Source organism: Ornithorhynchus anatinus, chromosome 14 (genome assembly GCF_004115215.2).
Source record: "Ornithorhynchus anatinus isolate Pmale09 chromosome 14, mOrnAna1.pri.v4, whole genome shotgun sequence".
In the NCBI taxonomy this organism is placed as follows: domain Eukaryota; kingdom Metazoa; phylum Chordata; class Mammalia; order Monotremata; family Ornithorhynchidae; genus Ornithorhynchus; species Ornithorhynchus anatinus.
The window spans coordinates 44,486,354-44,624,382 of record NC_041741.1 but is presented as its reverse complement, the minus strand read 5'-3'; the positions used below and the strand labels follow the sequence as shown (position 1 = coordinate 44,624,382).

At 54.1% G+C, this 138,029-nt stretch overlaps 8 protein-coding genes across 9 annotated transcripts in view; 2 read left to right on the top strand and 6 right to left on the bottom strand.

The window, feature by feature from the left end:
* The window catches only part of NOL12 (nucleolar protein 12), a 7,256-nt gene extending 825 nt beyond the window's left edge, over window positions 1-6,431 (bottom strand). The window contains exons 1-5 of the mRNA XM_029078511.2: window positions 6,214-6,431; window positions 3,817-3,922; window positions 2,486-2,534; window positions 1,840-1,982; window positions 1,335-1,432 (exon numbers count right to left, since the gene is read on the bottom strand). Coding sequence (XP_028934344.1) covers window positions 1,335-1,432; window positions 1,840-1,982; window positions 2,486-2,534; window positions 3,817-3,922; window positions 6,214-6,302 — 485 coding nt within the window. The 5' untranslated portion in view covers window positions 6,303-6,431. The remainder of the gene's footprint in view (window positions 1-1,334; window positions 1,433-1,839; window positions 1,983-2,485; window positions 2,535-3,816; window positions 3,923-6,213) is intronic.
* Window positions 6,432-10,764: 4,333 nt separating this feature from the next.
* Window positions 10,765-20,276, top strand: LOC100079332 (arf-GAP with dual PH domain-containing protein 1-like). Its single transcript, XM_029079250.1, has 11 exons — window positions 10,765-11,032; window positions 14,124-14,254; window positions 14,865-14,956; window positions 15,064-15,146; window positions 15,474-15,586; window positions 15,824-15,970; window positions 16,088-16,171; window positions 16,293-16,355; window positions 17,346-17,417; window positions 18,117-18,351; window positions 19,298-20,276. Exons 1-11 carry the CDS (start codon window positions 10,942-10,944, stop codon window positions 19,324-19,326), a joined length of 1,140 nt encoding a protein of 379 aa, XP_028935083.1. The 5' UTR covers window positions 10,765-10,941; the 3' UTR covers window positions 19,327-20,276.
* Window positions 20,277-22,058: 1,782 nt separating this feature from the next.
* LGALS1 (galectin 1) lies at window positions 22,059-25,143 on the bottom strand. The gene is made up of 4 exons (XM_007666377.3): window positions 25,087-25,143; window positions 23,467-23,549; window positions 22,503-22,674; window positions 22,059-22,264 (listed from the first exon to the last, which is right to left on the bottom strand). The coding sequence occupies exons 1-4, from the start codon at window positions 25,093-25,095 to the stop codon at window positions 22,118-22,120; spliced, it is 411 nt and encodes a 136-aa protein (XP_007664567.1). The 5' UTR covers window positions 25,096-25,143; the 3' UTR covers window positions 22,059-22,117.
* A 6,712-nt stretch (window positions 25,144-31,855) lies between these two features.
* Window positions 31,856-35,742, bottom strand: LOC100091800 (pyridoxal phosphatase). The gene is made up of 2 exons (XM_029079412.2): window positions 35,029-35,742; window positions 31,856-32,872 (listed from the first exon to the last, which is right to left on the bottom strand). The coding sequence occupies exons 1-2, from the start codon at window positions 35,708-35,710 to the stop codon at window positions 32,556-32,558; spliced, it is 999 nt and encodes a 332-aa protein (XP_028935245.1). The 5' UTR covers window positions 35,711-35,742; the 3' UTR covers window positions 31,856-32,555.
* A 5,134-nt stretch (window positions 35,743-40,876) lies between these two features.
* On the bottom strand, window positions 40,877-59,028 carry SH3BP1 (SH3 domain binding protein 1). The gene is made up of 18 exons (XM_029078573.1): window positions 58,774-59,028; window positions 57,415-57,457; window positions 56,973-57,077; window positions 55,524-55,600; window positions 55,259-55,370; window positions 54,256-54,332; window positions 51,833-51,971; window positions 51,376-51,444; window positions 50,348-50,441; window positions 49,457-49,602; window positions 48,881-48,992; window positions 48,029-48,110; window positions 47,856-47,936; window positions 47,490-47,606; window positions 45,984-46,081; window positions 45,633-45,768; window positions 44,852-44,919; window positions 40,877-41,896 (listed from the first exon to the last, which is right to left on the bottom strand). Exons 1-18 carry the CDS (start codon window positions 58,830-58,832, stop codon window positions 41,526-41,528), a joined length of 1,986 nt encoding a protein of 661 aa, XP_028934406.1. The 5' UTR covers window positions 58,833-59,028; the 3' UTR covers window positions 40,877-41,525.
* Window positions 59,029-66,139: 7,111 nt separating this feature from the next.
* On the bottom strand, window positions 66,140-86,930 carry GGA1 (golgi associated, gamma adaptin ear containing, ARF binding protein 1). Its single transcript, XM_029079292.1, has 17 exons — window positions 86,841-86,930; window positions 79,401-79,485; window positions 79,027-79,102; window positions 78,504-78,602; window positions 77,578-77,701; window positions 77,150-77,250; window positions 75,984-76,064; window positions 75,538-75,675; window positions 75,368-75,449; window positions 74,690-74,797; window positions 74,255-74,404; window positions 72,457-72,521; window positions 69,781-69,941; window positions 69,316-69,509; window positions 68,279-68,448; window positions 67,411-67,521; window positions 66,140-67,317 (listed from the first exon to the last, which is right to left on the bottom strand). The coding sequence occupies exons 1-17, from the start codon at window positions 86,881-86,883 to the stop codon at window positions 67,207-67,209; spliced, it is 1,899 nt and encodes a 632-aa protein (XP_028935125.1). The 5' UTR covers window positions 86,884-86,930; the 3' UTR covers window positions 66,140-67,206.
* A 7,893-nt stretch (window positions 86,931-94,823) lies between these two features.
* Window positions 94,824-102,256, top strand: LGALS2 (galectin 2). Of its 2 annotated transcripts, none has more exons than XM_029078591.1 (4): window positions 94,824-95,005; window positions 100,492-100,571; window positions 101,043-101,202; window positions 102,044-102,256. In XM_029078591.1, exons 1-4 carry the CDS (start codon window positions 94,922-94,924, stop codon window positions 102,188-102,190), a joined length of 471 nt encoding a protein of 156 aa, XP_028934424.1. In that variant the 5' UTR covers window positions 94,824-94,921; the 3' UTR covers window positions 102,191-102,256. The 2 variants fall into 2 exon arrangements, with proteins under 2 accessions (XP_028934424.1, XP_001510438.2); XM_001510388.4 differs by lacking the exon at window positions 94,824-95,005 and adding an exon at window positions 99,986-100,069.
* A 1,005-nt stretch (window positions 102,257-103,261) lies between these two features.
* On the bottom strand, window positions 103,262-111,188 carry CDC42EP1 (CDC42 effector protein 1). The gene is made up of 3 exons (XM_007666378.3): window positions 111,039-111,188; window positions 106,873-107,741; window positions 103,262-104,934 (listed from the first exon to the last, which is right to left on the bottom strand). Exons 2-3 carry the CDS (start codon window positions 107,318-107,320, stop codon window positions 104,255-104,257), a joined length of 1,128 nt encoding a protein of 375 aa, XP_007664568.2. The 5' UTR covers window positions 107,321-107,741; window positions 111,039-111,188; the 3' UTR covers window positions 103,262-104,254.
* Window positions 111,189-138,029: the final 26,841 nt, after the last annotated feature.

Genomic DNA, 138,029 nt, shown 5'->3' with positions numbered 1-138,029 from the left:
CCCGTTGGCCCCAGAATTTCGAAGGATGCCTGGCTGGGGACCACTCAGAGCAGTGGTGGGTAGCTCTTTTGCCACAACCCAGGACCTCCAGGACAGCCACCCACAAAGTGCCTCAATGTCTCCCCAAGCAAGGATACGAATCCGCTGGAGTGGAGCAAGCTGCCGTGGACTCTCCCAGCCCAGCCCCACGCCGGCAGGTTTTCAAGCCTGCACCGCCTCTTCTAACATCCCACTGACAGCAGGGCTCCAGTTGGCCCCAAAGTCAACCCGGCCCTGCCTTCCTCCACTAGGCCCTCATTTCCCCTTCTCCCACATCAATCTCGCACTTGGACTTTCCACCCTTTATTCACCCCTCCCTCCGCCCCACAGCACTTACATACATCGTGACGATGACGGTATTTGTTAAGTGCTTTCTATGAGCCAGGCACTGCTCTAAGGGCTGGGGTAGATACAAGGTGATCGGGTTGTTCCACTTGGGGCTTACAGCCTTCAACCCCAATTTACAGATGAGAGAACTGAGGCACAGAGAAGTTAGGCAGCTTGGCCAAGGTCACACAGCAGAAAAGTGGCCGGGCTGGGATTAGAACCCACGACCTCTGACTCCCAGATCCCCGCTCTTTCCACTAAGCCACGCTGCTTCTCTTTATACACATCCATATTATATTATAAATATCCAGATTTATACTATCATCTGTCTCCCCTTCTAGACCTTAAGCTCACTGTGGGCAGTGAACATCTCTACCGATGCTTTTTTTCTCCCATGGAATTTAAGCGCTTACTATATGCCAGGCACCGTACTGAGCACTGGGACAGATACTAGCTTTTCGGGTTGGACACGTTCCCTGTCCCACATAGGGCTCACAGACTTACTCCCCATCCTACAGAGGAGGTAACTGAGGCCCAAAGAAGTTTAAATGACTTGCCCCACTCACAGAGCAGACAAGGGATGGACGGAGGATTAGAACCCAAGTCCTTCCGACGCCCAGGCTCGTGCTCTATCCACTAGTGCTCTCCGAGGACTAGTGTTTTCCGTACATGGTAGGCACTCAAATACGGCTGACTGGCTCCCAGATCAACGGTATTTATCGAGCGCTTACAGTGTGCAGAGCACTGTACTAAGCGCTTGGGAGAGGGCAAGAGATACATTCTCAACCCCGGCCTCCCAGCTTCTGTTGCTCTGATGCCTCCTGTTGATCCCACGAGGCCAAGGCCCTTCCTCACCCAGCCCAACTGCAGCCCTAAGCCAAGTCTGAACCCTCTCCCTACCCCCGGGGGAGCAGAACGGCAGAGAGGAAGGGGCTCCCCGGGCCCAGGACTACTAGAGGACAACTCACCTCTGGGACAGGAAGGGGTCTCCAGACTTTTTGGGCAAGGCACTGGTGGTTCTGTCCCACGGCTCTTCCTCTTTCTCCGATCCAGCACTGTCTTCCGCCTAAAGGAGGTATAAGGGGGTAGGGTGGAGGATGAGAAGTCACCACCGTCGCCCCTCGCTTCGCCTGGCTCTTTGGTGAGCTCCTTGAGGGCAGAGAGCGAGATTGCTTAATCCACTTTACCCTCCCGGGCGGTCAATCCAGTGCCCTGCGCTCGGTAAGCACTTAATAAATACCGACGGGTAAATAAAACTAAATAAAAAGGTATGAGAGTGCTGCGGTACGCTAGGCCCGGCAGAGTGCTCTTCACCGACTCGCTCTGGGAGACTTCTTGCCCTGGGTTTTCCCCAGGAGCCTCCCCTAGGGGAGATGGAAGGACTGAGGGCCGGCAGCCCTTGGCTCGGGCCTCCGTCCCGGCCCCTGCCAGGCACGAGGGCTTCTCCCGAGGCAGCGGCAGAACGGCACGTACCCCAGGCTGGGGTAGCCCCAGCTGGCGAGCCCCAGAGAGGTCCAGGTCGCAGATGGTGGTCACGGTCACCGTGTGGTTAGGGTGGTCGTACCGCACGGTCTCCGTCTGCGACGTCACCAGTCGCTCCAGCTCGTCTGCCTCTTCTGCAGAGAACAAATTAAGAACGGGTACGATAATTCCGTGTCTGAGAACCAGATCCCACGGAGGGCAGCCCGGACCCCTCCCCTTCAGCATCATACACACAAACCCCGCTTCTTCTCCAGAGACATAAACATTCGCTCCAAGGACTGGAGGACCAACCTGGGGAGAAGGATGGGGGAAATCTCACAGCTAACCACCCCCACTTCCCCTACTCTTACCACGGATGTGACATGGCCCCGTTCGGGCCATTCGAGGCGCAATCAAGCCAGCTGCTCTTCAACCGGTCCCTCTATTTTGACCCTGTGCCCCGGCACACGGGACTCCCCCCCATCCCCACTGTTCCTAAGGCACAGGAGATTTTCGAGCTCCAAGTTCGACTTGCGAAGCCCCCATCAGGCCTGCTGGGCAGAACCCACGTCCCTTAACGCCAGGCGGTTCGGCCTCGGCCTCAGTGTCCGACAGCGGCTAGGCCAGGAGCAAGTCCGGGACAGGAGGGAGGACCTACCCAGGGCCTCTTCTCGCTCTGACAGCATCTTCAGGTATTCCTTGTGGCGCTGCAACAGGGAGGAAGACAGATGAGCATGTGCCGGCTCCTCTGACGGAAACCCTGCAGGGCACGGGGACGGAGGGCGGAGAAAGGAGTCTGTCACGGGGAAAAGGTGGGTGGGGTGCCATGCTGGGCAGTGGGGCACACCACAAAAGACTCTCTGTGGGCCATAAGGCCCTTCACACCCATAGAGGTGTCCCTGTGCAAGTTATTTAACTTCTCCGGCCCTGTTTCCTCAACTGTTAAGAGGATTAAATACCTCTGTAAAATGGGAGTTGGATACCTGATCTCCCTCCTCCTAACTTACAATCATTCAATCACATCTGGGCACTTACCGTTTGCAGAACACTGTACTAAGCACTTGGAAAAGTACAATACAACAATAAACGGAGACATTCCCTGCCCACAGCGAGGTCCCAGTCTAGAGTATCTACCCCAGCGCTCGGAACAGTGCCTGACACATTGCAAGCGCTTAATAAATATTATTATTACACGCGTTCTCCTCTCCTTCAGACTGCAAACCACGTGCGAGGCAGAGGCTGCATCTGATCTGATTATATTGGGTCTCTCAGCTCTTAGCAAATATCACAATGACGGGAATTATTCTCCGGGCCTCCAGTTTCCTGTATGCAAAGAGGCCCGGCAGGAACTTATTATTATGATTTATTATTTTTATTACCCTATTTATTTTGTTAATGAGATGTACATCACCTCGATTCTATTTATTGCTATTGTTTTAATGAGATGTACATCCCCTTGATTCCACTGCTATCGTTTTTGTCTGTCTGTCTCCCCCGATTAGACTGTAAACCCGTCAATGGACAGGGACTCTATCTGTTGCCGATTTGTCCATTCCAAGCCCTTAGTACAGTGCTCCGCACATAGTAAGCGCTCAACAGAGAAGCAGCGTGGCTCAGTGGGAAGAGGCCGGGCTTGGGAGTCGGAGGTCATGGGTTCGAATCCCCGCTCTGCCCCTTGTCAGCTGTGTGACTGTGGGCAAGTCACTTCTCTTCTCGTTCCCTCATCTGTAAAATGGGGGTGAAGACTGTGAGCCTCACGTGGGACAACCTGATTCCCCTGTATCTCCCCCAGCGCTTGGAACAGTGCTCTGCACGTAGTAAGCGCTTCACAAATACCAACATGATTAGTAAATACTCTCGAATGAATGAACTTCCTCCCACCCCAGGCCCGAGTCCACCCTTCCACGAGTCTCGCTAAAATCCCATCTCTCCTCCCGCTCCCCGGGGCTTGGGACCGGAGGCTCCGGGCTGTCCCCTGGCCCATCGCACCTCCTCCCGCAGTTTCTTCTGCTCCTCCTTCAGCTTGCGCTTGATCTCCTCCACGGCCGCCTTCCTCCGCTCCACTTTACGCTTGTGGAAGCCGGTCAGGTACTCCCTGAGGGGTGGGGGGCAGAGAAGGGGCCGAAGGCGTCTGGGGAGTCACGAATCACTCGGGGGGGGGGGGGGGGGGGAAGAAAGGGACGAGAAGAAGCGTGGCCCAGTGGGTGATGATAATAATTACGGTATCGATTAAGCGCTCACCATGATCGAAGCCCTGTTCTAAGTGGTGGGGTAGATACAAGATAATCAGGCTGGACACAGTCCCTGTTATTCATCCGGTCTTCCAATCGTATTTATTGAGCGCTTCCTTCGATTGAAGTACTGTTCTAAGCGGTGGGGTGGATACGAGATAATCAGGCTGGACACAGTCCCCGCTATTCATTCAGGAGAAGCAGCGCGGCTCAGTGGAAAGAGCCCAGGCTTGCAGGGCAGAGGTCACGGGTTCGAAGTCCGGCTCCGCCGCTCCTCAGCTGCGTGACAAGCAGCGTGGCTCAGTGGAAAGAGCACAGGCTTGGGAGTCGGAGGTCATGAGTTCGAATCCCGCCTCTGCCACTTGTCAGCTGGGCGACTGTGGGCAAGTCACTTCACTTCTCTGTGCCTCAGTTACCTCATCTGTAAAAGGGGGATTAACTGTGAGCCTCACATGGGGCAACCTGATGACCCTGTATCTACCCCAGCGCTTAGAACAGTGCTCGGCACATAGTAAGTGCTTAAATACCAACATTATTCTCTTCACTTTTCTGTGCCTCAGTTCCCTCCTCTGTAAAATGGGGATTAAAACTGTGACCCCCCACGTGGGACCACCTGATCACCCTGTATCTATCCCAGTGCTTAGAACGGTGCTCTGCACATAGTAAGCGCTTAACAAATACAACATTATTATTATTCAGTCTTTCAATTGTATTTATTGAGCGCTTACTTTGTGCAGAGCACTGTACTAAGCGCTTGGGAAAAATACAATACAGGAATAAAGAGAGACAAGCCCTGTCCACAGTCTGAGGGTCCACAGGGGGCTCACAGTCTTAATCCCCCGCGGGCCTGGGAGTTAAAAGGACCTGGGTTCGAATCCCAGCTCCACCACTGTCTGCTGAGTGACCTGGAGTGAGTCACTTCACTTCTCTGTGCCTCAGTTCCCTCATCTGTAAAATGGGGATTGAGACTGGGAGCCCCACGTGGGTCAGGGACTGTGTCCAATCTTATTAGCTTAGATCTACCCCAGTGCTTAGAACAGTGCCTGGCACTTAAAGGCACACTGCTGGTGAGAAGCAGCGTGGCTCAGTGGAAAGAGCCGGGCTCGGGAGTCAGAGGTCGTGGGTTCGAATCCCAACCGCGGCCACTTGTCAGCTGGGTGACTTTGGGCAAGTCACTTCACTTCTCTGGGCCTCAGTGACCTCATCTGTCAAATGGGGATGAAGACTGGGAGCCCCACGTGGGACAGGGACTGTGTCCAACTCGATTTGCTCGTAACAATAATAATAATAATGATGGTTTTTGTTAAGCGCTTACTGTGTGCAGAGCACTGTTCTAAGCGCTGGGGGAGATACGAGGTCATCAGGTTGTCCCACGTGAAGCTCACAGTTAATCCCCATTTTCCAGACGAGGCCACTGAGGCACAGAGAAATAATAATGTTGGTATTTATTAAGCGCTTACTATGTGCAGAGCACCGTTCTAAGCGCTGGGGGAGATACAGGGTCATCAGGGTGTCCCACGTGAAGTTCAGTTAATCCCCATTTTCCAGATCAGGTCACTGAGGCACAGAGAAGTGACTTGCCCACAGTCCCCCGGCTGACAAGTGGCGGAGCCGGGATTCGAACCCATGACCTCTGACTCCCAAACCCGGGCTCTTTCCACTGAGCCACGCTGCTTATCCACCCCAGCGCTTAGCACAGTGCCTGGCACACAGTAAACGCTTAACGAGCCCATACTCGGTGGAGAGAGCCCGGGTTTAAGAGCCAGAGGTCGTGGGTTCTAATCCCGGCCTCATCACTTGTCAGCCGTGTGACCTTGGGCAAGTCACTTCACTTCTCTGGGCCTCAGTTTCCTCATCTGTCAAATGGGGATGGAGACTGTGAGCCTCACGTGGGACGACCTGATGACCCTGTATCTCCCCCAGCGCTTAGAACAGTGCTCGGCACAGAGTAAGCGCTTAACAAATACCAACATTATTCTTCTTCTTCTCTGTGCCTCAGTTCTCCCATCTGTCAAATGGGGATGACGACTGTGAGCCCCACGTGGGACGACCTGATGACCTTGTATCTTCCCCAGCGCTTAGAACAGTGCTTGGCACGTAGTAAGCGCTTAGCAAATACCAACATCATTATTATTATTATGATGATATTACTTACCGCCGCTTCTCCTCATCGAAGGTGAGGACCTGTCGGCCCCGCGCCCCGGCGGCGCCAGTCTCCTTCTTCTTCTTCTTCTTGCGGCCCATGCGGTTCCCTCCCGAGCGCTCAGTACAGCGCTCGCCTCACGGGAAGCGCTCAACAAATAGACGCTGGGTGACTCGAGAGAAGCCACACGCACGCGCTACTTCCGGTTGCAGCGCCCTCGCTGCCCCGGCGCCGCCGCCGCCCCGCCGCGCCAGGGTTCCGGGAACTTCCGGTCCCTCGCGCCCCGCCCCCGAGGCCCCGCCCACGCCGTCCTATTGGGCCTCGCCCCTGAGGCCCCGCCCACCTCGCTCCTATTCGTCCCCGCCCCCTGAGGTCCCGCCCACTTCCCTCCTATTCGTCCCCGCCCCCTGAGGTCCCGCCCACCTCGCCCCAATCATCCCCGCCCCCTGATGCCCCGCCCACTTCGCGCCTAATTGTCCCCGCCCACTTCGCTCCTATTCGTCCCCGCCCCCTGTTGCCCCGCCCACTCTGTCCCATTGGGTCTCGTCCTTCAGGCCCCGCCCACTTCTCTCCGCTCTACCGCCCCCCCAGCCAGTGGAGCAAGGTTTTGCTATATTCATTCATTCATTCATTCATTCATTCATCCATCCATCCATCCATCCATCCATCCGTACGTTCGTTTCGTTCGTTCGTTCATTCGTCCGTTCATCCGTTCGTTCATTCATTCGTTCATTTGTTCATTCATCCGTTCGTTCATTCATTCATCCGTCCGTTCGTTCATTCATTCGTTCATTCATTCATTCATTCATCCGTCCGTTCGTTCATTCATTCGTTCATTCATTCATTCATTCATTCATCCGTTCGTTCATTCATTCATTCGTATTTATTGAGTGCTTACCGCGTGCGGATCACTGTGCTAAGCACTTAACAAATACATAAATATATACATGTATAAATATATAAATATATTGTATTTACTATTTATTTCTATTTATTCATATAACTATTGTATATTGTGTATATATTATAAATATGATAAATGTAAGTGTAAATAAATAAATGAGATAAATATGAGAAGCAGCGTGGCTCAGTGGAAAGAGCCCGGGCTTGGGAGTCAGAAGTCATGGGTTCGAATCCCAGATCGGCCACTTGTCAGCTGTGTGACTGTGGGCATCACTTCACTTCTCTGTGCCTCAGTTACCTCATCTGTAAAATGGGGAATAAGACTGTGAGCCTCACGTGGGACAACCTCATTACCCTGCATCCACTCCAGCACTTAGAACAGTGCTCTGCACATAGTAAGCGCTTAACAAATATCAACATTATTATTATTATTATTGTTATCTCCCTTTATCAGAGAAGCAGCATGCGTAGTGGATAGAGCACAGGCCTGGGAGTCAGAAGGTCATGGGTTCTAATCCCAGCTCTGCCACTTGTCTGCTGTGTCTGACCTTGGGCAAGTCACTTCACTTCTCTGGGCCTCACTGACCTCATCTGTCAAATGGGGATTAAGATTGTGAGCTCCACGTGGGACAACTTGAGATCTTGTATCTCCCCCAGAGCTTAGAACAGTGCCTGGAACATAGTAAGTGCTTAACAAATACTAGAATTATTATTATTAATAGGATATTAGAGGGGAAAGGCAGGATTTTAGGCATTAAGGACACACTCAGTACAAGAGAGAGATCTCAGGGGTCCTCAGGTAGGTCTCTTTGGTCTTCTTATTGGTAATTCCTATTTAACAATAAACAGACACATTCCCGCCCCACAACCAGCTGGTAGGGGAGGGGGAGAAAGAGGGAAATGTTTGCAGGGGAGAGGAAGAGAGGGAGCTGTTTTCCAGGCAGTAAGAAGGGAAAGGGAAGATGTTTGCAGGAGGAGAAAGAAGCCCCCTGTAAGTCCCCCTACCATTTTCCCTTTAAGGATTGGTTAAAAATCCCAGGAACTTGATGGACACCCCCCATTAGGGCTTTCGTGGTGGACGCCTCCCTGCTCATGGTTGTGCCCCTCAGAGGGACAAGATTTGGGCACTAGCCAAAAGAGAATCCAAAAACGACTCTCCTCTCTTTCCAAGCCCCAAAGCTTAGCACAGCATTTGACACCTAGTGAGCGCTTCATAAACACCACAATTCCATGTTGCCTATGGGGAAACGTCCCCCACGGTACAACTAGTCCTGAGACAGCCATTTTTTCAAAGAACATAGTATAATAATAATAGTTGTGGTATTTGTTAAATGCTTATTACGTGCCAGGCACTATTCTAAGCGCAGGGGTAGATACAGCCAGTCAATTTGGAAGCAGTCCATGTCCCACATGGGACTCACAATCTTAATCCCTATTTTACAGAGGAGGAAACTGAGGCCCAGAGAAGTCACATAGACAAGTGGCAGAAGCGGGATTAGAACCCAAGTTCTTCTGACTCCCAACCCTGTGCTCTCTTCACTAAGCCACACTGCCTGAGGACACCAAGGAGACCTGCCTGAGTACACCGAGATTCATTCGTTCATTCATTCAATAGTATTTATTGAGCGCTTACTATGTGCAGAGCACTGTACTAAGTGCTTGGAATGTACAATTCGGCAACAGATAGAGACAATCCCTTCCCAATGATGGGCTCACAGTCTAATCGAGGGAGGCAGGCGGACAAAAACAAGACAACCTAATCACGGTAAATATAATCAAGAGCGAGATCTCTCTCTTGTATTAAGGGATATGTCCTTAATGCCTAAACTCCTGCCTTTCCCCTCTAATATCCTATTAAAGAGCGATAATAATAATAATTATTATCATTATGGTATTTGTTAAGCGCTTACTATGTGCCAGGCACTGTTCTAAGCCCAGGCGTAGATACAAGGTAGTTGGGTTGGACTCAGTCCCTGTCCCACATTGGGCTCACAGTCTTTATCCCCACTTTTCAGATGAGGTAACTGAGGCAAAGGGAAGTAAAGTGATTTTCCCAAGCTCCTTCTGACTTCCAGGCCCATCTTCTAACCGCTAGGCCACGCTGCTTGTCAGAGAGGGAAGGGAAGAGGGAGGAAGTAAATAAAGGCCTCCCCCAGGTGTTTTCTGAACTGTGGCCATGGGAGTTCTTTGGAACATCTCCCTTCCTCACTAATTCCTATTAATGGGAAACAGGTTCTTGGCACCACATCCCTGGCTCTGTTGACAGTGTCTCAATCGATCAGTCGGTAGCGGTCAGTGTAGAACATTGTCCTAAGTGCTTTGGAGAGTAATAATTATGGTATTTGTTAAGCGCTTACTATGTGCCAAGCACTGTTCTAAGCGCTGGGGTAGATATAGGGTCATCAGATTGTCTCACGAGGGGGTCACATTTTTTAATCCCCATTTTTACAGATGAGGTAACCGAGGCACAGAGAGGTTAAGTGACTTGCCCAAGGTCACACAGCTGACAAGTGGTGGAGCCGGGATTAGAACCCATGACCTCTGATTCCCAAGCCGGTGCTCTTTCCACTAAGCCACGCCGCTTCTCTAAGTACAGCTGAGTACAGTACAACAGAGTTGGTAGACACATTCCCTGCTTACAAGGAGCTTTCAGTCTAGAGGGGAAAACAGGCATTCAAATAAATTACCAATACGTACGGTATGTGCTGAGGGAGGGGTGAATGAAGGGTAGAAATCCAAGGGTGACACAGCAGGCAGAGGGAATGGGGGGAAATCGGGCCTCTGTTGGGAAAAGCCTCTTGGAGGCGAGGGGCTCGAAGGTGGGGAGGGTGGAGGTCTGTCCCATATAAACGGGGAGGGAATTCCAGGGCAGAGGCAGAACGTAGGCTGGGGTCATTCATTCTTCATTATTATATTCATAATATTATATTATATATAATGATATATATTATATGATAATATTATTATATAATAATTCATTCATTATTATATTCAGAGCACTGTACTAAGCACTTGGAAACTACAGTTCAGCAACCAATAGAGACAATCCCTACCCAACAATGGGCTCACTGTGAAGGTGGGAGACAGACATCAAAACAAGTAAACAGGCATCCCTATAGATAAAGAGAATTATAGATAGAGACACATCATTAATAAAATGAATAGAATAATAAATATGTACATATAAACACGAGTGCCGTGGGGCGGAGAGGGGGGTAGAGCAGAGGGAGGGAGTGGGGGCAATGGGGAGGAGGAGCAGAGGAAAAGAGGGGGGAGATAAAAGAGATCAAGTGAGTAGGTTGGTGTTAGAGAGGTGAAATGAGTGTGCTGGGTGGTAGTAGGAAATCAGGAGGTAAGGTAGGAGGAGGAGGAGGCAAGGTGATGGAGCTCAGATCTGAGGCCAGGGCACCTCTGCTCCGGCCTGGACCCCATCCTGCCCTGCTGCTCCTACCGTTCCCCTCTGGGCCCAGTTTTTGCCTGGGCCTTTGAGCTGCTGCGCTGGGTGTCCCCAGCCTTTGACCCTTTCCCCCGAGGGGAGGAGCAGTGTGGACAAACCGGTTCTGGAGCTGATCTGATTTCTGTGTTTCCTCCCTTCCCTACCCGGAACCGCCACCGCCTCCTTGTCCTTCTTCTCTTCTTTCTTCTCCTTCTCCTTCTCCCCCTCCTTCTCTTCCTTCTCCCATCTCTCTCCGTCAACTCCTAGGACTCTGCTGCCTTCCCCCCCATCCCTCCTTCTCCATCATCCCCCCTCCCTGGTCTTTTAACCCATCTCTTTCTCTTCGGTCTGGTGGTTCCCAACGGGGCCGTAGCTCCTGACCCTACCGGCTGCCAGCTCAGATGGCGGGGTGTTCCGAAGGGGCCGTGCGGGACCTGTGGGAGGTGAGACGCAGGCCCGGGAACGATGTCTGTGCCGACTGCGGAGAGCCAGGTGAGCCGGGCGGCTGATGGGCCGCAGGTGGGAAGGCGGTCACGGGGCCAGGAGTCCTTATTTCCGGACGGGGGGATTACCCTCCCTGAAGAGCGGGCAAATGAGGCGTTGAACATTTGGATGTGAGTTGGGAGAAATGCCATTTGGAACCCCCCGCACACACTTCCAGGAGGCCTCCCCACTCTAAGCCCTTCGGTGGCCAACAGTTAGCACTAGTCCAGAGCTCTATAAATCGTAGTTTCCCGTACATGTCACTGCTATTCGGGCCCCAATGAGTCACTCATCTGCTCTGGGTTCTGCCACTTTCTGTATCTGAATCCCCCGATTCTCACACTGGAGACCTGCCTTGTTCTTTGCTTGGCATTCCCCAAGGCACACAGTGACCATTCGATCAGAACAGATGGGACTCCCTCAGTCAGGGCAGGAGCCCAGGGCCCAAAAGTCCTGCCTGACCCTTCTTCTCTGCAGACTTCGAACTCAGGCCCTTCTGCCCTCTGGTAATCTCCCGGCTAGAACTTCGGATCTTTCTCCCTGACCTTGCCACAAGGCTGGGGACCAAAGTAGTTGCTTCCAGGCTTTACTGGGAGGTGCCTGAGTCACAGCTGAGGGGCAGAGGGGGAGGGCATAGGCTGCCCCCCTCTATCTCCTTAGGACAGGGTATGAGCTTGGAGCCCGTCTTCAGCCAGAAATGAGGCCATGCCACAGCCTAGGGGCAGTCTTGGCACTGTTGAATGGGGGCAAGGCCCCAGGGCACCCACAGAATGAACACCCACCCACTACGGGGTCTCTCCACTTACTTATTATTATTATTATATATTATAATTATTATTATAATAATGAGTGATGTTTGTTAAGCACTTACTATGTGCCAAGCACTGTACTAAGTGCTGGGGTAGATACGAGCAGGTCGGATAGAGTCCCTATCCCACACAGGGCCCACAGTCTAAGTAGGAGAGAAAACAGGTAGTGAATTCCCATTTTGCAGATGAGGGAAGCACAGAGGAGTTAAGTGACTAGCCCAAAGTCACACAGGAGGCAATTGGCAGAGTCAGGATTAGAACCTAAATCCTCTTACTCCCAGGGGCTGTACTCTTTCCACTAGACTATGCTGCTCATCCTGCTGCTCATCCTGCTCATCCTCATCACGAGAAGCAGCGTGACTTAGTGGAAAGAGCCCGGGCTTGGGAGTCAGAGGCCATGGGTTCTAATCCCGCCTCTGCCATTAGTCAGCTGTGTGACCTTGGGCAAGTCACTTCACTTCTCTGTGCCTCAGTTACCTCATCTGTAAAATGGAGATGAAGACCGTGAGCCTCACGTGGGATGATCTGTTTACCTTGTATCTACCCCAGTGCTTAGAACGGTGCTTGGCACATAGTAAGCGCTTAACAAATACCAACATCATTATTATTATTTTTATCCTTTAACCCTCTTGAGGTATAACTGGATGGCCACTCTGCTGCCCCTCTAAGGGGTCTGGAGCTGGTCAAGCCCCAAAGTCCAGGTCTGCTCCCCATAGTCGGTCAGGCGCTCCAGGGATCACAGCGGCCCCTCAGGCCTCACTGTCCACCCTTCCTTTGCCCCTGAGTGCTGGTTTGGAGGGCTTTTCTGCTCTTTTGTTCCTCTGGAAGTTGGTGTGGGGGCCCCAGGGGAGAAGGAGAGACCCACCCCCCCGGGGTCTTTCCCCTGGCAGAGATGGGATGGAGAAGAGTTAGAGAGAAGAGCCCAGAGTTGGGAGCTGACCCGTGTTCAGAATTCTTTAGAGGATGGGATCATCTTGGCTGTGGCCAAGAGAGGAGGGTGTGAGTGGAGATGTGAGGGAAAGGCAGCAGCTGAGCTCATGGCTGGAAGCCCAGAAAACATCTACTCTAGTCTTACTCTGAGCCCCCACTGCTCAGTAGAAAGTGTTTTAAAATGTCCCCCACCTTGGGCTTGTTGGGGATGAAGCACAAATCAGGAGTAGAGTCTGTGAGCCCCATGAGGGACAGGGACTGTGTCCAACCTGAGTATTTTATATATTCATGATGGTATTTGTTAAGCATTTACTATGTGTCAGGCACTGTTCTAAGCACTGGGATAGATACGAGATCATCAGGTTGGACACAGTCCCTGTCCCACATAGGGCTCAGAATCTTAATTCACATTTTACAGATGGGGTTACTGAGGCATAGGGAAGTTAAGTGTCTTGCCCAAGGTCACACAGCAGACAAGTGGCAGAGCTGGGATTATTATTATTACAATTATGATATTATTATTATAATTGTGGTATTTGTTAAGTGCTTGCTGTGTGTCAGGCACTGTACTAAGCGCTGGGGTGGATGCAAGCAAACAGGGTTGGGCACTGTCCCTGCCCCACATGGGGCTTACAGGTTCAATCCCCATTTTACAGATGAGGGAGCTGAGGCACAGAGAAGTGAAGTGACTTGCCTAAGGTCACAGAGCAGACAAGTGGCCGAGCCGGGATTAGAACCCACGACCTTCTGACTCCCAGGCCCATGCTCTATCCTCTGAGCCATCATTAGAACCCAGGTCCTGCTGACTCCCAGGCCCGTCCTCCTATCTACTAGGGCAGGTTATATCTAGCCCAGGGCTTAGTACAGTGCTTTGCACATAGTAAGGGCTTAACAAATGCCATGATTATTAGAGTCTAGCCATAGTTCCTGGGGTCCTTAAGCCTGGCCCTGTCCATAGAAAGGCCTGGAGAGCTGAATAATAATAACAATGATTATATTAATAATGATATTTGTAAAGCGCTTACAATATGTCAAACACCGTACTTAGCACTGGGGTGATTACAAGCAGATCGAGTTGGACACAGTCCCTGTCCCATGTGGGGCTCACGGTCTCAACCCCCATTTTACAGATGAGATAACTGAGGAACAGAGAGCTGAGGGCAGGAATGAGCGGTGGGGGACGGGTGGGAGGAGCCAGCCTCGGGGCTCCTGTCCTGCTGTCCTCCAGACTGTAAGTTTGTTGTGGACAAGGAACGTATCTGCTAATTCTGTTATACTGTTCTCTCCCAAGTGCTTGTTACAGTGCTCTGCACATAATAAGCACTCAGTAAATACCATTGAATGATTGATTGTCCAACTAGATCCCGAGTGGGCTTCCTACACGCTGGGCGTCTTCATCTGCCTGAAATGCTCCGGCATCCATCGCAACTTGCCCGAACTGAGCCGGGTCAAGTCCCTGCAGATGGGGCACTGGGAGGAGACGCAGGTGAAGGTCAGCGGCCCTTGCTCTCTGGAGGGGAAGGGAGGGGTACAGGAGGAACTGGGGAGCCGGGGGGACCAGTGAGTGCCTCGAAAGTGGAGTCAGGAACCTGGAGCTGGGCTGGACTATCCCGGAGGGCTCTGGGGCCAGCTGCGTTGGGCTACCCCAGAGGGAGCTTATTTTCCCAGATGGATCTGGAGGGGAAGCCCCGTTTCCTCCTGACGCCAGGCAGGGAGCACAAGGCCCTGGAAGTCCCACCCTCCAAAGTCATAGCCTTCTCCTGGAGCCTCCGCCCCATGGCCCTGGAGAGGCCTTTGGCCTACGGACTAGCACTCTGAACTTTCTACCTGCAGGGTGTGGTTTCGGGCCACAGGTCCCAACCCACTCCTCCTTCCTGTCCTCTGATCCCCGGCTTCTCTTCCCCTTCCCCTCCTCCCCATCCTCAGTCCACAGGAAGCCCTCATCCAAGATCTGGGCCACCCAGTCCCGTGGCCATCCCCTGCTCTTGAACTGATCCCATGAAGTCTTGGTCCCTGGCCAGAGGGGCGGTGGGGAGGGCTGAGCTCATGGGAAAGGAGGGTGGCCCCGCAGGGTGGGTCTGAGTGGACCACTGGTCTTGCAGTTCTTGGCTCAGCACGGCAACCTGGTGGCCAGAGGCACGTACGAGGCCCTTGTCCCTGCCTACTACTACCAGCCCAACCAGGCCGACTGCCAGTAAGAGCCCTTCCTTCCTCCGGGGGCTTGGGAGGACGAGGAGAGGATGGTGGGTTCTGTGGGCAGCTGTTGCTCTGGCTCTGAGCCCCCTACCTGCTCCCCACTAGGGTCCTGAGGGAACAGTGGATCAGGGCTAAGTATGAGCGCCAAGAGTTCTCGTCTCCAGAGCAGAAGTTGCCGTATTCCAACGGTGAGGAGGGGCTGGGGGCTGAAGGGTGGCCTCTGGGGAGGGGGTGGCATCCTGACTCCGACAGGGTTCCCAAGCCGGGCCTTCTGTTCTGGGAGAGGGGCAGGTGGTGGTCAGAAGAGGAAGGATGGGGTCTCTACAGTCTCCCCCTCTAGACTGTAAGCTCGTTGTGGGCAGGGAATGTGTCTGTTTATTGTTACATTTTCCTCTTCCAAGCGCTTAGAACAGTGCTCTGCACACAGAAAGTGTTCAATAAATACGATTGAACGAATGAATGAATGAATGGGGTGTCGCTGAAAACTCCTGGATGTGCATCTCTGGGTCTTGCAGGGCAGCGGGAGGGAACCCTGTGGAAACGGGGCCGGGACCAGGCCCAGTACCATCCCTGCCGCTTCCTGCTGTCCGAGAGGGACAGCTGCCTCAAGTACTTCTCCAAGCAGGATGTGAGTTAGGGTCCCCAGCCCGCACTTGGTCCCCTGGCCTGAGAGAGACTCCCACCCCAGGCCCTGAAAACTACCCCCATCCACCATCCTCCCTGCTATCCCCTAGCCCCAGCCCGCTTCCCTCCGCCCTGCCTTCCCCTGGACCGGGTAGAATCCCAGCCCTCGGGGGTGGTCCTTGGGAAAACCGCCCATCCCGTCCCCGGGGGCTCTGCCATGCCGAGATCTGCCCGTGCCTAGTCCAGGGAGCCCAAGATGACCATCCAGGTGGACAGGATCAACGCCAACTTCCAGCCGGAGAAGACAGGCCAAGCCCACGGCCTGCAGCTCACCTTCCTCCAGGACAACCGCACGCGCAACCTCTTCGTCTACCACCCCGACGGCAAGGTGTGGGCGGCCGGGCTGGGCCCAAGGGAGGAGAAGTGAGGCCGGGCGGGGGGTGGGGGATTAGAGAGGGGAGGGGCGGTACCTGGTCTCTTCAAGGCTGGGTCTGGCCCTCTGCAGGAGATCGTTGACTGGTTTAACAGCATCCGCTTCGTCCAGCTCCACTACCTGAAAGTGGCCTTCCCTAAGGCCCGTGATGATGAGGTAATGCCTGTCCCTGCCTGGGAGATCCTTCCCCTCAACCTGGAGACCCCCTCTTTCCCCAGAAGAGAGAGCAAACACTGTGCAGCGCTTCCCCTTCCCTCCCCTTCTGTTTCTCCTGCAGCTCCGAGACCGACTCACCTGCAGCTTTCTGAAGGAGGGCTACATGGAGAAGAGAGGGCCCGGGGTACGTCGGGACTCCCACACCCTGCTGCCTTCCCACCAACCCCACCCAGAGGATGCGAGTTCAGGGAGCCCAGGAAGGAGCGCGTCCAGGACCGTGGAAATTACCCCTGACCCACTCACCCGGCACAATTAATAGTGGGCAAGAAGGACAGAAGGCTGATTTAACATTCCCTTGGCCTGCCAGGTTGCCTCCCAGGGTGTGCAAGTTCACCTGGCAAGAAATAGGGGAGGGAGAGAGAGAGGAAGGGGCTGACACCAAAATCCCAGGCCTGGGAGTCAGAAGACCTGGGTTCTAATCCCAGTTCTGGCTCCTGCCTGCTGGGTGACCTTGGGCAAGTCACTCTGGGTCTCGGTTTCCTCACCTGTAAAATGGAGATAAGGCCCCTGCTCTCCCTTCTCCTTAGATTGTGAGTTCCATATGAGACAAGAATTGTTTCTGATCTTCATTCAATCGTATTTATTAAGCACTTACTCTGTACAGAGCACTGTACTAAGCACTTGGGAAAGAACAATATAACAATAAATCTTGCATCTACCTTAGCACTTAGTACAGTGCTTGGCACATAGCACTCAACAAATACTATAGTTATATCTATTTTTATGATGTCAACTGGCTCCGTTCCTGGAGTCCACTACAGTATGTTGTATGACCTTCAACCTGCTCTTTGGCTTGTCCACCTGGGGAAATCCCAGACCACAAACTAGGCCTCCCAGAGCTCTCCTAAGCCCCCTACAAATTCACCTGGACAGCAACGTCTTGCAGCCAGCAGGGGCAACCCCACAGTGGTGTGTGGGCTCATGTGGAGCTCTGCCCTCCGGAAATGAGATCGGGTCTCGTTCAGGCTGGCATCACTAGGGTGGCTGAATCAAGCCTGAAACTGTGGGGTTCACTCTCTTTGGAGCCAGAAGAGGACGCCCTGGTCCCTCCCACCCCCCAATCCAGTCCCCCCAAACCAGTCCCTCCAAACCAGGTCTTCCTTTTCGTTCCCAGCCCCGGGACGGCTTCAAGAGACGCTGGTTCACCCTGGATCGCCGCAGGCTCATGTACTTCAAGGACCCTCTGGTAAGCTTGACAACTATCCCGAGGGGGTGACTGGGGGACCCCACTTCCCCCACGCCCTCACCTCCTGGCACCTGGGGACAATGAAAGACTCAGCCTCTCACCCACCATCTCCAATCACCTTGGAATGAATAATATGAAGAATAATTCTGGAATTTTTTAAGACCTTATAGTGTACTAAATAATAATAATCATAATAATGGTGGTATTTGTTAAGCACTTACTATGTGCAAACCACCGTTCTAAGCGCTGGGGGATAGAAGGTGATCAGGTTGTCCCACGTGGGGCTCATAGTTTTGATCCCCATTTTACAGATGAAGTAACTGAGGCACAGAGAAGTTAAGTGACTTGCCCAAAGTCACATAGCTGGCAAGCGGCAGGGCCGGGATTAGAATCCATGACCTCTGACTCCCAAGCCCGGGCTCTTTCCACTGAGTGGGAGGAATAGAAGAATAGATGGGGAAACTGAGGCCCAGTGAAGTGACTTGCTCCAGGTCATACAATAGGCCAAGCGCAATGCTGGGATTAGGACCCAGGTCCTTGGACTCCCAGGCTTGGGTACCCTGGCCCTGGGGAGGGCAGGGGGAAATCAGCTGGTGGTGCCCTTGGACTGGCTGATCCCTTGGGTGGCCTCCAGCACCACACACCAGCCTCCCCCTCCCTTGCCCATCTTGACCCCGACCCATTCCCGCTTTGCTGCAGGATGCCTTTGCCAAGGGTGAAGTATTTATAGGCAGCCGGGAGCATGGCTACGATATCAGGCGGGGTCTGCCCCCGGGGGTCCCGCAGGGGCACGGGACCTGGCAGCACGGCCTCACCCTGGTCACCCCGGACCGCCACTACCTCTTTGCCTGTGAGATGGAAAGCGAGCAGAACGACTGGTTTTCCACCTTTTCCAGAGTCATCGAAAAGCCCATGACGCCACAGGATCATGCCAGTGAGTGCCCAGACTGGGGTGGGCATTGTCAAACCCCAGACCTGCATTCCCTGGAAGCTCACAGGGGGCAGAACCTGGGCACTAGGGTCCCACCCCCAAAATAGGGAGAATAGGTCCAGCCTCAAGGGTGAATCAATCAATCCTATTTATTAAGTGCTTACTGTATGCAGAGCACCGTTGGTATTTTGTTTGTTAAGCGCTTACTATGTGCAGGGCACTGTTCTAAGCGCTGGGGTAGACACAAGGGAATCAGGTTGTCCCACGTGGGGGGTCACAGTCTTAATCCCCATTTTACAGATGAGGTAACTGAGGCACAGAGAAGTTAAGTGACTTGCCCAAAGTCACACAGCTGACAAGTGGCAGAGCCGGGATTCGAACCCATGATCTCTGACTCCAAAGCCCGTGCTCTTTCCAGTGAGCCACGCTGCTTAGCACTGTGTACTTAGTGCTTAGGAGAGTACAATAAATAAGAGTTGGTAGACATTTTCCCAGTCTGGAGGGGGAGACAGACATTAAAATAAATTACGGATCTGTATATAATTGTTGTAGGGAGACCAGATGGGGGTGTGTGGGAGAAAGGGGTGGGAACTGAGATTGCAAGAGAGTCAGGGGAAAGAGGAGCGCAGGTGAAATTGCTTGACCAGGCCATTTGGTGGGCAAAGTCAGGGACAGCTTCCTGGAGGAGGTGACTCTGAACAAGGATTGGAAGGATTCGGGAGAGGGAGAGGAGATTTGTTGCCGAGGTCTGTTCTGGTACACAGAGCAGTTTGGGCAAAGGCAGGGGCAGGAGAAGTGAGCCCAGATTCTGGGTCAAAAAGCAGGTTTTGGCTCTCTTTGGGTGCCTCTGTCTCCCTCTACATAGTCCCCCTCCCATTTATCTTTTCCCCCCTCTTAGACCTTTCTTTCGATCCCTCACCACTCTTCCTCTTATGTCTTCCCACTCCAGTGGAAGCTAATTTCCTGCGTGGGCCTTAGGATGGGCTGAAGTTGTTCCTCTCTTCCCTGCTGGTGGCAGAAAGGAGGAGCCGACCCCAACCTGCTCTGCCGGCAGATCACTGGGCCTAAGAAAGCAGATGTTCCCGTGTCAGTTTTCCTGTCTGGGAAATGGGAAGGAAAAATTAGCCTTTGCCAGGAGTGCCCTGCCGAAGACCGAGAGAGGCCTCAGCCAGAAGAGCATTTATCTCAGTGCCCATGACCCCACCCTTAGATATATCCCTCCTCATCCTCCTGCTAAAAGGGGAAGGGTTGAATCGGCTCACCCAATTCCCCTTCTCCCTTTGTGCTCCCCTGCTTCCTGTGGATTAGAGTTTGGGGTGGGGAAAGCTAGGCGGGAGGAGCAGAGAGGGGAGCCCCACACCGATTTACCAGGAGGGCAACCGGGAGAGGGAGTAAAGGGGGGACAGGACCCTAATGTACAGCCCCCCTGGTGAAGCAGAGGGAGCAGCCGGGCCCCGAGATGAGAACAGAAGAGAAAAGGGCAAGAGCGGTCAGTGACCCCCTGCTCCAGGGGAAGTGGACCCCCTCCACCAAGGCCACGGCCCCCCAAGACCTGGCCACCTTCAGCCACCATCTTGCCTGGAGAGTGGCAGGACACGGGCCCTCGCTGCCTTCTGCCCTTTGTGTCCTGAGTCTGATCGGTGACCATGAGCCCTCGGCATGGTGGTGGCAGGGAGTCCAGCCCCCTGAGGAAGCTGCTCTGCCCTCTCGCTTGGTCCCCTGGGGCCTCATGGCCCTGCCTGACTTCCCTTGGGCACCAGACTGGCCTGCTTCTCTCCACCGTCTGGGAGGTCTCAGACCTGGGTCAGCCACATACTCCTGACTTCACCCACCTGCCCACTCTGTTTTGTTCTATGGTTACCTCATCTATAAAACGGGGATTAAGACTGTGAGCCCCATGTGGGACTGGGACTGTGTCCAACCTGATTAGCTTGAAGCAAGCCCAGTGCTTAAAACAGTATCTGATGCATAGTAAGCACTTAAATATCATTATAACATCCTTACTTATGTGCCAGGCACTATACTAAACACTGAGGTAGAGATAAGCTAAAATCAGGTTGGACACAGTCCCTGTTCCAAATGGGGCTCACTGTCTTACTCTGAACACCTGCTCCCACTCAGAGTAGGAGTGTCAGCTGCTGGAGCAAGGGCCTGTAGGCCCTGGGAGGGAGCCCAGCTGGCAGGCAACCACCCTTCCCCCACCCCATCCCACCTGCACTGGAGCTTTGTGCAACCTAAAGGGGCAAGTAAGGTAATAAATGGCTGCTCAGACTGTTTCGGGGCCTGCTTTCTCTCTGCGGTGCCAGGTAGCTCGAGTCCCCAAGAAGGCCTGGGGGTGTTTCAGGACTCTGCCCTGTGAGCCTCCCAACTCCAGCAGGTTTGGTGGGGAGGAGGAGAGTGCTAGGACCACCTCCTCTTGTCCCCACCCCTCTGGGTTGAAAGAGGAGAAAGCACAGCTTTTTTGTGGCTCAACACAGCTGAGCTAAGGAGGGGGCAGCCCCTGGGTAGGGAAAGGGCAGCCCTGGGTTATCTACTGCAGACCCCCAAGGCCAGGTGAGGGTCCTCCTGTTAAAGTCAGCCCCCTCCTTGTTCCCTGATGGGGCTAGCACCAGTCCCAGTTCAGTGTCCAGGGCAGAGGGAAGGAGATGGGTGAGGGTCTCTTTGTGGGAGGTGGGTTTGGGACAGCTGGGGCCCACCAGAGTCAGAGGGGTGGGGCACCTACCTGACTTCTCCTTTGGGACCAGCTGGTTGTACCCTCTTGAGGGTAGGGCACTTAAATATGTGGCTACCTAGTGCCCCATTGGGGCGCTCAGCACCCAGCTGCTGCTCCCCCAGAGAGTGGGGAGGTGAGGGAGAAGGGGACATAACTTTTTGGCCCCTTTAGTATTCTAGTTGGTTCCTGTGCTGATCACCTCAGTGTGGGAAGTTCTTCCTTGTGTCTAGCCCCATGCAATACCAACACCTTACCTTTGGTTTGGTCCCTGTGAATGGGGAAGAATTTGGCCAGATTCTCCTCCTCAGAACTCTTTAATGCTTTGAAGTTAGCCATTCTCACTTCCCAGCTTTCTCTGCTCCAGCCCAGACCATCCCATCCCCTTCCCATTTTCCAGTCTTTTTGGGTACATATCTGGGACCATCTGGGAAGCAAGAGTAGGCTACCGGTATTGTTCATCACATCTTCCTCTTTCAGGGGTTCTGGGAATGATGCCCTGCTCCACCCTGCCCAGCCTAAACCCAAGGCTGGAGGGAATTGGGAAAGGGAGTTCAAGTTGGGTCTGCCAGTGAAAACTGCCCTTGTACTGAAGAAGGAGGGGCCCCAGCCCAAGTAGTGGAGTGGTCAGATGGGTAAGGGATGAATAAATGGGAGACCAGTCACTAAGGGAATTGAAGAAGGGAGAAAGAAGAAGGCTCAGCACATGCCATCATGGGCAGGGCAGTAATGACTGTTAATTGAGCCACACGGGGGGGGGGGGGGGGGGGGGGGGGGAGTGGACGATGAAACTCGAGAGCCAGTGTGAATTCTCCCACCTTGGACCTGGCCCAAGTCCCAGTGAGCAAGGTGGGGGGTGAGAACGGAGTGAGGGGAGGGCCGAGTTCCCTTCCTGGGGATGGTGATGCTGCCACAGCTGTGGAGCAGGGCCCAGGGCCTGTGGGGAAGTGGGCTACAGTTGCTGCCCTCCCATCTCCACACCCGCAAAGAGGCCATGAGATTTAAGAAACTGCTTTGGTATTTATTTGGGCCTCTGGGAAGGCAAGAAGGGCAGCTGGGTCACTCGAAGGCCACACACTTGATCTTGAAGTCACCCTCGGCAGCGAGGTAATTGATGGCATCCAGGTTCAGCCGGTTGGGAAATTTGAACGCCTGCCCGTCTGGGAGCTTCACCGTCAGCTCCGTCTGGTCGAAGGAGACGCAGACCTGAGGGAGGGAGGGAGGGGTGAGTGGGAGAAGCAGCGGGCAGGCCTCGCTGTGCCAACTTACCGTGCCCTGCAGCGCTCCCGGGGCCTGGCTGCTTCTCAGCATCACCTCTCCCGGCCCAGCCAACTGCTTCACCCTGCTGGATTGGAGGGGTCTCTGTCCCTCCCCACCCCATTCTCCTGGGTTTTCCCTACCTCCCCTCACTACCCAGTCCTCCTCCTGCCCCCACCCGACTCACCTCGGCCGGGCTCCCAGGCAGGAAGGGAAAAGCGGTCTCCCGCTGCTCCTTTCCCCACACGCCCTCATCCTTGGAGTTGCACACGATGGTGTTCACGTCGCCATGGATGTCGAAGCGAGGGTTGAAATGCAGGCACAAGTTGGCATTGTCCTTGCCCAGGTTCAGCACAAAGCTAGGAAGAGACCCCCACCCCCGGTGGGTAGTGGGGAGGATGTCAAGCCACCAGCAGCAGCCCACCTTCCACCTAATGGGGTCGGCTCCACCGACAGCTTTCCGCAAGAGCAGGGGACCCCAAAGGGACTCATGGTCTCTCTCAGAGCATCAAGGGGTTCCCTCCTCCTGGGCTGGATTGTTTCATGGGAGTCGTGGAAGGATTCAAGAGGGGAAGAGCTAGATGGAACTACGGCATCTTGGCAGCAGAGTGTGTGTATGTGCCTGCAGACCCCCCACCGCCTTCCCACCCTGTCATTCTAAGGGCAAGCAGGAGGCAGAGATGGAGACTGCAGCTTCCCCTTTAGCCAAGCCGGTGCCACAATCAGCTCCAGTGCCCACTTGGAAGGCTGGGGGCAGGCCATGTGCCTCACCCATCCAGGCCCCATGGGTGATGCTGGCCAGAGGCTCTGCTTCTCCTTTCCAGCGGGCCCTGCTCTGGCCCCTGGAAGGATCTCTGCCCCACCGATGAGACTGGCATGGGGCGGGTGAGGAAGAAGGGAGAGCAAGGGGAGAGGGGGAGGATGCCGCGGCCGCATCTGGGTCTGTTTAGCCTCTTGGCAGTGGGAAGAGACTGGGGGAAGGGGGAGTCTGGCCTGGGCCCTGCCAGCATGCGTCAGGAAGTGACTCACTCCGAAAAGTGCTGCCTCTGGGTTAACCCCTACCAGGCCGGGGATGTGCAGCGGTTCCGGCCGTGCCACGCCCTGGCCGCGATAAGGGAGCTTCTTCCCTCGTGGCCCTCAGTTCCACTCACCTCTTGGCTCCTGGGGCAACATCCCCCTTGACTTTGACGCACTCTCCGGCTTTGAGGTTCAGGTTAGTGGCGACCAGTCCCTGCTGAGATTTAAGCACCGAAAGGTCAGATGTGGCCCGGGACAGAGGGCTGTGGGAAAGGAGGAGGGTCCAACCCCGGGGGACGGGGAAAGAAACCCGACCTGAACCAAAAAGGATGATAGGCACCCCGCAGCAGGGAGCCGGGGCTGGAGAAAACATCCTCACTCACTCCCTTGCAGAGCTGAAGAAAGCCACGATTTGCAATAACAAAACTTCGGGTGCCTCAGCAGTGAGTGGATGCTGTGGGGGCTTTTTTTGTTTTGTGTGTGTGCGTGTGTGTGTGTTTGGCAGGGGGCAGGGGGTGCTCACTGGCTCTTGTGTGGACCCCTTTGTCTCAGACAATGGAGACCTTGATTCCTCCAGGAGGAGAGCTGCTGAGAAGGGGAGGGGAAGGGAGAGAGTCAGCCCCCGCTGCCAGTGTCCAGTCCAAGCATTTCTCCCTATGAGCCTTGTTCTCCTGAACCCCCAACCTCACGGCAGCTTCAGTGACCTGTGCCTACTCCCCCAGCAATATAGTCCGGGGGCTGTCACTGTCATGACCACCACCCGGGCACCCCCATGCTTCTTGGGGTGCTGTTGGGCCCTCCTTCCTCATTCCAGAAACTTGAATTTGAGTTCTTATTTTTGGAATGAGAGAAAGTTCTCTCCCATCATCCCAGAAGACAGTCTCCAGTCCACCCCCTCCCACCCTCTGAACCTTGAAGAAGCTTGACCTTGCCCATGTCCAGCTGGTCAAGAACCCACCTGGCAATGCACCATTCATTCATTCAGTAGTATTTTTTGAGCACTTAAAGAGTACTGAACTAAGCGCTTGGAAAGTACAATTCGGCAACAGATAGACAATCCCTGCCCAATGAAGGGCTCACAGTCTAAATGGGGGACACCAACTGGAGAGGTGGGGGGTGTCCTGTGCCCACCCAGGGGGCCACACCCACATCTCTCCAGCTTCCCGCCAAATGCAGCCCCGGCCACACCCCTCTGCCTGTCGGGGGGTTTTGGAATGGAAGATGTTCAAGGTTCTTAAGACTTGCAATGACTTTCCCCTTTCCTGGAGCATGGACAGCAGCCAGCAAGACAGAGGGAAGGGTGGAGCAGGGGAGGGAGTAGGTAAAGGGGAAGAGAAAGCTGAAATAAAGCCAAGAGCTCCTCTCAGGCACCCTGGATGGGAACTCTGCCTTTTTTTTTTTAAATGGTATCAGTTAAACACTTATTATAAGCCAGGCACTGTGCTAAACGCTGGAGCAGATACAAGCTAATCAGATTGGGCACAGTCCAAGTCCCACATAGGGCTCACGGTCTTAATCCCATTTTACAGATGAGGCATCTGGGGCACAGAGGATTTAAAGGACTTGTCTTAAAGTCACCCAGCGGGCAAGCGGCAAAGGCAGGATCAGAACCCAGGTCCGTCCTGTATCCACACCTCTGAGCTCTCTGTAGTCCCGACCCACTGGAGCGGGCCGCTTTAGAAGACCCTAAGAGAGCCCAACCCCAGAGTCCACACCCCAAATTCCACAAACTGAGACCCCCCCCCAGCACTCACACAAGCCATGACACCGATGCTGCTGCTTCTGGGAGTTGGAGGGGTGCTGTCGAAGTCAACTCCTCCTCTCTGCTCAACCCGAGAATGGAGGCGGGGGCGGGCCCTCCCTTTTTAAATAGGCGAATCCCACCCCACTCTGCACTTTCAGCCAATCGGGAGGCACGAAGTGGGGAGGGGGCTCAGAGAGGCGGGCACAGTCCTCTTTTGATGCTTGCTCTTTGCGGCGGATGAGGCCAATGGGGGGGTTGTTCTCTACATTTGGGCCCTGCCTCCTTGGAAATCTAAACCCATCCTCAGCCCCCTCGGTGGAACCAAAGGAAAAAATAGTTTTGGTATGAGACGGTTTCTGATGCCAAGGAACAGCTGGGGCGGGGACTTTGGGGGGGCGGGAGGGCAATAAAGCCGAGCTGCCAGTGCCAACTGAGGGGGCATTCCTCTCCAAAGGGGAGATGCGGTGGGGACAGTCCCTTAGAGGAGGCGATGGGGTTGGGGGCAGGGAGGAACGAGGGTCTCTTTCTCCACGGGGCTCCGTGTCTGGTTAGGGGGTCCCACAGAAAATTAACGCTTTGGCTTCCAGACGGCCTGTCCTATTGGCCTGCCGACCCCTGTCGCTCCACCCTTTTGCAGCCTAGCCCCTCGGCTTTTAATTACAGCAAGAGGAAGGCTGCGGGCGACAGGCCAACGCCCGAATCTGCTCCTCTGCGTCGTGGGCAAGCATGAGGTTCCTCGAAAAGCCTCCTGCTGCCAGCCCAGGACCGGGGCCAGGGAAACGTCGAGAAGGGCCCCGAGCAGAGCTCCATTCTTTTTTTTTATGGTATTTGTTAAACTCTTACTATATAATAATAATGACGGTATTTCTTAAGCGCTTACTGTGTGCCAAGCACTGTTCTAAGCGCCGGGATAGATACAAGATCATAGGATTGTCCCACGTATGCCGGGCACACTTCTAAACGCTGGGGTAGATCCGAGATAATCAGGTTGAACCCCAGTGTCTGTACCACGTGGGGCTCACAGTCCTAATCTCCATTTTACAGATGAGGGAACTGAGGCCCAGAGAAGTGAAATGACTTGGCCAAGGTCACGCCGCAGACAAGGGCCGGAGTGGGGATTAGAACCCAGGTAATAATAATAATAATAATGATCGTATTTGGTAAGCGCTTCCTATTTGCCAAGTACTGTTCCGTTCTCTATCCACTAGGCCATGTTGCTTTTCTCCCAAGCACTTAGTACAGAGCTCTGCGCATAGTAAGCGCTCAATAAATACCATTGATTGATTGGGGGAGGCCGACCTGGACTCCCCCTCCGCCTTGCCCTCCCCCAACCCGGTATTGGTGATCGGTGATGCTGAGGGCCCAGGGGGCAACATGGGATGGGAAGAGCAGTGTGTCGAGGGCAAACGATTCAATCAGTGGTATTTATTGAGCGCTTACTATGTGCGGAGCACTGTGCTAGACGTTTGGGAGAGTATACTAATAATTAATAATTATGGTACTTGTTAAGCGCTTATTATGTGCCAAGCTCTGTTCCACAAGTTAATAGATACAAGTTAATAGGTTGGACACAGTCCCTTATCCCCTGGGGCTTTTATTCTTAATCCTCATTTTACAGGTGAGGTAATTGTAGAGAAGCAGTGTGGCTCAGTGGAAAGAGCCCGGGCTTGGGAGTCAGAAGTCGTGGGTTCGAATCCCGGCTCTGCCACTCGTCAGCTGTGGGACTGAGGGCAAGTCACTTCACTTCTCTGTGCCTCAATATCCTCATCTGTAAAATGGGGATTAAGATTGTGAGCCTCACGTGGGACAACCTAATTACCCTGTATCTACCCCAGCCCTTAGAACAGTGCTCTGCACATAGTAAGCGCTTAACGAATGCCAACATTATTAACTGGGGACCAGAGAAGTGAAGTGATTTGCCCAAGGTTACACAGCAGACATGTGGGCCGAGCCGGAATTAGAACCCAGGTCTTTCTGACTCCCAGGCCCGGGCTCTATCCACTAAACCACAGAATTAGCAGATGTGTTCCTTGCCCATAATGAGCTTACGGTCTAAAGGGGGACGGGGCAGGGGGGAAGACAGAAGTTATTATGAATAAGTAATTTATAATGTATAATTTAAAGATATGTACATAAGTGGTGGCGATCAGGGCTGAATGGAAGGGTTGGTTAGGATCCTGTGGCTTCCTTGGAGGTGTGCGTTGGGGGGTGGGAATGGGAATGCACTAAATCTCCCCCAGCACCCGGGGGAAGCATCGTGGTTTAGTAATAATAATAATAATAGTAACAATAATAATGGTATTTGTTAAGCACTTACTATGTGCCAAGCATTGTTCTAAGCGCTGGGGTAGATTCAAGGCAATCAGGTGGAACACAGTCTCTGTCCCACATGGGGCACAGTCTCAATCCCCATTTTACAGATGAGGTTCTTGAGGCACAGAGAAGTTAAGTGACTTGACCACGGCCTCACAGCAGACAAGTAGCAGAGGCGGAATTAGAACCCACGACTTTTGACTCCCAAGCCTGTGCTCTTGCCGCTAGGCCATGCTGTTTCCCTAGAGGAATAAAACAGGGGCTTGGGAGTCAGAAGACGTAGCCTCTAATCCCCTGCCCGCCACTTGTCTGTTACGTGACCTTGGGCAAGCCACTTAACTTCTCTGGGCCTCAGTTACCTGTAACTGCAAAATGGGCATTCAAACTGTAAAATTATCTGTAAAATGGGGATTAAAACTGTGAGCCCCACGTGGGACAACCTGATGACCTTGTAAGCAGTGTGGCTCAGTGGAAAGAGCCCGGGCTTGGGAGTCAGAGGTCATGGGTTCGAATCCCTGTGGTTGCCCTTGGGCAAGTCACTTCACTTCTCTGTGCCTCAGTTACACCATCTGTAAAATGGGGATGAAGACTGTGAGCCTCACGTGGGACAACCTGATGACCCTGTATCTACCCCAGCCCTTAGCACAGTGCTCTGCACATAGTAAGCCCTTAACAAATACCAACCTTATCTCCCCCAGCGCTCAGAAAAGGGCTTGGCACATAGTGAGTGTTTAACAAATCCCATAATTATTATTATTATTATTAGGCAGATGCTTCAAAGACCCAGAGCAGCTGTGGCTGGGGGGGGGGGGGAGGAGGGCTTTGAGCCTTTGAGTTTCCTGGGGTGACTCAGGCAGGCTGCACCCACCCGTTCCCCCCTCTTCCCGGCCCCATCCCGGCCCCTTCTCCCGGGGGCGTTCAGCCCACCCTATCCCAGCCTGCGTGGAGCCTCTACGGCTGCAGGCGGCTCATAAAGCTGCGCCTTGGAAGACGATGAAAGGGAGGCAAGGCGCGGGGAGGGAGGAAGGGGCGGGACGACGACCCTTCGGAGAGGGAAGCCGCAGGGTTGGGGACTTTCTCCACCCCCCACCAGCCCGCAGATTCAGAGGCTTCACTCTTTCTAAGGCGGTTTGGGCAAACCGTAGCCAAAGGGGGAGGGGGCCAGATAATGATGGCATTTAATTAAGCGCTTATTATGTGCAAAGCACTGTTCTGAGTGCTGGGGGGGGGGCGGGCGGAGAATTCGAGGCGATCAGGTTGTCTCACGTGGGGCTCACAGTCTTCATCCCCATTTTCCAGTTGAGGGAACTGAGGCACAGAGAAGTGATGGGACTTGCCCAAAGTCACAGCTGACAAGCGGCAGAGCCAGGATTAGACCCGTCTGACTCCCAAGCCCGGGCTCTTTCCACTGAGCCCCTAGAAGGGGGTCCCCCTCCCTTGTCAGGGCCACCCCCTTGCAGGGCAGGGTGGGGGTCTCCTCTGTTCCTCAGCCGCCCTCACCCCCAGCCCTGGGCCCTGGGAGGGTGGGGGATGAAGGGCAGCCCTCTGTTGGCCCCTTCTGCACTCTGTGGCCCGGAGAGGGGCCTGGGGGGTGGAGGATCCAGGCCATCCTTGAAGGCCCCCCAAACTCTGCCCTCCCCAAGCCCCCAGCCCCATCGTGACGTAGCAGATAGAGCACAGGCCTGTGGGAATCAGAAGGTCATGGCTTCTAATCTCACCAGATGTCTGCTCTGTGAACTTGGACAAGTCACTTTGCTTCTCTGGGCCTCGGTTACCTCATCTGAAGAATGGGGATTGAGACTGGAAGCCCCAGTTGCAAAAGGGACTGTGGCCAACCCGACTTTGTATCCACCCCAGCATTTAGTACAGTGCCTAGCATGTAGTAAGTGCTTAACAAATACTATTATTTATTTTGGGGAGAAGCCCTGTGGAGTAGTGGGCAGAGCACAAGCTTGGGACTCAGACAGTCATGGGTTCTAATCTCGCCTCTGCCACTTATCTGCCCTGTGACCCTGGACAAGTCACTTCACTACTTTGTGGCTCAGTTACCTCTTCTGTAAGATGGGGACTGATGCCGTGAGCCCCTCGGGGGACAGGGACTGTGTCCAACACGATTTGTTTGTATTCACCCCAGCGCTTAGTACAGTGCCTGGTACATAGTAAGCGCTTAACAAATACCATAATTATTATTATTATTATCAGGTCTCCCTGGGCCCCATCACTTACTCGTTTGGGTCTGCGGAATACAAGGCTCCAGGGAGGAAGGTAATAGCAGGTGTGAAGCTGGACCACGGCTATCCAAGGAGGGCTAAAGCAAAGGGATGGGCCGAGGGCAGTTCTGGGGTTTAACTCACTAAACGTCTTGGACGCCCAGTCCCAGAGCCGCGCCCAGGCGCAAAAAAATCCCCAGTTGGGCAGCTCACCCAGCCTACAGCCCCGGCCCCCAGGGACAAAGCGGCTTTGTGAGCCCTCGGACAGCCCCGTGGAGACCTTGTCTGTGGCCGGAGCGGCTCCAGGCCCCGGGCCAGGGGGAGACAATGGCATCCCTTGAATGGGGCCTCTGAGGCCGGCCCTGTCCCCTGGCCGGTCCCGGCCTCTGCCCCAGCCCTCCCTGCATCCAGTCTGGTTTTCCCCGCTTCCCACGGCCGCCGGCGGCCAGGCCCTGCTGTCCCCTGGGCAGCTGCGGCCCAGCCTGGAGCCAGGACGGCCGGGGGCTCGGGACGGGCTTGGTCCTGGCCGCTCTGGGATGCTCAGAGGGGACAGACTCTCCTTTCAGCCACCTTCTCCATAGCCAGATCAGCCCCCAAGGCCCCCAGTCTCGGGGGTGATGGATGCATCTTGCTGGCTGGCCCTGCCCCAGGGTTCAGGCTGCCGGGTTTCTAGGACCCTTCAGGGCTGGGCTGGACCGGGCCCTCCAGGGTGGACAGATAATAATGATGATGATGGTATTGGTTAAGCCAATTGCTTAATTGCTGGGTAGGTACGAAAAGAGAAGCAGAGAAACAGAGAAGCAGCGTGGCTCAGTGGAAAGAGCACAGGCTTTGGAGTCAGAGGTCATGAGTTCGAATCCCAGCTCTGCCACTTGTCAGCTGTGTGACTGTGGGCAAGTCACTTAACTTCTCTGTGCCTCAGTTACCTCATCTGTAAAATGGGGATTAAGACTGTGAGCCCCATGTGGGACATCCTGATTCCCGTGTCTACCCCAGCACTTAGAACAGTGCTCGGCCCATAGTAAGCGCTTAACAAATACCAACATTATTATTATTATTACGAGGTTGTCCCGTGGGGGACTCACAGTCTTAATCCCCATTTTACAGCAGAGGTAACCAAGGCACAGAGAAGTTAAGTGACTTGTCCAGATTCACTCAGCAGACAAGTGGCGGAGCCAGGACTGGAACCCACATCCCGACTCCCAAGCCCGTGCTCTTGCCACTAGGCCACGCTGCTTCAGCACCCAGAGCCAGGTCACTGATCCCCTCAACTCCGATTGGGCTGGAACCCCTCCACCCCCCACCTAATGGGGGAAGGGGAGACTCAAAGTGCAGCCCCAATCTTTGTCAAACCCTCCAGAGCTCGCTGCCTCCCCATCCATGGGACCACCACTCCTTGACCTAGCCGAGACCCCCCTGACCTTAAGCGCCTCACTGCCTCCCTGTTCTCCTTCAGTCAGCCTCCTCTCTAGGCTGTAAACTCATTGTGGGCAGGGAATGTGTTTTTACTACACTCTCCCAACTGCTTAGTAGCGTGCTCTGCACACAGTCAGCCCTCAGTAAAATACGATTGAATGAACACAGCCAGCCACACTGGATTCTTCCCCCTCCCAACCCCTGCCTCAAATTCTTCCAGGTGGCCAACCCAGGCCCTGCTCCCTCCCCACCCGGCCTGAGGTCTAGCCACGGTCCGCTTCATTCAAAACTCACGTGCTGAGATGGGTTCCGCCCACCCCCAGGCCTGGCAAGGATTCAGCTGGAAAGTGGCAAGGCAGCAGGTAGGATTTCCTGCTTACCTCACCTCCCACATCTGATTCTTTCCTGAGGCCAGAGTTCCTCTCCTCACTACTCTGCTTTCTCAAATGCTTAATACGGTGCTCTGCCCAGACTCAGCACCCCTACCTTCCCTGGTCCCTTTCTCCTCCTTGACTACAGTAGGCCAATGGCCACCGCTGGCTTCTTGGATCAGACACCTCTCCTCCTCCCTAGCCTCAGTTTCCCCTGCTGCAGAAAGAGGCCGGTCGGCAGTGGAAACCGTGACTCGGTTCCCTGCAGCACAGGATTGTCCATTCAATAGGACTCTAGTTCTATGCGGGGGGGAGGGAAGGGCTGGAGAAGGGAGAGGATTAGGTGGATCTGCCATTTTTAAGCCCCCCTCCCTCCATAGCACTCCACCCCACCCACCCTGAGAAACAGGAAGCTAGGACCCTTCAGCACCCCCTCCCCATCCAAGCAGAGGCAGGCACGGAGCTGAGCTCCCTCTTTATTGTGTACAGAGGGAGGGTGGCCAAGGGGTTGGGTGGGGGGGATGGTGGGGGAGGGAAGGACACAGGTCAGGGCCCAGTCAGCTCCTCCCCCACTTGATACAAACACAACTCATTGAAAGTTAATAAATAACACGCACAGGAGCACAGACTGAACATAGGGACGGGTCAGGGCACAAGGCCAGAGCCCCTTGATGGGGGGTGCCACCGGGTGGGTTGGGGGTAGGGGCGGAGGGGGAGGAATACCAACCGGACCATCCCACCGCGAACCCCGGGCTCCCCCTCCCAGCCCGCCTGCCGAAGGGGCGGTGACGGCTCCGGGTGATCTGGACCAAAGGGGATCCAGGACAAGGGTGACCCTCTTCCCTTCAAGGCGGAGCGGCGAGAGGAAGGAGGAGGAAAGACGGGAGGGTCGGGAGGGGGGAGTAAAGCAGTCTTGTCCAGCACGGTGGGGCCAGGGCAGGCCGGAGGGTGTGGGGGCGGGGAGGGGACAGAAATCCAACCCCTGGGTCCAGATCTCTGAGGCAGGAGACTGGGAATGCCGGGGTCCGACTCTGGGGGCCACACACCTCTTCAGACTCAGGCCCCCCCGACGCAGGGAAAAGGGGGAGCAGGGCAGGGGGAGGAGGGTCTCGGACAGGGAGAGGGGAAAAGGAGAGAGAAGAAGAGTGGCTCCCCGCACTCTCCCCGGCTCAGTCCTCCAGGCCCGCTATCAAGTCCGCGATGCTGTCCACGTAGTAGTCGGGCACCAGGTCGGGCTGGCCGCTGGCCATGTAGGCCTGGGCCTCCTCCAGCTGCGAGACGCCGGTCAGGGTGAGCACGGTGGTCAGGCCGCAGCGGTGGCCGAAGAGGATGTCCGTCTCCAGCCGGTCGCCCACCATGAGGGTGCGGGCAGGGTCCAAGTCGAAGCGCTCGGTGATGCACTCGAACATGTAGGTGCTGGGCTTCCCCACCACCAGGGCCTGACGCCCAGATGCCGTTTCCACCGCCGCCACCAAGCTCCCGGTTCCTGTGGGGTCAAAAGTCACTGAGCGGCCGTGACCGCCCACCGCACGGCCGGATCCTAAGGCCCCACTGAAGGGCGAGGGATGGTGGAGGGTGAGGAGGGGCAAACGAGTAAGATCAGATGGCTACCCTAAGTTTCAGATGGGGTCACACCCTGTGGTGGGGGAAAAGGGGTATCAGTTTGGACACTTTGGCCCTGGGAAAGAAGGGAGGGAAGGAGGGAAGGAGAGAGGAAGGAAGGGAGGGAGGGAGGAAAGGAAGGAAAGGAAGGAAAGGAAGGAAAAACAGCCTGGTCTTAATGGAAAGAGTACGGGCCTGGGAGTCAGGAGATCTGGGTTCTAATGCCGACTCTACCGCCGCTGCCGTGTGACCTCGGAAAAGTCACCAGGGTGTCCGTTCCAGTTCAGACTGGAAGCTCCCTGTGGGTTAGGGATTATGTTTGACCTGATTACCTTACATCTCCTCCAACACTTAAGTATTCATTCGTTCGGTCCATCGTATTTTGCTTACTGTGTGCAGAGCACTGTACTAAGCGCTTGGGAAGTATGGTTCGGCAACAAATAAAGACAATCCCTGCCCACAACGGGCTCATGGTCTAGAAGAGAGGGGACAGACATCAAAACAAGAGGCATCAGTAGCATCATTATAAATAAATAGAAATTTAGATATGGGTGCTTTGCACATGGTAAGTAAATGCTCACCATGGATTCCACAATTATTAATGTTGTTATTGTTGTGAACGATGAGCTGAAGGCAGACAAGGAAGAGAGGGTTCCACGGCCCCCTCACTACCTGGCACTGCCTGGAATTGGCCCTGGCTGAAAGGTCCCTGAGATGCCAGGTCTGCAGGCCTCGAAGCTCGGGAAGGAGATCCCATCCCAGAGGAAACTGGGAGCATGGGGGAAGGGGTGGGAGGGAGAGAGGGAAGGGAAGGAGGGAAGGGGAGGGAGGGAAGGAGGGAAGGGGAGGGAGGGAAGGAGGGAAGGGGAGGGAGGGAAGGAGGGAAGGTAGTATAAACTCAACGGTTCTAACGTAGGCCCAGCGCCATTTCCCAAAGCCCCTTGTCCCCACAGACGAGTTTGGGTAATGGAAATCTAACGGGATCACCCACCTGCCGCTGCTAATTGGTGCTAATTAGTGCTAATTGGTTCCTTGCTGGGAATCTCTGGAATCTGCTTTGAACAAGCAGCAGTGAGTCCACGTCTTAGCTCTCCCTCCCCCCTACCCCTCTCCTCGCCCCCCTCCTCTTCCCCCACACCCTTCTCCTCCCCCCTTCCTCTTCCCCACCCTTCTCCTCCCACCCCTCCTCCCCCCTACTCCTCCTCCACCTCTCCCCACCATCCTCCTCCTCCTCCTCTCCCCCTACCCCTCCACCTCTCCCCACCATTCTCCTCCTCCTCCTCTCCCCACCATCCTCCTCCTCTCCCCACCATCCTCCTCCTCTCCCCACCATCCTCCTCCTCTCCCCACCATCCTCCTCCTCTCTCTACCCCTCCACCTCTCTCTACCCCTCCACCTCTCTCCACCATCCTCCTCCTCTCCCCCTACCCCTCCACCTCTCCCCACCATCCTCCTCCTCTCCCCCCACCCCTCCACCTCTCCCCACCATCCTCCTCCTCTCCCCCTACCCCTCCACCTCTCCCCACCATCCTCCTCCTCTCCCCACCATCCTCCTCCTCTCCCCACCATCCTCCTCCTCTCCCCCCATCCTCCTCCTCTCCCCCCATCCTCCTCCTCTTCCCCTACCCCTCCTCCTCCCCCCATCCCTCTTCCTTCTCCTCTCCCCCACCCCTCCTCCTCCCCCCATTCCTCCTCCTTCTCCTCTCCCCCTCCTCCTCCCCCCATTCCTCCTCCTCCTCCTCTCCCCCTCCTCCTCTCCCCCTCCTCCTCCCCCCATTCCTCCTCCTCCTCCTCTCCCCCTCCTCCTCCCCCATTCCTCCTCCTCCTCCTCTCCCCCTCCTCCTCCCCCATTCCTCCTCCTTCTCCTCTCCCCCTCCTCCTCCCCCCATTCCTCCTCCTTCTCCTCTCCCCCTCCTCCTCCCCCCACCTTCCTCCTCTGCCCCCCAGCCCTCCTATTCTCCCTCTCCCCCCCACCCCCCCTTCCTCCTCTGCCCCCAGCCCTCCTCTTCTCCCTCTCCCCCCCCTCCTCCCCGTCCTGACCCGGGGTCCTCCTCCCGTCGCTCAGAGGATGCCAAGGGTCCAGATCTGTGGCGACGAGCAGGCAGTCCGGGTCCCGGAGGTAGGTGCAGGCCTGGCTCAGCTTGTCGAAGGTGAAGCGGTCGTCGTAGCCCACCAGGACGGCGCGGACGGGGGGCGGGTGGGCGTCCGGCGGCCCCCCGGCCTCCCCGGCCGCCCGGGGCTCGGGGCCCGGCGGCGGGGCCGTGTCCGCCTCCCCGGCCAGGCGCAGCCCGGCGGCCCGCAGCTCCCCGCGCAGCCCCTCGCCGCCCAGCACGAACACGGCGCCGGACGGTGCGGACGGTGCGGACGGTGCGGACGGTCCGGACGGCGCACGGCGGGGGTCGCCGGCCTCGTTGGGGCCGAGCAGGCGGTGGCGCAGCAGCAGGGCGGAGCAGAGCGCGGAGCTGAACAGCCGCTCGGCGGCGACGCCTCGGAAGCCCAGGCGGGAGAAGCGGCGCTGCAGGTCCTGCCGCGACCGCCGGCTGTTGTTGCTGACGAAGAAGGCCGCCTTGCCGCCGCGGCCCAGCCGGTCGAGCAGCTCGGGGGCCCCGGGCACGGGCCGCTCCCCGCTCCACAGCACCCCGTCGCAGTCGAAGAGGATGCCCTGGCTGCGCCCCACCACCTCCCGCAGGGCGCCGCCGCTCAGCGCCTTGCAGCCCGCCATGCGCTCCGCCCCAAGCTCCCCGCACACTGACGTCATTCACACCCTCCCCCGCCAGAGGGGGCGGGGGCCGGCGGGGGGGCGGGGCATCACCCCCCCAACCCGCCAATGGGAGGGCGAGGCGCCGTTGACGGACGGGGGGGCGGGGACGCCCCGGAGCGACGGCAGCCCGGGCCAATGAGCGGCCCGGGAGCCCCCTCGGAGCCCCCCTATTGGACGCGACCGGGGGGGGGGGACGGGGACGTTAAACTTAAGCTTAATGTTGGTATTTGTTAAGCGCTTACTATGTGCCGAGCACTGTTCTAAGCGCTGGGGTAGACACAGGGGAATCAGGTTGTCCCACGTGGGGCTCACAGTCTTAATCCCCATTTTACAGAGGAGGGAACTGAGGCACAGAGAAGTTAAGTGACTCGCCCACAGTCACACAGCTGACAAGTGGCAGAGCTGGGATTAAGAAGAATAGCCCTCATCAGAATAATGATCACGACGGTAATAATAATAATAATAGTCATGTTGGTCTTTGTTAAGCGCTGACTATGTGCAGAGCACCGTTCTAAGCGCTGGGGTGAACACAGGGGAATCAGGTGGTCCCCCGTGGGGCTCCCAGTCTTCATCCCCATTTGACAGAGGAGGGAACTGAGGCCCAGAGAAGTGAAGTGACTTGCCCGCAGTCATACAGCTGACAAGTGGCAGAACCGGGATTCGAACCCATGACCTCTGACTCCAAAGCACGGACTCTTTCCACTGCGCCACGCTGGTATTTCTTAAGGGCTTTGACCGATGAGGAGGGGATGATAAGGATCGTATTAAGCGCTTGTACTGACGAGGACGAGGCGGTTCATAGGCGGGATCATAATAATAAGGACCGGATTAAGCGCTTGTACTGATGAGGATGGAGCGAATAACAGTCATGATCATGATGATAAGGACCGTATTAAGCGCTTGGACTGACGAGGACGAGGCGAATAATAGGCATGATCATAATAATGAGGACCGGATTAAGCGCTTGGACTGATGAGGATGGGACGAATAACAGTCATGATCATAATAAGGACCGTATTAAGCGCTTGGACTGACGAGGACGGGGCGAATAATAGGCATGATCATAATAATAAGGACCGGATTAAGCGCTTGCACTGATGAGGATGGGACGAATAACAGTCATGATCATAATGATGAGGACCGTATTAAGCGCTTGGACTGACGAGGACGGGGCGAATAATAGGCATGATCATAATAATGAGGACCGTATTAAGCGCTTGTACTGATGAGGATGGGACGAATAATAGTCATGATCATAATGATGAGGACCGTACTAAGCGCTTGGACTGACGAAGACGGGGCAAATAATAGGCATGATCATAATAATATGGACCGTATTAAGCGCTTGTACTGATGAGGATGGGACGAATAATAGCCATGATCATGATGATAAGGACCGTATTAAGCGCTTGTACTGACGAGGACGAGGCGAATAATAGGCATGATCATAATAATAAGGACCGTATTAAGCGCTTGTACTGATGAGGATGGGACGAATAATAGCCATGATCATAATAAGGACCGAATTAAGCGCTTGTACTGATGAGGATGGGACGAATAACAGTCATGATCATAATGATGAGGACCGTATTAAGCGCTTGTACTGATGAGGACGATGCGAATAATAGTCATGATAATTATAATAATAAGGACTGTATTAAGCGCTTATACTGACGAGGACAATGCGAATAATAGGCATGATCATAATAATAAGGACCGTATTAAGCGCTTATACTGATGAGGATGGTACGGATAATAATCACAATGTCGGTATTTGTTAAGCGCTTACTATGTGCTGAGCACTGTTCTAAGCGCTGGGGGAGACACAAGGGAATGAGGTCGTCCCACGTGGGGCTCACAGTCTTAATCCCCGTTTTACAGATGAGGGAACTGAGGCACAGAGAAGTGAAGTGACTTGCCCACAGTCATACAGCTGACAAGTGGCAGAACCGGGATTCGAACCCATGACCTCTGACTCCAAAGCCCGGGCTCTTTCCACTGAACCACGCTGCTTCTCATTGCTTAATAGTAATGATCCTAATAATAAGGACCGTATTAAGCGCTTATACTGACGAGGGTGATGTGAATAATAGTAATGATAATAAGGATGGTGTTTCTTAAGTGCTTATACTGATGAGGATGGGACGAATAATAGTAATGATCATAATAAGGACGGTATTAAGCGCTTAAACTGATGAGGATGATGCGAATAATAGTAAGGATAATGATAAAGGACGGTATTTCTTGAACATTTATACTGATGAGGATGGGATGAATAATAGTAACGATCAAAATAAGGACAGTATTAAACGCTTATACTGATGAGGATGATACGAATAATAGTAATGACAGGGATAAAGGACGATATGTCTTAAGCGTTTAGACTGATGAGGATGATACGAATAAGAGTAACAATAATGATAAGGATGGTATTTCTTCAGCGCTTGTAATGATGAGGATGATACAAATAATACTAATGATAAGGGCGGTATTTGTTAAGCGCTTATACTGATAAGGATGATACAAATAATAATCATAATGATTAGGAATGTATTTGTTAAGCGCTTGTTATAATGAGGATTATACTAATCATAATAACAATAATAATGATAAGGACGGTATTTCTTAAGCGCTTATTCTGATGAGGATGATACGAACAATAGTAATGATGATAATAATAAGGAGGGTATTTCTTAAGCACTTATACCGATGAGGATGATACAAACAATAGTAACGATAATAATAAGGATGGTATTTCTTAAGCGCTTATACCGATGAGGATGATACGAATAATAGTAATAATCATAATAAGGACGATACTTGTTAAGCGCTTATAATGATGATAATACGAATAATAGCAATAATTATAATAAGGATGGTATTTGTTAAGTGCTTATAATGATGATGAGGATATTTTTTTAAGCGTTTACTATGCAAACCAAGCACTGTTCTAAGCGCTGGGGGAGATACAAGGTGATCAGGTTGTCCCATGTGGGGCTAGCAGACTTAAATCCCCATTTTATAGGTGAGGTAACTGAGGTACGGAGAATAATAATAATGGTATTAAGTGCTTACTGTGTGACAAGCACTGTTCTAAGCGCTGGGGGAGATACAAAGGTGATCAGATTGTCCCATGTGGGACTCAGTCTTAATCTCCATTTTACAGATGAGGTAACTCAGGCACAGTGAAGTGGCCTGCCCAAGTCACACAGCTGATAAGTGGTGGAGCGGGGATTAGAATCCAGGCCCTCTGACTCCGAGCCTGTGCTCTCTCCACTAAACCATCCTGTTTCTCTATGAAGAAGAAATTGGCGTGATGAAGAGGGCGAATGGCGAACCGGCCCTGGCTCCTGCTTCCCCACCAATCAGGGCCCTGGGAGAGCTGGTTGCTAGGAGAGTCCCAGATTCCGAAAAAGATGCATTTATTACCCCCCTCCCCCAATTCCCCACCCCATGGGGACATCATCTGAGGGAGGAAGATGCATCTTTCATCCAGAGAAAGAGGGACAGTTAAGCGAGATGAAAACGGAAGGAGAAGAGGCCCGAGGAAGGCCCTGCAGGGCTGGATCCCTCTCTACGGGTTTCAGTAATGATAATGGTATTTGTTAAGCCCTTACTATGACCTCCATCTCCCCCAGAGATAATGATGATGATGATGGTATTTGTGAAGCACTCACTATATGCCAAGCACTGTTCTAAGCGCTCGGGTAGATACAAGGTCATCAGGTTGTCCCACGTGGGGCTCACGGTCTTAAATCCCCATTTTACAGAAGAGGTGACCGAGGCACAGAGAAGTGAAGTGGCTTGCCCAAGGTCACACAGCAGACAAGCAGCAGAGTCGGGATTAGAACCCACGACCTCTGACTCCCAAACCCGGGAGCTTTCCGCTAAACCACACTGCTTCTCTAAGGAGCAGATAGTCTCTCTCCCCGCCTTCTATCCCCACTATAGCTCTCCCTGCCACACTTTCCCCACCTAAACCCTCGTGTACACTCCCTCCGCCCCCTCAAACACTTCTTCCTACTTGTAATTTATTCTAGCATTTAGCTCTCCTGCTAGATTTTAAGCACTTTAGGGGCAGGGACCATGTCTAAAAATTCTATTCTAGTTCCCAAGTACATTGTGAAATGCTCTGCACACCCTAGGAGCTCAGTAAGTCGATTTGATTGAACTCTAAAGCCGGCTCCGCCTGTAGTGGGGGTCCCAAACTGCTAAAATTCCTGTGGGCAGGGAATGTGTCTGTTTTATTTTAGTCTCCCAAGTGCTTAGCACAGTGCTCTGCACACAAGGAGTGGTCAATAAATACGATGGCTTTATTGACTGAACCGGGCGGGAGGGGTGGAGGAGTGGGCCTGGTCTGTCTTCAGCCTCCTGCATCTAGACCCTGTATGGAAGCTGAAGGCAGAACTGGGACCTATTAATAATTGTGGTTAAGCGCTTACTAGGTGACAGGCACTGAGGTAGATACAAGGTAGTTGGGATTGGACACAGTCCCTGTCCCAGAGAGGGCTCACAGCCTTAATCCCCACTTTATAGATGAGGTAACTGAGGCACAGAGAAGTGAAGTGACTTACCCAAGGTCACAAAGCAGACGAGTGGCGGAGCCGGGATTGGAACCTGGGTCCTTCTGACTCCCAGGTCCGTGCTCTATCCACTGGGCCATGCTGCTTCTCTGTTCTTTATCTTGTCCCCCAGGTGACTACTGCAGTGCTCTGGGGAGGCCTATGGGGGTACTCACCAGGCTCCAGGTCAATGGAAGGGGGGTGGGCATAAGTAAGGGGCCGGGGAGGGCGCAGGTTATAGCCCTGGCTGGAACAGGATTGGCAGGTATAATCCACAGCACAGCCAGCAGCGGAGCGGTTGAGAAACTGGAGCAGCATGGTCTAGTGGATAGAGCCCGGGCCTGGGAGTCAGAAGGTCATGGGTTCTAATCCCAGCTCTGTCACTTGTCTGCTGTGTGACCTTGGGTGACCTTAGGTAAGTCACTTAACTTCTCTGGGCCTCAGTTCCCTCCTCTGTAAAATGGAGATGAAGACTGTGAGCCCTATGTGGGACAGGGACGGTGTCAAGCCCGATTATCTCGTATCTACCATAGCGCTTAGAACAGTGGCTGGCACATAGCCCATAACAAATACCATTATTATTATTATTACTATTATTAAGGGTGGAAGGGGCCCTTCCACCACGGTCCCCACCTGGTAAACATGAACCCCAACTCTAAAAATATTCAAGGGGTTGGGGGGGAACTCTAAGGAACTTCCCCAACCTCCTTTAAACATATGCAAGTCTTTGTTTTCAGGGGAAAGGTAGAGCCGTCCTTAGACAGCTGCTCCAGGTCAATCCAAAATAAGTTAGCATCATTAACAAAAAACACGAGCAGAAAAAAAGAAAAATAAATTTCTATAAATGAAGCCAAGACCCCTCGGCTCCCAGGACTCTGCCAGAGAGGGGGAGGTTAGGGGTGTGGAGGGGAAGGAGCAGAGTCCCAGAAAAAGTCCAGCTGAGCTGCTCCACGGTGCCATAGGGAAAGCTGATGCCAAGTCTCGAGCGGGTCGGCAGGGTGGAGGAGTTGGGGTGGAGAGGGGGGCTCCTGACTTTGAAAGAGTGGACCCTTCTACAACCATCTGGGAGATGAGGGCTCTGTCACTGGGGTGGGCAGGAGGGGGCAAAGTCGGGGGGGGGGCTCGGAGAGGGGATGAGGAGAAGGCGCCCACAAAAAAAGAGACGGTGAAGGGGAACCAGTGCATCTTAGGTAAAGAAGAGAGCCAGCCCCGGCTCAGTCACCCTCTGAGGCCAGGCTCCTCCGTTGGGGCCCCTCAGAGGAGGCATCCACGGCCTGAGCCCCGGCCCCCGACGGCGAGACGTCTCCCGGGCGCTCCGGCCCTGTGCCGACCGCCCCTTCGGTCTCCCCCTTCGGGATCGGGGACCCCAGGGACGGGCGGCTCAGGCGGCGAACAGGCTGTGGGGGCAGGGGCGGGGGCACCGATGGAGCCTTCAAGCTGCTGCCGGCCAGGCGTCGGGGGAGGGCCTTCGGGGTGGCCGGGCTGCCGGAGGCCTGAGACGGGGAATGGAGCGGGGGTGGCGAGGACAGGGGGTGCGCCAGAGGGGGCGGGGGCACCACAGGCCGGATTGGGGCTGGGCGCTTTGCTGGGGAGAAAAAGGAAGGAGAAATTAGAGAGGGTTACAGCTCTGCGGACCTCAGCAACCCTTCTTCCCCTCTCCTCCCGGGGCACCTCTTTCTCACTCTGAGCTGTGGACCCCGGTCGGGCCCTCAAGAAAGGTTTCCATTTTGACCAGTTGCTGGCAACGGGAGAGGAGCAAGGAGGGCCCCTTCCCAGCTGCAGGCCGCCCTCTTTGAAACAAACCAACATGTTGAGAACTGAGCATTTTGCTGCGGGGACCAGAGAAGCTAACTTCTCTTTCAGCCCAGCCAAACCCCCACCTCCTCAGCTCCCATCTGGACACAGTCTCATTTTCCCTGCCACCTCTCTGATCTCCAGCCTCCTGAAGGTGGTAAGACCAACTCTGGAGAGCCCTGGCGGAGCAGGGGACGGGCCTGATCAGACTAAGCCACACACCAAGACTGACAAAGCCCCACCTTTCCTCACCTCCCACTCCCTTTCTGTGTCGCCCTGATTAGTTTCCCTTTGCTCTTCGCCCCGCCCAACCCCACAGCACTCGGGTACATATCTCTAATTTTATTTATTTGTATTCCTGTCAGCCTCCCCCACCTCTAGATCGAATGCTCCTTGTGGGCAGGGAATGGTCTGTTTATTGTTGTATTGTACTCTCCCAAGCGCTTAGTACAGTCCACTGCACACGGTAAGTGCTCAGTCAATACAATTGAATGAATAAATGAATGATCAGACCAGAGGCTCCAGATGTTTCTGATCTTAGGCTTCAGACCCATCCAATGCCCAGCTCTCTGACTGGACCCCTGCTCTCCTGCAGCTCCTCCATTCTGGCTCTCTACTTGACCGGTGCAGACTTCCTTCTTCCCCGCTTGACCCTCCCCCTCAGAAGCCCCTGCTCGAGCTGTTTGGCTCACCTGCAGCACGCCTTCCCAACTAATAATAATAATGATGTTGGTATTTGTTAAGCGCTTACTATGTGCCGAGCACTGTTCTAAGCGCTGGGGTAGATACAGGGTAATCGGCTTGTCCCACGTGACGCTCACAGTCTTAATCCCCATTTTACAGATGAGGTAACTGAGGCTCAGAGAAGTGAAGTGACTTGCCCACAGTCACACAGCAGACAATGGCGGAGCTGGGATTCAAACCCATGACCTCTGACTCCCAAGCCCGTGCTCTTTCCACTGAGCCACGCTGCATCTCACGGCCCAAACCCCATCCCTCCCTGCTCCTTCAAAAAGTCAAACGCCCTTCCTCCATGAAGCCTTCCCAGATTAGCCCCTGCTCTCTCCAGTTCTTTTTTTTTATTACTCTCCCTAGTATAGAGCCCTACACACATTGATAAAGTAAACGACTCAATTTAGAAGCCGGCTTTACCTTAAACCAACAGAAAATTGAGAAGCCAAAAATCCTAATTTTAGGTGAATCGACTCGTTAGCTTCTGCTACTCAACCAGATTTTCTCTACGCTCTTCACTATAACAAACAGTGAACTAAAAGGTGATATTATTATTATTACTACTACTACTACTAATAATGATAAATGGTATTTGTTAAGTACTTACTATGTGCCAAACCCTGGACCAATGGTTGAGATAATCTAATGTAAGAAGATTAGACATAATCCCTGTTCCATCTGGGGCTCACAGTCTAAGAGGTGGAGGTGAGGAGAGAGGGAGAACAGAAGAAGCAGTGTGGCCTAATGGAAAGGGCAGGGGCCTGGGAGTCAGAGGAACTGGGTTTGTCATTCATTTAATAGTATTTATTGAGCGCTTACTACGTGCAGAGCATCGTACTAAACACTTGGAATGTACAATTCAGCAACAGATACTGTGAGCCCGTCATTGGGCAGGGATCTCTATATGTTGCCGAATTGTACATTCCAAACGCTTAGTACAGTGCTCTGCACATAGTAAGTCCTCACTAAATTCTATTGAATGATGAATGACAATCCCTGCCCAATAATGGGCTCACAGTCTAATCCATGCTCTGCCACGTCTGCTGGGTAACTTGGGGCAAGTCACTTTATTTCTCTGAGTCTCAATTCCCTCCTCTGCAAAAATGAGGAGTCAATACCTGTTCTCCTTCTTACTAAGACTGTGAACCCCATGCATCTACCTCAGCGCTTAGCAAATAACACAATTATTACTGCTAAGTATCACCCCCAGTTTTTACGGATAAAGAAACAGGCGCAGAGATGTTAAGTGGCTTGCCGCAGGTCACATAGCGGGCGAATGGACTAGAGCCCAGGTCTCCTGACTCCCAAGCCCAGGCTCTTTCAACTGGGCTATGCTCCTTCTCAACAAAGTCTTTTCAACAGAGCCAATAAATGACTGTGCATAGGCAAGGCCGCCAAGCCTAGGTCGAGCCCTCCCTTTTTTCTTTCAGTCTTTAAATGTATTTTTTTAACAGTATTTGCCTAGCGCTTACTATGTGCCAGGCACCGTACTAAGCGCTGGAGTGGACACAAAGTAATCCGATTGGACACAGTCCCTGTCCCACACGGGACTCACAATCTTAATCCTTACTTTTACAGATGAGGTAACCGAGGTACAGAGAAGTGACTCGCCCAAGGTCACCCAAAAGACAAGTGGTGGAGCCTGTATTAGAACCCAAGTCCTTCTAACTCCCAGGCTTGTGGTTTCTGCACTAGGCCATGCTGTTTCTCCCTGTTTCAACGGCAGGACTCCTCAAGCTGATCTTCGTTCAATAGCATTTACTGAACGCTTACTATATGCAGAGCACTGTACGAAGCGCTTGGAATGTACAATTTGGCAACAGATAGAGACAATCCCTGCCCAGTGATGCGTCTTAGGAGGGAGCCTGCTCTAGGACAGCTCCAGAGCTCTCTCTGATCCTCTGCCCCTGCTTCTTTTCGAGGGGGCACCCTGGCTCTTCTCCCCCAGCCCCCCACCCCCCACAAGAACACAGTCCACGATCCCAAGGCCCCACCTAGCTCTGAGGAGACTCACCCTTGCGGGATAGGTCCTCGGCTTGGGCTGGAGCCTCCGGTGGGTTTTCCGGCTCTGATACCGGTCTGCTGCAGGGAGAAAGTCAGGCGGCCAGTCAATCGTATTTATTGATCACTTACTGCGTGCAGAGCACTGTACTAAACCTTTGGGAGAGTACAATCTAACAATATAGCAGACACATTCCCCGCTCACAGTGAGTTTACAGTCTAGAGGGTCTTTTAGGCTAGAAATGATGATAATAATAATAATAATAATGTTGGTATTTGTTAAGCGCTTACTATGTGCCGAGCACTGTTCTAAGTGCTGGGGTAGACAGAGGGGAATCAGGTTGTCCCACGTGGGGCTCACAGTCTTAATCCCCATTTTACAGAGGAGGTAACTGAGGCACCGAGAAGTTAAGTGACTTGCCCAAAGTCACACAGCTGACAAGTGGCCGAGCCGGGATTCGAACTCATGACCTCTGACTCCAAAGCCCGTGCTCTTTCCACTGAGCCATGCTGCTTAGAAAGGCAAGTGGGCTTCCGGGTCTGAGGACCCCAGGGTCGGCGGGAGATGCCACGTGGCCGTGAGTCGAACTCTAGTCCCTCCACCCACCCCATGTCGAGAACAGAGCTTACGGTGGTTACGGTAAAGGGGAAGGGGGACCGGTGTGTGTGTGTGTGGGGTCGTTGGGGCTCCTGTGGTGGCTGGTTTAGGATAACCATTCCGAGGGGGGCGTGTTTGGGGAGTCCCAGCCCCCTCTGGGTCACTCCCATCCCCAAGCAACCCCTCCCAATCTCACCCTTCTTTGGCTGGGGGCGGGGTGGTCCTGGCTGGGGGCTCCTCAGCAGGGGGGCTTTCTCTGGCCTTGTCCTCAGGATTGGAGGGGCACATGGTCGTGAGACCCGTGAACAGGCCTGACACGTTGAAATCAATCTCTGCTGAGACAAAAGAAGTGCAAATGTAGGGCTCTCCCAAGGCCAGTCTGGGCTGCCCACTCCACTTCCCCTCCCCGATTTTACACCCAAGAGCCCCCGCAAAACTCTAGCTCTCAGACCGATACTCGCCCGGGGATCGTCCGAGCCCCACAGCCACCGGGTGACCCCCCCGGGGCCGGTGGGTGAAGGGTCCAGAGCCCTCCCTTGGGACGCACCTCCCGGGAAGAGGGTGTCTGCATTCTGGATCAGGGCCTCCACCACTCCCACCACCTGGATGGACGACACGGAGGCTGCGTCCAGCTGGGCCTGGTCCCTGAGACAGAGAGACACCAACCGTCAGTCCCCGCCCCAACCTTCCCTGGGCCCCTAGGCCACCCGTGGGAAGGAGAGTGTCCACAGACAGCTAGGAGACCCCAAGCCTGAAGCTCCCCTGTTGGTCACCTGGTAAACCCTAAAAATAATGAAAATTGTGGAATTTGTCATGTGCTTACTATATGCCAAGCACTCTGCTAGTGACTTTGCCCACATCCTGTCTCTGGCCTGGAACTCCTACCTCCCTCATATCCGACAGACCACCATCCTCCCCTCCTTCAAAGACTTATTCAAATCCCATCTCCTCCAAAAGGCCTTCTCCCACCTAAGCCCTCATTTCCCCTACTCTCTCTCCCTTCCGTGTGGCCCTAGCACTTGGCTATATGCGCTTTATTCACTCCACCCTCAGCTCCACAGCACTTATTTACGTAGCTGTAGTTTATTTTAACGTCTGTCTCCCCCTCTAAACTTAAGCTCCTTGTGAGCAGGGAAGAGGTCGACGACTCTATTATATTATACTCTCCGAAGTGCTTAATACAGTGCTCTGCACACAATAAGTGCTCAATAAATACCACTGCTTGGTTGAGTGATCAGATTAGACACAGTCCCTGTCCCTCACGGGGCTCATAATTTAAAAGGGAGGGAGAACTTGTTTTGATTCCCTGAGGAGTCAAATTTAAGAGAGGGAAACTGGCCCAGAGGAGTTGTGATTTGCTCAAGATCACACAGCAGGCAGGTGGCAGAGTCAGAATTAGAACCCAGGTTCCCCGATTCCCAGGTCCCAGACTCTTTCCATTAGGTCAAACTGTTTCTCCAAGCCCAGCAGCCAACACACTGGATTCAGGCCTCCTTGGGAAGGGGCAGTTCTCCAGGTTAGCACAGGGTGTTGGCATCCCTGCTTTCTGCTGCCCAGGTAGTTGACCGGAGCTGGAGCAGGATCTGGGTTCACAAAACCCGGCCAAGACTGGCAGGTGGGAGGCAGAGTTGGAGGTCGGAGGGGCGCCACTGGAGAACAATGAATTCCCTCTAAGGCTAAGGCTGAGGCGGCAGTAAGGGGGGAGGTTATCAGCACAGGCCAGGCTCCACAGGCCCCCCAGGAATGGGAGGAAAAGTCACAAGACCGCCTGGGATTGACACGGTCCCTTCCCGCCTATTATCATCTTCTGTACCTCCCAGCAGCCCCAGAGGGATGTGGAACCCAGATGCCAGATGCCCCGGGCCACACCCCAGGCAGGAGGGTGAGCCAAGGCCACACAGCGCCCGGCCGCAGACAAGCCGCCGCAGGAACCCGGCTCTCCCGAAGAGCCACCGCCCCAGGCAGAAGGAACCTCCTCGGCCCCCCTCACCCGGTCTCCCCGCCCCGGAGGATGGTCCTGAGCCGGGGCCAGTTCCCACCCTGGGCTTCTCACCCTTCCGTTACAGGCGGCCACAGCAAGTTGGGCCCCAGGACGATGGCGATGTTGCTGGGCGTCATTTTGTTCACCTCTTGCTCTTTGGCCAGCTTGGCTAGAAACCTGATGAGGTACCTGAGGAGGGTAGGACCGTGAGTGACAGCGAGAAGGGAAGGGGCAGGACGGGGCCGGGGTTAGAGCCGTAGCCTGCGGTGGGAGAGGCCGGCTCCCAGCTGGGCTCGGGTCCTCAGGGATGAAGGCCGGACCCACCCTCCCCGACGGACCCAGTGGGAACCGAGTGTGGGGCAGTGGTGGAGACCCAGTCTGTGGGCCTGGGCCTGGTTGCTCCGGTGACGGGGACTCCCACCCCCCCGCCAGACACACCTCAGGTTGGTGCAGTTCTCCTTGGGTAGCCGGGCACACACCTCCTTCAGGTTCTCCAGGCGGCTTTTTGGGTCTTTCATGCTGGACGGGGAGGAGGCAGAGGAGTTGGAGGAGGGAGTGGGTAGCCCTCTCCACCTCTCCACCGGCTTCCGTTCCCTGCCCACCTCCCTTACCTGGCAGCTCTCATCCAATCGTCATAGAGGTCAAAAGTCATTAGGGGCTGGGGCAGCTCCCGCAGGTAGGATTTGAGAGCCCCTGAAGGGGAGGGGGAGGGCAGGGGGTTAGGGTCAGCGTTCCGGCAGGGCTGGGCTCTCCCCACATCCCCTGCTCCCTTTTTTTTTATGGTATTTTATAAGCGCTTACTATACGTCAAACGCTCTTTTCAGCGCCGGGGAAGGTGCAAGAGCACTGTACTCATCTGCTCAACTGTATATATCTTCATTATCCTATTTATTTTGTTAATGAGATGTACATCACCCTGATTCTATTTATTTGCTATTGCTTTAATGAGATGTTCTTCCCCTTGATTCTATTTATTGCCATTGTTCTTGTCTGTCCGTCTCCCCCAATTAGACTGTAAGCCCGTCAAAGGGCAGGGACTGTATCTGTTACCGATTTGTACATTCCAAGCGATTAGTACAGTGCTCTGCACATAGTAAGCGCTCAATAAATACTATTGAATGAATGAATGAATGAATGCAAGTTAATTAGGTCAGACACAGGCCCTGTCTGGCCAGGGGCTCACAGCCTAAGTAGGAGGGAGAAAAGGTATCTGATCCTCATTTTACAGGGAGCGTTTCTGCTAACTCTGTTGTACTGTACTCTCCCAAGTGCTTAGTACAGTGCTCTACCCAAAGTAAACGCTCAATAAATGCCGAGTGATTTTACGGTTGAGGAAACTGCGGCACGGAGAAGTAAAGTGACTTACCCAAGGTCACAAAGCAAGCAACTGGCAGAGCCGGCTTTTGAAACCAGGCCCTCTGACTCCCAAGCTCGTGCTCTTCCCACCAGGCCCCGCTACCTACCTGCGACGGCGTGCGGATCGGAGCAGAATTCTTCCAGGCTGCTGGGGTCGCCCGCCATGGTCTGTTTCAGCCGCCTCAGCACCGAGGCCCCGGCAGCCAAGCGGAAGAGACCCTGTGGGGAGGGTGGGAAGGGGTCAGTTGGGGAGAGAGAAGGGCAGGAGGTAGAGAGAAGGGTGGGGCCGGAGCAGGTCTGCTTGTGTGTGTGTGTTGGGGGGGCATCGGTGTGCACATCTGACAATGACTCCCCCACTTCATTGCCTTATTGAAAGCACATCTCCTCCAAGAGGCCTTCCTTCCCTAAGCCCTCCTTTCATCTCCCACTCCCATATGTATCGCACTGACTTGCTCCCTTTATTCATCCCCCCTCTCCGCCCCACTGCAATTATGTCCATATCTGTCATTGATTTATTAATATTAATGTCTCTCTCCGCCTCTAGACTGTAAGCTCGTTGTGGGCAAGGAATGGATCTGTTAATCATTCTATTGTACTCGCTCAAGCGTAAGTGCTCAGTAAATACGGTTGACTGCCTGACTGAATGACACACCTCAGAGACTAGCCAGGTACCTCACACACACCTCTTCCCTCATGCCCTCAGCCAGCAGCATCATAACGCAGGCCTCGAGGGGCAGCGCGACATCCCGGCCCAGCTCCTTCAGGTGCTCCTCCAAGGCCACGCCGTACACCTTGGCCACCGGCGTGTCCACCATCGGGGAAATGGGCTCTGTGAGGGAAAGCAGAGGTGGGAGATGGACCGAGACACCCACCCCTGGGGGCGGGGGTGGTCCTACTCCCCTCTCCCAAGATTCTTCTGCAAAGCCCGACTCCTCTTTTTTTAAATGGTATTCGTTAAGCGCTTACTATGTGCCAGGCACCGTTCTAAGCACTGGGGTAGATACAAGCTAATCGGGTTGGACACAGTCCATGTCCCACATGGGGCTCCACAGCATTAATTCCCATTTTATCTATGAGGGAACTGAGGCATAGAGAAGTTAAGTGACTCACCTAAGTTCACAGAGCAGACAAGTGGCAGAGCTAAGATTAGAACCCAGGTCCTTCTGACACTTTAGACCTGTGCTCTATCCACTAGGCCACGCTGCTTCTCTTCTGAAGGGCTCCTCCACTGGTCTCACCCCAGGGCAGGAGGAGGCCTGGGGAGGTCACCTACTCCATCCCACCGCCTCTAAGAATGGCTAGAGCCCAGATCCCCCTCAGAGAAACGGGTCTGTCGTTACACTCCAGAAGGGGAAGTGTCACTTCCAGCAATAACAATCACTGCTAAGTGCTTACTCTGTGCCAAGCACTGTGCTAAACGCAAGCCTCTCCCTGCCCTGTCGGGGCAGGTCTCTGGTGGGGGCTGAGGTCTGCGCCCCCGACCCCTGCACCGTTCAGCAATTAGTCGGGTCCTGCCCCTCAGCGGGTTTCCGTGATGCGGAGGGGGTGGAGAGGCAGTGGTGCCCTCAGGGTACCTGTGGCCGCCCCGTGGCTCTCCTTCAGCTCGGCCAGGGCTGTGTCCAGCGAGTTCAGGGACTGGCGGTGGTAATTGGCTTGGATCTCCAGAAGCTGTGGGCAGAGGAGACACAACATGGCTGCGGCGGGGCTCTGACTCCCTGCCCACCACTGTAGTGGGACTGGGGGGCTTGTAGACTCATTTTCCAGGCTCTGAAGGGACTCGGGTCACTTTAGGGGATGGAGAGTGGAGTCCTGCTGATGGAAGAGACTTTTCCCACGGCCTCCAGGAGGCCGCTCAAAATCCTGCCTTCCTTCCCCACATCTCTGGTCAATCAGCAAACCCCCACCTGGCCTGCCCTCCCCTCTGGAGGGCTTTTTTTCTTTGGGATGGTATTTGTTAAGTGCTTACTGTGTTTTAGGCGCTGTTGATGATGATGGTATCTGTTAAGTTCTTACTATGTGCCAAGCACTGTTCTAAGCACTGGGATAGATACAAGCTAATTATATTGGATCCGGTCCATCTCCTATATGGGGTTCACAGTCTTAATCCCCATTTTACAGATAAGGGAACTGAGGCACGGAGAAGTGACTGCGCGACAGTCATATGGCGGACAAGTGGCGGAACTGGGATTAGAACCCAAGTCCCTCTGACTCCCAGATCCGTGCTCTATCCACTAGACCACACTGCCTCTTTGGTATGGGAAGGGCTGTGTCTGATCCATGCCTCCCCCATGAAGCCCTTGCGGATTAACCCCACCTGACTCCCACCATGCCAGTCAGCTCTTACACACTTTCGCGGGCTCCGGAAATGCTCCTGAAATCATTTTCCCGCTCACGCCGCATTCTGCCCTCTGCCCCAGGCATTTGTACTGCCTGCCTCCTTTAGGCTGAAAGCTTCTGCAGGGAAGGGACCTTCATAGCACGTTCTGCTCACAGGGGGTGTCCAAACCATAGCACAGCCCGACCGAGGGGCCGTTACCCACAAGAGCCCAGTGTCCCCTAGGGAGTAGGGCAGAGTGGGGAGAAGGGACTCCTGGACACTTACACTGATGAAGTAATTGGCATAGTTGTCCTCTTTGGTGGCAAAGTGGTACAGGTCGGCCAGATATTCATCCTGCGGAAACACCAGGAAGTGGGTCGGGAAAGAAACATTTTAAAGAAGGTCATTTTTTAAAAATGGCATTTTTATATTAAGATCTCCCCGCACTAGACTGTAAGCTCGCTGCGGGCAGAGAATCTATCCATTTACTGTTGCATTGTACTCTCTCAAGTGCTTAGTACGGTGCTCTGCACACAATAAGCACTCAATAAATACCATTGAATGAATGAATGAATTTATTAAGTGCTTACTACGTGCCAGGCAATGTACTAAACCCTGGGGTAGATACGAGCTACCATAGCCGGGCCCCAGAGTATCGAAAGGTGTTGGATCCCCAGGTTTATCTCCTCCCCTTGGGTCCTCACTGTCCCCACCCTCCGGTCCCCAAGCCCAAGCCTCTCACCTTGCACTGCTCCACTTTCCTCTTCAGCTCCTCCTCCTCTTCCTTCAGCATCTCCAGCTTATTGGCTGCTGAGGTACCCCCAGGCCCCCCGCCCAGCCCAGTCCCGCCACTGGTCGAGTTCTTGGTCGCCTGATTGAGCCTAAATAATAATAATAATAATGTTGGTATTTGTTAAGCGCTTACTATGTGCAGAGCACTGTTCTAAGCGCTGGGGTAGACACAGGGGAATCAGGTTGTCCCCCGTGGGGCTCACAGTCTTAATCCCCATTTTACAGATAAGGTAACTGAGGCACAGAGAAGTTAAGTGACTTGCCCACAGTCACACAGCTGACAGGTGGCAGAGCCGGGATTCGAACCCATGACCTCTGACTCCAAAGCCCATGCTGTTTCCATTGAGCCACGCTGCTTCTCTAAAGAAGACACCAATGGGGGAGAGGTCTGAGCCTAGGCCCAGGATGAGGAGACGGTCCCCCTACCCCAATGCGGGCACACAAATAAGGAAATTGGGGGGCTAATGGCAAATGAGCCCATCAGTGGATGTCTTCCACCACCCTAGAATGTAAACTTGTCTTGGGCAGGGAACATGGCCAGCAGTTCTGTTGCACCGTGGTCTCTCAAGCGCTTAATACAGTGCTCTGCACACTATAAGCGCTCAATAAATACGATTGATTGATCAATTCTCGCTGGGGCCGGGAGAAGGGTGGATTCGAGAAGCAGCACGGCATAGTGGATAGAGCCCAGTTCTGCGAGTCAGAAGGTCATGGGTTCTAATTTCGGCTCTGACACTTCATTCAATAGTATTTATTGAGTGCTTATTATGTGCAGAGCACTGGACTAAGCGCTTGGAATGGACAATTCGGCAACAGAGACAATCCCTGCTCAATGCCGGGCTCACAGTCTAAACGGGGGAGACAGACGGCAGAGCAAAAGAGAACAAAACAAGACAACATCATCAAGATAAACAAAGATAAATTGTCTACTGTGTGACCTTGGGCAAATCACTTCACTTCTCTGGGCCTCAGTTCCCTCATCTGTAAAAGGGGGATTGAGACTGGGAGCCCCACGTGGGACTGTGTCCAACCCGATTTGCTTTTTCCATCCCAGCGCTTAGTACAGCGCTTGGCACAGAGTAAGCGCCTAACAGATATTATAGCTCACCTCCTCCAAGAGGCCTTCCCAGACTGAGCTCCCCTTCTCCCTCTACTCCCTCTACCGCACCCCTTCACCTCTCCGCAGCTAAACCCTCTTTTCCCCCCATTTCCCTCTGCTCCTCCCCCTCTCCCTTCCCCTCAGCACTGTACTCGTCCGCTCAACTGTATATATTTTCATTACCCTATTTATTTTGTTAATGAAATGTACATCGCCCTGATTCTATTTATTTGCTATTGTTTTAATGAGATGTTCATCCCCTTGATTCTATTTATTGCTATTGTTCTTGTCTGTCCGTCTCCTCCGATTAGACTGTAAGCCCGTCAAAGGGCAGGGACCGTCTCTTTCTGTTACCGATTTGTCCATTCCAAGCGCTTAGTCCAGTGCTCTGCACATAGTAAGCGCTCAATAAATACTATTGAATGAATGAATGAATATTCTAATTTACGAGAGCTTCCTTAGGAAAGCAGCCCGCGGGCTCCCTCTTGTGGTATTTCTCGGAAACAAGGAAATAGCAGCATCTCTCCAGACAAGTCTGTCGTGCCCTCGGAGAGGGCTAAAGGCTAGATAATAATAATAGTAATAATAATAATAACAACAATAATAATAATGATGATCATGTTGGCATTTGTTAAGCGCTTACTATGTGCAAAGCACTGTTCTAAGCGCTGGGGAGGATATAAGGTGATCAGGTTGTCCCACATGGGGCTCACAGTCTTAACCCCCATTTTACAGATGAGGGAACTGAGGCACAGAGAAGTTGTGACTTGTCCAAAATCACACAGCTGACAAGCGGCTGAGCCGGGATTTGAACCCATGACCTCTGACTCTCCAGCCCATGCTCTTTCCACTGAACCACGCTGCTTGCACGCTAGATAATAACAATGTTGGTATTTGTTAAGCACTTACTATGTGCACAGCACTGTTCTAAGCTCTGGGGTAGATACAGGGTAATCAGGTTGTCCCACGTGAGGCTCACAGTTAATCCCCATTTTACAGATGAGGTAACTGCGGCACAGAGAAGTGAAGTGACTTGCCCACAGTCACACAGCTGACAAGTGGCAGAGCCGGGAGTCGAACCCATGACTCCTGACTCCGAAGCCCAGGTTCTTTCCACTGAGCCACGCTGAATCCACCCCCGCCCCAGGGCACATCCTCTACCCACCCACTGCTTATCTGCATTTTTCCCGATGCTCAGCACAGTGCTCGGCCCGTCGAAGGTCCTTACTAAATAGCATAAACCCATCAAACCAACCCTCCCACTCTGCGACTACCTGCTCTTCAAGGCATTCCAGTCAGAGGTGAGTTTCTGCAGGCTCTTCTTGTGCTTGAGGATGGAAGGCAACTCTTCCTGGGGAGCAGGGGAGGGAGAGGAAGGGTTAGGAGTCAGAGACATGGCCTGCCCCCCACTCAAGAGGAGGCGGATGCAGAAAGAACAGAAGAGATGGGGGATGAGGAGGGTTGGGGGCAAGAAGATGGGGATAGGGTGAAGAAGGCCAGGACAGAGGAGATGGGAGGTGAGCAGGGTTGGGGGAAGAAGATTCATTCATTCATTCAATCATATTTATTGAGCACTTACTACGTACTAAGCGCTTGGAATGTACAATTCAGAAACAGAGACAATCCCTGCCCCACAACAGGCTCACAGTCTAAACGGGGGAGACGAACAACACAACAAAACAGAACAAAATAAAACAAGTAATCTGGCATCAATATCATCAAGATAAATAGAATCATAGATATATACACATCATTAATAAAATAGAGTAATAAATAATATATACAAATATGCACAAGGGCTGTGGGGAGGGGAAGGGGGAAGAGCAGAGGGTGGGAAGAAGATGGGAGATGAGGAGGGTGGGGGGAAGAGATGAGAGGTTAGGAAGGTCAGTGGGGAGGAGATGGGGTAAAAAGGGTCAGAGGAAGGAGGTGAAGAATGAGGAAGGTCAGGGGGAAGATGGAGGTGAGGAGGGTCAAGGAGAAGGAGAATTTATTGTCATTGTTCTTGTCTGTCTGTCTCCCCCGATTAGACTGTAAGCCCGTCAAAGGGCAGGGACTGTATCTGTTACCGATTTGTACATTCCAAGCGCTTAGTACAGTGCTCTGCACATAGGAAGTGCTCAATAAATACTATTGAATGAATGAATGAAAAGGAGGTGAAGGATGAGAAGCGTTGGGAAAAGGAGGAGGGAGGTGAGGAGGGTCTGGGGAGGATGTGGGGGGATTGAGGAGGGAGGAGATGGAGAAGTGGGAGGAGGGGGACGGGGGCGGGGATACCTCGCTGAGCTTGTTGAGAGGTTGGAGGACGTCTCTCTCCAGGGCAATCTCAAACTCGGCCAGGACTCTAGCCAGCTGGCTCTGGATGAAGCAGCTCATCTCCAAGGCTTTCCTGTGGGGAATGAGCCTCAGCCATCCAGGCTCCAGGTTTCACGCCTCATGCAGCCCAGAGACAGAGAAGGTCCCAAGGCCACAGGCGGTGGGGGTGAAGGGGAAGGGAGTGGGGAGGGGGAGGGGGTGTGCCCGGGGTCTCCCCAGCACTCACCCTAGACTGGACTCGGGGTCCAGCTCTTTGAAGCTCTCAGCCATAGTGACAGACAGGGTCATCAGGGGCAATTTCTTCTGCAGGGGGTGAGAAAGAAGGCACTGAGAAGAAGGTTTCTCGGGTCCCCTCATTTCTACACTGGTCCCCTCCCCATACCCACCCACCCCCCCACTAGGTCAGGCTCCAGGAGTGATGGGAACCATTTCCCCCTCTAGGCTGTAAGCTCGTTGAGGTCCGGGAATGTGTCTACCAACCGTTTTATTGTTCTATTGCATTCTCCCAAGTGCTTAGTACAGTGCTCTGCACACAGTAAGCGCTTGAGAAATACAATGTCAGCCTCTCTGGCCATCAGAATTCCTTTCATCAAGGAAGGGAGCCCCTGCCTCTCACAGTCACTAATTCTGTTGTATCGTACTCTCCCAAGAGCTTCTCATAGTGCTCTGCACCTAGTAAGTGCTCAATAAATATTATTATGATGATATTTGTTAAGTGCTTACTAAGTGCCAGGCACTGTGCACCATTGGTTGATTAATTGATTAGGTTCAGAGCCATGCCAAGGTTATGGTGGGTACAGCTCCAAGCCCTGGTTTGGGTGCCCAGAGGGACGAGCCCTTTTAAGATGTGTAAAAGAAGTTCCAAATCCCCGAGGCAAAAGAGTTTAATAGGGTCCCTGGGCTGAAATAATCCAGATAAATACAGAGAAGTTTTTGGTCTTCCTTGCTTGTGGCTAGTAAACTGGGGGCAAGCTAAGAAATGACACCTGTTAGCATCCAGGCCTCAGAGGAGTACCAGAATTTATTAAGCGCTTATGGTGTGCAGAGCATTATTCTAAGCACAAGGAGAGAATTCACAGGTGGGAATTAGTTGGTACCTGTCCCTCTGTAATATATATAACTTTGCTATATTCAATTCAATCGCATTTATTGAGTACTTACTGTGTGCAAAGCACTGTACTAAACGCTTGGGAGAGTACAATGCAACAATAAACAGACCCATTCCCTGCTCACAACAAGCTCCTCTCTCAAGCCCTTAGTACAGTGCTCTGCACACAGTAAGCGCTCAAAAAATACCATTGACTGATTTTGAGTCCCAGTCCATTCCATCAGAACACACGGGATGGGAAGCCCCCACCCCCGGCCAGTTCAGCACCTCACTCATATTAACTTCCCGCTCCACTCTGCACCAATCGAAATCCAACGATGAGCCCCTGAAACAAAGCGGTCTCCAAGGGGACTTCAAACCCCATTCCGTTCCCCTGCCGCCCCCAATTTCCCATAACCTCCCCGGAACCTAGGGACGAGATGCTCGGGTTTTCCTAGTAGAGATTTCCCTCTCCTACATACAGGAAGATGGGGGCGGGGGGGGGGGACTGATGCTCGGGCTGAAGCCTCTCCCCTCCCACCCACTCCTCCTGCCTCCCCGGCTGAGATGCGGGGCAGGTGACCTCACCACCCGTTTGTCCACGTCCGCTCCGCTCTGGCCTTGCAGACACGCCTGCAGCCTCTTGTGCACATTGTGTGCAGCCCTCTTGGCCGGTTCCAGCCTCTGCTCCACCTAGGTGGGGGAGGAAGAGGTGAAACCGGGCAGCCGGGAGTCCTCGGTCCCCCCGCCTCCCCACCCCCTTCTCGGAGTCCTTTTGCGGCACTGTGAAGATGGAATCCCATCCTAGTTTTCCCCCATCACCTCCCAAAATCGCTCCCCGAGTCTGTTCCTAAAGGAATCCAGACCAGGGAGCAGTAGTGGCTCACACCTCCGAGCTCCCACCTGGACCCCACCCGCCTCCTCCAGGGCCTGCTGCAGCCTCTTGCTCAGGAAAGCAGGCACACGCAGGCTCGGGCCTGCTCCCCAAACCCGCACGCACAGGCCCTGATCCCCTCACCCACACCCTTACCTGCAGGAGGTCCTCGCTCAAGAACTCCGTAGCCTCCTGGGCCCTGAGAGAGGGTGCAAGCGGGCTGGGGTGAGCTCTCTGGACCTCCCTCTGGGCCCCCCCAACTCCCCAGCAGGACTCTTCTGCCCACCCCCGGCCTGAGCCAGGAGTGTGTGAGTGTGTGGAGCAGCAGGAGAGGAGATTCTGTGTCAGCCCTCCCTGTAACCCAAGGGGCAGCACAGAGAGGGGGAACCCCCCTCCCCAAGTCTCTTCCATTACAGGCCAGGTTCTGCCTCTCAGATCCCCCTCCCCCTTCCCCAGTCCTCCCAGTCGGAGCACATTCCAGCCCAGGAATCCCTGGTGTTGGCCCTTTCCTCCTCCGCCCAGAGCAGGAGAGCTGGAAAGGTGGCCCAGGGGCGGAGGTGACCGAAACCATTCCAGGGCCGGGACTGCGGGGGCAGACCCAGGCCGAGGGAGAGGCCAAGGGGGCACCCCCCGGAAGCGGTCACTCCGGGATGCTGAGAGAGGCATCGGGCCCAGACGCCCTCTCCCCATAACACCCTCAGAGTCTCCAGGCCTGAGGCTGACAGAGGGCGAGAAGAGAGCAGCGGGGGAGAGGAAGGGAGTGGGGAGGGAGCTCTGTTTTGCAAGGGGGAATGGATTTTGAAACCTGGAATGGTGCAGCCAGGTTATTTCACCTGACTCTGGGCAAAAGCAGAAGCGAGAAGGGGCAGAGGGAGGAGGGAGTCACCCTAACTCTCTGGGGAAAATGAAAGCAAATCTTGCTCCCAGACCCCTTGCCCTGCTTCTGGGGAGTCAAAGGAGCTGAAGGAGGCTCCCCTTGCCCCCCTCTTTTCGAGTCCCTGGAGAGCCCCAGCCACTCTTTTCCTGGGCCTGAGTTTCTCGGGAGGCTCTGTCTTCCCATCCCATTCCGGAGGATCTTAGAATTGCCCTCATTGTCTGGATGGGGGCCAGGGGAGGCTGGAGGAAGGGAGCTTTAAGGAGGCCGGCCTTCCTCCTGATCGCTGCCTCCTTCTGCCCCAACTCTTCCCACTTTCCCGCTTCTACCCTAAGGCCTGAGGGCCGGGGGGAGGTGGCGGTGAGAGGTGGGTGGGAAGGGGGCTTGCCAAGCAGGGGTCCCCAGGATCCCCCCCACCGCCGAGGAGCGGTGGTAATTCCAGTTTAGAGTAGATTGGGGAGCAGAGGGGTTGGATGGAGTGTCATGAGATTGAGCAACTTACCCTTAACAGGTCCTCTTCCTCCTCAAACCTCTACCCCCCACCCCTCGGCACTTCCTGGCCCCGTTCGCTGGGTCTCTGGCTGGGCCCGGCAGGGGAAAGCGGGGCGGTGGGGTTGTTGTTGGGAGGCTGGTGGCCTTACCGTCCGGTGCTGCCGGTGTAGGCCAGCTGCCGCATCCAATTTAACTGCCTCTTCATCATCTTGGTGGGGAGAAGTCGAGCCCCCGGAGGTCAGCGGGGCAGCTAGGAGCTGAGGGTCTTCCCCCAGCCGGTGTCCTACGCTCCACTTGTCATTGGAGACACAGAGACAGAATCCTTCCTCCCTGCGGGCCTCTCCCGGGCTTTCTCCCCTCCCCTGTCCGGGGCTACACTCCTCTCCTGTCTTTACAGCAGGCTCCTTCCTGCCCCCGCCCCCCTCCCCGTCCCGCCTCCCCCACCCCTCCCCTCCTCCTCCGCCCCGTCCCCGACCCTCTCTTTGCCCGGGCTCCGAGTCTCAGGGCCTCGTCCCTGTCTCTCAGGGTCTCGTCCCTGTCTCTCGGGGCTCGGCCTCCCGCGCCGGGCCTGCACCGGCCCGCCCCAGTGCAACAGGTAAGAGTGGAGAGAGGTGTCCGCAGCGCGCCTTGCAGCCCGGCTCGCCTCCGGACCTGTTCCTGTCACCACCCCACAAATAAAAATAACTCTGGGCCTAGCCTTAAAGGGGAAATATTGTTGCAGCAAACACGGAACAGAGCCGACCGCACCAGCCTGCCTCCTGACCCCCCCAGGGCTGGCCCCATGCCCTGCCGTGTGACCCCGCCTGCCTCCCTGCCTCTCTCCCTCCCTGCCTCCTGTCTGCCTAGACCAGCCCCACACTTAATAATAATAATAATAATAATGTTGGTATTTGTTAAGTGCTTACTATGTGCCGAGCACTGTTCTAAGCACTGGGGTAAACACAGGGGAATCAGGTTGTCCCACGCGGGGCTCACAGTCTTAATCCCCATTTTACAGATGAGGGAACTGAGGCACAGAGAAGTTAAGTGACTTGCCCACAGTCACACAGCTGACAAGTGGCAGATCCGGGATTCGAACTCATGAGCCCTGACTCCAAAGCCCGTGCTCTTTCCACTGCGCCACACTGCTTCCCAGACCTGGGCTGGGTTCGGGGAAACTTGAGCGACTGCAAGCACTGGGACCGTCCCCAGCCCTGCTGCCCCCAGAGGGTTCAGGGCCGGCCGGGTGGAGACCGCTCCGAGACCTCAGGGGTCATTTGGAAGCGTGAGGAGGAGGGGGCGAGGAGGAGGGCTGGGCTCCGAAGGGGAAGAGATCAGTTGGGGCCGTCAGTCCGACACCCAACCCCATCACTCAGAAGGGTCCCTGCCGCCCGACCCCTCATCCAAGGGGTCCACGCCATCCAACCCCATCATACAGGGGAGTCTGCACCACCCGACCCCATAATAATAATTATGGTATTTGTTAAATGCTTATTACGTGCCAGGCACCGTTCTAAGCGCTGGGGTAGCTACAAGATATTCGGGTTGGACCCAGTCCCTGTCCTACATAGGGCTCACAGTCTTAATCCCCATTTTACAGAAGAGGGAACTAAGGCCCAGAGAAGTGAAGTGACTTGACCAAGGTCACACAGCAGACAACCGGTGGAGCTGGCATGACCTGCTGACTCCCAGGCCCGTGCTCTACCCCATCGCTCAGAGGGATAGATCATTTATTGAGCACTTACTGTGTGCAGAGCACTGTACCGAGCACTTGGGAGAGTACAACACAACACAGTTAGTAGTCGTGTTCCCTGCCCGCAACGAGCTTACAGTCGAGAGGGGTCTGCGTTGCTCAAAACCATCGCACCCATCCCCATCACCCCAGCCCCCACATCCCCCGACCGTAAGCACGTTGTGGGCAGGGATTGTCTCTCTTTATTTGCTGTATTGTACTTTCCAAGCACTTAGTACAGTGCTCTGCACACAGTAAGTGCTCAGTAAATTCGATTGAATGAAGCCCCATCATTCAGAGCAGTCAGCACCGCCCAACCCCATGGCATGGGGGACGGGGGGGGAGTGGCGCTTTTACACTTCCCCTGTTACCCAGCTCACACAGCAGAGAAGCCTCTCAGATCTAGGATAAAAGAGGGGCCCAAACCAGTCTCCACCCGAGCCGGTCTCCAGGACGACCCCAGACTGGGGCAGGGGACAGTTGAGCTAGTGGGGGGCTGGGGGTTGCCCCCTGCCCCATTCCCGCCCCATTTCCTCTCTGGGGGCTGAGCCAGAAACCCCGGGGACACTCCCAGCCCTGGGGAACGCCGGGTGCGAGCATCCTTTGCAGGCCAAGGAAGGGGTTATTTGAAGCCTCCAGGGAGGGGCCGATTTCCTACCCGTCTATGTGTGAAGTGGGGGCGGGATTCAAAGGCCCTCTGGTGGGGTAGATCAAACAGTCGTCGGTCTTGAGGGGGCGGAGGAGGAGGAGGTGAGCGTGACCTGTTTGAGCGTCTGAGTGTCATGGGGCCTCCCCCCCCAAAAAAGAGAAAGGGGAGGGAGCCCTTCCTCCAGATGTAAGGGGAGCGGAGCTAAGGGTGGCTGGGTTTGCAGGGGAGGCAAGGGTTAATCTGGAGTTCTCATTTTCTCACCTGAGAGGTTTACCTCAGTCCTGGCTGCTCAATGAGCACTGAAGACAAGGAAGGGGACAACTTTGACGCTCGGAGGCCGGTGAGGGGGGAACCAGGGGAATCAGTCAATCATCCAATATTTAGTGAGCGCTTACTGTTTGCAGAATACTGTACTAAGTGCTTGGGAGAGTATAATATAAAAGTAAAACAGACACAGTCCCTGCCCACAGTGAGCTTACAGTCTTGAGGGAGAGACCGATATTAATATAAATAAATCAATTATGGGTATGTACTAAGTGCAGTGGGACTGGGAGCGGGGATGAATAAAGGGAGCAAGCCAGGGCGACGCAGAAGGGAGTGGAAGAAGAGGAAAAGAGGGCTTAGTCAGGGAAGGCCTCTTGGAGGAGATGGGCCTTCAATAAGGGTTTGAAGAGGGGGTGGGGAGGCGGGGGAGTAATTGTCTGCCTTCCCAGACTGAGCTTCCCCTTTTCCCTCTGCTCCCTTTGCTGCCTCTCTGCCCCCCCTTCCCTCCCCTCCCCTCAGCTAAGCCCCTTTTCCCCCCCTCCCCCCGCTCCTCCCCCTCTCCCTTCCCCTCCCCTCAGCACTGTGCTCATTTGTATATATTTTTATTACCCTATTTATTTTGTTAATGAGGTGTACATCCCCTTGATTCTATTTATTGCGATTAAGTTGTTCTTGTTTTTATCTGTCTGTCTCCCCCGATCAGACTGTAAGCCCGTCGATGGGCAGGGATGGTCTCTATCTGTTGCCGAATTGTACATTCCAAGCGCTTAGTACAGTGCTCTGCACATAGTAAGCGCTCAATAAATACTATTGAATGAATGGTATGAAGAGGGAGGGGGTCCAGGCCAGAGGCAGCGAAAGGCCAACTGCCTAGAGATTTAAAAACAGCTGTCCATCAGCCCGGACCCAGCTGGATAAATACAAAATAACCCACCAAGGCCCCAGAATCGTGGGAGCTAAACCACTTCTCTGGGGCTGGTAGGAGAGGACAGATACTCCACTTCACAGTCATTCATTCATTCATTCAATAGTATTTATGAGTCCTTACTATGTGCAGAGCACTGTACTAAGCGCTTGGAATGTACAAATAGGTAACAGTCCCTGCCCTTTGACAGGCTTACAGTCTAATCGGGGGAGACAGACAAAAACAATAGCAACAATAGCAATAAAGTCCAAATAAAGTCCCAGCCTAAGGGTCTCACCAGTGGTGGCTCAGCTGGTGACCAGCTGGGGTGTTTTTCTGCGTAGAACTCAGAGTCTTCTCATCCATAAAATGGGCAGAATAACCCAGAGCCTCCATGCCGTGAGAAGCAGTGGAAAGAGTGGAAAGAGCACAGGCCCGGAAGACAGTGGATCTGGGATCTAACCCCAGCTCTGCCACTTGTCTACTGTGTGACCTCGGGCAAGTCACTTAACTTCTCTCTGCCTCAGTTACTTTATCTGTAAAATAAGGATTAAATCCTTCCAATTAAGTCTGTAAACTGCATGTGAGAGAGGGACTGTATCCAACCTAATTAATTTCTATCTACCCCAGCTCTTAGAACACTGCTCGACACATAATAAGCATAAACACATACCATTAAAAATGATAATAATAATAACCCGTGCCTCTCTTGAGGAATAAAATAATGTGCTTGAAGAGTGCCTTAAGGGAGGCCTACAGAAATGCATCTTTAAGTTTTTTTTAAACAAATAGGGCCATCCAAGAAGTCTGCAGGTCAGATGATGCATCTGCTTAGACGAGCTGTGTGACAATCAGGGCCTAACTTTCTAATCCTGGCTCTGCCACTTAACTGCCCTATGTCTCAGTTTTCCCATCTGTAAAATGGGAATTCAATTTCTGTTCTCCTTCCTACTTTGACCGTGAGCCCCACGTGGGCCAGGGACTGTGTCTGACCTGATTATCTTCCATCAACCCCAGTGTTTAATACAGGGCTTGGCACATAATAAGCACTTTACGAGTACCCTTATTATCATGCCGTACCACTTCCTCTGGTCTCTAGAGGGGCAACCTGAAGTGCCAACCAAATTTGCCCTTGCCCAAGGTAGTAAACAAATGGGTGGGGCTAGAATTTTGGTTTGGAAACCCCTCCCTCCCTCCTTCCCACCACTTTACCTCCTCACCCAGCCCAGCCACCTCTTCCTCCACTTCCACTCCCCTCTCCTTAGCCAGAGTGGCCTGTGAAAGAATCTTGCCCCTCCCTTCCTGTTGGCCTTCTATCAACCTTCTGCATCTGAGCCATTCAAGACACGGGAGAAGGAATACACCGTGCCGGCCCGTGCTCCTTTTGCACCTGGGCCATGATCCAGCTGGGTTTTACTGATCGACGGGCACCATCCACCATAGCTCTAGACTGTAAGCTCGTTGTGGGCAGGGAATGTATCGATTTATTGCTATACTGTACTCTCCCTAGCGTTCAGGACAGTGTTCTGCGCACAGTGTGTTCAATGAATGAATGAATGAATGAATGAATGAATGAATGAGCCAGGCTCCCCCGCGTGGCCAACATGGGTGGTGAATTAATAGTAATATTATTTATCAAGTGCTTACTAAGTGCCAAGCACTGTTCTAAGCGATGGGGTAGATACAAGTTAATCAGGTTGGAAACAGTTCCCATCCTACCCGGAGCTCACACTCAATCCCCATTTTGCAGACGAGGGAACTGTGGCCCAGAGAAGCGATGTGACTTGCCAAAGGTCACACAGCAGACGTAGTAGAGCTAGGATTAGAACCTAGGTCCTTCTGACTCCCAGGCCCGTGCTCTATCCACTAAGCCACACTGCTTCTCACACATTAGTAGTAATGGTCCTTATCGGGCACCCACTGTGGTCAGTGCACTAAACTCTTGAGGAACAAGACAGAGAAGAGATATGATCCCCACCCGCAAGGAGTTGACACGCTAAGGGGAGAGGCGGATATCGAGTCTACCCTTTCTAGCTGGGACCCAGCAGGGACCCAGTTGTCCGGGAGCTCCGCTTTCTGGTCCGCTCCTCCCCTCCCCCAGTCCAAGTTCAGCACACCTAAATTGGCAGAGAGGAGGGACAGACGACGGAACTGATGCCGAACCCTGAAAAATACCCGAGATGGCTCTGAGAGGAAGCCTGGGCAGAGTGGATGCAAATCAGATGCAAACCCTCTATGTGCCTCTCACCAAATCTGATTGGATTCCATGAGTTAGAGAACCTTGCGTTAAACTCGGACTTTGCTCCTCTGGAAAGCCCAGAGCAGGAAAAGGGGGTGGACAGTGCTTATCATTACTATTAGTATTACTACTACTACTACTAATTCTGGTGGTGTTTATTAAGTGCTTACCATGGGTCAAATCCAATGCAGAGCAGACTGGATTTGCATCCCGGAACCAGTCCCTTTCCAACATGGGGTTCTGCTCTGTACAGTGGTCTGTCACTTAGCTGCTGTGTGACCTTGGGCAAGTTACTTAACTTCTCTCTGCCTCAGTTCCCTTCTCTGCAAAAGAGGGATTCAATCCTTGTTCTCCCTCCTACTCAGACTGTGAGCCCCATGTGGGATCTGATGATCTTTTATCTACCCCAGTAGTCAGTCCAACGCTTGGCATATAGTAAGTGCTTAACATATACCACTATCATCACGGTCTTGGCCCACCTTAGCCAGCAACGGGGAAAAATGAGAGTCAAAGGAGATCTGCTGCTTCTCAGAGCAGTGCTCTCTCCCCTGGACCCGAGTTCGGGCAGTCTTTATTCAACAAGACTTTAGTTCTTTTCCATGCCATGGAGGTCTGTCGTGGGGCATGAGTTCTTTGAGAACAAAGACTGTCTTCTCCCCGGGCCTCCCTGAAGGCTCTGACCCGGGCCTGCAGTGAGAGTGTAATTACTCCGGAGACTTGGCTCTCTTCACCTTGCTCTGCCGGGCTCCCAGAGTGACCCCCCCCAACTGGGTATGTCACATCCTTCCTCTCTCCCCTGCCATCGAGAAGGCACACCACATCTCCTTGGACTGGCAACTGATGATGGAGGGCTGCCCTGGCTGTGCTCAGGCCACTGGACCACATGCTCTGAAGAGGTGATGGGGAAGGCATCGTGTCTAGGGCACCTATGACCTCTCTCCCTAAGTGACCGCTAGGCCTGCCCTCCACCTTCCTCCATCCTGCTTGGCCTGGTCACCAACATGGCAGGCAAGGTCTGTTGGGTGATTCTAGGCTGGGGGCGGTGCTGGGCTGGACTGGACTGGGCTGGGGGCCGGCAATGGTGGGGGTGGAGGCAGAAGCGCCAGGTTTACGTGGGTCTGCGTTGCCTAGTGGATAGGGCACCGTCCAGGAAATCAGAAGGATCTGGGTTCTAGCCCCGGCTCTGTCACTTGTCTGCTGGGTGATCATGGCAAATCCCTTCACTTCTCTGGGCCTCAGTTCCCTCATCTGTAAAATGGGGATGACGACTGTGCGCCCTATGTGGGACTCGGACTGGGTCCAACCTGATTACCTTGTATCTATCCCAGCCTGGCACAAAGTAAGCGCTTAACAAATACCGTAACACAAAATAAAACGAACTCCTCCTCCTCCTTCCCCTCTGAGAGGCCAACGGGACGGGAGGCAGTGCTGGGTTGGACGGGGCAAGGACCAAGCACCTCCTCTGCTGCAGCTGTCTCCAGCCTGGAAGCTGCAGCACCCCTTTCCACCAGAGCCAAGCCGGGCTGAAACACCGTGATGCAGAGGAGAGTGGGGCCCATGCCACTTCCTGTGCTGGGGCCAGGGGAAGTGGGAAAGGCTGAGCGGCACGCGGGGCAGCAGTCACAGGGAGCCCTCTGCCCCAGGTGGAATGGATTAGGGATGAAGGAGGGGCACCCAGAAGGTGGAGGGTGAGCAGGCCCGAGGCCCTGCAGTCCCTCTCCCTGGAGCAGGTTTCTCCACACACCCGATCAGGAGAGACAACGGTTTATTTCCCATAAATACAGTCGCTCCGTCAGAGCTCGTTGCACCCTGCTGCTAGCCTGGCCCTTTCCAGGCTTTGCCCAAGAGCTATATACATGAGGCCCTGGTGTGGACCCTGGCCACCCAACGGAACCACAGTAAGAGTTGACACACAAGAAAGGAGAGATGGGGGGGGGAACAGTGGGGGAGAAGGGGTGTGCTCCCTCCCAGCATCTCCTGCTTCCCCCAGGGGCTCGTACTCCTTCCTCGGGCAGCACCCCTGGCTCCGGCCTGCGGTGGGCGGTGGGGCGCAGGGAGACAACAGGGAGCTGAGAGAAATGAGGGTCAGAGAGGACAGCTCTCCACCCCCAACCCCCCGGCCCCGGACGGGACAGACTCAGAAACAGAATGAAAGGAGTCAAACCCACACCAGAGAAGTGCAAAAAGGTGGGGGGTGGAGGCCACCCCCGCTTCAACCCGGTTCCGACACGGGAGGGGCCCGAGCCAGCCCTCTGGGCCACAGGGGGTGAGGCCCCCGCCCTCCCAAACTCCTGCAATCCCCCCGCCCCACCACCGCATTATGGCTAGTCCTTCATGTAAGGCATGAGAGAGGAGGGGCCCTGGCCTTCCCCTCCAAGGATTGCCACGGGGCCGTGACCCCCGGACAGATGGCCACAGACATTCTAGTCCGCACAGGAGCCTGGGGGTCGACGGGGGGTGGGCGGGCTGCCCCTCTCCCCTGCCCGTGCTGGCCCAGCCACTGACCCCTGCAAACCGAACCCCGGGTGGTCCCGCCCCAGGACCGAAGGGCTCAAAGCTTCTGCGATGGTGAAGGCTGGCAGCTGGGGGCGGGGCTGGTGGCCGGGGCCGGTCCCCGCCTCTCCCCGTTCCCGCCCAGCTTTAAAGAGGGAAGGGCAGTCGGTGGGGAGGCGGTGGGGCTCCCAACCCCCGGGCGGGGAAGGGCCGTGGGTCGGATCTTCCAGGCGCAGGGGTTGTGGGAGAGGGGGCTCCCTTCTGTTCAGAGCGTGGGGAGGGGTCCCCCAGCCGTCGCTCTGGCCCTCCCCCGCTGCTGGCTCTAGAGGCTGCCCCAGGATGCCGGGGGTGGGAACTGGTCCACGTCCCCCATCTCTGTGAAGGTCTCCTCCCCCATTGTGAAGATCAGCTTGTATCGGAGACGCACCTTCTCCTGCAGGATGGACAGACGGGGGAAGGTCACGTGGGGGAGGGAAGCAGTGGCCCTGCCCTCCCGGCCAACCCCCGCCCCCAGACCACCCCTCACCTTCTGAGGGTTGGCGAGCAGCAGGACCTGGGTGATGGCTGACGGGTGGACGATGGGATTGAAGGCCGGGAGCTCGGTGCCGGAAGGGGGCTGCAGCTTCACTCTCATCACCTGAAGCAGGGGGGATACAGGATGGGGGGGATGGCCTTGAGAGGATCCAGCCCCAGGTGGGCCGAGGACAGGCAGGTGTGCTGCGCTTTCCGACCCAGCTGCTCCCACCCTGTGCCCCCATGCCAGGCCACCTCGGGCAGGAGGCCTTCCTCTTCTGCCCCCTGCCTGAATCAATAAATCAATCGTATTTACTGAGAGCTTACTGCACGCAGAGCGCCGTAGTAAGCGCTTGATGGGGGGCTTGGTCTAGGCAGAATGTGGGTGCCTCGGCCCGGGCGGGATGTCTCCACCTCAGCATAACCGGATTAGCCGCCGGGTGATGAGAGAAACTTGTTTTGGGCTCAGCAGCCCCCTCCTTGCCCACCAAGTGGGCCCCCAGGGCAGCCGCCTGTCCGGTGCGGCCGAGCACGGGCCAGGCGACGTGTGGTACACGTAACTTCTAAGCCCCAGGCATCTGGTCTCTTTCCCTGAAAAGGCAGGCCGGGCTGAGACCCTTCATTCAATCCTTCATTAAATCGTATCTACAGAGCTCCTATTGAGTGCAGAGCACTGTACTAAGCACTTGGGAGACTACAATATAACAACAGACGGGCGGATCGGGCAGGCGGAGGCTGGGGAGGGGGATTTAACTGGGTTCAGCTTGGGGCAGCAGAGGGAGGCCTGGCCTAGCAGACATGCTCCCACCCCCTCGCCCCCCCCCCCCCCCCCCCGTCTAGCTAGCTCCATGCCCATCTGAAGGGGTGGGGGAGTGGCGTACCTTGGGGACTGCCGACTGAAAGACGATGTTCCTGATGGGCAGCGGCGCCGTGCTGAGCATGGACACGACCACCACCAACACGTCCGGCCGGGCGGGCAACGGATCCCGGGCAAAGTGGAAGAGGACCCGGAAGCCGTGCCGGTCGTAGACGGTGACGGGCAGGATGCTGCCTGGGTCGGGGGGTAGGAGGGGGCCCAGTTGGGGAGGACGGTGGGGAAGAAACCCAGGCTCAGAGGGGGGAGCTGCCACCCAAAACTTCAGAGGAGTTCCCAGGATGGCAGGAGGAGCGTCTGGGGACTGGAGACACACCTGCAACTGAGTGACCCTGGGCAGGTCACTTAACCTCTCTACCCCTCAGTTTGACAGTTTCCTCACCCGTAGAGTGGGGATTCAATACCTATTGTCCCTCCTCCTCAAACTGGGAGTTCCATGTGTGACGGGCTGTGTTTGACCTCAGACTCTTGGCTCTAGCCTAGTACAGTTTCTGTTTATGGCATTTATTAAATGCTTTCTGTGTGCCAGGCACCATACTAAGCACTGGGATACAAGATAATCAGGTTGGAGGCCGTCCCTTGCCCATATGGGGCTCACAGCTTTAATCCCCATTTTACAGAAACTAAGGCACAGAGAAGTGAAGTGAGTTCCCTAAGGTCACTCAGCAGACAAGTAGAAGAGCCAGGACTAGAGCCCAGGGCCTCTGATTCCCAGGCCTGTGCTCTTTCCACTAGGCCATGCAGCTTCTCAGTACAACGCTCGGCACACAGTAAGAGCATAACAGTTATGACAACTATCAGTGTCATATAGACGGCAGCCCCTCATGCCACGGAGAGAAGGACGAGAGGATTTGGGAATGCGGGTCCCTCAGCAGGAGCCTTCTGTCTTGGCCCAGAGGGACCAGGACTGCCGCTCCAATCCTGCACCCCTCCCCACCGCTCCTTGACCTGGCCCTCTCTTTTCCAGCAGCCCGCAGGTTCAGAAGAGGGGTTCCCGCCCAAAGCCTACAGAGTCCTCCCTTCCTCCCACTCCCACCTACTCACTGGGTTTGATGGACTCCAGGGGCACAGTGATGTCAGTCAGGGAGATCTCGGGAGGGGCGGTGGGCGGCGGGGGGGCCGGCTGGTCCGAGGCGATCGAGCCAGAAGATGCTCCGTGGAGCGGGGCAGGGGATCCCGAGCTGCTCTTGTTCTGCAGGTCCCGGAGGGTCAGTCGGGGCGGGGGCTGCTGCTTCTCCCTGGGTAAGGGGGGGGGGGTTGGGAGAGGTGGTGGGATCTCCCGGGGTCTCGCCCCAGCTCTGCCTGGTCCTCCTTGGGTGAGTCACCACCTCCCAGGTCTCAGTTTCCCCAGCTGGGCATCCCTCTCCCAACCCAGCTCACTGCCCCGGGAGAGAAGAGGGGTCTGAGCTGTGGCTGAAGTGGCTGAGCTGACCCTCGGGGGTCACAAGCACACATGCGTGCATGTGTGTGTGTGTGTGTGTGTGTGTATCGGGGGGCTCCGGCTCTCACCACCGCACTTGCTGGGCCTCGGGCGGCAGCGACTGCTGCAGCAACGTCTTCCCCAGCCGGTCCAGGTCGTCCATGCCGCTGGTGGCCAATGGGGAGCTCGGGCCTGGAGGCCCAGGGTCGACTCCGGGGGCTGTGATGGGGGGTTCAGCGCTGTCGGACGACTGCATGGGAGATCATCGGTGGCATTCAATGAGCGCTGATTGCGCACAGGGCACCGTACTGAGCACTTGGGAGACTACATTACGAGTCGGTAGATGCGATCCCTGCCCTCGAGGAGCTTACAGTCTGGCGGGGGAGATGGACGTTAAAATACAGAAGCATTAAAACAGAGAAGCGGCGTGACCTAGGGGAAAGAGCAAGGGCCTGGGAGTCAGAGGACCTGGGTCTGATCCCGGTTCTGCCTCCTCTGCTGTGTGACTTGGGCAAGTTGCTTCATTTCTCAGTGCCTCAGTTACCTCATCTGCAAAATGGGGATTCAATACCTGTTCTCCCTCCTACTTAGTCTGTGAACCTCAAGTGGGACCTGATGATCTATCTACACCAAAGCTTGGCACATAGTAAGTGCTTAATACCACAGTTACTGTTATTATTTCATAAATAAGTTCATTATAAGAAGTTACAGATGGGGGAAACAGATGAGGGGCCAGAGGCAGGAATGTGATCCAAATTCCGGGGTCTTCAACGCCCCTTTTCATCCTTGGGGGCCGGTAACCATCCTCTCCATCCTGGAAGAGCTACCAAATCTGGGAGCTCCGTTGGGGACCTGCCAGATTTGGTAGGTGGACCTTCCTCCTGGCACCCAGGAAGGAAGCTGTCCAGGTGACTCGTCCTTGTGATGGCTCCATGTGTGAGGACCCTGGTGGGGAATTGTGAAGGTTAGGGGGTCTGGCCCTGTCTCCCTGATCTTTTTTTTTTTTTGTGTATTTATTAAGTGCTTACTATATGTCAGGCACTGTACTGAAGTGCTAGGGTAGATAGAGGGTAATCAAGTTGGACACGGTCCCTGTCCCGCATGGGGCTTACAGTCTTAATCTCCCATTTGAATAATAATGTTGGTATTTGTTAAGTGCTTACTATGTGCAGAGCACTGTTCTAAGCGCTGGGGTAGATACAGGCCAATCAGGTTGTCCCACGTGGGGCTCACAGTCTTAATCCCCATTTTACAGATGAGGTAACTGAGGCACAGAGAAGTTAAGTGACCTGCTCACAGTCACACAGCTGACAAGTGGCAAAACTGGGGTTCGAACCCATCACCTCCGACTCCCAAGCCCGGGCTCTTTTCCACTGAGCCACGCTGCTTCTCTGCTTCCCTCATTTTACAGATGAGGTAACTGAAGTCACAGAGATGCGACTTGCCCGAGGTCACAAAAGCAGGCAAGAGGAAGAGCCTGGATTAGAACCTAGGTCCTCTGCCTCCCAGGCCCATATTTTTTCCACTAGGCCACACTGCTTCCCCAGTGTCTCTTCCTCAGTTGTCCTGGGATGCCCCCTTCCTTTCTCCTCTGGATGGGTAGGACTTCTGCCTGGGGCTGCATCCCAGAAGTGGCTACATTTCATCGGATCATAGCCCTCCCTCACTAGAGGGGCACAGGAGAGGGAAGAGGAAAAACTGGACACTGAAGATGGAGAGCTGCTGTTCAAGGTAAGGTTTCCTGAGGGAGGGAAAAGACCGGATCCCTCCGGACCAGCAGGCCCCCCCCCCCGCCCCACCAGATGTTGCCAGCCAGACACTGTATTTTCCCAAGCACTTAGTACAGTGCTCTGCCCACAGTAAGCGCTCAATAAATGACTGTCTGCAAGGGAGGACTCTGGGGAGGGGCAAAACTAAGAGCAGAAATGGTAAGCAGAATGGCCTAGTGGATGGAGCACAGGCCTGGGATTCAGAAGGACCTGGATTCTAATCCCAGCTCTGTGACCTTGGGCAAGTCACTTCACTTCTCTGGGCCTCAGTTCCCTCATCTGTAAAAAGGAAATTAAGACTGTGAGCCCCATGTGGGACAGGGACTGCATCCAACCTGATTACCCTGTATCTACCTCAATGCTTAGTACAGTGCCTGGCACGTAGTAAGCACTTAAAAAATGCAAAAAAAAAAGTTCAGGGAGACAGGGCCGGACCCTCTACCCTCACGGTCCCCCACCAGGGTCCTCTGGGGCCAGGACCCTGGGATTGTGGGGGAGTATCATCAAAAGGGAAAATCACCTGGATAGCTTCCTTCCTGGGTGCCAGTTTGGGGGGGTGGGGGCGGGGAAGGAACCATCAATCCCTAACAGGAGAGAGAGGATATGAAAGTCTGGGAGAGCCTTAGTTCTCCCTGGGAGTGAGGGACTGTGGGACACTGCGTGAGTGATGACGGGGCTGGAGAAGGCAGAAGTTAATGCTTTCACATTGGAAGCACAGTCCGGCCTTCGAATCTTGCAGAGTTTACAGTCTTCCCATGGAAAACACCCCCTCCTCCTCCTCATCCCCACCCCCCAGCATCTCCTGCTTTGTTCTGAGAGGTGGCTTCTCCTTCCTGGTTCTCTTTTGCTCAGGCCCCAACCAAGTGGGGAACGGTGGGGGAAGAGACAGAGCGGGAGACAAGCGCGGTGAGAGACGGCAAGGAGAGAGCCACGGCCAACCTGAACCGTTGCCTCAGTGTTTTCCAGAAACCCCCTTGCCTCCCTGCTCCCTCCTACCTGAAAACTGTTCCATCCGCCACCGTCGAGGGTTGGGGCCGAGAGGGGAGCTGGGTCGTTGAGGCCTGGAGGGGGGAAAAGGCCAGTTCTGAGAGAGGTGCCCGTCGGGGCCCTGCACCCGGCCGAGGGCTCTGCCAGGCACGCGAGAGGGCAGGAAGGAAGCTGGACTGGGGCCCTTCCCCGGGGGACCCTGTGGAACGGCTCGGTTCGGAGCAGGAAAAGGGGTGCTTCCGGGGGGGGGGGCATGAGTGAAGCAGCGAGGGGCCCCCCACAGTGAATCGGAGTAAGGGGGGTCGGGGCAGAGGAATAGAAACTAAGTGTCCCGATCCCCAGCTCACTGGGCCACACCACTTCCTCTCCCCTTATTGTGACCACTGGAAAGCAAAAGACGCTGCAGGAGCTGAGACTCGCTCTGCCTTTGCTGCTGAAGGTGGTGACTTCTCAGCTGGATTTTCGGAGCAGGGTGGGCAGGGGAGCCCGAAGGGGTTACAGGGGTGGTAGAGGCAGATGGGTCACCTCAAACCGGCCTGGTTGCTTCTCCAAACCACTTCTCAGGGTAGCATACACCAGGCCGGGAGCCAGGGCTGGGACGGGGAGCTGCAAGGGAGGCCCCTCCGAGTGAGGGTGGTCTGTAGACAGGACAGGCACGGCGCCCTGGCCTCGCTCCCTGCTGCCCAGCACCCGGGCTTCTGCCCCGGTGTCCCCGAAGCCCAGAAACCAGAAGGAAATCGGGAAGGCCGAAGGTTCTGCCGATGTAACGTTCAGATTACAAACTGGTCACGGACAGGAAATGCAACACAGTTCTCGCCTGCTGCTGGAGTGAGCCTGTTCCAGGCTATGCTGAAGCTGAGCTGGGGCTGCACCAGGCTGTGCTGAGGCTTTGCCAGGCTACACCGGAGCTGAGCTGGGCTGCACTGAGGCGCTGCTGAGCTTTGGCTCCCGGCCAGTGGGCCCCAGCAGACTGTTTTCCCTCGGTGAGACAGGTCCAGGCCAAGCCGCCTGAAGGTTACGTTATGGCTCCGACGTGGGCAGGCCTCTGGCTGGGTTCTCCTCCAGAAGCTGGGGTCATCAGGCCCACCCTGGCAGGCAGGGCGTGGCCCCCAAAGGCACAGCATATCCCCCCCGGCCCTCCCTTCGGTCACAGCCAGCGAGTAAGCGAGGCACCCAAATGGCTGGAAAGTACTTTGAGAGCCCCAGGAGACAGATGTGACCATCATGGGGTCTGCAGGCTGAGCGCTGACCTCCCCCGAGGCAGCGGAAGCCTCAATCATCCCACTCCCAGCCTCCTCTGGACCGTTACCTTGGGGATGGGTGCCCCAAGCTGCTGTCCCGGCCCAGGGCAGCCCCAGTCACCCGCCAGCCTCGCTGACCTCATCCTGCTCACCGGCTGGCCCGTTCCCTCATCCCACCTTTCCGGGCACCCACCCGGGAACCGAGTCTCCCGCCTGCGGCCACTCCCCGCCAGCCGCGGCTCACTCGCACACGGCTCTGGAGCCCGGGGCCAGGAAGCCGAGGAGGGCACGGGAGGATGTGAGCGGAACCGAAAGCAGAAGTGACCCCCGCCGCCAGCTCAGATTGCTACGCCGAGAACCTTCATTCCGAGCTGAGGTCCAGAAGTCCCAGACCAGAGGCCCCGGACCAGAGGCCCGGCCAAACCTCTTCCTCATCCACCCGCGGGGCTCCGCTTGGGCCCGGGAGGCGGGAGAGGCCTTTGGTGGGGGGAGGTGCTGAGGGGGATGACACGGACAGATGGACAAGGAGAGCAGGTGTCTCCGTTGGGATCACCGACCCATCTCACCTAGAGACATGAGCTCGTCGTCGAGCAGGGACAAGGAGCCGGGCAGTTCGTGGTGTCCCCCGGCCAGGTTGGGCAGCGCCGGGTAGGTGGGGGCCGTTGGGGGCGGGTCCAGGTCCAGTCCGGAGAGATCCAGGAGAGCGGAGGTGCTGCCTGACGAGTGGGCCGGGGCGGGTGGGGCGAGACAAGCAAGCGAGAGGCCCCGGTTCGGTTCTGAGGGGGCAGCCTGGCCCTCGACTCCGTGCTTGGCTCCCTCCCCCTCCTCCTCCACCACCCCAAATCTCAGGGGAAGAGGGGGTGTCCCTACCAGACCCCACCATCCTCCTGCAGCTCTGAGGCCTGAGGGCGGGGCCCAGCCAAACAGACCGTCCCCACCCCCGCCCCGTGCCCTTGCTCCCACGCGGCCCCTCCCATCTCACTCCCCCACCGGCTCCTCACCCCGCAGGGGCCCAGCCCCTGGCTCGCCATTGACCTCTTCGCCTCTCACCAGCTGCTTGTACAGGTTGATCACCTGGGTCAGGTTGTCGTTGGCCTGCAGGATCTCCGCTGGCAATTAAGTGGGAGGAGGGGGGGAGAACAGAGCATGAAGCCAGGGCCAAGGTGGGTGGAAGTGGACAGCCAGGGGCCAGCAGACTAGCCTGGCAATGCCCACCTTGTGACAATCATGGGTCAGATGGTGGGGGAGGGGCGTGCCAGCACCCGCCTTGCACCCGGTAAAGAGTGGCGGGAAGAGTCCAAGCTGGCCAAGCTTAATAATAATAATGATGATGGTATTTGTTAAGCGCTTACTATTTGCCGAACTCTGTTCTGAGCACTGGGGTAGATACAAGGTAATCAGGTTGTCCCATGAGGGGCTCACAGTCTTAATCCCCATTTTACAGATGCGGGAACTGGGGCACAGAGAAGTGAAGTCACTTGCTCAAAGTCACACAGCTAACAAGTGGCGGGGTTGGGATTAGAACCCATGTCGTTTGACTCCTAAGCCCAGGCTCCTTCCGGTAAACCACGCTGCTTCTTCTCCTGAGGCCGCTCTCCCTCCTGTCCCAGCCCATCGCTCCGCCCCTCCCCGCCATGATGGCAGCCCACTCCCCCGACCCCGCCGGGGCCGAGGCTCACCCAAGGCCTCGTCGTTGTCTTCGGTGTCGCTGGCCAGGCGGAAGAGCATGGGCCGCAGCCGCTCGCAGCGCTGGAACAGCTCCTGCCATGGAGACACGCGGACTGGGCAGCTGGCCTGGGTGAGGTGGAGTGGGCCCCGGGGGAGGAGGGATGTGGGGGGGGGGGCTCACCTTCATGAGCTCCTCATTGCCGTCAGAGGTGCCCCCGTTGCTATAGCTGGTCACCATCTCCGTCAGCAGCTTCACGTTATTGTTCACCTCCTCGATGGCGTTCACCCGCTTGGAAATCTTCTCCATCCGCTTCTGGTCCTGCAGAGGATGGGGGATGGGGAAGGGGCTGGACACAGTCCCCCCGACCCCCGACAAGGAGGAGCAGGCCCAGCACCTCCGCACCCCACTTGGAGAGGCCTGGGGTGGGGCCACCCGTTAGCATGACCCCGAGAGATTTCTGACCCGGATTTCCCAGCCAGCCCTCCCCTCGCTCCACTCACCCCGGCCCCTCCCTCAGCCAGTCCTCCCTCCAGCCCCCGTTTCGTTTCAGCTCTGGGTTCACAGAGGGAGCTCTGCGCCCCAGAGGAGGCCTTCCTTCCCACCCATATCTCCACGGGTGTGGTCACCTCTTGAACCATCTCCTTGATGAGCTTGTTGGCAGCCCGGAGGTCCTCGGGATGGCTGCTCTTCAGGAGGCGGGCCAGCATCTGGGGGGTGGGGTGGGGAAGGCTCAGGGGAGGTCGGGAGGTCCCGAAGGGAGGAAAGTCCCCCTCCCTTAGGAGGGAAGGACAGTCATGGCAGGGGATGGGCTGCCCCAGCACCCCTAATCTCTGGGCCTAGAGGCAATGCCTTTCCCCAGCCTTGCCGGGGGCAAGGGTAACGGGGGGAGAAGATGTGGCAAGAACCGCCCCTCCTCAAAGATCCGATGGCTCCCTCTACATCCCACAACTGACCACTAGCTTGGAGGCTCTCTACCAACCGGCCCCTTCCCTCTCCGCTCCATTCTCCTGCTACATCCCAGCTTGTACCCTCCGCTCCCGCCCAGCTCAGCTCCTGGCTGCACCTCACTCTCGACTTACCCGCACATCCTTGTGCCCCTGCCCTCACCCCGACCCGGGACTCCCCCAACCCCAATCTGCTAAAACCCAGCTCTGCACATCTTCAAAACCTCCAGGTAAATCACCGTCTCTAGGAGGCTTTTCCCCATTAACCCTCTCCCAGTCCCACTTCCCTGGTTGACCAAGATCACCCCTTCTGCCCACTCTTGACACAGCGAAGATCCCTTTGTTTGTCTAAGCCACGGACTTGTGTGATTTTTTGGGGCTTCCTTTTGCTGGGACCACTTGGGTCTTTGTTGATAATAATAAAACAATAATAGCACTAAATACTAAGTACCGGGGAGAATGCGATATTATATCATTAGGTCAGATACACTACCTGTCCCACACGACGCTCACAGCCTAACAGGAGGGAGAACTAGTATTGAATCCATTCTGCAGATGAAGAGGGTGAGGCCCGAGAAGTTCAGTGACTTGCCCAAGGTCACAAAGCAGGCACGGGGCAGAACCGGCACTAGAACCGAAGTCCTCTAAATCAAAGGCCGGTGCCCTTACCTTGGCAACACGCTGCTTTGTCTTTGTTGTTTACTTTCGTTCCAGTCTGTGCCAGGCAGTCTCCCTGATTAGACTGTACGTTCCTTGAGGGTGGGAATGTGGCCATTTTTACCCCAGGACCGAACAGAATGCTCTGTCCCCACTCAGTCACAGCTGCTCCTGGCCTGTCATCCCCTCACCTTGGACTTCTCCTCGTCATCGAAGATGATGTTCTTGGGACGCGGTGGGGGAGGAGAGAAGGGGACGCCATCGGGCAGCTTGGGGTCGCTCTTCACGATTCCTGAAATGGAAGGGACGGAAAGGAAAGGACAGGCTGCCATCAGTGGGGTCCTGGCCGGGAGGGAGGAGGGAAGGAGGAGGGCGGGAGGAGGGCAGGCCTGTCTCCCGTCCGGCAAACCTGGCCCCTTGCTGAGCGGCTGGAAGCGCTCGGACCTGGGGATTTCCACTCAATTTGGTGGCCCTCACTTCCACCCCCTATATTTCACGATTCCCAAGCTGGGCCAGTCCAAGGCCATCACGTGGGTCAGAGCCCATTGGGCTTGCAGGGATGATGAGAGGGGCTGGGGGCCCCCTATTCCACCCACCCATGGCCAGGTGAATAGCTCACCTTGCTTCTTCAGCATCTGGTAGGCCTCGGCAATCTTCACCTCCGCGGGCAGCCCCAGCGTCCAGCCATAGAGCAGCTCCAGAACCTTGGTCTTCACCTTCTCGGGAGTCCGACTCCCCAGGTACTGGGCCGCGGGACCGGGGTGGCGTGGGGGTAGGGAAAAGAGGAAGAACTGGGACCTCAGCCCCACCAAGCCTCTTCCCCCATACCCTAAATAAGAATGACGATGATGCATTTACTAAGGGCTAACCACATGCCAAGCACTGTGCGAAGCCCTGCCGTGGAGATGATACAATCAGCTCGGGTGCAGTCCCTGTCCTATGTGGGGTTCCCACTCTTAGGGGAAGGGAGGACGGGTGTCATGACTCCATTTTAGAGATGAGGAAACTGCTCGTTGGGGGCAGAGAATGTGTCCGATTGTTTTCTCCAAGCACTTAGTACAGTGCTCTGCATACAGTAACACAATAAATACGGCTGGCTGAGGGCCAGAAGAGTTATGCACCCAGGGTCACGCAGCAGGCAAGCAAGCCACGAAGCCAGGACAGGATCTCTCCTGGCTCCCACCCGCCTCTGTGATCTTTCTGCTGGGTTACACTGCCTTCCCATGGACCGCGTGGCTCGTCATCGGCGTTGTGGGAGGAGACACAGGGAGGATCACGCGGAGGGAGTGGGGCTAGGGGAGCCGTGAGCGGGTGCCCAGGGGTGAGCCCCATCGTTCCCACCCTGGGCCTCCCCGTGGTCAGCTTGCTCATCCAGGGTAAAAGAGGGCTGGGGGAAGGGAAAGGCACAGCTGCCCATGGCCTACTCTCTGAAAAACCTGGATGGGGATAGGAGGAGGAGAGGAAGAAGGGGACAGTTGAGGGGACTCGGTTTGAATGTGGGGATGGGATAGAGCGTGGCCTGCCCCCCCCGGGGGTGGTACCCACCTTGGGGGACACCACCTTAATAAGCTCGTTGAGGAAGCGGAACTTGCCCACTTCATCATGGAAGCGCTTCCCGCAGTTCTTCATGCAGGTCTCCAACACCTGTGCGGGGCGGCAGCAAGAGGCAAGAGACCTGTGTCAGCCCACCCGGTCGGGTCAGTGGAATAGCCCCTCCCCCAAGGTGGAGAGGAGTCTTGGTCTCTCTGGGGCCCAGTCAGACGGCACACGCTCCACGGACGCCCCTCAGCCAAAGATCCCCTCTCCCCCACCCCCAGCCGACTCCTTCGGGGCTGAAGGAAGACCCTCATCCCTCCTCCTCCCCCCCCCGGGCTGAGCCCTGAGCTGACCCTGCGAGGTAGTGGGTGGCCCTGCGGGTCTCCCCCACCTAGGCCAGGCATTCCCAGGACTTGGGACCCACAGGTCCGGTCCCCTCTCTGTATCTCCCTCCTCTGTGGGTCAGCGAACCAGGCAGGGCCCGCGGCCAGTCCCGGCTTCACTCGTGCACCCCAGCCCCCGCCCCACTCACCGTCAAGGCCTGCAGAGCTTCCCATTCTTGCGGAGACTGAATTTTGTGGGCTAACAGCCGGGTTGCCAGGGGTGGCCTGGGGGGGTGGCGAAGATGACAGGGGTGGGCCTGGGAGACAGAGACAGGCCCAGGCCCAAAGAGAGACCTCCTGGTCCCTCAAGTCCTCCCACAGTACCCTTGCGGCAGGGGCCCCTCCTGGAATATCAGTGGCTTCCATGCAGGGATACAGTGCAGGAGGACTCGTGCGGGGGTCGCCACAGTTCTGGGGGGTGGGGAGAGAGAGAAAGGGGGTGTGTGTGTGTATAGGGGGGCATCTGGAGCAGGGAGTCGGGTGGGAGGGATGGCAGGAAGGAGCCCGAGAGGGCAAGACTTACCCCTCTAACTCCTTGTTGAGCTGCTCGCAGAAAGCATCAACACTGTCCCAGTCCACCTCCTTGTTGAGGGGGTTCGTGGCTCTATCTGTGGGAGGGGCGGGGTAAGTAATGCAGGGGTGGACTCCTCCCCAGGTCCACAGGGTGAGGGAGAAGCAGAAGGGCCCCAGGACACCTGGGAGCCGGGCCCAGACTCTGAGACTGTAGATCTTCGGCTCCTTGAAGGCAGGGGTTGTGTCTACTCACTCTAGTGTACCCTCCCAAGCTCCGCGCACAGTGTGCACACGCTAAATACTAAGGACTGACCGACTGACACCAAAATACTGGAAGGATGGGTGGGGTAGGGAGGGGTGGTGGGAGAGGCACTGGATCACCCATCAATGGTCAGCATGCCCACCTCCAGCCCCGCGCTCACCCAACTCCTCCCCACACCTTCCCCACAGGGAGCCCCGGGCCCGGAGCAAAGCTAAAGCAGGTTTCAGTGGTAGGCAATTTTTAGTGGGAAAGTTTACCTCCAGATTTCACTAAAATAGTAATATTTGATGACTGTGGTACTTGATAAGCTCTTACTATCTGCCAGGCACTGAATTAAGCACTGGGGTGGATACAGGCAAATCGGGTTGGACGTGGTCCATGTGCCACCCTGGGCTCACAGTGTCTATCCCCGTTTTACAGATGAGGTAACTGAGGCCCAGAGACGTGAAGTGACTTGCTCAAGGTCACCCAGCCGACAAGCGGTGGACCCCGGATTAGATCCCAGGTCCTTCTGACTCCCAGACCCATGCTCTATCCCCTAGGCCACACTCCTTCTCTGAAAGGATTTGGGAATCCTTGCCTCAGCACTCTGCAGAGGGGCCAGGAAACCACACCAAGAACCGGAGCCTTACACGGCTCCCCTTCTCCCCATCCCGAAGTGGGCCGGGCTCTCACCAACCTCCCGTTAGCCAGCGGGGCAAGGGTCCTCCCGCCCCGCCCCTGGCCCAGGTGGCTAGATCCTGGACGGGGTGGAAGAGGCTCGCTGGGACCAGGCAGTGCGGCTCTGGCACCGGACCCTTCTTTTCCGTCAGCGGCTACAGACCACAGAACGCTGTGTGAACCGGCCATCTTCGGGCTGACCACCGGCCATCTTCGGGCTGACCGGGAGTGGGCCAAAGGCTGTTCTCCTCCCGCCCACCCCAGACTTGCTGTTCTGTGGTCCTGCGGCCCAACCAGATCCCCGACCCTCGTTCCTGGGATGGAGACGACGGGCCGGCCCTGACCCGCTGCTCTCGGGCACAGCCCCTTCCCTCCCACTTCCCCAGCTCAAGAGGGAGCCTTTGGCTCGCCGGGACCCAGTGCCAACCCGGCCTTTCAGGTTGAACGGGCCCCGCCCTTAGGACAGCAGGGGGACGCCCCGGAAGCGGGAGACTGAGTGGAGAGCCGTTTCCGAGGGAGGTGGGGAGGGGGGTGAGCAGGAATCTCCCATTTCAGATGGGGAAACCTAGGGCCAGAGTGCAGGAAAGAATCAGCTGAGCTCAGCATCGGAGAATGTAAGAGGAGTTGTGGTCATTCCCACTCTAGCAGACACCCGCTGGCCCCAGCTTCAAGGGCCCCACCTCCTCCAGGAAGCCTTCCCCGGCTAATCGCTCATATCCCCAACCTATTTCTCCCTCTACTGCCGCTTGGGCACTTCTGCATCACCTAAGCACTTGAGGATTCACCCGCCCCTCCTCTCGCGGCACTTATATACACGCACGTAAGCAACTCTGTTGCTTCCCCTTGTTGTAATTTGCTTTAATGTTCGTCTCCCCGGCTCAGTGGTAGTTTCCTTGAAGGCAAAGATAGTATCTATTATTGTACTGTCCCAAGTGCTTAGGGCAGTGTTCTGCTCACAGTAAGTGCTCAATAGGTAGCACTGAGAGATGAAAGGAGACAAAAACGAGCAGTCACTGTGCCGCACTCGACGGGGGGGAAAGAGATGAGATGCTGGCATCAAAGCCGAGGGACACCGGCTTTGTCTCCAAGGCAAGGACAGCAAGAGGACAGAAGGCTCTGTGGCTCAGAAGGCAGAGAATAATAATAATAATAATGATGATGGTACTTGTTAAGCGCTTTCTGTGTGTCAAGCACTGTTCTAAGCACTGGCGGGGGGAGGAATACAAGGTAATCAGGTTGTCCCACGTGATAATAATAATAATAATGTTGGTATTTGTTAAGCGCTTACTATGTGCCGAGCACTGTTCTAAGCGCTGGGGTAGACATAGGGGAATCAGGTTGTCCCACATGGGGCTCACAGTCTTAATCCCCATTTTACAGATGAGGGAACTGAGGCACAGAGAAGTTAAGTGACTTGCCCACAGTCACACAGCCAACAAGTGGCAGAGCTGGGATTCGAACTCATGAGCCCTGACTCCAAAGCCCGTGCTCTTTCCACTGAGCCACGCTGCTTCTCCACGTGGGGCTCACAGTCTTAATCCTCATTTTACAGATGAGGCAACTGAGGCACAGAGAAGTGAAGTGACTTGTCCAAAGCCAGACAGCTGACAAGTGGCGGAGCCAGGATTATAGAGAACAGAGAAGCAGTGGAAAGGGAAAGGATCTGGGAGTCAGAAGACCTAGATTCTAATTCTGACTGCTAGCATTGTACTTACACTGTATCGATGGTGTACTCTCCCAGGCACTCAGTATAGTGCTCTGCACCCAGTAAGCACTCAAAAATCCGACGGATTGCCACATAATTACTATTAAGTTATTTGATAAGTGTTTACTCTGCGCCAAGCACTGTACCAAGTGCTGGGGTACACACAGGATATTCAGATTGAACACAGTCCCTGTCCCAAATGGGGCTCACAGCCTGAGTAGGAAGGAGTAGGATTTGATCCCCATTTCAGAGTCGAGGAAACTGAGGCCCAGAGCGGTTAAGTGACTTGCCCAAGGTCAGACAGCAGGTATGGGACAGAACGGGCCTTAGAACGCAGGTCCTCTGACTCCCAGGCCCACGCGCTTTCCACCAGGCCACGCTGCTTCCCGCCACTTGCCTGCCGGGTGACTTAGGGCAAGTCATTTCACTGTGTCTGTCATACGGGGATTTCATAACGGTTCTTTCTGACACCTAAACCAGAGTGGAGCCTTACGTGGGTCAGGGACAGTGTTCAATCTGATCATCCTGTCACCATCCCGGTGCTTAGTACAGTTCTTGACACCGACTGAGTGCTAAACAGATACCACAGCGATTGTTACTATTCGAATTCTGACCATCCCGTCCCGGTCCCACGAGAGTTCCTGCCTCCGGAACGGCCACGTCTGCTGCACAGTGCCGGGTCACCTTCCCCAGAGGGAGCAGGAACCTGTTTACTGATTCATCGTTGCCGGCTTCCAGTGAGGGCTCCGGAGGGCTTTCCGGATCACTCAGCCCTCTTCCCACATCCCAGAAAGGGAGGAAGCCCCGCGCCAGCTAGGTGCCAGCCAGGGAAACTGAGGCACCGTGGCATCGACTCGGCACAGATGATTCAGGGCCCAACCCCGAAACCTCGGCTTCTCGGCAGGAGTCCACGCCTCGAAGGAGATCTGACCCCTTGGCAAACCTCAGGCTGGGGCCTGTTCCCTATCGATTCTGAAGCCGTTGCCCAACCGGGCCCTGGCGACAGAGCCGAACCCCACGCCCTGTGTTCCCAGAGGATGTCGGGGTCTGAAAGAAAAGGTTTTTCTGGGGTTTTTTTTTTTGGTATCTGTTAAGCTCCGGGGTAGATCCAAGTTCATCAGGTTGGACACAGCCCGTCCCACATGGGACTCACAGTCTTAGTCCCCTTTTTACAGATGAGGTCACGGAGGAAGGAGAAGTGCAGTGACTTCCCCAGGGTCACCAGCGGTGGGGCTGGGATTAGAACCCAAGTCCTTTAACTTCTGAGTCCGGCTCTATCCACGCTGTTCCTTAGCCTTTGAGAGCTGGCTGAGTGAGTAGTGGTCCCCGGCGATTCTGGGTCACGGGGGGGACTGGGCCATCCCGGGGTTGGTCCAGGGAACGAACCACTTGGGCCTTTGGGGCTGGGGCCAGTTTGGACACCAACCCGAGCCCACGGGATACGGCGGAAACGGACGGGAACCGGGGCCAGAATGCTGCGGGATCTCCACCCCGCTCACCGCGGCCGGCTCCTTTCCAGGCCGCCCACCTCGGGGACGCAGTCTCCGGACTCCTCTTTCATCCTGGGGGAGGGGAGCGGGGTGGATCCGGGGACCGAGGGGACCGTGACAGACCCTCTCGTCGTCCTCCGTGCTGGATCGACTGCCGCGACTGGGGATGTCGGGGAGGCCCCGAGGATCGGCACTGAAGCGGGGGAGAGAAAGCGGAGCAGCAACTCCCCGGCAGGCACTTGGCCGCTTAACACGCTTTCTCTGACAGATGATGATGTCCCTTCGGGCCACCGTCACCCAGATCTTCGCAGCTCCGCCCAGGTCCCCTCCGTCCCCGCCGGCCGCTCCCTCTGCGTTTTCGGCAGGGGAGGAGGAGGCGCGGTGGGGGATCCCTGGGCAGGGACCGGACCAGAGGACCCCAGAGGACCCCAGCGGCCTGGAACGTTTGCGGGCCCAGGCCGGGAGTCACTAGCATCTATCGAGCGCTTCTTCTGCGGAGTACTGTACTGAGCATCTGGGAGAGTTCCCAAAGGGGGCACTGGACCTGGAGGAAACCCTGACCTTCATGTCACCCCCCTCTTTATCAATCAAAAACTCATTATTGGCTTTAAAGCCGTCCATCACCTTGCCCCCTCCTACCTCACCGCGCTTCTCTCCTAGCTGGCACACTCCGCTCCTCTGGTGCCGCGAACCTTCTCCCTGGGCCTCCATCTCGCCTGTCTCCGACCCCCGGCCCACGTCCAGCCCGGAACGCCCTCCCTCCCCAAACCCGCCAGACAATGACTCTCCCCCCTTCTCCAAAGCCTTACTGAAGGCCCACCTCCTCCCAAAAGCCCTCCCAGACTAACCCCCACTTTTCCCATCTCCCACTCTCTTCTGCGTCACCCTGACTCGCACCCTTTGTTCTTCTCCCCCATTTAGCCTGCGAGCCCGTCATTGGGCAGGGATGGTCTCTATCTGTTGCCAAATTGTACATTCCAAGTGCTTAGTACACTGCTCTGCACACAGCGCTCAATATGAATGAATTAGCACAGTGCTCTGTGCAGAGTAAGCGCTTAACAAATATGATTGAATGAATGAATGCCCTGAGGGTGGGGAGAATTGTCCAGAGGGGAGATAGGGGCAAGTTTGGGAGCACAGACAAGCAGCGTGGCATGGTGGGAAAAGCCTGGGCTTGGGAGTCAGAAGTCATGGGTTCTAATCCCACCTCCGCCACCTGTCAGCAGTGTGACCTTGGGCAAGCCACTTCACTTCTCTGTGCCTCAGTTTCCTGACCTGTAAAATGGAGATGGAGACTGTGAGCCCCATGTGGGACAGCCTGATTACCTTGTACCTCCCCCAGCGCTTAGAACAATTCTTGGCTCATAGTAAGTGCTCAAATATCATTATTATTATTATTATTACCCCAACACTTAAAACGGTGCTTGGCCCATAGTAAGCACTTAAATACCAACATCATTATTACCCCAACACTTAGAACAGTGCTTGGCCCATAGTAAGCACTTAACAGATACCAACATTATTATTACCCCAGTGGTTAGACCAGTGCTTGGCCCATAGTGAGCGCTTAACAAATACCAACATTATCATTACTCTCATTACTCCCAGCACTTAGACCAGTACTTGGCCCCCAGCCCTTAGACCAGTACTTGGCCCATAGTGAGCGCTTAACAACTACCAACATTATTATTACCCCAGCTCTTAGACCAGCGCTTGGCCCAGAGTAAGCACTTAAACACCAATATCATTATAATCACCCCACCGTTTTGACCAGTGCTTGGCCCACAGTGAGCGCTTAACAAATACCAACATTATTATTACCCCAGCTCTTAGACCAGCGCTTGGCCCAGAGTAAGCACTTAACAAACACCAACATCATTATAATCACCCCAGAGCTTAGACCAGTGCTTGGCCCATAGTGAGTGCTAAACAAATACCAACATTATCATCATTACTCTCATTACCCCCAGCGCTTAGACCAGTGCTTGGCCCATAGTAAGCACTTAACAAACACCAATATCATTATTATTATCTCCCCAGCGCTTAGACCAGTGTTTGGCCCATACTAAGCACTTAACAAATACCAATATTATCATCACCCCAGCGCTTAGACCAGTGCTTGGCCCATAGTGAGCGCTTAAAAAATACCAACATTATCATTACTCTCATTATCCCCAGCACTTAGACCAGCGCTTGGCCCATAGTAAGCACTTAAATACCAGTATCATTATTATCATCACCCCAGCGCTTAGACCAGTGTTTGGCCCCTAGTGAGCAGCGTGGCTCAGTGGAAAGAGCCCGGGCATGGGAGTCAGAGGTCATGAGTTCGAATCCCAGCTCTGCCTCTTGTCAGCTGTGTGACTGTGGGCAAGTCACTTCACTTCTCTGGGCCTCAGTTCCCTCCTCTGTCAAAAGGGGATGAAGACCGTGAGCCTCACGTGGGACCACCTGATGACCCTGGATCTCCCCCAGCGCTTAGAACGGTGCTCTGCACAGGGTAAGCGCTTAACAAACCCCAACTTCACTTCTCGGGGCCTCAGTACCCTCATCTGTAAAATGGGGGGGGTGAAGACTGGGTGCCTCCCGTGGGACCACCTGAGGACCCTGTCTCTCCCCCAGCGCTTAGAACAGTGCTCGACACATAGTAAGCGCTTAACGAATACCCACATTATTATTAGTGAGCGCTTAACCAACACCAATATCATTATTATTATCACTCCAGGGCTTAGACCAGCGCTTGGCCCATAGTAAGCGCTTAACAAATACCCACATTATTATTAGTGAGCGCTTAACCAACACCAATATCATTATTATTATCACCCCAGGGCTTAGACCAGCGCTTGGCCCATAGTAAGCGCTTAACAAATACCCACATTATTATTAGTGAGCGCTTAACCAACACCAATATCATTATTATTATCACCCCAGGGCTTAGACCAGCGCTTGGCCCATAGTAAGCGCTTAACAAATACCCACATTATTATTAGTGAGCGCTTGACCAACACCAATATCATTATTATTATCACCCCAGGGCTTAGACCAGCGCTTGGCCCATAGTAAGCGCTTAACAAATACCCACATTATTATTATTAGTGAGCGCTTAACCAACACCAATATCATTATTATTATCACCCCAACGCTTGGCCCACAGTAAGCGCTTAACCAACACCAATATCATTATTATCATCACCCCCAGCGGTTAGCCCAGCGCTTGGCCCACAGTGAGCGCTTAATAAATAGGATGATGCTGGGGGGGTGGGGGGTTCCGCGGTGGCCCCCCGGGTTCCGGTTCCGGTCCGGTCCTCGCTCCCCTCCCCCCTCCCGGACACTCACTGATTCGCGACTCCAAGCTCTCCGGCTCCATCTCGGACTCCATCGACCCCCGGCGCCCAACTCTCGCGAGATTTCCCCCCTCCCCCCCCCCCCCGCCCATCAAGAGGGCAACGTCCACCTCCCGCCGCGGCCGCCCGACTCCATGCCCCGGCCTAGAGCGTCGCAGAAGCGACCATAGAGATGGCCCTGGAGCCGCCTAGAGCGGCCCCCCTCCGTGCTCTTCCCCGCCTAAGAGGGCGGAAAGGAGACGAGGCCCGAGGGCCACGGGAGGGGCGGGGAGGGCGGGACGGCGGGGAGGGCGGGAGGGGACCTCCCACCCACCCCAGAGGCCCCGGGGCAGCCAACGACGCCGCGGGAGCCGCTGCCGGAAGTGCGGCCCGCTCCTAACGGCCATCTTGATGGGGGCCTGAAGGTCACTTCCGGAGACAGGAGTGTCCCCTTTTTTGGTGGAGGAAAGATAATAATGATGGTATTTGTTAAGCGCTTACTATGTGCAGAGCACTGTTCTAAGCGCTGGGGGAGACAGAGGGGAATCAGGTTGTCCCACGTGGGGCTCACCGTCTTCATCCCCATTTTACAGATGAGGTCACTGAGGCCCAGAGAAGTGAAGTGACTTGCCCACAGTCACACAGCTGACGAGTGGCAGAGCTGGGATTCGAACTCATAATAATAATGTTGGTATTTGTTAAGCACTTACTATGCGCAGAACACCGATCTAAGCGCTGGGGGAGATCCAGGGTCATCAGGTGGCCCCACGTGAGGCTCCCAGTCTTCACCCCCATTTGACAGATGAGGGAACTGAGGCCCAGAGAAGTGAAGTTGGGGTTCGTTAACCGCTTACCATGTGCAGAGCACCGTTCTAAGCGCTGGGGGAGATAATGGGGTCATCAGGTTGTCCCAAGTGAGGCTCACAATCTTCATCCCCATTTTACAGCTGAGATAACTGAGGCCCAGAGAAGGGAAGTTCATATTTGTTAAGCACTTACTATAATAATGTTGGTATTTGTTAAGCGCTTACTCTGTGCGGAGCACTTTTCTAAGCACTGGGGTAGATACAGGGTCATCAGGTTGTCCCACTTGAGGCTCACAGTCTTCATCCCCATTTTACAGATGAGGGAACTGAGGCCCAGAGAAGTGAAGTGACTTGTCCACAGTCACACAGCTGACAAGTGACAGAGCCGGGAGTCGAACCCATGACCTCTGACTCCCAAGCCCGGGCTCTTTTCACTGAGCTATGCTGAAGTGACCTGCCCAAAGTCACACAGCTGACAAGCGCCAGAGCGGCATTAGAACCCATGACCTCTGACTCCCCAGCCCGGGCTATTGCCACTGAGCCACGCTGATCATAATGACAGCATTTGTTAAGCGCTTACTATGTGCTGAGCACTCCTCTAAGCGCTGGGGGAGATGCAAGGTGATCAGGTTGTCCCACTTGGGGCTCACAGCCTCCACCCCATTTTACAGGTCAGGGAACTGAGGCACAGAGAAATCAAGTGGCTTGCCCAAGGTCACACAGCTGACAAGTGGTGGAGGTGGGATTAGAACCCACGACTTCTGACTCTCCAGCCCAGGTTCTTGCCACTGAGCCACGATGATTTCCCCCCTCCCCCCAAGGAGGGGGTGCTTGGCATCACCCCCAATCCCCGGGGCAGCTTCCACATAATATTGATGATAATGGTATTTGTTAAGCGCTTACTAAGTGCCAAGCACTGTTCTAACCACTGGGGGTAGATACAAGGTAATTAGATTATCCCACATGGGGCTCACAGTCTCCATCCCCATTTTACAGATGAGGGAACTGAGGCCCAGAGAAGTGAAGTTTCTTGCCCAAGGTCACACAGCTGACACGTGGTGGAGGCAGGATTAGAACCCACGACTTCTGACTCCCAAGCCCGGGTTCTTTCCACTATGTCACGCTGCTTCTCTTTCATGACCCGACTGTGTAGGTCTGTTTTAGTCGAGATGGAAGGAAGTCGCATTTCCATATCAATCTGGTCTAAACAGCGGCCTGGAAGCAGCGTGGCCTAATGGATAGTGCACGGGTCTGGGCATCGGAAGGACCTTGTTTTTGTCCCTAGCTCTGCCACTTTGCTGTGTGACCTTGAGCAAGTCACTTGACTTCTCTGTGCCTCTGTCACCTCATCTGTAAACTGGGGATTAAGGCTGTGAGCCCTATGTGGGACAGGGACTGTGTCCAACCTGATTAGCGTATATCTACCCCAGGGCTTTAAAGCAGTGTGGCTCAGTGGAAAGAGCCCGGGCTTGGGAGTCAGAAGTCATGGGTTCTAATTCCGCCTCCACCACGTGTCAGCTGAGTGACCTTGGGCAAGAAACTTCACTTCTCTGTGCCGCAGTTCCCTCATCTGTAAAATGGGGATTAAGACCATGAGCCTCACGTGGGACAACCTGATTACCCTGTATCTACCCCAGCGCTTAGGACAGTGCTCTGCACATAGTAAGTGCTTAACAAATACCAACATTATTACAATGCCTGGCACAGAGGAAGCACTTACAAATATCTTTAAAAAAAAATAAATTGCTCTGCACTGGCTTAGTACAATGCCTGGCACATAGGAAGCGCTTACAAATATCATTAAAAAAATACATTGCTCTGCACTGATTGACTGACTGTTGTTCTTTGGGGAACTGGAGGGTGTAAAGTCGCCCCTGACAACATGCCAAGAATACCAGATCCTTAGCCAACATCCTCCCTCCCATAATACCAGATGGGGCACGGACCAGCCGAAAAACCAGACTGTCTGGTATAAACTCGGGGCAGTGGTTGCCCCAAGAATGGGTGACCCAGCTACTGTTACCATAATCATCATCATCAATGTGGTAATTGTTAAACACTTAAGTTGTGCCAAGCACTGTACTAATGGCCAGGGTAGATGCAAGTTAATCAGGTCAGACCCAGTCCCTGTGCTACATGGGCCTCACAGTCCAAGGGGGAGGGAGAATCAATATTTCGTCCCTTGTATTTAGAGAAGCAGCATGGTCTGGTGGAAAGAGTAGGGGCCTGGGAGACGGAGGTCCTGAGTTATAATCCTTGTCTACTGTGTGACTTTGGACAAGTCATTTCTTTTTCTATGCCTCAGTTCCCCCATCTGCAAAATGGCGATTCAATATCTGCTTTCCCTTCTCTTTGGATTGTGAGGCCTATGTAGGATCCGATTATCTCATATCTACCCTGGTGCTCAGTACAGAGCTTGGCACATAATAAGCTCTTGAGAAATGCCACTGTTATTGTTATTTATTATACAGATGATGAAACTGAGGCCCAGAGAATTGAAGTGGCTTGCCCAGCAGCAGTTCTACGACCTTACCATGAGAAGCAGAGAAGCAGCATGGCCTAGTGGATAGAACCCGGGCCTGGGAGTCAGAAGGATCTGGATTCTAATTCTGACTCCACCACTTGTCTGCTCTGTGACCTCGGGCAAGTCTTTTAACTTCTCTGGGCCTCAGTTAACCTCTAAAATGGGGATTAAGACTGTGAGCCCCATGGAGTATAGGGACCGTGTTCAACCCAGTTAGTTTGTATCTACCCCAGCGCTTAGTACAGTGCCTGGCACATGCTTAACAAATGCCATTTAAAAAGACTAAAAGCAACACAAACCCTTCCCACCCCCCTCCTAGGTCAGCGACTACTCCATACTTCCCCGAAGCAAGTCTTAAGTGACACTACAGATCACCCTGAAGATCCAGCGGTCTTGGGCAAACCAAGTCCTTCCCTTCTCCGGCTTCCAGCCTACTTTAAATTCCAGTCAGTGACCCCATGATCCCTCCCTCCTTTCCCCCTCCACCTCTGATTCCTTGGCCCTTCCCCACCTGGGGATCCGGATAGTTCACATTCTTCTTCTGGCTTGTTTGTAGTGGTGTTAAATATAATATTTCTACTTTCTGGGCAGTTCAGAGGCTGAGGAAGCAGAATGGTTGTTTTCAGGCTTGAAGGTCAGAAGAATTGCTCAAGAATTTCCCTCTCGTCCACCAGAACTCATATTAAATCCCAGATTCCCAGGGCAGGATGAGAGTTGGAGGACTGATTCAGATGGTCTGCTCCAACATGCTACATCTTTTTTTTGATAATCAATCAATCATACTTAATGGCATTTATTAATAATTATAATAAAAATTTTGGTATTCATTCAATTCTTTCCATCATATTTATTGAGCGTTTACTGTGTGCAGAGCACTGTACTAAGCCCTTGGGAGTTAAGCGCTTACTGTAGTCTAAGCATTGTTCTAAACTCTGGGATAGATACAAGGTAATCAGGTCTGACAGTCCCACACAGGGCTCACAGTTTTAATCCCCATTTTACAGATGAGGTAACCGAGGCACAGAGAATTTAAGCGATTTATTTGCCCAAGGTCACACGGCAGACAAGTGGTAGAGCTGGGATTAGAACCTAGTTAATTGAGCACTTACTGTGTGCAGAGCTTGGGAGAGTACAACACAACAGGGTTAGCTAGTCCCACTCCCAGGGTATAGGTCACCTAACCTGGCCTTTGGAGGCCCAGAAAGGAGAGTAAAAAACAAACAAAGAAAAAAAAATCCACTGACATCTCAGTTTTAACAGCAAACAACACTTTTACAATAAAGAAACTCTAGTGTTATCTAAAGTCAACAGATTTTTCTCCTCCTCCCTTAGTAAGGCTAATCTGTAGATTATACACTCCTTGAGAACAGGGTTCACATTTACTCACTCACTCTATAGGTCTTTCCCAAAGCACTTAGTACAGTGCTCTGCACAAATTGTTCAATAAATACCCCCACTGATTAATTGATTGATTAGCTGAAACTCTACAGTTTGTTTGCCCAGAGACTTGGGCCAATGCCATTTGGTGTGAAATTTTTCATCCGTCTCCCTGCCCCGACTCCTGACAGATGAATGTCCATCCTGTTTATAAAGGCCTCTGAAATAGGAGCTTTCCCAACCCCCTACACTCATTCCAGTGTCCAACCCTGGCCAGACAGGAAGCTTCTGGCCCATTTCACTCCTACCGCCGCTCTAGCCAATCAATCAATCAAAGAATGGTATTTACTGAGCAATTACTGTGTTCAGAGCACTGTACTAAGGTCTGGGGAGAGTGAAATATAACAGAATTGGTAGACATGTTCCCCGTCCACAACAAGCTTTCAATCTAGAGGGGGAGACAGACATTAATATAAATAAATTACAGATATGTACATAAGTGCTGTGAGGTTAAAGGAGGGGTGAATAAAGGCTGCAAATCCAAGTGCCCGATTCCTCTTGGGGTCTTCTCTGGGGAGGAAATTGTCCCAGGGTGTTGGAAAGTCAATCATTGATTGAGCACCTATTGCATGCAGAGCACTGTACTAAGCATTTGGGGTCAGGAAATGTGACTTCCAACTTTGCCGTATTCTACTCTCCAAGTACTCAAAGTACTCAGCACAGCACTCTGCATTCAGTAAGTGCTCAATAAATACCAGACACAAACCCTGCCCTGGAACAGCTTACAATCTAGTGGAAGCCTGTGACAGAGCTCTGCACCCAATAAGGGTTTAATAAATACTTACTACTATGACTATGATGACTACTATTACACATATATGCATAAACACTTGCTCACCCATCTGCTTGAAAGCAGAAAGGATTTGGGGTGATTTTTCCTAGAATTTCACAATTCTTCTGCGGTGAATCAGGACTGTGGCTGCCTTTTCAGGTGGACAGAGCTCAGGGCTCAGTTTGGCCTCAGAGGATGGGAGGGAGGCAGGTGACCTCTCAGGTCTTGGCTGAGGGAGAGACAAGACTCCAGAGGGTAGTGGGAAGAGGCATTGTGGCAACGTGGGGGTGAGAAGGCTGTGCTTCCTTTTCCAGGATGCTGTAATTACACCCTGAAGACCCTCGGAAGACCAGGCTCTCGGAACAGGGACCACAGGGGATGGAGAGGGATGCAGAGGTCGCTGTGGGCAGGGAATGTCTCTACCAACTCTGTTATGTTGTACTCTCCCAGGTGCTTAATAAAGTGCTCTGTACACAGTAAGCGCTCAATAAATACGACTGATTGAGAATTGAGGGTGACTGTGCTGGGAACTGTAGATCCACACAAAAGTCCCGGAATCCCTGCTGGCTCTCTCACCTCCACACCACCGACCCACATAGGAAAGCACATGAAGAGCCCTCAGGAGAGCAACAGCAAGGAGAAGCAGTGTGGCTTAGTAGAAAGAGCCTAGGACTGGGAGTCCGGAAACCCGGGTTCTAGTCTCGGCTCCTCCCTTGTTTGTTGTGTGACCTCGGGTAACTCACTTCATTGCTCAGAGCCCCTGTTTCCTCATCTAAAGTAGGGATTAAATTCTTGCTCTCCCTCCTCCTTAGACTAGGAGGCTCACGTGGAACAAGGACTCTCTGATATGGTTGTATTGCATTTACCTCAGTGCTTAGAACACAGTAATGGCACAATTATTACTAAAGGATGGAAAGGAAAGCAGTCTGGGCTTATAGTAGCTTGGATAAAAGAAGATTGAATGGTGTTCAGTGAATCTCTCCAATCTCTGAAGGTGACCGTAGGAATGTCACTAAGTTGCTGTCTTTTCTTTTCCCTGAGGGCCAGATAAGAGGAGAGGAGAATGAAGCAGGCAGGATTTAGGTTAGACCGTAGAAAAGCTTCCCGTCGCCCTGCCTGGTGAGATACTTCGAGGGAAAACCAGGGCAATTCCTTCTCTGGAGACTTTTGAGAAGTGAAGTAGAGGACAATTTAGGCTGAGGGAGGGGAGTCCTGCCTGAAGGTAGGAAGCAGGATGGACTGAGTGGCCTGTGGAAATCCCTCCCGTTCTGAGACTCTCCAGAAGATGGAGCTTTGACACCGCTCACTGGTCCACCATGTAGCCCCGGAGTGACCTCTCAGCTCACCGGCCTCCCTCCCATCCTCTGAGGCCAAACTGAGCCCTGAGCTCTGTCCGCCTGGAAAGGCGGCCAGAGTCCTTCTGAATCACTGCAGGAGAGTTGTGAAATTCTAGGAAAAATCACCCCAAATCTTTTCTGCTTTCAAGCAGATGGGTGAGCAAGTGTTTATGTATGTGTGTGTAATAGTAGTCATCATAGTCATAGTAGTATTTATTAAACCCTTACTGTGTGCAGAGCTCAGCATTAAATGCCAGGAGAGAAGCCTCAGTTGGGAATTAGACATTCATTCATTCATTCAATATCGAATGCTTACTATTTGCAGAGCACTGTACTAAGCGCTTGGAATGGACATGGTCCCTGTCCCTCAGGGATCTCACAATCTCTATGTGTGAATGTATGTCTGTGTACGTGTATATATAGTAGGAATAGTAGTAATAGGAATAGTATTTATTAAATCACTAAGTGCTGGGAGAGAAGACACAGGTGAGAATTACTAAGCCCCCACTTTCCCTCTGCTCCCTCTCCCCTCCCCATCATCCCGACTCGCTCTCTTTGCTCTACCCCCACCCCCGCAGTACTTGTGTATATATGTACATATTTATAATTATAATTCTATTTTTTTATTAATGATGTGCATATATATCTATAATTCTTTTTATTTATAATGATGCTACTGATGCCTGTTTACTTGTTTGGATGTCTGTCTCCCCCCTTCTAGGCTGTGAGTCCATTGTGGTCAGAGATTGTCTCTATCTGTTGCTGAATTGTACTTCCCAAGTGCTTAGTACAGTCCTCTGCACCCAGTAAGCGCTCAATATATACGACTGAATGAATGAACGAAGGAATTAGACAGGGTCCCTGTCCCTCAGGGGGTTCACAGTCTATATGTGTGAGAGAGAGCAAGTGTGTTTGTGGAGGAGGAGGAGTAATCGTATAAAATCACTTACTGTGTGCAGAGCTCTGTTCTAAGTGGTGGGAGAGAGCACAGAGATGAGAATTAGAAATGGTCCCTCTCACTCGGTGGATGTGTGTGGGCACGTATGTGTCCGCACACACACCAGTGGGCTGCTGACTCTGTGTCCCTTCACTACCCAGAATGCAGCATGCAGACGCAGGCAGGGTTCGGGTTTAGCCAGTAAGGAGGCGGGCGGCCTGCCAACGGCACAGCTCCTGTGGGACGGTTTGGAAGCTTGGGCAAAGCGGCCCCAGGGTTGAATGGCTGTCTGGCTGACTGACAGCTTGTTCCAGGAAGGAAAGAAAGGGCCAGAGGAGCAGGGAGCCAAGGAGGATGGAAGAGAGGTGAGAGGAGGAACATGAAGGAGGGTGAAGGGAAGCCGAGAGGCGGGGTGGGGCTGGGATTTGACCTCCATGCCCCTGACTCCAGGATCCCTCTCGGCCCGCTAAATTGTACTGATCCCCTCTCTAGAAAGGGAGCTAGACCTGACCCTGGTTTCTGTCTGGCACCTTTATCCAGAGAGCTCAGGGCCCTTTGTATTGAGTTTCCACTGAGGAATTCAGATCAGATAGGAGGAGGAGGAGGAGGAGGAGGAGGAGGAGGAGAAGGAGGAGGAGCAGAAATATGGAGAGTGATTAACTCCTCTGAGGTGGAGCTGCTGGGCCTGAGGGGAGAGCTGGGAAACCCCATGCTAGTGAGGGGGAACCTGCTGATGCCCCCCCAAAGGAACACCTGTGCCCAAGCTGCAGGTCCACTTTGGCCCTTTTCCCCCACCCACCTCCTAGCCAGGTCCCCCTCCTCAGCGGCTGCTTTCAGACACACCCTGAAAAAGCCCCTGGAGATTAGTCAGAAGGCAAGGCTCAGGTTTAGCAGGGAGAGTCCTGGCAGGGCTGGGCAAACAGGGCCTCCCCCTCGCTGCCCTCTCTGAACCAACCCTAGGCTCTGCTCTCTAGATCAGGCTTGAGTCATTCCTAGAATAATAATAATACTAATGATATTTGTCAAGTGCTTACTATGTGTCAAACACTGTTCTAAGTGCTGGGGTAGATAGAAACTAATCAAAGTGGACAAAGTCCATGTCTCACTTGGGGCTCACAGTCTTAATCCCCATTTTACAGATGACTTAACTGAGCCCAGAAAAGTCAAGTGAGTTGCCCAAGGTCACACAGCAGACAAGTGCCAGACCCAGAATTAGAACCCACATCCTTCTGATTCCCAGGTCCATGCTCTATTCACTAGAGTGACCAGGGACCTGCATTCCCATTCCCATTCCCCAGGTCTCTGCCCCGATTCTTCAGGACAGCTTTCCCCACACTGATGGACACAGACCTTCCTCCTTCCCCTAAACTCCCAGCTTCCCGGCCCTGGGGAAAAGCCAAACCATTTGCTCTCCTTCTCCAGCCTCACCATCCCTGTCCTAAGGAAAGACCTCAGGCATGAGAGTCAGGAGACTTGGGTTCTCAACAATCAATCAATCATTCGTATCTAAGAGTTGGTAGGCATGTTCCTTGACCACAAGGAGCTTATAGTCTAGAGTTTACAGTATGTAGTCTTCCCGGCTCTGCACTTGCTTGTTGTGTGACCTTGGTCTTGTCACTTGTCACTCCTTAGGGCTAAAGTTTGTGCCTCTGTAAAAAATGGGGGTTCAATGCTGGTCGCCCTCCCTCTTAGACTGTGAGCCCCATGGGGGCCAGTGACTATGTCTGACCTTACTATAGCACTCACTACAGTCACAGACCTGGGTTCTAATCTCCACTCTGAACTTGGGTGGGTCACTTAACTTCTCTGTGGCTCAGTTTCCTCGCCTGTAAAATGGGGATTAAATCCCTGTTCTCCCTCCTACCCAGACCATGAGCCCTGTTGCGGGACAGGGACTGTGTCAAACCTAATTAACTAGTACCTTTCCCAAAGCTTAGGACAGTGTTCATCCCCTAGTAAGCACTTTACGTATACCATTTCCAAAATACCACCATTATTAATAAACTAGTTAATTATTATTACTCTTACCCCCTGCCTCCTTGCTGACCTCCAAGGAGCCTGTTGTAGGGGTCCTTGAGTCCCAACCCAGGGTCTGGCCCATGGTCAATCCTCGCTACCCATAAGTGTCTTGAAAGAACAGCTGGGCCCCTTCTGTCCCTGGAACCACTCAACTTGATTTCTAAGGGGACTGTCCAGGCTGAGGGAGGAGGCAAGTAAAATGCCCTTCCGGCCTCTCCTCATTCTAGAGGGTCTTCATTCATTCAGTTGTATTTATTGGTTGAGCACTTACTGTGTGCAGAGCACTCTACTGAGCACTTGGGAAAGTACAATACCGTAATAAAGTGAGATAACCTCTGCCCACAACGAACTCACAGTCTGGGGGAGGAGACAGACATCAATACAAGTAAACAGACATCAATATCAATAAAGAAAATGACAGATATATACATAGGTTCTATGGGGCAGGGAGGGGGAGGAAGAGCAAAGGGAGCAAATCAGGGTGACTTGAAAGAGAATGGGAGTTGAAGATAAGTGAGGGTTAGTCTGGGAAGGCCTCTTGGACGAGATGTGCCTTCAGTAAGGCTTTGAAGGAGGAGAGAGTAATTTTCCGGCAGATTTGAGGAGGGAGAGCATTCCAGACCAGAGGTAGGACGTGGGCCATGGGTCAGCGGAGAGACAGGATAGAGGCACCCCCACCCCAAATCAGCAATCTGCGCATGGGTTCTAATCCTGGCTCTGCCACTTGTCTGCTTTGTGTCCTTGGGAAGTCACTTTACTTCTCTGTGCTTCAATTACCTCATCTTTAAAATGGGAATTAAGATTGCAAGCCCCATGTGGGTTAGGCACTGTGCTCATTTGTATATCTTTTTATTACCCTATTTATTTTGCTAATGAGGTGTATATCCCCTTGATTCTATTTTCGGTGATTATGTTGTCTTGTTTTTGTCCGTCTGTCTCCCCTGATTAGACTGTGAGCCCATCACTGGGCAGGGATTGTCTCTATCTGTTGCTGAATGGTACATTCCAAGCGCTTAGTAAGGTGCTCTGCACATAGTAAGTGCTCAATAAATACTATTGAATGAAGGAATGAATAGAGACTGCGTCCTACCCGTTTGCTTGTATCTGCTCCAGCACTTAGTACAGTGTCTGGCACATAGTAAGCACTTAACAAATACTATTATTATTATTATTTTATTATTCCCAGCTATCCCAGGCCACCAGGATACACAGAGATAGATTCTACAGGGGCCTAGGGCTAGAACCTCTCTGTGGGGCTCTCTCGTTCATTCATTCAATCATATTTATTGAGTGCTTTCTGTGTGCAAAGCACTGTACTAATCGCTCAAAAGAGTACAATATAACAATGAACAGACACATTCCCTGCCCACAGCGAGTTTACAGTCTAGAGGGGGAGACAGATGTCAATACAGTTAAATTACAGACATGGACATAAGTGCTGTGGGGCTGGGAGAGGGGATGAATAAAAGGAGCAAGTCAGGGCGATGCAGAATGGAGTGGGAGAAGAGGAAAGGAGGGCTTTCTCGCCTCTCAGAATCCTTTTCTCCCTCTGGTCCAATGCTGTCAATGTAATTCTTGGTGTTCTAACTTGGGTCCCTACTCGTCCCATCTTCGCAGTCTTCTTGAGAGGCAGGGGAGGTGGGCAGGCCTGCCTCTCCCAGTCGCAAATATGGAGACACTGGGATCGAGAGAGAGGAAGGAGCTTGCCCCAGAGAGCCAGGAGTGGGAGAGCCGGAGTCCTGCCTGCCAGCTCCTCAAACAGATCCTAGATAGGTTTCCATCAGGTTGGGAGAGTCTAGGGGAGGCATTGTCCGGAGGTAGGGGGATGAATTTCATGACCCCTCATGGTTCCTTCCAACCCTAGGAGTCCGGGTCCCGTTCTTTCAGCCCCTGCCTTCCCCACCACTTGAGTGCCTGTGTCCACAGGGCCCTGTGATTCCCCAGCTGCCTTGTGGTAGTTTTAATTTTGGTTTGGCCAAACTGCAGACTCACATCCTGTCACCCCAGAGGAAACAGGATGATTCCGGTCGTTCTTCAAATCACCCGGTGACGACACAGGGATCCTGTCTTCCCCCTTGGATCCTAGCTCCAAGCTGGCTGTCGGCTCCATCTTCTCCTTAATCATCAATCAGAACAAGAACTATTATTATTATTATTATTAGTGGTAGTGGCAGTACTAATAATAATTATGGTATTTGCTAAGCACTTACTATGTGCTGGGCCCTGTACTAAGCCCTGGGGTGGAGACAAGCAAATCAGGTTGGACCCTATTCCCGTCCCACATGGAGCTCAAAGTCTCCATCCCCACTTTACAGATGAGGTAACTGAGGCACAGAAAAGTTAAGTGACTTACCCAAGGTCACACAATAGACAAGTGGCAGGGTCGGGAACAGAACCCATGACCTTCTGACCATGATCCAGGTCAGTGCTCTAACCATTATACCATGCGGCTCCTCAGTAGAAGTAAATATTGCATTATTAACAGTTGGCAGAGTGTTCCATCAGATCGGGGCTCCTACTGAGGAGCGTCCTCCGCTGGTCCAGTTTTCTAAGGCCGGGGTCTGGGGGGGTAGACAATGTCTCCGGAATTTTGTTCTTTTCACTTCCTTCTTCCGCCCCCGGGGCAGGTGATACTATCTGTTGTGTTCCTGCCTCTGCTTCCTCTTCCTGTGGATGCTGCTTCTCCTCCCTGATGGGAATTGGGGGAGGGAAGGGATGGGATTAGGAGAAGGGGTGCTCAGAGGCTGTGGCAAGTTGGGGAATCTGCATGGCCTAGTGGAAACAGCACAGGCCTGAGAATTGGACCCGGGTTCTAATCTCCACTCTGCCATTCACTTGCTGGATGAACTTGGGGAGTCTTTTTTTTATGGTATTTATGAGGCACAGGGAGAGTCCTGGTGGTGCTGGGCAAACAGGGCTTCCCCCCGCTGGCCTCTCTGAACCAACCCCAGCCTCTGCTCACCAGATCAGACTTGACTCAATCCTACAATAATAATAGTAGTAATAATGATGGTATTTTTTAAGCACTTACTATGTGCCAAACACTGTCCTAAGCACTGGGGTAGATACAAGGTAATGAGGTTGTCCCATGTGGGGCTCCCAGTCTTAATCCCCATTTTACAGATGAGGTAACAGAGGCACAGAGAAATTAAGTGACTTTCCCAAAGTCACACAGCTGACAAGCGGCGGAGCCAGGATTAGAACCCACGACCTCTGACTCCCAAGCCCGTGCTCTTTCCACTAAGCCACGCTGCTTCAACGGGTTAATGGGTAATGGGTAAGTTAATGGATAATGCATGCCAAAGCCAGCCGGACCTATAAGCGCCAAAGCCAGCCGGACCTATAAACTCACAAAGAGGGGACAGAGAGCTCACAGCCATTACTGCCCCCAGACCCTCAGGGAGATGTCGGTGAGGAAGACTATTCCTGCCTCCCTCTGGTCTTTTCTCCACCACTGCCTTCTCCTGGCCCCAGCCATCCCTGCCCCCCAATCTCCTTCCTCTCTGCGAACCTCACTTGTTTCCCTGACTTCTCTCTAGTCGCTCTGCCTAGTCCCATTTATCTCGCTCCCTCTGATCTCCACCCTTCCTGTCACTGTCTCTGTCTTCTCAGTCCTCCCTTCTTCCTCTCTGCCCTTCCCTACCCCTGGGCATCCTCTCTGGGGAGTTTCTGTCCCTTCTCTGAACAATCTTGTCTGCTCCTCTGCTGTGGAGGAGGGTGTTGGGGAGGACAGGGAGCGAGGGGGGAAGGGAAGAGGGGCAGAGTCTAGTGTGAGAATGGTCTGGGGGAGTGAAGATGCTGTACCTCAGGTCCCTGGTTCCTTCTGTGACAGAAGTTTGAAATCCTGAACCTGGAGTTGAAGTCAGGGGACACCCTGAAGATCAAGGGGAAGATCGCCAGTGATGCGGATGGGTAAGGCCCCGGAATTCTTTGGGGGGCTGGAGGGGGTGCTGGGAGGAAGGGCTGGGGGGAGGGAGGTACTTTGTCCACCCACCTCCTCGTCCTCCTCCTCCTCCATCACCGCTGTCATCAAGTCCAATCTGCCTGGCTGTAACCCAGCCCTAGGTACAGTCCTTGGCACGTAGTAGTTGGTGGTGGTGATGGTGGCATAATGGTCAATGACTGAACGCCCACTGAGGGAGAGCCTGGGTCTGAGCCTCAGGGCGATGCAGCAGAAGAACCCAACCCAGACCACAGCCCCAGCAGCTTCAGTAGCTCCAAGTAGTCCCGGCAGCCTCGGCTTCCTTTCCCCAAAGGGGTCAGACTTTCCGAGTCTTCCCGCGAAAGGGCAGGGGCCCAGAGAGCAGCCAGGATGGGGGGGGCCCTCTGGATCCCGTCCCCAGTGCCCCCATCCCCAGGCGACCCCAAGCTCTGCTCTCGCAGCTTCGTGCTCAACCTCGGCCGCTGCCCCGACGAACTGGGGCTGCATTTCAACCCGCGTTTCTCCGAGGCAGCCATCGTCTGCAACTCCCGCTCCCAAGGCCACTGGGAAGAGGAGAGGCGGGACACTCACCTGGTCTTCTCTCCGGGGTCAGAAGTCAAGGTGAGGACCTCGACGGGGCAGGGGTCAAACAGATGATGAAAGCTGGGCAGTCAGGCCTCTGGGTGATGGAGAAGACAACAGAGGAGAGGTTCGGGCCCAGAGCCTGGTATAGTTCTGGGCCTTGGACCGCGTCACTGAAACTTCTCTGGGCCTCAGTTTCCTCCACTGTCAAATGGGGATAAAATACCTGTTCTCCCTCCCTCTTATAGATTGTGAGCCTCATATGGGACAGGAACTGTGTCCCATTGGAATATTTTGTATCCACCCCAGAGCTTAGGACTGTGTTTGACACCTAGTAAGTGCTTCAACTGCTAACTCCTTCAACTGCTGCTAATCTTAACCCTAACCCTAACCCGCAACCTCCCCGAGTTCTTGCCCCTTTCTCAATCATTGCTCTCTCCAACTCTCCCCTCCTTTCTCCCAGGATTCCCTCGGCCACACCCCTCTCCCCACTCAGCCTGTAATGGACTCTGCAAACTGCAGCCCTTCCTGTCCAACCTCCCTTGTCTGCCTCATATCGGGACCAGCCTCTGTCCCCAAAGAGAGCCGAACCGGGCCAGAAAAGGGCCTGGGACAAACGGGAAGCTGATCTGAACTCCCATCTTCTGTGGGAGGGAGAGCATATTCCCACATAGGTCCCTTATTCTTTAATGCTTCTTGAAGTAGTAGTCCCAGCAGCCCGGGGAACAGCCACAGGAGGCTGGGACTTGTCATGTGATCATTAGCGCTCCAGGTATAACCCCCACCTGCCTTCACAGTGAGAGTGGGAGGGTGTACTGAGGGCTTAGTGAACCGCCCTCCCCAGCCCACATCACCAACACACCCCACCTTGTCTCTGCAGCTCACTGTGGAATTCCAGGGAGATGAGTTCCGGGTGAAGCTGCCAGATGGGCACGAGGTGACCTTCCCCAACAGGAACAACCACGACCAAATCACCTACCTCTGCATCCACAGTGGCCTCAGGGTCACGTCTTTCAAATACGACTGAGGCTGGACCTGATAAAGAGGCTCCTCCATTAGACATTGGTGCAATAAAGAGGCTCCTCCGTCAGACCTCCGGCCTCTTGTGTCCCTTCTGTGGGCCCGAGGTCTGACCTGTCCCACAACCACTCTGCTTCTCCCTCTCTGGCCCTGGTTCCATCTCCCCACCTCAGGGTAGGGGGGAGGGGGAGGGGGAGCTTTCAAGACTTCAGGACTGGGGGAGTTTGGGGGTGGCCAGTGTCTCTCTTTGATGGAATGGGGTCTCTTGGGCAACATCAGAAGGTCTGGGCTTGAGTTTCCAGGCAGAGATAAGACCCTTCCCAGGCCCCAGAGAACCCCCACATCCAATCCTCCCCTCTCCCTATCTCCCAGAGATTTCCCCCCCGGACCAGGCCTCAGAGACCTCCTTTCACCTGCCCTCTTTCCTCTCCCTGACCATCTCCCAGAGATTCCCCCCCCCTTACCCCCTCCCTTCTTCCTGACCAGGCCCCAGAGACCCTCCACACCCACCCCTCCCCCCTCCCTGACCAACTCCCAGGAATTTCTACACCTCCCCCTTCACCTGCCCTCTTCCCTCTCCCTGACCAGCCCCCAGAGACCCCCTCCACATCCATGCATCCCATCTCTCCAGCCAAGCTCCTGAGACACCCTCCCACCCTCCCCTCTCCCTTGACCAGGCCCCAAAGACATCCCCCACCACCCACCAACCTGCACCTCTTATCGACTCAGACATTCCACTGGAGTTACTCATTACCGGGTGGCCCCCTCTGTCCCCGGACCTGGGCGTTGGGGCCTGGGAGTGGGAGTGCAGCGTGGGGCTTGTCAAAGGATGAAGAACTTGAAGCCACATCCTTCAACCCCTAGTAGGAGCGGACCTAGACCACTGCAGGGGAGGAGGGGCACTGACCCTCAGAGAGGGGAAAGGGGAGGCCAAGGTCGGGGAGGGACAGACAGGGGCTGTCAGACTTGGGGCAAAGGTCATAGAGGCGGAGTGGAGTTGGAATGGCAGCGGCGTGGGCTGGGAGACCCCCAACTCGGGCCTAGGAAAGGAGGCTGGTGGCTGCAAACACACGAGACGTTTGTATCAAAAATCCCTTTTTAATCAGGCCTCTGCCCGGGATTCTGGGAGTGGAGGCGTTCATGCCTCCCAGCTGAGGTCAGGCTTGACCTTTGGTCTGGAGCGTGGGGAGCTGTCCAGAGAGAGGGCCAGGGCCGTGGGGGAGGACTCTGACCAGGGGCTGTCTGGCTTCTCTCCGGCTTTGAGGAAAACTGAATTGGGGCCCGGGGTACTGAGGGACGGGCAGAGCTGGTGGGGTGCTGCTGCTCCTGCCCCCGGGGAGCCGTCCTCTGCTCTGGGGGAAGGGGGTGTTCTCTCCTCAGGCTCTCAACTCCCCTATGGGGGAGACAATGGGAAGGCTGTGGTGTCAGCCCCTCCCCTTTCCCCAGTCCCGAGGCCCCAGGCACAAAGGCCTCACAGTCATCGGTGGGCCCAGGCCCCGGTTACGGCCTGGACCGGGCACAGTCCCGACTGGAGATGGAGAGGGTGGTGTTCTGGCCCAGGGCCGGGGTTCAGATCAACGTCCCGGCTTAGGTCGGCCTACATTTCCCCTTGTGCCCAGCCTGTTCCCTCCCACCTATAAGCCACCTGAGGGGGAGAGGAGTTCCTTGAGGGCCTTCTCCGGCTTGGGGCCTCTTCGGCCTGGGGAAGGTGGGGAAGGAGTTCCCTCCTGCAGGGAAGGGTGGACTGGGAAATGCCCATGGAGCAGATGTTCAGCGAGGGCTGGGGAGCAGCAGACAAGGGAGAAAGTATCTGGGCTCCTCTCTCTGACTCCCAGCTTCAGAGTCCCATCCCTGGAGGCAAATCTCTCTGAGCCTCATGAGAGACCACCCACCCACGTGGGTGGTCTCTTCCACATGTAGAGGGGCAGAGGACAGGTTGCAGTCTTCTTGGGGCAGGAGGAAGTGGAACGGCAGGGAGCCAGTCAGCCCACCTCTCACTGAGACGCTCTGCTCCAGGGGAAAGGTCCTCTCTGCTAGGTCCGGCCTGCACCCCTTCCCCGCACTGGGTGGCTCACACCTTCACCTCCTCCTCCTCCTCCTCCTCGCCTGCAAACTCGAAGGAGTCTGCCTGTACGGTGGCGGGAACGGAGAACCTGGTCCGCGGCTCCTCCTCCTCCTCCTCCTCTTCGTCCTGCTCTTCCTCCTCTCGCTCCAGGTCCCGGGTGGGCCGAGGCCCGGTCTGGCAGCCGGGGCCCCAAGGCCCCTCGTCCTGGCTCTCCCAGGAACCCCGACCCTGGGGCAACACCTCGGCCAGCTCCCGCCGGGCCCCCATCTCACTGTAGTGGCGGCCGGGGGCCCAGCCCTCGGACCACCTGCCCCTGCTCCCTGGGTCCAGGGCCCCGCTCTCGCCCTCCCTCTGTGGGGGGGGTCCTGCCCCGCCCCCACCCAGGGAGCCCGTTCCTGCCGAGTCTCCATTGGGGCAGTGCCCCTGCGCCGGGGCACCTGGGGCTGGGGGAGTCGCCGGGGGGCTGCTGGAGGTGGGGGGCTGGCCCGTCTCCCCGGTGCTGGGGGGCTCAGAGAAGGTGATGGTGCCGAGGAGCTCACTGAGGAGGGAGGGGCCGAGGTCGAGGCGGAAGGAGAGCAGCGAGTCGGACCGTCGGAGCTCGGGCTCTGAGGGGAAGGAGCCGTCTCTGTCCAGGGGCTTTTCCGATCGGGGGAAGCTGGAGATGGTACGGAACCGGGAATCCTGGTCTGTGAGGGGAAGGGAGAGTGGAATAAGAACAGGGGGCTGGGTCATCCCAGATGGCCCAGTCACATTTTTGGGATCATGGTGGTACGCTGGGAGGTTGTTGGCTGGGGGTGCTGTTGCTGACCCAACCCACGGCAGAAGGGGTAGAGTGGAAACAGTGTGGCCTAGTGGAAGGAGCACAGGATGGGGTCAGAGGACCTGAGTTCTAATCCTGGCTCTGAGACTTGTGCCTGCTGGGTCACCTTGGGCAAGTCAACTCCCTTCTCTGGCCTCGGTTTGCCCCCCTGTAAAATGGGGGTTAAATACTTGTTCTCCCTGCCCTTTAGACTGTGAACCCATTGTAGGACAGGGACTGTGTCCAACCTGATTATATTGTATCTACCCCCACACTTAGTACAGTGTTTGGCACATAGCAAATGCACAACAAACACAATTATTACCATAATAATAATAATGATGATAATAATGATATTTACAAAAGCAGCACCTGTCACTTGCATTGTGTGCTACCCTTCCTCTTCCCTCTCTTCTTCCCTCATCCCTTTAATCTCTCCTTCCTTCCACACTTTCCCCGTCCCCCTTCCTTGGTCCCTCTCCCCTTTCCTATTCTCTTCCCCCTTCCTCTTCCTCACCTTCCCCCACCCCTTCCCCCGTCCCTAAAATCAGATCTTCTCCAAAAGGTCTTCCCTGACTAAGCTCTATTTCTTCTACTCTCCCTTCCTTCTGCATCACCTATGCAATTGGATCTGTACTGCCTAAGCACCCCACCTCCACCTCTACAGTATTAATATACATATCATTCCTTGATTAAATCATATTTATTGTGGACTTACTTTGTGCAGAGCACTGAACTAAGTGCTCGGGAGAGGACAATACAACAATAAACAGACATCTTCCCTGCCCACTCATTTCCCCTCTGGGTAATTTATTTTAACGTTTGTTTGTCTGCTCCCTGTAGACTGAAGGCAGGGATCATGCCTACCAACTCTGTTGTACTGTCCTCTCCCAAGCGCTCAGTACAGTGCTCGGCACACAGAAAGCACTTAATAAAAAGCACTGACTGATTGATCGATCGATTGATTGATTGAAATAATGAGCCCAGCATCTCACAAATCCACGAGGTGGCAGCATTGCCCCACGGCTCCCTCCGGGCTAACGGTGGGCACAATAATAATAATGTTGGCATTTGTTAAGCGCTTACTATGTGCAGGGCACTGTTCTAAGCGCTGGGGTAGATACAGAGTCATCAGGTTGTCCCACGTGAGGCTCACAGATAATCCCCATTTTACAGATGAGGGAACTGAGGCCCAGAGAAGTGAAGTGACTTGCCCACAGTCACACAGCTGACAAGGGGCAGAGCCGGGCACAAGGAGGCCACTCTGCCAACAGCACCATCCCTTATCTGTTGCCGACTTGTTCATTCCAAGTGCTTAGTACAGTGCTCTGCACATAGTAAGCGCTCAATAAATACTATTGAATGACTATTGAATGAAAGGCAGTGCCTGCCCTGTCAAACCCCATCCCTTCCCTCCCCTCTTCCGGGTCCGGCCCTCTGTTCCGCTGAAGGGGGAACGTGGTGGGTGTCTCCAGAAAGGGATCCTCGGGGTCATGCCTGCTCCAATCCGGGGACCTGTAGGCCCAGATGGGGCAGCGTGGGCAGAGGTTGGGGGAAGACCCACCTACCCTGGGGGAAACAAGTGCCACGCAGGGCCAGGGACAGAGGGAGGTCCAACCCAGGAGCGAGAGGATTTCTCTTTTTTGAGCCGGTCTGCTGGAGGGCCTTACACCCTCCTAGTCCTCACTGGGGAATCTGAGGGCGCAGCTGGACGGGGAGAAGGGAATGGAAAGGGGATGAGGATGGAGACTGGGGCAGAGCTGGGGGGAGGGATGTAGGGGAAGACCGGGGAACCAGGGAGAGGGGACCCAGTCCCCGGGCTCACCGTAGCCAAGGTGCTCCTGGAGGGGGCTGCCACTGTGAGGGCTCCCAAAGCTCAGCTTCCCGATCACACCGTCGTAAGCACTTTCATGGAGCTGGGGCAGCGAGATGGCGTTCTTGATGATGGGGGAGACGGAAGGCGGGGCCGGAGAGGAGGAGGCGGAGACCATGCCCCCCCTCGGCGGGGCGCCCCCCCGCCTCACGTGCCGCAGTGTCCGAGCCAGGAAGCTCCCGGGGGAGCGTCCGTCCGGGCCTGCACTCCCGCCCCCACCCCCGTGGTTGCTGAGGAAGGAGGTGTCCCCGAAGACGTCGCCCCCCCGGCCCACGTGCATGGTGTGGCGAAAGTCCCCCAACGGTGGGCTGATCATGTCCGAGGTCAGCTCCGCCCGAGGCTTCCGCTTGCCATGGGATCCCGACACCCAGCCCAGCATGGGCAGCTTCCCCAGGCTCATGGCGGGGCCTGGCTCGGGGCGGGGGCCGCTCAGGGCCGCCGCATGTCCACGCCAGCCTGTGTCCCGGGGGATGCCCGGCCTCGGCTCTGGCCTCAGATCCTCCACTTTGTGGTGCGGCCCCTCTTGGCTCCTCGGTCCTTCTCGCCGGGCACCCCCTTGGGGAGATGACTTGGCCCCTACAGCTAGGGCTGCTGGGGATCCATGATCTCACCCCAGGAGGTGCCCCCCGCAGCCAGGCCCAGCGAAAATGACCCGGGCACCCCGGGGCTGGTGATTCTAGTCCGTGTCTCCCCGGGAGAGCAGAAGGTGGGGGATTTAGCGCTAATCTACCCGCCCTCCTCTTCTCCCCGGCCCAGGTGAGTGGTCCGGCAGGTAGCGGGGTTGAGCTGGGGTCGCTGACCAAGTTCCAGCAGACTGTGGCCTGCAGCGGGACAGAACGGAAGGGGAAAACATGATTTCCAGAGGCTGCAGGTGGGGAGAGCGGGAGAATTCGGTGGGAGGGATCGAGGAGAGGTACTCCACTTCTTCAACTCCCATTCCCTTCTGCATCACTCCGCCTTGCTCCCTTTATTCATCCCCCCTTCCATGTGCCTGTTTATTGTTGTCTTGTACTCTCTCAAGTGCTTAGTACAGTGCTCTGCACGCAGGAAGTGCTCAATAAGCACGATTGACTGACTGACTACCACTGGACCCAGTCCCATCCCTGCCTTGGCAGAAGTCACACTACACCCTTAAATTCCTCCTCCCAACTCCTAATAGGGTAGACATCTTCCCAATCCCATCAGCCCGCCCTCCTAAATCAACTGAGAAGTAGCGTGGCCTAGTGGAAAGAGCCGCGGACTGGGAATCGGGAGACCTGGGTCCTAATGACGGCTCTGCCACTGTCCTAGAGCGTGACCTTGGGCAAATCACTTCCCTTCTCCGTAGCGCAGTTTCCTCCTCTGTAAAATATGGATTAAAATACCTCTCCACCCTCCACCTTAGACCGTGAGACAAGGGACAGTGTCTGATCTGATTGAACTTTATCTACTCCAGGGCTTAGTCTTGTGCTTGGCACAGAGTAAGCGCTTAACCAAGATCACAGTGATTATTGTTCCCTCCGTCCCTGCCCCGCTCTCTTCCTCCTGAGCTTGGGATCTCTTTCAGGCCCTGTCCCACCAGCCTTCTGGGGCGACTCGGACCTCCCGGACCCCGTCCCCTTCACCCTCCCAGCGAAGCGGCGTGGCTTAGTGGATAGAGCGTGGGCCCGGGAGTCAGAAGGTCAAGGATTCTAATCCCGGCTCCGCCACACGTCTGCTGCGTGACCTTGGGCAAGTCGCTTCACTTCTCTGGGCCTCAGTTCCCTCAACTGTAAGATGGAGATTAAGAGCGTGAGCCCCATGGGGGACGGGGACTGCGTCCAACCTGATTAACTTGTATCTATCCCAGCGTTTAGAAAGGTGCTTGGTGCTGAGCAAGCCGTTAACAACTACCCTAATAATAATGATTATTATTATTAAGCACCCCTGGAGCAACTAGTGTTCGGGGGAGCAAAAGCACCCTGCGGAAAGGGTGGAGGGGTTCCCCGGGGGTGGGGGGTGAGGGTCTCCTGGGCGGCGGGTCGCCCGGCTGAGGGTCCGGCTGGTCTCTGGCCTCCCCCAGCATCGGCGGTGACCCCTCCTCTGGGTCCAGGCTATGGGTCCCCGGCGCCACGTGTCTCCCCCTCCCCCTCCCGCCCCCTCCCGCGCATTGTTTGCTCCCCTCCCCCCTCCCCGGCCCCTCCCACGGGCCGCGGCCAAACGAGGTCACCGCTGGGAAAACAACCCACCCCCTCTGCCCTGGGCCCGGGCCCGGGCCCGAATCCGGCCAACCGAGGGCCACCCCCTCGGGGACTGCGGTGCCAGGAGCCCCCGGGGGAGGCGGGAAGGGGAGGGGCCCGAGCTGACAGAGGAGGATGCTCTCCGGAAAGGAGAGGGTTAAACACCCCCTTTCCTTCCCCGCCCCCCCAGCCTCTCCCAGTCCAAGGGAGGGGTCCCGGGAGGAGGGGAAGGGAGGGAAGGGCGGAGACGGGCGGGATAATAATACTAATTATTACTATTACTATTATGGTATTTGTTAAGCACTAACTATAGAGATGCAGCGCGGCTCAGCGGAGCCCGGGCTTGGGAGTTATAGGGCATGGGTTCTAATCCCACTTCCGCCACTTGTCAGCCGGGTGACCTTGGGCAAGTCGCTTCACTTCTCTGGGTCTCAGTTCCCTCATCTCTAAAATGGGGATGAAGACTGTGAGCCCCAGGCGGGACCACCTCATTACCTCGTATCCCCCCCCTCCGGCCCCTCAGCCCTTAGAACAGTGCTCGGCACATAGTAAGTGCTTAACAAATACCATCCTCATCATCATAATGTGCCAAGCACTGTTCTAAGCGCTGGGGGTGGATACGGGGTAATCAGGTTGTCCCACGTGGGGCTCCCAGTTTTAACTCCCGTTTTACAGAGGAGGTAAGTGAGGCACAGAGAAGCGAAGCGGAGCTTAGAACAGTGCTTTGCACGTAGTAAGCGCTTAACAAATACCATCATTATTATTACCCAAGGTCGCACAGCAGACAAGTGGAGGAGCCGGGATTAGAACCCCTGACCGTGTGATTCCCAGGCCAGTCCTCTTTCCACTAAACTGGGCCGAAGGTCGAGGGGGGGGTCCGGATACCCCCCGAGAGGGTCGAGGGCCGGAGGGAGGGGTGGTCAGCGCAACTCCCTCCTCCCACGCATCTGCACAGGACCCCAACAGGACCCTCCTGCCCTTCCCCCTCCTCCAGCCGGACCTCCAGAACGAATGACCCCCCTCCCCAGGCCGTCCTTCCCGGGCCCCCTCCCCACGGTCCCAGCGGGGAAAGCTGGACAGGGTTAAAACCCCCATCGATCAATCGATCGATCGATCAAGAGTCCCAACCGGGCCAATCCGACTGGAGGGCAAGCAAACAGATTCGCCCCCTGCCCCTGGGGCGAGGCCTGTGTCCACCCCCAGGAGGAGGAGGGAGAAATTGGGGTGAGAATGGGGGCGGAGGGGGGGAGGTCCTTGGCTTGGCCGGAGCGGAGCCGGACAGAATGACCTCATCGGATTTTCCCGACTCCCACAGCTCGGAATGCAGGGTGGGTGGGTGGGGGGGAGCGTAGTGGCCCCCTTTTCCCTCCTCTTATCCCTCCCCCCGAAACATCTGACACGTTTCCCCAGTGCAAATAATAATGATGGTTCCGGTTAATCGATAATAATTACGATGGTATTTGTTAGTCGACAATAATCACGATGGCATTCGTTAATAAAATAGTATTTGTTAAGCGCCTACCAGGCGCCAAGCACTGTTCTAAGCGCTGGGGTACCCGATGTCGGGTAGGGATTGTCTCTATTTGTCGCCGAGTTGCACTTTCCAAGCGCTTGGTCCGGGGCTCCGCACCCAGGAAGCGCTCAATAAATACGACCGAAGGAATACCAGCTCATCGGCTTGTCCCACAAGGGGGAGGTCCCAGTTTTGCTCCCCATTTTAGAGAAGGCAACTGAGGCCCAGAGACGTCGAGCGCCTGGCCCGAGCTCACCCAGCGGACGAGTGATGAGAAGCCAGCTCCTCTGACTCCCGAGCCCCGCCGGGCACTGTACTGAGCGCCCTCAGCCTCTCCCAGCCCGCGTTGCCAAACTCTCACTGCAGTAAGCGCCCTCGCCCTCCCCAAGTTGCCGTTGGCTTTTTACCTTGGTCCGAGGGGAGAAACTTGGGCACTGTCGACCGCTCCCCGTCTGAGCTCAGTGGCCCGGTGGCCCACAGCCCGGGCCAAGGGGAGGGCCGGGGGCGTTGCTGCTCGAACTCTTCCCTCCTCCCCCGCCCCCGGCCGGGCCGCCCCCAGACCCCCTTCTCCGCCCGGACCCTCCGCCTCCGTGGGCAGCCGTTTGGATGGCAGGGAAGGGGGGGGGGGAAAGGCCGGGAAGAGTTGGGGAGGGGGGCCGGGCAGGGGGCGGGATCTCGACGCCTTCTGACCAATGTCCTCTAAGTGAGGCAGCCGGAGGAATTTACTTGGGCCACCCGGGGGAGTGGATTCTGGTCCTTGTCGCTTCGATGGTGTTTCCAGCGATAATAATAATGATAATGTTGGAGGCCGTGAAGCGCTTGCCATCTGCCAAGCGCTGTTCCCAGCCCCGGGGTAGATACGAGGCGATACGATAGGGATCACGGTCTTCACCCCCATTTTCCGGATGAGGGAACTGAGGACCAGAGAAGCAGTGGAAAGAGCACGGACTAGGGAGTCAGAGGTCATGGGTTCGAATCCCCGCTCTGCCTCTTGTCAGCTGTGTGACTGTGGGCAAGTCACTTCACTTCTCTGTGCCTCAGTTACCTCATCTGTAAAATGGGGATGAAGACTGAGAGCCTCACGTGGGACAACCTGATTCCCCTGTATCTACCCCAGCGCTTAGAAGAGGGCTCTGCACATAGTAAGCGCTTAACAAATACCAACATTATTATTATTATTATTGAAGTGACTTGCCCGAGGTCACACAGCTGACAAGTGGTGGAGCTGGGATTAGAACCCATGACCTCTGACTCCCAAGCCCGGGTTCTTTCCACTGAGCCACGCTGCTTTTCACTAGCTAATCAGGTTGGATACAGTCCCTGTCCCATACGGGGCTCACAGTTTTAATCCCCATTTTCGAGATGAGGGAACTGAGGAAGGCCATGGGTGTCAGAGGACGTGGGTCCTACTTGTCCCGCCGCGTGACCGTGGGCGAGTCACTTAGCTTCTCTGTGACTCGGTTACCTCATCTGGAAACTGGGGATTGAGACTGTAAACCCCAAGTGGGATGACCTGATTAACTTGTATCTACCCTAGCGCTTAGAACAGTGGTAAGCGCTTAACAAATACCAGAATTATTATTATCCAAAAGCTGGACAGTGACAAAACAGGATAGAAAGAACATTGGTTCTTTCGAAAAGGGGGTGGTGGGGATGAGGGTTGGAGGAGGCTTTGGCAAATACCATGGGCTGCCCGAAAAAACGACCATGTGGATTTTGGAGCAGATTAAACCAGAGTGGTCCTTGGAAGGCCAGATGACTTAGATTAGTGTATTTCGGACACATCATCAGGAGGACTAATTCTCTGGAGAAGATCTTAATAATAATAACGGTATTTGTTAAGCGCTTACTATGTGCCAAGCACTGTTCTAAGCGCTGGGGTAGATACAAGGTGATCAGGTTTTCCCACGTGGGGCTCAGTCTCAATCCCCATTTTACAGATGGAGTAACTGAGGCACAGATGCCAGGAAAAGTCCAGGGAAAACGTGGAAGAGTCAGACCAGCAGCTAGATGGATGCAGACCATAACAACAATAATGGAAGAACCATTAGAAAGGTTGTGGATACGGCAGTTGGCAGAGCGTGGGGCAGATCCGGACCCATTTCTTTGAGTCTAACTCTCTTAGATTGTGAGCCCATCAGTGGGCAGGGATTGTCTCTACCTGTTGCCGAATTGTACATTCCAAGCACTTAGTACAGTGCTCTGCACATAGTAAGCGCTCAATAAATGTTATTGAATGAATGAATGGGAGAGGACAGGATATTCTGGAGAAAGTAGATCCATGGACAGGACGTTCTGGAGAAAGTATATCCATGGAGTCACTATGAACCGGAATCACTCAACAGCAAATGATAATAATAATACTCCGGGGGAGGGAATTCACGTCTTTGAGGTGCCTTCTACCCACCCTCCTCAACGCCCCGACCTCTCTGCCTGACCAGAACCTGAAACATCTTAGTGGGGGGTGGGGGTGGGGGCGGTCACTAAGGACAGGGCCTCTTCCCACGGACAAACCTAGGGTCTCTCCCTCACCAGGACCTGTGGCCTGATCCCCACTTCAACCATCAAGAGCCACTGGACGCTGCTCTATCAATCGATTGATCATCTGTATTTATTAAGCACCTACTGTGTGCAGACCACTGTACTAAGTGCTTGGGAGAGTACAATATAACAGAGTTGGTAGACACGTTCACGCCCTCTTCACACCTTCAAAACCTTATTGAAGGCATTTTTGACTAAGCCCTCTTTTCCTTTTCTTTAACCCTCTTCTGCTTCACCCTGACTTGCTCCCTTTATTCATCTCCCCTCCCAGCCCCACAGCACTTGTGTATATACCTGTAATTTGTTTATTTCTATTAATGTCTGTCTCCCTCTTTAGATTTTATGCTCATTTGGTCAGGAAATGTGTCCCCTTATTGTTATATTCCCTCCCAAGCGCTCAGTACAGTGCTCTGCACCCAGTAAGCACCCAGTAAATATGATTGACTGACTGCCCACAACAAGCTTACAGTCTAGAGAGACAGATATTAACATAAATAAATAAATTAGAAATATGTACTCAAGGGATGTGGGGCTGAGGGATGGGGTGAATAAAAGGTGCAGGAACTGTGTGGGGCTCACAGTCTCAATGCCCAGTTTCCTTTCCTTCCACTCCCTTCTGCATCATCCTGACTTGTTCACTGAAATCATCACTCCTCCCAGCCCCACAGCACATATGTACATATTGGTAATTTATTTATTTATATTAATCTCTGCCTCCCCCTCTAGACTGTAAGCTAGCTGTGGGCAGCAAATGTGTCTGTTACATTGTTAGATTTATTGTACTCTCCCAAGCACTTAGTACCATGCTCTGCACACAGTGAGGGCTCAACAAATACAATTAATTGTTTGATTGATACCAACTCTGTTATATTGTACTGCCCCAAGAGCTTACTACAGTGCTCAGGGCTTAGTACAGTGCTTTGCACACAGTAAGCGCTCAATAAATACGATTGAATTAATGAATGAATGCTAAGAAATACGATTAAATGAATGAATGAATACTACAGTGCTCAGCGGTTAGTACAGTGCTTTGCACACGGTAAGGGCTCAATAAATACGGTTGAATGAATGAATGAATGCTCAAGAAATACGATTGATTGAATGAATGATTGATTGAATGAATGAGGGCCTAGTCAGGGAAGGCCTCTAGGAACCTACAATTCGAGATGAGGGGGAGAGGGTTACTCCCCTCTTCCTAGGTCCCCAGTTCAGATCCTATGCAGGGAGGAGGGGCAGCAAGCCCTCTTGGTCCCATCTTCCCCAACTCTGACCTGCCCACATCCCAGGAGTTTCTCCTCTACTTAGCTAAAGGTCTGTCCCAACAGAGCGTACAGTGTTCTATATGGTATCAGGTGGGTAAGCCAGTGAGAAGGGTCCCAGATTCCTGGTTTAGGAGGTCTGAGGGGGTCTGGAGATCCCCCAGGGGCCTGGACTGGTTCCAGAGGTGAGTGGAACAGAGGGCCAGATTCAGCTATGGCCATCTGGGCCTGACTTAGCCCAGTGGGGCGGTCAGGGAGACTGGATTTCCAAAAAGAGGTATAATTTTGCCTCACACTCTATCCTGCTGAGGGTATACTTCTAGGTCCTTTCCCTGGGTTACTTTGAGATCCTGAGGGATCTGGGAGCCAGTCAGCAATAGTGGTATTCGTTAAGCACTTACTCTGTGCCAAACACTGACATTGAGGCTAAGCCCCAGCGACGAAATGGGGTAATCATGTCAGATGCAGTCACTGTCCACAATCTACAGGACAGGGAGAACAGGTATGTAGTCCCCATTTTACAGGAGAGAAAACAGGCCCAGGGAAGTTAAGTGACTTGCCCAAGGTCACACAGCAGGGAAGCAGCAGAGGCAAGATTAGAACCCAGATCTCTTGACTCCCTATCTTGGGTTCTTTCCACCAGGTCACACTCCCCAGCCGGAGGGGGAAGGGTGGATATATCCTGCTAAATTCTAGGTGTCATCCCAGCCCTAGATTGATTGATTCAGGCCTCTGCCCATTTCTCGCTATCTCCCTCAGTGTACTGGGCCAACAAAGGGGTTTGGGGAGGATCTGGTCGAGGCCAGGTGGGGCCTGGATTGCCCTAACTCCAGGATTTCTGATTCCCGGCACCCAGTTCTCCATCCCGGCCCCCTGGGTCAAGGCCAGGTGGGGCAAGGGTTAACTCCCACTGAACCAGAATCCTGGAGGCTGGAGAATGCAGAACAAATCCCTTCCAGATGAGGACAGGGGGGACACCCTCCTCTGGGGAAAGCTGCCCAGAGCTTCGCTTCCCTTCCTTTCTCCCTCCCCTTCTCCATCTTCTTTCTTCACCCCAACAGCAAGTCCATCGGGTCTGCGTCTTCTGGGAAAATTAATGCCCTCCCTTTCCTGCAACCCCCGGCCCCCACTCCCAGACTGGCTGAGGTCAGGGTCCCCTGGGACTGGGGAAGGGGCTTGGCTTTCTCCTCCATCAGTCGGTCCTTGCCCCAGGTGGCAGGAAAGCAGAGAGGTTGGGCTGCTGGAGGTATGGATGTGGGGTCTGGGCTGGAGCTCAGGCCTGGGTTGAGATGAGGTGCAGACCTTTGTGGTATCTGCCTCTGAACCCCAACCACTCTGGTCACCTATCTGCCCACCCGCTCATCCAACCCGTGCAGGCCAGCAGTCTGTCCATCTTTCCCCAGACCCCTCCCCTGCCCCTCTCCCACAGGGGGCCTGGGGGAGATGTCAACATGGCCCTTCTGAGAGTTTCAAGCTTCTTCGGGCCAGGTACTGACAGTCTGGGCCTGCCCCAGCCTCCAGGGTCCAGGCAGACTGTCAGGAGTGGGAGGGCAGTGCCTCACCTCCCTTGCCCCAGGGGCTGCTGGTTGGTCCCCTACTTCCTCCCCATCATAGAGAGGCCCAAAGTGATCGATGGTGGGTCATAAGAGTGGGTGCGAGGAGCTGACTGGAGGGGTGTTGGTTGGAGAGGACCGACTCCTTTTCTGTAGAGGACTGACTCCGTGTGTGGCGGAGGCTGGCTTCATTTATTATTATTACTACTGCTAATAATAATAATGGTATTTTTCAAGCACTTACTATGTATTTTTCAAGTACTGTACTAACCACCGGGGTTTATACAAACAAACTGGATTGGACACAGTCTCTGTCCTGCAAAGGGCTCACAGTCTTAATCCCCATTTTACAGATGGGGTAACTGAGTCCCGGAGACTTCCCCAAGGCCACACAGCAGACAAGTGGTGGAGCTGGGATTAGAACCCAGGTCCTTCTGATTCCTAAACCCGTGCTCTATCTACTATGCCATGCTGCTTTTGTGTGTTGGGGCTGATTCTGTCTGTGCAGGGGGGCAGGCTCTGAATGTGCAGGGGGCGGAATCCATGTGTGTGTTGGGGAATGGCTGGGTCTGTGTGTACAGGGGGTGGGTTTCGTGTGTGTGGTGGGGGGTGGGGGTGGCTGGTTTTGCACACACGGAACACATATCCTGTTGCTGCCCAGGGACTCTGGCTCAGGTTTCCTCATTAGCCGGGAGCCCAGTGGGTTGTGGGCAACTTCCAGATGTTTCCATTCATCTTTGAGGTCGCATACCGCAGGGGTGGGGAAGCTCTGCTGGTCCAGAGGAGGAGCCGACATCTGGTCGAGGGGCGGGGACAGTCGGTGGCCTCCCGTGTGGTTCAGAGAGGCCATGGAGGAAGGGGAGGGGAGGGAGATGGGCAGATCTTCCTTGGCAACTCTTCCTGCCGGCCCAATGCCCGCCTGGCCTCTCAGCCCTCGGCCTCTCTCCCAGGACCCCACCTTTCTCTGGTGGAGAGGGCAGCCAGGAAGATGGCGAACTGTGGGCTCTGGCCTCTGCTCCTTTCACTAGGGAGGGACTTCGGCTCAAAAGTCAACCCGTTGGTATCCAGGAGAGAGCTCTGCCATTGCCTGAGGGATAAGCCATGGGCTTCATGAAAGAGAAAGGACCTGGGTTCTTAAACCTTACTCTGCCACTTGCCTGCAGTGAGACCTTGGGCAAGTCGCTTCACCTCTCTGGGCCTTAGTTTCCTCCTCTATAAAATGGGGATGAAGTACCTCTTTTCCCTCACACATAGACTGTGAACTGCATGTGTTTGACCTGATTATTTTGTATCTACTCAGCACTTAGTACAGTACTTGGCACACTAAACAAACACTACTACTAATAATAATTGTGGTACTTGTTAAGCCTTTACTATGTGCCAGGCACTGCTCTGAGCACTGGGGTAGATACAAGATAATCGGGTTGGACAGGGTCCCCGTCCCACAGAGGGCTCACAGTCTTAATTCCCAATTTACAGATGAGGGAATTTAGGCACAGAGAAGTGAAGTGAGTTGCCTAAGGTCACACAGCAGACAAGTGGCTAAGTTGGGATTAGAACCCAGGTCCTTCTGACTCCAAGGCCTGTGCATTATCCACTAGGCTATGCTGCTTATCTACTACATAAGACTCACTGACTAAGTAGAAGAGATAACAGGTACCGAATCCCCATATTACAGATGAGGAAACTGAGGTGCAGAGAAGTGAAGTGACTTGGCCAAGTTCACAGTAGGCAAGTGGCAGAACACATATCCAAGTCTCCTGACTCCCAGGCTGGTGGTCTTTCCACTAGGCCATACTGCTTTGTCATGACTCCTCATCTCTTTCCTCTTCCCATCTGGTCCCTCAATCCCTCAATGCCCACCCCTCTCCCCCTCTCCATACCAGAGATTCCAACCACAGACAAGTTCTGTCCAGGGAGGGGCCAAGGAGGGGGGTTAGGGGTGATGGATACTTTGGATGACATCCCACCCCCCAATTTCTTACCTCACTGGCCCAAGGCATCCCTAGGGTAGCTGAGGGGAAACTAGTCCCTGGAGGGGCAGGGAGGCTGCAGTAAGAGCCCCCTAGTCAAGGACCATCCTCTTTCCCTCTCCCTCCCTTCCCTGGGGCCACGCTGGGGTAAGATCTCCTGGAGAGGTCCCAGCCAGCATTCCCTTCTGACCTGGAACCAACCCTGGGCTGAGCTCTAGCCACCACTGAGACAAAGATTCATTCAGTCGTATTTCATTCATTCATTCAATCATATTTATTGAGCGCTTACTGTGTGCAGAGCACTGTACTAAGCGCTTGGAAAGTACAATTCAGCAATAAAGAGGGCAATCCCTGCCCACAATAATAATGTAATAATGTTGGTATTTATTAAGCGCTTACTATGTGCCAAGCACTGTTCTAAGCACTGGGGTAGACAAAGGGGAATCAGGTTGTCCCACAAGGGGCTCACAGTCTTAATCCCCATTTTACAGATGAGGGAACTCAGGCCCCGAGAAGTGAAGTGACTTGCCCAAAGTCACACAGCTGACAAGTGGCCGAGCTGGGATTTGAACCCATGCCCTCTGACTCCAAAGCCCGTGCTCTTTCGACTGAGCCACGCGCACAACTGGCTTACAGTCTAGAAGGGGGGAAACAGACATCAAAACAAGTATTTATTGAGTGCCTACTGTGTAGAGTGGAGAGTAAACTGTGTATATTCTAGTGTACTGTGGAGAGTATAATATGGCAACAAATAGGGAAAATCCTTACCCAACAACGGGCTCACAGCCTAGAAAGGGGGAGACAGACACCAAAACAAAACAAGTAGACATCAGCAGCATAGAAGATGTCACTCTTCCTTTTATCGTTACAGTATTTGTTAAGTGCTTGGCTACACTAAGCACTGGGGTAGATACAAGATACTGAGGTTGGACACCGTCCCTGTCCTACACAGGATTCACGGTCTAAGTAGAGAGATTAGATTTAATCCCCATGTTACAGATGTTCTTTCTGCCTGGGTCTGTTTGGAGGGTCGAGAGACACCTCTGCAGGACCCACATGGGAGCAAGGAGCAGGGCACTGGAGAAAAAATGGCAAGGAGCTGATGGGGAAAGCAGAAGGCGGAGGGAGAGAGTAGGTCAAGCTGAAGCCGCGTGGTTTGGAGAAAAGAGCCCTGGCCTGGGAGTCAGGGGACTTCTAAATCTAGCTTTGCCACTTGCCTATTGGGTGTCCTGGGCCAAGTCATTTCACTTCCCTGAGCTTCAGTGTCTTCATCTTTAAAATGGGGATTCAATTTCTATTCAATCAGTGAATTAATCAACCCTTTTTAATGAGCACTTAATTGGTAGGCACGATGCCAGCCCATGACTGCTCTAGACTGTAAGCTTGTCATGGGCAGGGAAAGTGTCTGCCCAAGCACTTAGTACAGTTCTCTGTACATAGTAAGTGCTCAATAAATATCATTGATTGATTGATTGATTGATGATTTTACAGTTGCTGGGGCGTGGGGGAGAGGGAGAGACAGACACCTGAAATAAATTTGGCTAGGTACATAAATGCTATGGAGCTGGGAGGTGGGATGACTATCAAGTGCCTAAAGGGTATGAATCAAAGGGAAGAGGTTACCCAGCAGGTAAAAGGAGCTAGTAGGGGAGAAGTGAGGGATTAGGTGGAGATGGACTCTTAGAGGAGATTTGATTTTAGAAGGATTTTGAAGATAGACAGATTGGAGGTGTGTGGGGATGAGAAGGGGTGGGCTTTTCAGGTTTAGAGGGAGGACATGAACAAGAAGTCAGTTTCAAGATAGATGAGATGGAGGTAGGTTGGCAAAATGAAAGTGTGCAGGCTGGGTTGTAGTAGATCAGCCAGGTAAGGTAAGCAGGGGAAAGCTGATTGAATGCTTTAAAACTGATGGTAAAGGCCCAGGTGGGACAGGAATTGGATCCTACCTGATTATCTTGTATCTTCCCTAGTGCTTAGAACAGTGTTTGATCCACAGTAAGCACTTCCAGACTAAGCCCCCCTTTCCTCCTCTCCCACTCCCTTTTGTGTCTCCTGGACTTGCTCCCTTTGATCGTCCCCTACTTCCAGCCCCACAGAACTTATGTATATAACTGTAATGTACTGATGTCTGTTTTCCCTCCTCTAAGCTGAAGCTCATTGTGGTCAGGGAATGTGTCTGTTTTTTGTTGTATTGTACTCTCCCAAGTGCTTAGTACGGGGCTCTGCACTCAACAAATAAGATTGAATGAACAAATGCCATAATAATACAATAGTAATTATCTGGCATCTGCCCCAGCACTTAGCACAATGCTTGGCATAGAGTAAGTGCTTAGCAAATACCACAACTATTATTATTAGCTGAAAGGTAGAGGGGAGTAGTAGGGGGGATCTGAAAGGAATGGGGAGAGGCAGGGAGTGAGGGGGGGAAAACTAGAAGGGATTGAGGCCAAGAGGCTGTAGAACAAAAAAGAGGCTGGAGGGAGGGCTTTGGTGGAAATGATGTCAGTTGGATGAAGTGGGGTGCACTGGGGCCCAATAGGGAGAAGTGGAAAGCAGTAGGATATAGTGGTTCTTGGTGGGATGCAGTGAAGAGCACTGGGGTGTAGTGAGGACCATGGAGGGGGGAGGAGGAAAAGAAGAGCGTCAATTGGAGCTCAAGTTGTGTGACTTATTCAGCGTATGTGTAGGGGGGCAAGAGAGAGTGCAAGCCAGTGAGGGGTTGAATGGAGGGTCCATAGGTGTGGCCCAGGGCTTTTTGAGAATGTGTATCTAGTCAGCTGGTGGACATACATGAATGTGTGTGTGTGTGTGTGTGTGTGTGTGATGTGTGTCTAGAGGTGACCATATGGAGCCGTTTACTGTAAGCCCGTTATTGGGCAGGGATTGTCTCTATCTGTTGCCGAATTGTACGTTCCAAGCGCTTAGTACAGTGATCTGCACATAGTAAGCGCTCAATAAATACTATTGAATGGATATGGAGATTGTGCATGTGCAAGTAGGTTACTGCCCAGGTCTGAAAGTCTGTGTGACTCTGTGTGTGTGTAAAACAGCATCCGAGAAAATATGCAAGGGTGTGGGTGAGGGCATTTGTGAGGGCATGAGAACAGGTCTTGGGTGTGTATGAGGATGTGTGTGAGGAAATGAAGGATGCGTGCCAGGTGATGTGAGTGGGTGATTGGCATATGCACGACACGTGCGAGAGGATACAAGCAGGTGACTGGTCTGTCCATGGGCATGGGGGTGTGTGTGAGGATGGGTGTGAGGACACGTGAGTGGGTGATTGGCTTGAGTGAGGGTGTAGGGGTTTGTGTTCACACAGGCAGTGGAGATTCCAGTGGGTGGACCGGAGGGTCCGGTGACTGTGTGGGTGGGTGGGTGAGGGGATGGGAGTCGTGGTGGCGGAAGGAGGCGTCCAGGCAGAGACCAAGAACAGCTGCCGCAGGGCCGGAAACGCCTCTGGAATTCCAGGCGCTGGGAAAGGCTTCCTAAAAAAACGTTTTCTCAGACCAGAGGCCTGAAAATTCCATCCAGGCTCCGTTCTTCTCACAGCCCCTGGGGCCGGGTGAGAGAGGGCAGGGTCGGGGGTCCGGGGCTCTTGCTCTCTCCTTTGTGCTGGCGTTGGCCGCAGGGGAAGCGTGTCTGGTCCTCCCCTAAACGGCCCCTTCCCAGGCCTTCTCTCTGAGCAGAGGGACGGGCAGACAGATGGGCAGAGAGATGGGCATACGGACACGTGGAACTGCAAGGGCCAGAGCTCTGAGGCCTTGGCGCCGGAAGGACGGGACAGGAGGGAGGTGACCTCTGGGTTTGGGGAACTACCGAGGGTTTTGGGGTTGGGTGGGGAGGAGGGAAGTTCTGGTGGGGCCCTGCTTCAGGGCCAGAAGAGTTGGGGGAGGGGGCAGGGGAGGAGGGGTCCTCTCTCAGGGAGGGAAGGGGTGGGTGGGTGGGGGGTGGTGAACCCATCCCTTTCACTCTTTGTTTTCAGCCAGGCCCGGCAGAGACAGGAAGAGGCTGAGGACCAGGGAACAATGACTTATTCTGTGCAGTCCCCGGCCGGCCGGGCCGGGCAGGCCGAGATAGGGAGGTGGGCGTGGAGCCAGAAGGCCTGGATTTGGATCGCTGGCCACCTCTCGGACCGGTTGGTGAGGTAGTCTTAGGCCCTGGAGCCGAAAGGAGGGGCTCTCTCATGACCTCCCAGCCAGCGGTTGGTAGGTGGGGGCGGGGGGGAGGTCATTTCTCTGGAAAGGGCAGGGAAGGGAGCCCACGGTAACCGGGAATCAGTCAATTGTATTTATTAAGTGCTTACTGTGTGCAGAGCACTGCACTAAGCACCTGGGAGAATACTCTATAACAATAAGCGGACACATTCCCTGCCCACAGTGACCTTACAATCTTGAGGGGAAGACAGACCTGGTGCTCCCCCAAGTAACCTGGTCCTCTCCACTCACCACACATTTTCCACTTTCATCCAAGCACCTTTGAGAAGTTGCCCTCCAAACCCAGAGACAATGAGTGTCCTCTGCCAGGAGCTCTTGGTACTGTGACTCAGAGCTTGTGTGTTTGTGTGTGTTGGATGACTGGTTTGACTACCTCAGGAAGCCCAGTAGGGTGGGTGCCCGTGGCCGGAGTTGAAGGGGTTAAAACAGGCCCGGCGCCAGGAAGAGGGGATGGGGTGGGAGTGGGAGGCAGAGGGGGCTGGGTCCCTCTCAAGGTCTCTGAGGCGGAGGTTTGAGTGGCTGCCAGAGCCGCCTTGTTTACTCAGCCGCCGGTGGTTGACTAGTCCAAGGACCCGGCTGGCTGGCCCGGGCTTCCCATAGGCCTCTCCTGCTGCGTTCTCTCTGGGGGGCAGGGAGAGGTGTGGGTCTTGGGGAGGGGCAGGAGGTGGGCCCTGGCCTTCTTGGCAGCATCTCTCCAGCCCAGAGAAGAGGCCCAGAGGCTCTAGGCCTGGCGTGGCAGGGGAAAAGGCCACGGACCCAGCTAAGACCAAAGGATGGGGCTGGGGGTTAGGGGTTCCGAGAGTGGGGAGGCAGAGGGCAGGGCAGGGGGCAGTTTCCTCCTAGTCAAGGGGAGGTTCGCGGCCCGTTCTCTCAGCGATACCTCTGAGGCTGAGGGTGACGCAGCCCAGCCCGGCCCCCACCGTCTGCGGGGGCTGTGTGGTTTTGAGGGCCGGGAACCCTGCCCCCTCCAGAGCCCAGAGCTGGAGCCAGGGCTGGCAGCCCGGTCTTTGGTTTCGGGAGGGAACACCACAGAGACTTTAAAAATAAAGGTCCGTGGGGAGAGACGGAGTGGTAGGGTCCTTAAGCCAAGTGTTGGGGAGCCTCCCTCCCCACCCCCACCTCAGCCGTGGGCATGAGGCTCTCTGCTGGGGGCTGGCGAGGGGAGAGGCGGAGAGGAGCGGATTGGTCCGGGAGACCATCTCCCCTGTCCCGCTGGAAGATCTAGAGCCATATGGGGTCCCCCCAGCCGGTCCTGGGGAGCCTCCACCCTCCTGCAGGCTGGCTTCGCTCACCCCCCTGGCTCCCAGAGAGCAGGAAATGCAATGAGCAAGGTCAGGACCTGACAGCCACAGCGCCTTTCTCTTCCTAGGGCCTCCCAGTCTGGACAACGCAGGGGCTTGTCGAGCAGCTGCGGGGAGTGTGTGTGTGTGCGCGCGCGTGTGCATGCGTGTGTATGTGTGTGTGTGTGCGTGCATGCTCGTGAGGCAACGGGGAGGGGGGGCCTCTTCCTGTTTATGCGACTCCCAGACCCCCAGAAGGGAGGGAAGGACTGGGGGAAGGAGGAGATTGGGGGGAGGAGGAGGCAGGGTGGGGACGTGCGGGCGGGAGCTGGCTGCTTCCTTTCCCCTCAGCCCTGCCCCTCCCCGGGGAGTCGCTCCCTCTCCCTCACATCACATCGCTCTCGGGGCTCGAGCGGGGACCCAGAGTGGGGAGAATGGTTTCCCAGCACATGAGGGTCTGTGACTCTCCCTGCTGGGGATGGAGGAAGGAGGTGTTAGGTCTTGGGGGGCTTCCCTCCAAGGGGCCCAGCTGCCCTTCCCCGTGAGCTCAGAGAGGGCTCACCCATCCTCGGTCCGGGAGCCTCTCGGTGGGCCAGGCCGGGGGCGGGGGGCTGGGGGGTGGCGGCCGTGTGTTGGCCGGGAGTCCAGGAATGAAGAGCGGCCTTGGGAATGGCCAGGAATGTGGGAGTTGAATGTCTGGAGGAAGCAGAGAGCCAGGCCTGGTGGCTCCAGCGGCAGAGCCCTCCCAGCAGGCCGGAGACACGCGGAGCCTCGCTCTGACCTGCCCCCTCCTCCCTCTCTACCCTCCTGCCCTCCCGGCGGTTCTCCCACCTCTCTTGGAGCCAGTGGACAGAGAGGGGAATGCACCTCCCCCTCCCTCGGGTCCCCCAAGTCCCCGGTTCCCGACCTTGGCTTTGCCCAACGGGATGCTTTTCGGTCTCCGTTGGTCCATCCACATCACATGGAATTGGCCCGCACTTTGGCATCCGGAGCTGCCTCTGGTCAGCAGTTGGCAAGGACTTAGCAGTGGGACGGAGCAGGAGCCAGGCAGCCCTAAGGGAGGGGGTCAGGGGAGAGGCAGGAAGCCTGGGGAAACTCAGCCAAGAGGCGGCATAGCGTAGTGGATAGAGCACAGGCCTGGAAGTCAGAAGGACTTGGGTTCTAATCTTGACTCCAACACTTGTCTGCTGTGGGAGCTTGGGCAACTCACTTCACTTCTCTGTGCCTCAGTGACCTCATCTGTAAAATGCAGATCAAGACTGTGAGCCCCATGTGGGACATGGACTATTTCCAATCTGAGTAACTTCTATCTACCCTAGTGCTTAGTACAGAGCTTGGCGCATAGTAAGCGCTTAACAAATACCATTAAGGAAAAAAAGACTCATTCTTACAGGTCTAGAGCCCCCTCCTGAATCCTGATCTGGCCCTCCTCTGCCAGGTCTCGGCCTTGCCCACATTCTGGAGCTAGATGGGATGCCTCCAGGCAGCAAATATCCCACGGACCGGCCCGGCTGTCACAGCTGCCGGAGGCTGCCCTGACCACCTCCCAGCACTGTCCTTGCTGGTGCTAATTTTGCCCCTGCCTCTGGCCTAGCTATGATCTCTCACTTTGGCCACGTGGGGTTTTTGAGCTCCTTGAAGGCAGCGTCTATCTCCTTCCCTGCCCTCCTTCCTCTCCCAGCTCCAGGGGCCTGGAGGGAATGGGAAAAGCTAAGCAGTGTGGCCTAATGGAAACAGCCTGAGCCTGGGAGTCAGAAAGACCCGAGTTCTAGTCCAGCTCCACCACTTCTCTGCTCTAAGATCGCTGTAGGCAGGGAATGGGTCTGTTTATTGTTATATTGTACTCTCCCAAGTGGTTAGTATAGTGCTGTGCACACAGTAAGTGCTCAATAAATAAGATTGAATGAATACTCTCCCAAGCACTTAGGACAGGGCTCTACACACACTAAGTGCTCAACAAATATGACTAACTGATTACCAGTTCTGTTGCATTGTACTCTCCTAAGCACTTAGTAGCACTGTGCTCTGCACACAGTAAGTGCTCAGTAGACTGTCAGCTCCCCGCTCTAGACTGTAAACTCACTGTGGGTAGGGAATGTTCCTGTTTATTGTTGTATTGTACTCTCCCAAGCACTTAGTACAGTGCTCTGCACCCAGAAAGTGCTCAATAAATACCACTGAATGGAACGAATGAATGATGGATTAATCACCGCCAACCCGAAGGTAGCTGTGGTGCTCAGGCAGGTAATGCTGAGCTAAGGCATGGGGCCCGGGAAGGCAGGTGATTTCTTTGCTTGTATCTTCTACTATGGACCCATCCCCTGGTTTACTTTGGACTCTAGAGACCCAGGCCTGGCTGATTGGAATAGCAAGGTTCAATCAAAATAGTCCCAGACATCCATCAATCAATCAATCGTATTATTAAGCACTTACTATGTGAAGAGCACTGTACTAAGCACTTAGGAGAGTACACTAAAACGGGATAAGCAGACATGCTCCCTGCCCATAACGAACGTTCGGTCTAAAGGGGGAGACAGATAGTAATATGAATAAATAATTGATAATAAAAAATTTAAAGATATCAGTCAGCCAATCTATCAGTGGTATTTATTGAGCACTTACTATGTGCAGAGCACTGCACTAAGCATTTGGGAGAATACAACAGAATTAGCAGACACATTCCTTGCCCATAAAGAGCTTACAGTCTAGAGGGGGAGACAGACATTAATATGAACAAATGATTAATTCATAATATAGAATTTAAAGATATGTAATAATAATAATAATACTGTTGGTATTTGTTAAGCGCTTACTATGTGCCGAGCACTGTTCTAAGCACTGGGGTAGACACAGGTGAATCAGGCTGTCCCAGTGGGGCTCACAGTCTTAATCCCCGTTTTACAGAGGAGGTAACTGAGGCACCAAGAAGTTGAGTGACTTGCCCAAAGTCACACAGCTGACAAGTGGCGGATCCGGGGTTCGAACCCATGACCTCTGACTCCAAAGCCCGTGCTCTTTCCGGTGAGCCACGCTGCTTATCTTCACTTTATATAAAAAGTAGCAAGGTGTAGTGGCTAGAGCCAGGGCCTGGGAGTCAGAAGGTCATGGGTTCTAATCCCGGCTCCGCCACTTGTATGCTGGGTGACCTTGGTCCAGTTACTTCACTTCTCTGGGTCTCAGTTCTCTCACCTATAAAATGGGGATTGAGACTGTGAGCCCCACGTAGAACAGGGATTGTGTCCACCCTGATGACCTTGTATCTATCCCAGCACTTAGGACAGTGCTCCACACACAGTAAGCGCTTCACAAGTACCATTATTATTATTATTGTTATTATCATTATTATTGTTAACTCAGGGAAACCACTCTAGCCCAACTCCCGCAGCAAGTCCGAGAGTTTAGGGTTGGAGGTGGGGTGAAAATCAAATGTCCAAAGGTCACAGATTCAAGTGGATAGACGTCGAAGCCTAGGTGCTGATCTCAGACTGATCTCAGAGGGCAGGGAGTCTGGGTCAGAAATCAGACAAGTCAGGACACCTCCGTCGCGGTGGTCATCTACCGGCTCTCACCTTCCAACTACTGGAAAGGATCCCGGGGTGGAGACCGTCTGCGGGTCTCCCTGCCTGCGGTCGGTGGTGGGGGTGGTCCAGGGGAGGCTCTCCTCCCCTCCAGGGTGGCCGCAGGGTCATCCTGAGGCTACCAATTAATCCATCAATCATCGGTGGCATTTAAGAAGCCCCTATTCACAGTAAAGCACTGGACCAAAACCTGGGGAAAGTTCAACGGAAGCAAGACAACCCTACCCTCAAGAGCTCACAGTCTAAGGGGTGATCCTGGCAGACAAAAAGGATTTCCAAAAAAGGTATTGTTCGAGTATTATCGGGATGAAACAGCAGAATAAGTCATCAAATGTACAAATAAAAATAGACGGCGGTACATGAACGATGAGGACATATGTACGCAAGTTCTGAGGAGAGGATTAAAATCAAACACACAAATGCTAAGATATATATCATATAGTTGAGCTGATCAGGATGTTGTGCGCTGTGAGTTGTGAACTGTGAGTCGTGAGCTGTAGAGAAGCAGCGTGGCGTAATGGATGGAGCAAGGGCATGGGATTCAGAAGGTCATGGATTCTAAACCCAGCTCCGCCACTTTTCTGCTGTGTGACCTTCAGCAAGTTACTTAACTTCTCTGTGCCTCAGTTACCTCATCTGTAAAAGGGGGATTGAGAATGTGAGCCCCATAAGGGGACTATGTCCAACCTTATTTGCTTGTATCCACCCCAGCACTTGGGACAGTGCCTGGCACATAGCGCTTAACAAATATCGTTATTATTATTATTGCTCTGGAAAGACTTCCTAGATGTGGTAGGATTTGAAGATGACTCTGAAAATGAGGGAGCTGTAGTTTGCTGGTTTTTTTGGGGGTGGCGGGGGGAGGGGAATTCCAAGCTAAGGAAGCAACTTGTGTGCACTGTGAGCAGGGAATGTGTCTGCTATGTTATATTTTACTCTCCCAAGAGCTGTGCACATAGTAAATGCTCAAAAATTACCATTGATAATGAATGAGTGGATGAAAATAGGATTTCTACTTCTTCAAATCCTCCAGCGGTTGAGTATGCCTCCTTCCATCAATAGAAATGTCTTACCATTGGCTTTAAGGTGCTCCATCACTCTTCCCTACCCAGTCTCTTCTCCTGCTGAGGGTGGAAGCAGTGTGGCCTAGTGGAGAGAGCACACGCCTGGGAGTCAGGGAACCTGGGTTCCAATCCTGGCTCCACTACTTGCCTGCTATGTGACCTAAGGCAAGTTATTTCACTTCTCTGTACCTCAGTTTCCTCATCTGTAAAATGGGGATTTAAGGCCTGATCATAATAATAATAACTGTTAAGTGCTTACTACGGGACAAGCCCTGTACTATGTGCTGGGGTAGATGCAAGTTAATTAGGCCCCAAATGGGGTTCGCAGTCTAAGTAGGAGGGAGAACAAGTATCGAATCCTTATTTTCGCAGAGGAGGGAAATGAGGCACAAGGAAGTTAAGTGACTTGCCCAACACACAGTAGACAAGTGGTAGAGCAGGATTAGAACCCGGGTCCTCTGACTCCCAAGCCTGTGCTATTTCCACTGGGCCACCTGTTCTCCCTCCTACTCAGACTATGAGCCCCCAAGTGACAGGGACTGTGTCCCAGCTGATTCTCTTGTATTTACTCCAGTGCTTAATACATAGTAAGGAAACTGAGGCTCAGAGAAGTGAAGTGACATGACCAAGGTTACAGCAAGCTATTGGCAGAGCTGGGATTAGAACCCACCTCTTCCCCCTAGACCATGCTGCTTCCTAAGACTTCCCAAATATGAACCAGGGTGCGTGGAGTGGGCCAGGCTGGCTGCCCTCAATCCATCAGCATGGCTCAGTGGAAAGAGCCCGGGCTTGGGAGTCAGAGGTCATGGGTTCGAATCCCCGCTCTGCCACTTGTCAGCTGTGTGACTGTGGGCAAGTCGCTTCACTTCTCTGGACCTCAGTTACCTCATCTGTAAAATGGGGATTAAGACTGTGAGCCCCATGGGGAACAAGCCGATTACCTTGTATCTACCCCAGTGCTTAGACCAGTGCTTGGCATATAGTAAACGCTTAACAAATATCATTATTTATTTTCTCTGTGCCTCAGTTCCCTCATCTGTAAAATGGGGATTAAGACTGTGAGCCCCACGGGGGACAACCTGATTATCTTGTATCTACCCCAGCGCTGAGAACAGTGCTTGACACATAGGAAGCGCTTAACCAATACCATCATTTTTCCCCCTCTGTGCCTCAGTTCCCTTATCTGTAAAATGGGGATTAAGACTGTGAGCCCCACTGGGGACAACCCGATTACCTTATGTCTACCCCAGCGGTTAGAGCAGTGCTTGCCACACAGTAAGCCTTAACGAATACCATCATTTTTTTCCCTCTGTGCCTCGGTTCCCTCATGGGGATGTAGATTGTGAGGCCCACGGGGGACAAGCTGATTGGCTTGTATCTCCCCCAGCGCTTAGAACAGTGCTGGGCACAAAGTAAGGGCCCAACCAATACCATCATTATTAAATAGCGTAAAAAAAGCAAGTCCTCCGAGGCCGTTCGCCGGTCCCTTTGCGACTGGGCGTCCAGCTGGTAGCAGCCGGCTCCCTCGGGGTCGGAGGGGCTCCCTCCCCGCTGCCTCCCGCCGCCGCCGCCTCCGGGCAGCAATCCCCGCCTCTGATTCACGCAAGTTTCACCCGGGTGAGTCAGGACACACGGTCGGAGGCGCGGGGGTGGAAACCGCGCGTTGCCCCACAGGGCCAGACTGCTGCACCCCCGTGATGTCATCCCGCCGGGCCCCGCCCTGCCAGGGGGGAAACTGAGGCACGGGGGCAAGGATGGGCTGGGCGAGGGAAGGATGTCTTCGTCCCTTCTAATCCCGGCTCTGCCATTTGTCTGCGGTGTGACTTTGGGCAAGTCACTTCACTTCTCGCCCCACTTAACCCCTCCCCTTCATTTGTATATATTATTTATTACCCTCTTTATTTTGTTAATGAGGTGTACATCCCCTTCATTCTATTTATCGTGATAATGTTGCCTTGTTGTCGTTTCGTTCTCTTTTGCTCTGCCGTCTGTCTCCCCCGATTAGACTGCGAGCCCGTCACTGGGCAGGGGTGGTCTCTATCTGTTGCCCAATTGGACATTCCAAGCGCTTAGTCCAGTGCTCTGCACAGGGTAAGCGCTCAATAAATACTAGTGAATGAATGAATGGATTCTCTGGGCCTCAGTGACCTCATCTGGAAAATGGGGATGAAGACTGGGAGCCCCACATGGGACAACCTGATGACCTTGTATTCCCCCCAGCGCTTGGCACATAGTAAACGCTTAACAAATTCGTTATTATTATTATTATTATTGTTATTATTATTATTTCCCTGTAAGCGAGGCGGAGGTTAGGGGAGGGCGACGCCGTGTGGCCGCTCCAGGAAGCGCAGCTCCTCCACCCGCCCCTTCTAATAATAATATTGTTGTTATTTGTTAAGCGCTTACTATGTGCAGAGCACTGTTCTAAGCACTGGGGTAGACACAAGGGAATCAGGTTGTCCCACGTGGGGCTCACAATCTTAATCCCCATTTTACAGATGAGGTAACTGAGGCACAGAGAAGTTAAGTGACTTGCCCACAGACACACAGCTGACAAGTGGCAGAGCCGGGATTAATAATAATAATAATAATGTTGGTATTTGTTAAGCGCTTACTATGTGCCGAGCACTGTTCTAAGCGCTGGGGTAGACAAAGGGGAATCAGGTTGTCCCACGTGGGGCTCACAGTCTTAATCCCCATTTTACAGATGAGGGAACTGAGGCACAGAGAAGTTAAGTGACTTGCCCACAGTCACACAGCTGACAAGTGGCAGAGCTGGGATTCGAACTCATGAGCCCTGACTCCAAAGCCCATGCTCTTTCCACTGCGCCACGGGATTCGAACCCATAATCCCTGACTCCAAAGCCCCTGCTCTTTCCACTGAGCCACGCTGCTTCTCCGTCCCAGAGACAGACCCAGAGACCCAGAGACACATAGAGAGACACAGAGAGACATAGAGAGACACAGAGAGTCAGAGACAAGGAGAAAGACAGAGACAGAGAGAGTGTGTGTGTTTCTGTGTCCATCCAAACCTAGGGGGTCAGGGTCTGGCTCTGCGGATGCGAAAGGACCCATGAGAAACCAAATCGTTTCCTTGGTTTATTTACTGAGCGCGTACTGTGTGCAAAGTACTGTAATAATAACAATAATCATCATATAATAATAATAATGTTGGTATTTGTTAAGCGCTTACTATGTGCAGAGCACTGTTCTAAGCGCTGGGGGAGATACAGGGTAATCGGGTTGTCCCATGTGAGGCTCACAGTTAATCCCCATTTTACAGATGAGGTCAGTGAGGCACAGAGAAGTTAAGTGACTTGCCCACAGTCACACAAGCTGACAAGTGGCAGAGCCGGGAGTCGAACCAAAATCCGTTAAGCGCTTACTTGTTTTGATGTCTGACCCCCGCCCCCCCACCCCCTTCTAGACTGTAAGCCCGGTGGGGACAGGGGTTGTCTCTAGTGCCGAATTGTACTTTCCAAGCGCTTAGTACAGTGCCCTGCATACAGTAAGTGGTCAATAAATACGTAACAATAATGATCGTATTTGTTAAGCGTTTACTTGTTTTGATGTCTGTCTTCCCCCACCCTCCTTCAAGACTGTAAACCCGGTGGGGTCAGGGATGGTCTCTATTGCTGAGTTGTACTTTCCAAGAGTTTAGTACAGTGCCCTGTACACAGTAAATGCTCAATAAATACATAACAATAACGATCGTATTTAATAATAATGGTGGTATTTGTTAAGCGCTTACTATGTGCAAGGCACTGTACTAAGCGCTGGAGGATACAAGGTGATAAGGTTGTCCCACGTGGGGCTCACAGTTTTAATCTCCATTTTACAGATGAGGGAACTGAGGCACTGAGAAGTGAAATGACTTGCCCAAAGTCACACAGCTGACAAGCGGCAGAGCTGGGATTCGAACCCATGACCTCTAATTCCCCAGCCCGGGCTCTTTCCACTGCGTATTTGTTAAGCACTTACTTATTTTGATGTTTGTCTCCACCCCCCGCCCCGAGGCTGTAAACCCGGTGGAGGCAGGGATTGTCTCTCTTTATTGCTGAATTGTACTTTCCAAGCGCTTAGTACAGTGCCCTGCACACAGTAAGCACTCAATAAATCCGACTGATTGAACGAATCAATGCATGAATATGTGCTTGGCACTCTTCTAAACACTGAGGTAGATACCAGAGCACAGTCCCTGGCCCACATAGGGCTCACAGTCTGAATCCCCGTTTTTCAGATGAGGAAACTGAGGCACATGGAAGTGAAGGGACTTGCCCAGGGTCACACAGCAGACCAAGTGGCAGAGACGGGATTACAATTTAGGTCCTTCTGACTCCCAGGCCCGTGCTCTATCCGCTATGCCATGCTGTTTCTCAAGCATTTGGCAGAGTACAGTACAACAGTAAACAGACACATTCCCTGCCCACAATGAGCTTAAAGTCTAGAGAGCCCCATCCAGGATTTTGAGGATTCCAGCCTCTCCCCAACTCTAGGGTATTGGGATGCAGCATGGGCTAGTGGGAAGAACATGGGCCTGGGTTCTAATCCCTCATCTGTCAGATGTCTGCTACGCCACCCTGGGCAGGTCACTTCACTTCTCTTTGCCTCATGTGTAAAATGGGGCTTGAATTCATTTTCTCCCTCCTACATGGACTGTGAGCCCCATTTGGCCAGGGACTGTGTCCCACCTGTTATACTTGTATCTGCCACAGTGCTTAGAACAGTGCTTGGCACATATAAGGGCTTAAATTCCATTATTACTATTAACAAATACCGTTATAACAAAAAGAAGCAGTATGGTCTAGTGGAAAGCACTTGAAACTGGGGTTCAGGAGGCCTGGATCATAATTCTCGCTCTGCCATTTGCCTGTTGTGTGATCTTGGGTAAGTCACTTCACTTTTCTGTGCCTTATTTTCCTCAACTGTAAAATAGAGATGACCTAGCCACTAAGCCATGCTGTTTCTCACTAAGCCGTGGGACAGACAAATGAGAACCTCCCATTTTTGAGTCAATAGCTAGGCATTTTTTGTTGAGGCTTCCGGGATGCTGCAAAGGGATCAGGGGGAGGGAGCCTGGGATTTTATAGAACATTTTTATGACCGTTAAATTCTGCTCCTGATAGTTTATGTCCTTCCACGTGGCAGAGAAATCTAACTTGCTGACCCCCACCTTGGAGTCCAGCAAACCCTCGGGGTTCTGGCAGGGGGGAGAAATGATTAAAAGCAGAACAGTGGTTTCTCTAGCCAGGCAAAGAGAAGCAGCATGGCGCAGTGGATAGAGCTCGGGCCTGGGAATCGGAAGACCAGTGGTTCTAATCCCGGCTTCGCTACTTGTCTGCTGTCATTGCCAAGTCACTTCACTTCTCTGTGCCTCAGTTACTTCATCCGTAAAAGGGGGTTTGAGACTGTGAAACCTACATGGGACAGGGACTGTGTCCAACCCGATTTACCTGTATCCATCCCAGAGCTTAGTACAGTGCCTGACAGTAAGCACTTATCAAGCGCCGCAGTTATTATTATTGTTATTAGATAATGGGAGGCAGGGAGCAGGGCCGTGACTAAACTGTATTAGCTTGTGGCCACTGCCACTCCCTGCTGAACCCCCGGTATGACCCCGCCAGAGAGGACTTGGGTGGGGAAAGTCCATTCTAGCCGAAGAAGGAGGGTGGAACCCCCACCAGGGCCACTGAGAGAACCTGGAGGCTGGTTTCTCTGGACTCCAGCAGTCGCCAGCATTTCCTGGTCTCAGTCACTGCTCACCTGGGCACTTGGGACTAAGAGAAGCAAGCGTGGCTTAGCAGAAAGAGCACAGGAGATGGGAGAGCTGGGTTCTAACCCAGGTTCTACCATGTGCCACCTTGGGCAAGTTACCTGACTTCTCTGGGCCTCAGTTTCCTCATCTGTAAAATGGGGATTTAATGTCTCCTCTGCCTTTCCCTTAGCCTGGGGACCCTTATGTGGGGCTGGGATTGTGTTTGATCTGACTTATCAAATCTACCCCTGCCCTTGGCTCATAGTAAGCACTTAACAAATACTGGGCAAGTCACTTTACTTCTTGGTGCCTCAGTTTCTTCATCTGTATAAAATGGGGATTCATTTCTCCCTCCCCCTTAGTCTGGGAGTCCTAGGTGGAACAGGGACTGTGTCCAACCTTCATTCATTCAATTGTTTTTACTGAGTGCTTACTGTGTGCTGTACTATGCACTTGGGAGAGTATAACAGAACAATAGACACATTCCCTGCCCACTGGCCCAGCACTTAGAATAGTGCTTGCCACATAGTAACAAAGTAAATATTTAACACTTGCCACTATTGTTATTATATAGCACAGCGCTCTGCACACAGTAAGGACTCAATAAATATGGCAGAGGATGGGTGGGGTCCGCTGGACCCTCAGGACACTAAGCCATTAGAAGCAGCATAGACTAGTGGAAAGAGCATGGGCCTGGGAGTCAGAGGGCCTGGGTTCTAATCGCGTCTCTGCCAATTGCTTGCTATGTGACCTTGGGCCTCAGTTTCCTCAACCGTAAATTGGGCATTAAATCCTAAACCCTCCTACCTAGTTTGTGAGCGCCGTGTAGGACATAGGACATTTTTTTACGAGATGTTCTTCCCCTTGACGCTGTTTAGTGCCATTGTTCTTGTCTGTCCGTCTCCCCCGATTAGACTGTAAGCCCGTCAAACGGCAGGGACTGTCTCTATCTGTTGCCGACTTGTTCATCCCAAGCGCTTAGTACAGTGCTCTGCACATAGTAAGCGCTCAATAAATACTATTGAATTGAATGAACATAGACTGTGCCCAACCTGATTATCTTGTATCCACCCCAGCACTTGGAACAGTGCCTGGCACATAGTAAGTGTTTAACAAATATTATTATTGATATTTTATTATTATTATTGTTATTATTTCCCCCTGGTTAGGGGTGCTCCCAGCAGCCTGGATAGCTGCAGTCATCCCACACTTCCAAGTCCTTCATCTCCGCTCCTAGCCCCACAGCCCTTATGTCCATATCTGTAATTTATTAATTTATATTCATGTCTGTCTCCCTCTCTAGGCTGTAAGCTTGCTGTCGGCAGGGAACGTGTCTGTTTGTTGCCATACTGTCCTCTCACAAGCGCTTAGTACGGCGCTCTGCACACAGTGGGTACTCAATTAATATGAATGAATGAATGAAAATCCCCGACTCCGAGGGGATGGCAATCTTTGGCATCTCGCTTTTCAGATCATTTTCATTCAATAGTATTTATTGAGCGCTTACTATGTGCAGAGCACTGTACTAAGCGCTTGGGATGAACAAGTCGGCAACAGATAGAGACAGTCCCTGCCGTTTGACGGGCTTACAGTCTTGTTATTCTTCCTCGGGTCCAATGCACGAAATGTGAACCATTCCCTCCAGAATTTCCTGAGTCACAGTGGCAAAACCCCTGTCTGCAAGGAGTCAGTCAGCCAATTATATTTATTGGGTGCTTACTATGTGCAGAACACTGGACTAAGTGCTTGGGAGAGTACAATAAAACAATATAACAGACGAATTCCCTGCCCAGAACAATCTTTCAGTTTAGAGTCTGAGACAGACATCAATATAAATTAATAAATTACAGATATGTACATAGGTGTTATGGGGCTGGGAGGGGGATGAATAAACGGGAGGGCAGGTTGGGCTCGGCTTCTGTGGGCCCAGCTTTGACCGCGGGGATCCAGGACAGTTGTACTTGCAGGGAAGCAGCGTGGCTCAGTGGAAAGAGCATGGGCTTGGGAGTCAGAGGTCATGGGTTCGAATCCCGGATCAGCCACTCGTCAGCTGTGTGACTTTGGGCAAGTCACTTGACTTCTCGGTGCCTCAGTTACCTCATCTGTAAAATGGGGATTAAGACTGTGAGCCCCACGTGGGACAATTTGATTACCCTGTGTCTACCCCAGCCCTTAGAACAGTGCTCGGCATATAGTAAGCGCTTAACAAATACCGACATTATTATTATTAGGGAAGAGGAGAGGAGAGCAGAGAGGAAAAGAGGGAGAGAAGACTGGAGGGACACTCTATTTTCTGCTCCTTTTCTCTACATCCCCTTCCCACCTTCTCTCATGTGGCCCAGTGGAAAGAACATGGGCCTGGGAGTCAGAGGTTCTAATCCCGGCTCTGCCACTTCTCTGCTGGTTGAACCTGGGCAACTCATTTTACTTCTCTGAGCCTCAGTTCCCTCCTCTACAAAATGGGGATTCAGTATCTATTCCCCCTCCTACTTAAACTATGAGCCCCAGACGGGACCTGATCATCTTGTATCTGCCCTAAAGCTTAGCACAGTGCTTGACACCTAGTAAGTGCTTCACACCACAAGTATTATTATTATTATATTAGAGAAGCAGTGTGGTTTAGTGGAAAGAGCCTGGGCTTTGGAGTCAGAGGTAGTGGGTTCTAATCCCTGCTCTGCCACTTGTCAGCTGTGTGACTCAGTTACCTGATCTGTAAAATGGGGATTAAGACTGTCAGCCCCATGTGGGACAACCTGATTACCTTGTATCTACCCCAGTGCTTAGAACAGTACTTGGCATACAGTAAGCATTTAACAAATACCACTATTATTAATAATATAATAATGATAACCCTGGGGGATTAAGATTGTGAGTCCCTTGTGGGACAGGGACTGTGTCCAACCCGATTTGCTTGTATCCACCCCAGCGCTTAGAATAGTGCCTGGCACACGGTAAGTGCTTAAGAAATACCGCAATTATTGTTGTTTAGTATTATCATTATTATTATTAACTCTGAGCAGGAAGTCACTCTTCCCCAACTCCCACAGAGAGTCTGAGAGCCGAGGAACCCTTCACTGCCGTTACCTATCCGCACGTCTCACAGTGACCCAGAATCTGCCCCCTGGGGCTCAGAGATCCCCAAACACCTAGTCACCGGGGCGAGGCAGGTTCAGGCCGCAGCCAGCTGGAAAGGCAGGTCTTGTCGATGCCTCTTCCTGCCTTTTCCTCCTCCGGGCCCCTTCCTGTTTAGCTTCTCTACAGGCCTTGTGGCTTTAGGAAAGTCAAACAATGGTGACAGCGCTGTCACTAGCAGACCAATTTGCTGAGGGTTCAGTGGCTATCTCTAACCACTGACCATTAACCCACAGCTCCAGATTGTTAGCCCTGGATCAGCCCAGGGAGAAGCAGCTTGTCATAGTGGATAGAGCATGGGTCTGGGAGTCAGTAGGTCATGGATTCTAATCCCAGCTCCACCACTTGTCTGCTATGTGACCTTGGGCAAGCCACTTCGGTTCTCTGGGCCTCAGTTACTTCCGTAAAATGAGGATTGAGACTGTGAGTCCTACATGGGAAAGGGATTGTATCCAACCAGATTTGCTTGTTTCCACTCCAGGGCACTGTACTAAGCCCTGGCACATAGTACAGTACAGTGCCTGGCACGTAGTAAACACTTAGGAAATACTATCATCATCAACGTCTCCATAGTTCGCGTCTTTTGCTCTTGTGCACGTGCCACAGAGCAGTGCTGGTGGAAGTCTAGATATCAGGTCGACCTCGTCCACCTCAATAATAATTATGGTACTTGTCGAGTGCTTACTATGTGCCAAGCACTGTTCTAAGTGCTGGGGTAGATACAAGTTATTTAGGTTGGACCCAGTCCCTAACACTGGGCACACACTCTTAACCCCCATTTTTTACAGATGAAGTAACAGGCACAGAGAAATTAAGTGACTTGCCCAAATCACACAACAGACATGTAGCAGACTCCTAGGCCTGTGCTCTATCCACTAAGCCACACTGCTCCACTGTTCAAGTTCAGTCTCAAGTTCTTCCTTGCGTTCTTTAGCTCTGCCTTTTCCTCTGCCCAGCAAAATTATTCCTCCATTCTTATTGACCCCCATTCCCATTGCACTTACCAGTTGTTCCAGACAATTAACTCCCTCCTCACATTTCCTGTCCCC

Excerpts from the sequence above, each read along its gene's own strand:
- LOC100091800 (XM_029079412.2), bottom strand. The coding sequence starts at position 35,710 with ATGGCGGGCTGCAAGGCGCTGAGCGGCGGCGCCCTGCGGGAGGTGGTG. Across the intron at positions 32,873-35,028 it reads CGACGGGAGGAGGACCCCGG|GAACCGGGAGCTTGGTGGCG; the intron begins GTCAGGACGGGG and ends TTGACCCCACAG.
- CDC42EP1 (XM_007666378.3), bottom strand. The coding sequence starts at position 107,320 with ATGAGCCTGGGGAAGCTGCCCATGCTGGGCTGGGTGTCGGGATCCCAT. Across the intron at positions 104,935-106,872 it reads CCAGGAGCACCTTGGCTACG|ACCAGGATTCCCGGTTCCGT; the intron begins GTGAGCCCGGGG and ends TTCCCCTCACAG.
- LGALS2 (XM_029078591.1), top strand. The coding sequence starts at position 94,922 with ATGGCTGTCTGGCTGACTGACAGCTTGTTCCAGGAAGGAAAGAAAGGG. Across the intron at positions 100,572-101,042 it reads ATCGCCAGTGATGCGGATGG|CTTCGTGCTCAACCTCGGCC; the intron begins GTAAGGCCCCGG and ends CTGCTCTCGCAG. Across the intron at positions 101,203-102,043 it reads CTCCGGGGTCAGAAGTCAAG|CTCACTGTGGAATTCCAGGG; the intron begins GTGAGGACCTCG and ends TTGTCTCTGCAG.
- GGA1 (XM_029079292.1), bottom strand. The coding sequence starts at position 86,883 with ATGGAGTCCGAGATGGAGCCGGAGAGCTTGGAGTCGCGAATCA. Across the intron at positions 79,103-79,400 it reads CTCAACAAGGAGTTAGAGGG|GCCACCCCTGGCAACCCGGC; the intron begins GTAAGTCTTGCC and ends CCACCCCCCCAG. Across the intron at positions 69,942-72,456 it reads GCGGATGGAACAGTTTTCAG|TCGTCCGACAGCGCTGAACC; the intron begins GTAGGAGGGAGC and ends TCTCCCATGCAG.
- LOC100079332 (XM_029079250.1), top strand. The coding sequence starts at position 10,942 with ATGGCGGGGTGTTCCGAAGGGGCCGTGCGGGACCTGTGGGAGGTGAGA. Across the intron at positions 14,255-14,864 it reads GGGAGGAGACGCAGGTGAAG|TTCTTGGCTCAGCACGGCAA; the intron begins GTCAGCGGCCCT and ends CTGGTCTTGCAG. Across the intron at positions 15,147-15,473 it reads GAAGTTGCCGTATTCCAACG|GGCAGCGGGAGGGAACCCTG; the intron begins GTGAGGAGGGGC and ends TGGGTCTTGCAG.
- SH3BP1 (XM_029078573.1), bottom strand. The coding sequence starts at position 58,832 with ATGATGAAGAGGCAGTTAAATTGGATGCGGCAGCTGGCCTACACCGGC. Across the intron at positions 49,603-50,347 it reads GAGCCACGGGGCGGCCACAG|AGCCCATTTCCCCGATGGTG; the intron begins GTACCCTGAGGG and ends TTTCCCTCACAG. Across the intron at positions 48,111-48,880 it reads CGATCCGCACGCCGTCGCAG|GGGCTCTCAAATCCTACCTG; the intron begins GTAGGTAGCGGG and ends CCTCCCCTTCAG.
- LGALS1 (XM_007666377.3), bottom strand. Across the intron at positions 22,675-23,466 it reads GTTGCCCCAGGAGCCAAGAG|CTTTGTGCTGAACCTGGGCA; the intron begins GTGAGTGGAACT and ends GTCTCTTCCTAG. Across the intron at positions 22,265-22,502 it reads TGCCTGGGAGCCCGGCCGAG|GTCTGCGTCTCCTTCGACCA; the intron begins GTGAGTCGGGTG and ends TCCCTCCCTCAG.